The 121,896-nt window shown below is 41.9% G+C and overlaps 6 protein-coding genes and 1 long non-coding RNA gene across 17 annotated transcripts in view; 4 read left to right on the top strand and 3 right to left on the bottom strand.

Moving 5' to 3' along the window:
- The window catches only part of LOC116042330 (RNA-binding protein 4B-like), a 4,043-nt gene extending 967 nt beyond the window's left edge, over positions 1-3,076 (bottom strand). The window contains exons 1-4 of one of the 3 annotated variants that reach the window (XM_031288483.2): positions 2,947-3,076; positions 1,769-2,187; positions 1,015-1,667; positions 1-632 (exon numbers count right to left, since the gene is read on the bottom strand). The exon at positions 1-632 is cut by the window's left edge and continues 967 nt beyond it. In XM_031288483.2, the coding sequence (XP_031144343.1) occupies positions 1,036-1,667; positions 1,769-2,177 (1,041 nt within the window). In that variant the 5' untranslated portion in view covers positions 2,178-2,187; positions 2,947-3,076 and the 3' untranslated portion in view covers positions 1-632; positions 1,015-1,035. Of the gene's footprint in view, positions 633-1,014; positions 1,668-1,768; positions 2,194-2,935 lie in introns of all 3 variants that reach the window. The other 2 variants (XM_035994102.1, XM_031288485.2) reach the window with 2 other exon arrangements.
- A 5,265-nt stretch (positions 3,077-8,341) lies between these two features.
- Positions 8,342-9,569, top strand: tifa (TRAF interacting protein with forkhead associated domain). Of its 2 annotated transcripts, XM_031288554.2 has the most exons (3): positions 8,342-8,492; positions 8,617-9,328; positions 9,361-9,569. In XM_031288554.2, exon 2 carries the CDS (start codon positions 8,699-8,701, stop codon positions 9,290-9,292), a length of 594 nt encoding a protein of 197 aa, XP_031144414.1. In that variant the 5' UTR covers positions 8,342-8,492; positions 8,617-8,698; the 3' UTR covers positions 9,293-9,328; positions 9,361-9,569. The 2 variants fall into 2 exon arrangements, with proteins under 2 accessions (XP_031144414.1, XP_031144413.1); XM_031288553.2 differs by having other exon boundaries at positions 8,617-9,569.
- A 3,571-nt stretch (positions 9,570-13,140) lies between these two features.
- Positions 13,141-18,894, bottom strand: LOC116042312 (RNA-binding protein 4.1-like). 5 transcript variants are annotated; one of them, XR_004103184.2, is made up of 6 exons: positions 18,770-18,894; positions 17,197-17,622; positions 16,435-17,079; positions 14,049-14,083; positions 13,628-13,734; positions 13,141-13,542 (listed from the first exon to the last, which is right to left on the bottom strand). XR_004103184.2 is itself a non-coding variant. In XM_031288450.2 (4 exons), the coding sequence occupies exons 2-3, from the start codon at positions 17,603-17,605 to the stop codon at positions 16,457-16,459; spliced, it is 1,032 nt and encodes a 343-aa protein (XP_031144310.1). In that variant the 5' UTR covers positions 17,606-17,622; positions 18,770-18,894; the 3' UTR covers positions 15,464-16,107; positions 16,435-16,456. The 5 variants fall into 5 exon arrangements, 1 of the variants encoding a protein (XP_031144310.1); XR_004103183.2 differs by having other exon boundaries at positions 14,019-14,083; XR_004103185.2 differs by lacking the exon at positions 13,628-13,734 and having other exon boundaries at positions 14,019-14,083.
- Positions 18,895-20,770: 1,876 nt separating this feature from the next.
- On the bottom strand, positions 20,771-38,756 carry fxr2 (fragile X mental retardation, autosomal homolog 2). Of its 2 annotated transcripts, none has more exons than XM_031288400.2 (17): positions 38,013-38,756; positions 34,617-34,669; positions 33,643-33,736; positions 32,484-32,555; positions 30,885-31,033; positions 30,481-30,574; positions 29,988-30,104; positions 29,660-29,830; positions 29,461-29,539; positions 29,214-29,323; positions 28,305-28,391; positions 25,694-25,913; positions 25,389-25,568; positions 24,541-24,735; positions 24,262-24,369; positions 23,625-23,713; positions 20,771-23,532 (listed from the first exon to the last, which is right to left on the bottom strand). In XM_031288400.2, the coding sequence occupies exons 1-17, from the start codon at positions 38,061-38,063 to the stop codon at positions 23,422-23,424; spliced, it is 1,980 nt and encodes a 659-aa protein (XP_031144260.1). In that variant the 5' UTR covers positions 38,064-38,756; the 3' UTR covers positions 20,771-23,421. The 2 variants fall into 2 exon arrangements, with proteins under 2 accessions (XP_031144260.1, XP_031144259.1); XM_031288399.2 differs by having other exon boundaries at positions 29,166-29,323.
- Positions 38,757-41,070: 2,314 nt separating this feature from the next.
- Positions 41,071-45,747, top strand: haus4 (HAUS augmin-like complex, subunit 4). Its single transcript, XM_031288567.2, has 9 exons — positions 41,071-41,269; positions 41,583-41,722; positions 42,003-42,134; positions 42,355-42,495; positions 42,691-42,787; positions 42,918-43,063; positions 44,697-44,827; positions 44,988-45,056; positions 45,337-45,747. Exons 1-9 carry the CDS (start codon positions 41,212-41,214, stop codon positions 45,521-45,523), a joined length of 1,101 nt encoding a protein of 366 aa, XP_031144427.1. The 5' UTR covers positions 41,071-41,211; the 3' UTR covers positions 45,524-45,747.
- Positions 45,748-47,381: 1,634 nt separating this feature from the next.
- On the top strand, positions 47,382-121,532 carry dock11 (dedicator of cytokinesis 11). 3 transcript variants are annotated; one of them, XM_031288372.2, is made up of 55 exons: positions 47,382-47,685; positions 54,198-54,314; positions 54,921-55,010; positions 55,827-55,909; positions 56,870-56,936; positions 58,632-58,727; positions 59,600-59,734; positions 60,443-60,626; positions 61,526-61,605; positions 62,923-63,006; positions 63,252-63,392; positions 65,016-65,288; positions 67,921-68,043; positions 68,163-68,245; positions 68,437-68,559; positions 68,982-69,058; positions 70,684-70,868; positions 71,349-71,414; positions 74,689-74,781; positions 79,919-80,042; positions 80,702-80,814; positions 81,112-81,195; positions 81,315-81,404; positions 82,631-82,752; positions 82,859-82,928; positions 83,017-83,142; positions 83,698-83,769; positions 84,304-84,450; positions 85,716-85,799; positions 86,145-86,256; positions 87,248-87,286; positions 88,206-88,387; positions 89,357-89,470; positions 90,934-91,009; positions 93,665-93,753; positions 95,202-95,322; positions 95,559-95,625; positions 95,888-95,935; positions 97,306-97,451; positions 99,555-99,670; positions 99,847-99,984; positions 101,431-101,613; positions 102,130-102,243; positions 102,367-102,582; positions 105,094-105,151; positions 106,769-106,875; positions 107,830-107,952; positions 108,699-108,812; positions 110,948-111,094; positions 111,881-112,091; positions 112,794-112,984; positions 114,306-114,406; positions 116,694-116,832; positions 118,817-118,829; positions 121,105-121,532. In XM_031288372.2, the coding sequence occupies exons 1-54, from the start codon at positions 47,581-47,583 to the stop codon at positions 118,820-118,822; spliced, it is 6,195 nt and encodes a 2,064-aa protein (XP_031144232.1). In that variant the 5' UTR covers positions 47,382-47,580; the 3' UTR covers positions 118,823-118,829; positions 121,105-121,532. The 3 variants fall into 3 exon arrangements, with proteins under 3 accessions (XP_031144232.1, XP_031144230.1, XP_031144231.1); XM_031288370.2 differs by lacking the exon at positions 118,817-118,829 and having other exon boundaries at positions 121,108-121,532; XM_031288371.2 differs by lacking the exons at positions 87,248-87,286; positions 118,817-118,829 and having other exon boundaries at positions 121,108-121,532.
- On the top strand, positions 118,836-120,533 carry LOC118493550. Its single transcript, XR_004895502.1, has 2 exons — positions 118,836-119,429; positions 119,519-120,533. It is a non-coding gene; the product is annotated as an uncharacterized LOC118493550 (long non-coding RNA).
- Positions 121,533-121,896: the final 364 nt, after the last annotated feature.

Here is a 121,896-nt window from a genome sequence, read left to right on the forward strand (position 1 = left end):
TGGGCACATGTGAACAACATTACTGCACAAATCCGTTTATTAAAAACAAGTTCGACAATGGACAGGTACATGTGAACGCTTTGCGGTGACTGTCCTATTAACAGTTGCTTTCTACATTTGTCAAACCCCTACGTCTTAGCAGTTTAACTTTCCACAGCACCGCCACATTGAGGTTTGGTTTGCGATGGGAATGCGTAACATGATGGAACCAACGTGCAGATTAGATTTAACACTAAACATGATTCAGTTCAGTTAAATCTACAGTCACAAGTATCGCCTAGAGACTACTGAAATTATTCAGCTTTCTAAGGTCACACACAACATCAGAATACTAATTTTGTTCAACGTAAAAGTACAAATAAAAAACCGCCTAATTCAGACGTCAAGCATAAAAAAAAAAAAAATATATATATACACTACAGCACAATGACAAACTAAAACAATCAGGGGGGGGGGGGGGGAAACGAGTAAAAGCTTTCCCAAAATAAAAACAAAAACAGACGAGGACGTCGGCAATTCAGTTCCTCCTGTGAGCGTCGCAGGTGAACGTAACGCGCTCAGCCACAGACAGGAAGAGGATAGTGTCACGTGCATCAGGAGGCGGCGAGCGGCGACGCAGTCGGACGACGATCCTGAAAAAAGAGCAAATGACACAAAATGAACTGTCTGCAACTGTTGACACAAAGCACGTTGTTCCATCTTAATTGTGTACACGTGGAGTTCTGCATCTCGAGTGGTTCTTCAGTAACAGAGATCCCAGACCGAACAGTCTTGTTGGTCGCATTACTCCACACACTGAAAGCTAATATTAGCTGAAATCCAAGTTTGTGCACAGGCGTACATTACCAACAAATTTACAACTTGTTGAATGGCACTTTGTACGCACGCAAACCTTGTTTTCCCCCACAAGATGTGTGGCGTACAGGATAAGTCACAAGCTGCCTCTGCCATTAAAAAAGGGACGAATTTCAGATAAAAGATATGAACACCAGTCTACCTCAGACCTATTCTCACCTTCACATGCCAGGGCCTTGCTTAATAAGCGTAGCGTGCAGGCGGTGGCGGAGGCAGCCGTTCTGCGTAGGGGTCCCTGGCGCGTGGAACTCCGTATGCCGGGACCCGGGAAACCGGGGAGAGTCGAGAGCGCTCGTAGGAGTAGCCATTACTGGCAGGGGGCATAGGCGCGCTAGGCGCTCTCCGGAGGGGACTGCGATCTCGGGCATAGTACGAGGACGGAGGAGGTGGGAGGGGACGACGCTCATATGGGTCAAGCGACGAGGTCATAAGGCGGTCTCGGACGACGGCTGAGGGGGGAGGGGGAGGAGGAGGGGCGCCAGCACGTTGGTCCTCATAGGCCATGCCATAAGGACGGGCTCTGTACTTCTCATAGTAATCTACCACGCCGTATCTCTCCCTTTCACCCTCATAGGGTCGTTCAGGGTAAACGGATCGTCTGGGGGGAGGGGGTGGCAGCGGAGGAGCAGGGTAACCTGGGGGTAAATGGCTGAGGCGGCCTCTCATGTAGCTGGGTGGGGGGGGGAGGTCGTGCCTCTCTCCTGGGTAACGAGGGGGCCAATAGCCACCCCTGTCTGGGGGAGGAGGGGGGTAGTCATCCCGTTCGTCATGTCTGGGACGGCTCTTAGAAATCTGAACATGGATGCGTTTGCCTAAACACAAAAAACACAAGGGGGGGGGGAACAAATTAAATAATTTGGTGTAACTAATAAAACATGTCACAACTACATCTTTACTACATAATAGCCCTTACCTTGAAATTCAGAATTGTCCAGTCCCTTGATGGCATCCATGGCCTCTTCAGAGTTAGACATGTGTACAAAAGCAAAATTCTTTACAACTGCACACTCTGTGACCGAGCCATACTCTTCAAAAAGAGCACGGAGCTCGTCATCGGCTCCCTTTTCTACATTAGCCACATGCAGTTTGACTGCGCCCTGGTTCTTCCCGTGGCTGGCCTCCACGTTGATTGGTGTGCCGTGAAGCTTGTAGAGGTGCAGATTCTTAATGGCTTTGGTGGCGTCCTTGCGGTCATCCATGTGGACAAAGGCGTAGTTCTTGATGATGGCACATTCTGTGACAGTGCCGTACTCCGTAAAGAGTGCCTTGATTTCCTCCTGGTCTGCTTCTCGGGGCAGATTCCCCACAAAAATCTTCACCATTGTTAAAGATCTGTTTCAGAGTAAATGAGAGAAAAGGGAATGCATATGACATAAGATGAGACCAAAAAAACCTAATTAAAATAAAAAAAAAATTTGGGGACATTTTTAGGCCTTTATTCGACAGGACAGCTGAAGAAATGAAAGGGGAGAGAGAGGGGGGATGACCTGCAGCAAAGGGCCGCAGGTCGGAGTCGAACCCGGGCCTGCTGCGTCGAGGAGTAAACCTCTATATATGGGCGCCCGCTCTACCAAAAGAGCTATCCAGGTGCCCAACATTGTTAATTCTTAATCATTTGGTGTTATACTATAAAAAATAACTATGCCTAAATCATTTTCTATGGTATTATCTGGGCTCAATTGTGAATTAAATGGGCCTGTGCATTGCAAAATGGCTGACGTCAGTTTAAAGAACGCAGCGAGTCAACTAGCTAGTTAGCGTTACCTAGCCTTAATTTAATCATTTTTTGACACCACGTTACTTATTTCAATATTAAAACGTTTCTATGTTTTTATTGCTATAACGCGCTGCGGATTATTACCTAAATTTAAACAATTCCTGGTCTTGGTTTTGCAAGTTTGCTAGTGCTAGCTAGCTGTTAGCTACGGTTAGCTTCGGCCACGCTATTACACAAAGCAGCGCTGTCCATTTTACTAAAAACGTAAAGCGGCGAGCTGGCTAACAAATAGTCAAACGTTAGTACATATTCCATGAGTATTAAATGCTGATGAATTGTAAATATCTAGACACAAGCGTGTACATTTTTGTTACCTTTTTTTTACAGGGCGGCCCTTACAAAGAATTCAAATCCTTCTCGAGAGCTGTTCTTTAGCCGAATGGGGGATGCCGACTTCCGTTTGCTTTTTGCCTGCCTTCTCTTCTTCTGTCTATCGTCGGGGTTCCCCCCCCCCCGGATCACAGCCACACCGCCCCCCACTGTCCAGGAGGCTACAGGCCATCGTTCTTACACGGATAATGTCATTTTCAAAAAGTTTCTACATTAGAAATTTGGGTTTTACTTTAATCAAACTGTCAAAAAAAAAAAAAAAAAGGATGGCTCTCTGCAACGCTTTTCACAAGTAAAATAAATGATCCGTTCACTACTATTATTTGATTTGGGTGTTTTATTTAATTTTATAGTATTTTAAGAAAATAATTGATAAAAGAACGTTGAAAAAAATGACGAAAATGTCGGAAAAAATGTTCAAAAAGTGGAAAGAAAAACAGCAACAAAAAACGTCAAAAACCAAGCACAGAAAAAAATCAACAAACTTGGAAAAAAGCGACAGAAAAATAAACGTTTTAATTTTAAATTTTGACCAGAAAAACGTGCATGGTGGACGGGAAAACGACACAAGGGTTAACGTTTACCGTATCCGCTTTTTAATTTTGTTTTCTACGGTTTTATGCCCACATATACGTATTTATTTACAAGTTATAGACCTACAGCTCATGCAGAAGGCAGGTTTCTTCCTACAAACATTATGTATTGTTGTCAGGCACAGGCACGCTACTTCCTCCGTCCCGCTCAGGCCAGTCACATTACAGTTTTTTCCAATTGCTAAAACACAATTTTGCAAACTATAGGCTGGCTTTATCAACACAAAATTCACAAAACCACACACCCAAACTGCAAAATACAGCACTGCAACCAACATATAGCATTATCAAAATCAAACTTTTGCACCAAATGGCACACACTTCATTCATATGACCAGATTTTTTTTGTCTAACCAACCACTGTTGGGCATAATGAAAAGCACTCTCATCTTTAGTATGCTTTGCCATAATACTAAAAAAGTTCAAATTGTAGAAAATTCTACCAGATTGTTCACATGCACAGAAATATTTGCAGATACACACACATGCTGTCATTTTTTATTTTTTTTTTCACCAAACAAGTCAGTGCAAGCAACATATGCACAGCAGATATATTTACATTGGACTGAACAAAAATATGCTCACAAAAAATTTCAGAAAAAAATGTGCAGAAAAAATATAGATATAGAAAACAAAGAGGCATCATAGTGCTTACTTCCTGAAGTGGTAACAATTACTGTAACCATTGAGGTGTTTGGCCAGGTGGCACATAGGCTACAGTATGTTGGCCAATTAGCTCATGTAAAGTCATTTTGAATGGCAGTGTTTTGAAATGGCAAACATGTGACTTTATGTCAGACTGTTGTGTCTTATGCAGAGAACGGTGTCCAGTGCATTTAAAAAGTGCCATTTTGAAATGCAAAATGTGTGTAAAGCAGAACATGTGTTTGGACTTTTTGGAGACTTGAGAAGAGGTTTTGCTCTCTGTGTATCAGTTTAAATGATTGTGCTATGCTATGTCATTTTAGTGAAATAAATAAATACCTATGGATATTTTTTTTCATCAATTCAATTATCAATTACAATAAAAGCCACACAGGTTACATACAATACACAATAATGTCTGAGAGCAAAAACAAACAAAATACACATCACATGAAATATACATACACTTAAAGAACCTATATAAACAGAAAAACACACAAAAAGTCTCTGATTCCTAATCAGATAATAAATAAATAATAAGTAATGTAGAAAAGTAAGTAAATTAGGGATGAAAAACAAAATTATATTGTAAAAATATACAATTATAACAGGATACACAACCACACTGTAAATGTGTAACTTAATTTCACATCAATATTAAATAAAAGATACAATAACCGATAGCGTTAAGGAAGCTCACCAAATACATTCTTATAACAGTCTATAAATGTATTGATTTTTTATTATTATTTATCAAATGAAGTGATTTAAGAAGTGACTTAAATTCCCCTTAAAAAAAGAGGGAATGATAGTTGAGAACCTAAGGATTTTTTGGTTATGGATGAAAAATGTCACTAGTAAAATAAAATAAAAAAGTGAACCACATACATTAGAGATGTATCCTTCCTATTGTCAAAATAACATATTACATCCTTTAAAGTAAAAGTATGAATGACCCGGGGATGGAAAGTGAAACCATTTAAATCTGACCAAAATTTCTATAAAGTAGCACCACATTGAAAGAAAAGATGGATACAAGTTCCATCAGTGCGTCCACAAAAAGAACAGGAGCTATCAACATCCATATACTGAGATATAATACAGAATTTACTGGATAGATTTTGTGTACAATTTTGAAATGAATATCTTTTACTTTGTTAGAAATACAAAATATATGAGGTAAAAAAAAAAAGCCATGTTTTTGTTTCCATTTTATAGCTTCCAAATGTGAATTCCAATAAGACTTTCCTCTTGGAATCATTTTGTTTTTACTTTGCAAAATTTGACGGAAACATGTAATTATTACCTCTGCTGACTGTCTCGCCATCACAGCTGGTAACTAATCATGGATTATTATGGGTAGCCTAAATATCATATTCATTGCAGCAAGTGGAGATGTTCCAAGCCTTCCTTTGTTTGGTTAATAAATGATTTTAAATTGGATTTAGTCTAGTAAAATTGCATATTCAGTCATCACAGTTTGTAATCAAACAAAATTATACAAACATATGTACAAATAATATCATATGAAAGTAAATAGGAACGTAATAATCTAAACAGAGAAAAATAAAATAGTACAATGTACAAAAGTGACAGACTTTCAAACTTCTTAAGTAATATAGACAGCAGGGGCACTTAGAGACATTTGAGCAGACATCATATATATTAAGATAGCTTTCTTGTTGGATACCAACTTTAGAGACTCAAAGTACATGTCAAATTCAACCTGGAATAGTCTGAAGCACGGTGTTGATCTAGAACATTTTTGCCTTATGGATATGGAACTTGCCTAATAAAATAAAGAGATTTACAATATTACATAACTTTCTATCTTTACATTCAAAATAGGTAATAATAGGTTTCCCTTCAAGTGTGATTGTATGTTTTGTTTTAGATACCATATCATCTTCAAAGCTTTTCCAGAATGCAATACAAAATGAACAACCATAAAAAGGATGGGTTAACGACTCTTGTTCAATCATGGATGTATTGCATGCGCACTCCGTTCATAAACAGGCTGATATCGAAACTGATTTTTTTTTAAAAAACATATCAGAGATACTATACGCATACCACTAGAGGGGGCACGCGGACCACCAGTGGTACTTGTACCACAGTTTGAGAACCAGTGGGAGCCATTACGTCATGGTGTTTTGACCTGGCTTGCCAGAAATCCCCTTCCATCACATATGGGATATGTCCAAGTCTGGTAATAACCCTGTCTCGTATTTATTAACCAATACGGTCACTTGTCACTGATTAATCCATGTAGTTACCTCCTTTTGATTTATTTATTTGACCTTTATTTTACCAGGGAAAAGAATCACATTGAGATTACAATCTCTTTCACAAGTCAGCCCTGGCCAAGAAGGCAGCACATACAGGATACACAAATAACACACAAACAGGGATGGACTGCAAAAATAAATAAGAAGTAAAAACAGAACACATTTAAAAAAACAAGCGCAGACATGCCACTAAAGGAATGCAAGTTAGAAACTACTTCTCGTAATCCACTGTCCTGCATGGTTAATGTGTAACACTTTAACTTTATAGCAGGGCTTACTTTAAAGTATAATGCAGCTATTTGTTTCTACATTTTCAACTTGATTATTATTATTATTTAGGTGTTATTTTGCACCCGGTTACTCTATTACTCCATGTAGGTTAAAAAAGCTGTGATCTTATTATAATAACAGCTACTTTTAAATTATAATACAGCTATTTGTTTCTACATTTTCAACTTGAGCACATTATAGTGTCTTTTTGTAAACATGCTGTTGTTAAATACTGTTTTATCAGCCATACATTTTGATAACTATTTCAGGAGAACTCTAGTTAATGACAATCATCTATTCTCATCTTAAACTTTAGAAACAGGTTTGTCCAGATTTGCTTGAGATAAATATAAGTCACTTCATTTTCCAGTGAACGAGCTCAGGTTACCGTGATAAAACGAGGTAGAAACACAACACAACAACAACAACGCAAAATGTGTAAGCCTACGCCTCTCTTGGCATCAAATTCTCGGAAAGTTGTTCACTTTCTGTTTCACTCTGTGGTGGAAGATGTATTAAGTAGTCTACTTACAGCAAGTAGGCCTAAAACTACAATAACTTAAGTATTTAAGTACAATGTTGATGGGCTTTAGGCCTACTTCAGTGTTTCCATTGTATATTCCACTAGTTTCTACTTCTAGCCTACTCCACTACCTTTTAGGAGGGAAATATTGTACTTTTTACTCCACTATATTTATTTAACAGCTAAAGTAACTAGTTACTTTGCAGATTTAGATTGTTCCTTGTTATGGTGGGTATATGCTGCTGTGTCTGGGCATAAAGGATTTGGGTCAGGAATGTGAAACCATGCAGGGAGTGACTTCCTTTCTGTTTCAAGTTGCATCAGCAGGGACTTTTCGGTGCTCTAATGCTACGTTCAGGCGCTCGTTTTAAAATTGTATGTTAGAGAACAGCAATACATTTGATTAGAGAACTAAAAAAAAATAAAAATAAACATAGGTAGGCTACAATACAAAAGTAGCTACAAGAACGTAAGAACATTAAATATGCCTATTACAATTTTCCCAGAAGCAGTCTAAACCCCAAATAGGCTATATATTCAGCTTAGAATGATAGCCTACAAAACCGAAAAATCAGCAAATAGCCTAATCATATTTCAGGAGCATGAAACTGAATGAATTGTTGCTAGTTAGCTTGATAAAATACGATTCATTTACAAGCAAAATTGTTAGCTAGCTAGACAAGTAATTTGTCAGCACTAATGTGGAGCCAATGACATGGCTTTTGGGCATTTGCCATTACATTGTTTTAAATTATTCTTCGTCAAAAATATGTCTAGGCTAAATTTAGCTTAGTGGTCCACTGAACTTGTATTTGTGTGTTAGTAGGCTAGCCTAGCTAATTCCGTTGCTAGACTGAGAAATTGGCTACTAACATTCTTATTTCCCCCCAGTTGTTGGACAGAACTTCCATGTTCACCTCATGTAAACAAAATGAAATCGAAATACAGACCTTTCTTTTCACCACCGCTTAACCTCATCCGTAATTTGCAGCAATGCTTTTTTTTTTTCCCCTCCCGAATTTGTACTTGAAAGCAGCACTGGGTCTTCTACGAGTGACGAAACTACAGAGTAGGGAGAAAACAACTGAGAGCTCGAGACTGTTATTTTCTTTTGGAGCAACAGCACCGTTAGGCTACTCAGTCAGCTGTTGCTTAGAGTACTCTACATTTGATCTATCTATTTCTACAAATTAAAAAACTTCAACATTCAGGTAACGTTAAGACACAGACATCTTAACAGCAACAGCACACATGAATGTATTACTTTACCTTCGTCTTGACTGGTAAACCACCTGACCTCACTGGACTCCGTTTGTTTGTCTTCTTTCCCTACAGCCTTTCATCACTGAAAGTCAATAGAATAATCTAGCTCTAGATACTGATTTCATCAGGAGCTTTTTTCTCAGATTTTCTCACGATGAATGTCTCCCAGACAATGGAGACGGAGGAGGATCTCCTGACTCGTCTCCGCGTCCAACTGTACCACCCTCAGCAGAGTTGTAAGGGCCTTTTCGGGCTGCTTCCTCTGGGGACCAAGAGCAAACACTCGGCAGATGAGCCTCTCAGGCTGGGACGTGACGTCCAGAGCTGCACTTTCGCCCTGGTCGACGCCCGGGTGTCCCGCAGGCAGCTGGCCCTCCACGCCTACCGCACCCCCCAGAGCCCAGACTTGCTGTTCGCCATCCAGAACCTGAGCCAGAGGGGGCGGCTGTCGGTGAACAGCTCGGCGCTGGGCTACCTGGAGAGGATGGATCTCCCGGACAAGGCCCTGGTCCGGTTCGGAGAGTATGAGATGCTGATCTTCCGTGAGTCTGGCGAGGCCAAGGGGAGCTTCGAGGTGGAGTTTGAGGTGCTGCCAGTGTCTCCGTCCAGAGAGACATGCATGTATGTGCCTAGTATGAGCCCTGTCATGGAAACAGGCTCACCTGTGATCAACAGTCTTCCAGGTGAACTCAGAGTAGGCCTCCTTGGCCCCCTTGAGACCGACGAGACTCTCATGTATAATTCCTGATGTGACTTTTAACTTTGTTATTGACTTGCATTTGATGCAATACAAATGACAATGTGGAGTTGTTAGAGTTAAGGCAGGCTAGACTTGATCCCTCCTTGTAATGTGAAATCATAGTATTAATATTTAGGTATTATTTTGCACCCTGTTACTCTATTTCTCCATGTATCGGTTAAAAAGCTGTGATCTTATTATAATAACAGCTACTTTTAAATTATAATACAGCTATTTGTTTCTACATTTTCAACTTGAGCACATTAAAGTGTCTTTTTGTAAACATGCTGTTGTTAAATAGTGTTTTATCAGCCATACATTTTGATAACTATTTCAGGAGAACTCTAGTGACAATCATCTATTACTTTGATATGCCCCCTCCCCCCAAGGAGATTTTATATATATATATATATATATATATGGTACAGTATACCCACTACAATACATTAGACTACACCACTGATCTTAATCTTTAGAAACAGGTTTGTCCAGATTTGCTTGAGATAAATATAAGTCGCTTCATTTTTCAGTGCACGAGCTCAGGTTACCGTGATAAACTGAGGTTGAGAAAAAAAAAAAAAAAGCAAAATGTGTAAGCCTACGCCTCTCTTGGCATCAAATTCTCGGAAAGTTGTTCACTTTCTGTTTCACTCTGTGGTGGAAGATGTATTAAGTAGTCTACTTACAGCAAGTAGGCCTAAAACTACAATAACTTAAGTATTTAAGTACAATGTTGACGGGCTTTACTTCATTGTACGTATATGCCACTAGTTTCTACTCCACTACTTTCAGAGGGAAATATTGTACTTTTTACTCCACTACATGTATTTAACAGCTAAAGTTACTAGTTACTTTGCAGATTTAGATCAATAATACAAAAATAGTAATCTTAAGTATAAAATATAAATATAAACTAATCAATTATTAGCCTATAAAAAAAAATCTATGCATTACGCTATTCAAAGTAGCCTAATTAAAAGAAAGCTAATCAAATAAAGACCTGAATAAAGATTCTGAAAATGGGCCATTCTGCATAAGGAGTACTTTTGGTAAGTATATTTCGATGCTAGTACTTTTGTACTTCAGAGTTTGAATGCAGGACTTTTACTTAAGTATTTATACACTGTAGTATTGCTACTTTTACTTAGTGAAAGACGTGAATACTTCTTCCACCAATGATTACGAGTTCTACATCCAAAACGTCACTTACGAACAGTGTAATCACAAGGATCATCAGAAAAATACATTTCTTATGCATTTGCCCTGTTATATTATTGCAGAATATATAAGGTAGGGTTATTATTATGAAAAAACTAAAATGAAGGCGCCTGGCTCACCTGGTAGAGCGTGCGCCCATATATAGAGGGTTTACTCCTCGACCTGCGGCCCTTTACTCCATGTCACCCCCCCCCCCCTCAGCATGACATGATCAGAGAAAAAACAGGAGTTAAAAAATGTTAACACTAGTAGGCCTACAAAGAAACATGGTGCTGTTGTTTTTAATAGATCTAAGGCCAAAGTCCGGTCGGTTTGGCCAATCCTAATCTTATCATATTAAATATACAAGCAGGAAATGCAATGCGAAATCTTGATCTAGTCATTGAAGTAGAAGAGCAGTTGTTAACAACAGACAGCAGGCTTCTGGAATGACAAGGAGCAAAGTCATAAAGGGTTGCAACAGCCTGATCTTTGTCTATAAAACCACCTCCGGTTATTCAACACTGGGATGGTGATGACACTCTAAACACTCCTAATTTTCCGTAACCAGAGTCCAGCAACAAGGGAGTGATCTTAGAGGAAGAGCCCGTCTGAACTCAGATGACTTCAGTGAGTAAACTTCCAAAAAGAGGAATAGAGACAAAGACACTTCTCATTCTGTGGCAGATCTGTGGGGGGGGAGGTTTACTTTCATTTGTTTTTCTTCTCACCTCAATAAACACAGCGTCGTTAGCCATTGCTGAACATGTACATCTGCTAATTTTAGCAGAAAAGAGGACATTGTCAAATCTTATGATTAATCAAGTCAAGTGGCATAGGCCGATTGTGCGAAACAAGCAGATTGTAGGCTACTGCCGTGTAAGGGAATTCAGTTTTTGTAGACATCACTGCTGAATTTCACCTTTTAACCCTTGTGTTGTCCTCAGGTCAAATTTGACCCATTTAAAAAAAAGAAAAGGAAAAAAATCTTCATCAGAAAAGTGGGTTTCTTTCAACCAAATTTTCAGAAAAATAACGCGGATTGTTACACAAAACGCTCTTCACAAGTAAAATAAATGATCAGCCCACTATACAAAAAATTAATTTGGATGGGTATCAATTTTATAGCTCAAAAAAAATTTGTAAAGACTTGAAAAAAGTGACAAAAATGTCCGCAAAAGCTTCCAAAACGTGTGTGTGTGTGTGGGGGGGGGGGGACAAAAAACGTCAAAAGGCGCAGAAAAAAAATGATAAAAACATAGGGGGGGGGGGGGGGGAGCAACAAAAGTTTTGAAAAAGACGCCCACAAGGTTAAACAATTAAATGTTGACCCAGAAAAACAAAAAGTTGCACGGTCAACGAGAAGACAACACAAGGGTTAAGGTAAACTCTGGGCGCTTGGGTAGCTCACTTGGTAGAGCACGCACCTATATATAGACGTTTACTGCGTGTCACTCCCCCTCTCTCTCCCCTTTCATGTCTCCATCTATAAAAATAAAAGGCCTTAAATGCCTCCAAAAATAATATAAAAAGTAAAGTGTCTTTGTATAATGCATAGTAAGATAGTTTGAAGAAGACAAGACAGACATCGATTCAGACTGAGAAAAATGTGTTTTACTCAGGTTTAAACTTCTCATACTAAAAAACAAAATACAAAATTCTATATCCATATTAAAAAAAACACTCAATACATTTTTATCAAAATGTGCTACAAACATCTGTATGCAAGTAAGCTATATTGTTTAAAATAGTTTTAGGTTCAGAACTAGTTCATAGACATGAATATTATTGGTAAAACTAAAAGAAATAAGTTTTCATTAAACTGACGACCCCTGACTGACACATTTTCTGGATATTTCAACTTATATTCAATGCAAAATAATAACAGCACAGAACTGAACTAAATTGTTGAATTAACCCAAATAGTGAACACAATAACTGCAGGACGTTTGTTTAAACGAGTGATTTCAATGAACTTTGAGCAGATTATTTCTTGTGACTCAGAGATTAGTTTTCCTGTTATTTTAAGGAACTTGCAATACAATTCTGTCTGCATTAGGTAGTGTATTTGTTTGTTTTGTTCAATGTTTAAGTGTTTTCCAAGTAGTATAATACAAAGGGACAAAGCTTAGGAGTAAAAAAAAAAAAAAAAAAAAAAAAAAAAATTATATATATATATATATATATATATATAAAGAGGAAAGAAAAAGAGGAAGAAAAAAAAATAAACCTTGGGCGTATTACTTAAGACAATGAAATGTACTGTTGCATCACTGGTACTCTAAATTAAAACAGAATTTATCAAAGAAGAGGCGAGTGGCCTATTGAGCGAGATGGTCTAAGAACGGCTGCCAAATCTTGTCAAATTTTTTAAGATTGTCCGTCATGCCATATCAGATTTTCTCCATATGTAATACAGAGGTAAGTTCTGTTTAGCCACATCCTGAAGAGTGGCACTGCTTCGGACTACCAAAGCCTTAAAATCAGCCTCTTTGCAATTAACATTCCATACATAATGGTGTGCTGTACAGAGGGACTATGAGTCAACAGAGACAGGAGGTAGCCAAACAGTGCCACTACAACACACAGTTGTACATTTCAGAAAACCAGTGGGGTATTCCACACCAGAAGATATACCATTTTGGACATTTATTGGATTCTTTTTTTAGACAAATTCAGTGTTATCTTCTCCCTGACACTTGGCCATGGTTTTATTAGCTCTTTGATTTTTTTAACTGCATACTTCTCTAATGCAGGACGAGGCTTTTCAGCAGAGAGGGAAGGCTCTGGGAACATCGATTCTGGTCCTGTTTATACCTAAAATAATAATAATCCAAATTTTGGTTGTCTTACACCCCTTAAAATCAAGAAGGCCTCACAAGCCCCTGTTAAGCTGTGGTGACCCGGGAACCCTCAGGTTGGGGAGCAGTAGGTTAGAGGACCCCCCGTGGGTGGGACTAATGGAGGGTCTTTGTCATCGTTTGAGACGGATCGAGTGTGCGACAGTGCAGGTTGTCCCGAGGACTGGACATTCCCCTCTAGCTCACCAGTCAATCCACCTCCTGTGGAAACAGAAGACACTTCACTCAAAGCTCACACAATAGATAAGTCTGTTATGGACTTCATAGTGAACTCGCACTGCTTTACCTTTTTAACTACAGGGCCATCTGACCCCATCTTGTGATGTTCAGAGACCACAAACTCCTTTGAATTCATTTTTAAGAACCATTACAGCTGGCAGAGCAGAGGCATGCCTGGAGCCAAAGAAACAGGGTCAGCGATCCCACTCATCACAACACCATCATATCTTCATTACCTCATATCTAGGATAATGGATTAATTAATTAATTTTTTTTGGCAAGATGCACAACTGGAGTGTATTAAAAAAAAAAAACGTCAAGGCTTCCAACAACTTTATAGACGGATTCTTCCTAATGTATGGGAACACTGCAGTATGAATGAATCAACACAAGAGGGAGACATGAGACCATTAGTTGCATGAGTAAGTGTTGTGCAGAAAAGTTTAAACGATACCTACCCCTCTTCTACAGGATGCTGCACATCTTACCATGAGCTGGCATCTCCAGCATTGACACTAACAACCTACAAAGAGCACACATACTAAGAATACCAAGACTGCATGCAATTTGTGGTACTTACACATTCATAAAATGTTGAAAGTAAAGACAATAATGGAAACTAACGTGTAGTGTGAATTCAATGACAGGGAAATGAAGAATGCCAATCTAGACTTAACAAATGTCGCAAGACAGAAACGTGGGCCATTGGAAAGCTCAGTTAATTATTGTTCTAATTCTAGGAACACCACTAATTGACTCGACACAAGGTAGGCTATGGACAGCAGTTACTGAGAAAAGATGCATGTGTGTGTGTGTGTGTGTGTGTGTGTGTGTGTGTGTGTGTGAGAGAGAGACAAAGCGTTGCAGCAGATAAGACGCATCAAAAACACATTGGTTGTCAGTCCTGGATTTGTGGCCAGCTACAGATTTCATTAGCTGAATTAACTTTGAGGGGGGAAGTCAGAATCAAAAATCTACTTTGAAGTTTGCACACGTTTTTTTTTTTTTACACTGGCAACGATTAAAGAAAGTAGTAGTCAATTTAACCTTGGTGGTCAGGGAACAGCTGCTCTAAAATGATTTCCTCACTTCGCATCGCACGCTTGGTTGCTCACTGGAACCAAGTTTGATGGAAAGCATATAGGTCTTTTGTTTGCGAAACACTACCCAAACAGGCTCGTTGGAGACGAACTGCGCCTCGTCTGTAAAGTGGACGAGAGCAGGCGGCAGCAGCCGGGGGCGGTGACAAAAAGCCGCTGTCAAGTCGGACAGTTTAGTCTCTGACTTCTAAACATCACTATCATGTGGTTTGCCCAGAATAAACCTTTAAAATCAGACAAATAGTTAAAATCCATCCCAATTCAAAAACTATAAAAAGTTTATATAAAAACGTCATCATGTTTTGTCGATTCTGACCCAATCAGCTGTTAGATCAGCTGAGAGGCCGGCGTTTCCCAGCATGCCCTGGGTCCGCCTGGGTCTTGCAGTCGGTGAAAAGCAACTGCGCCGCCTGCGTCTCAGAACTGCGGCCGCCTTGATCTGACGAGGTTATCGTTGCCCACATGTGCATGACGTCGGGATCAAGTCGGACACAAATGTAACCGGCATGCATTGGGCGGCAATCGCCGGTGATCGATTCTGCGCAGACCTGGCTCGTCTCCAACGAGCCTACTGTCCCACGTGTTTTCCAGCATTTTCACAGGAACTGAACAGGGCTGACAGAACATCACCTACCGTGTGTCAAGCGGATAACTCTCAAGGGTGTGAAGAATGGCGCGTTAAGAGTTAAACGCCCGAGTAATACTAGATCTGGTCTGGTGAATGGTGGCAGCCTGCCGAGTCGTTAAAAAGGCTTACACGAGGAATAATTTGACAGTTAAAAGCGAGTTTTTGGTTTGATTTGTTTATTAAAAAGCCTTTAAATGAAATGCAACTTGTAAAGTAAATAAAAATCATACATAATGATGCTATAGATTCTATTTTCGCAAGAAAAGATAACAAAGTGTAAAAAGAACAAAACCACACTGGAACTTTTGATTTGCCTAACATGTTACGCAAATGGGACAACCGGCCACACCATGTATTTTCTAAACTAATTTTGATCAACCAACCTTAGTGTGAACACAATGCCGTTTACAAAGACTATATATGGTTTCCATTTAACTGACTTCCCTTGTTATAAAATGTCACAGTTTCCCAGAGGCCGTATCAATTTAGAAAGATTGAAGAGCAGGAGATTTGGGCCATTACCAGTACTGTGTCAGACTGAAATAGACTAAGCATCTAAGCCAGCATCCTATTCTGCAAAAACATTTTGAAGGATTTGAACAGTAACACAAGCAGAGGAACAGAAAAAAGGCATAAAACAGCTCAGAAGAATACGTGAACTGTAGACATGGAATCATGTTTTTTTTTTTTTTTTTTTTTTTAAGTACGGGGCTCCAGTAAGTCTCAGGCGAACGCAACGCAATCCACCATAGACGAGGGGGGGGGATGTATAGCGCCACGTACATCAGCAGACGACGACGATCTTGTCATATTCTAAACCTGGAAAGAGAGCACACGACATGTCAAGGAGCGCGTTTTACTCAGGACACGCGCAAGACTGATCTTTGATGTTAAAGCAGCAATACTTTAGGATTTTATCAGCATTGCTAGGTTGTTGTATATTGATCTCTTGGCTGGACTAGATCTGCAGGTACTGAGAGCTCTGGCTGATGGTGATGGTTTAAAGCGTGATTCTACCTCAACTTACGGACCGAGCTCTCACATTCATTTCCGTACATTTGTCATTTTAAGATTTTATCAAAATCATGCCTACTTCCTATCAATGTGATTTAACATGTCATGAGCCATCCACTCTTGTGTCCTCACCTTGAATTACACTCCTGTGTGCCTAATAACCCGCATATCGTGGGGGTGGTGGCGGCGGCCCTCTCTCTGAGAAGGAGTCCCTCGGGCGAGGAGCTCCGTACATCGGAGGAGCATACATGGGAGCCCTGGACAGCGGGGACAGCCGGGACCGCTCGTAGGAGTACCCGTTACCAGCCGAGGGAGCGGGCGGAGGCGGGGCTCGTCTGATGGGGCTTCGATCCCGGGCCATGTAGGACGGAGGAGGAGGGGGAGGGAGCGGACGGCGGTCGTACGGGTCGGGGGGACCCATGCCGAGACGTTCTCTAACCAGTGCAGAGGGGGGAGGCGGAGGAGGGGGGTCACTGGAACGCCTGCCATCGTAGCCGGCCATGCTGTAAGGGCGGGCTCTGTATTTCTCATAGAAATCGACCATCCCGTAGGCGTCGCGCTCGCCATAGCCACGGTCGGGATACGATGCCCGTCTCGGGGGAGGGGGCGGCGGAGGCAGAGGAGCGTAAGCGGGCATGCGCTCTCTGTAGGGATGCTCGGGCCTCTCCCCTGGGAAGCGGGGAGGATAATAGCCTCCTCTGCCTGGCGGGGGGTGTGGGTACTCCTCCTCCTCTCCTCTGGGTCTGCTTTTTGATATCTGAACGTGTATGCGCTTTCCTGAGAGAGAGAAAATCATTGTCCCTCAAATCTAAAAAAAGGCAGAATACGAATAGTATGGACACCCCAAAAAACTCCCAATCCTTTAATTCGTAGTAGAATATCAAATTGACTTACCTTGAAACTCTGTGTTGTCCAGGCCCTTTATGGCATCCATGGCCTCATCAGAGCTGTCCATGTGTACAAAGGCGAAGTTCTTGACAATGGCGCACTCTCTGACTGTGCCATACTCTTCAAACAGGGCACGGAGCTCGTCGTCAAAGCCCTTTTCTACGTTGGCGATGTGGAGCTTCACAGGGTACTGGTCCTTCCCTCTGCTGGGCTCCACATTGATGGGTCTGCCATTCAGCTTATGGAGATGGAGCTCACGGATGGCTTTGGTGGCAGACTTGCGGTCTTCCATATGGACAAAAGCATAGTTTTTGTACTTGGCACATTCTGTCACTGTGCCATATTGGGTAAACAGAGCTTCAATGTCCTCCTTCTCAGTGTGCTGAGACAGGTTCCCAATGAAGATCTTGACCATTGTTGCTCCAGTGTACTCTTAAAAAAAAGAAAAAAGGGGTAGAGACACGGTGAGACACCATTTAGTACCAGAAGGTTACCCCTGAGAGAGCAAATGGTGAACCCATAACGTCATTATCAGGAATTAGACCGCTTGTAATGGAGACGACTGTAGGTAGATGCTAGAATGTAGTTAACGACAACACAGGCATACTGCGCAGGCGTCAACACAGACGGTTATTTGAACCCTGTTTTAATGGCTTTTTATTTATATAGCACATTTAATAACACAGAAACTCAAAGTGCTAAAACGGCATAAACACTAGAACACCGCATAAACAGAAATAATAATACAGTATAATCAGTTTCAATGCGGCGTTGTAGTGAATAAATGAGGCCAAATTCAGCAATAACCTACTTCAGAACTAATTCTACACGAAGAGGTGATTAATATAAGTAACGAGATGGAAACCTAACAGTCTTTTAACTTAACATTTACTCGTAATAGCTAGCTAGCTCCTAAAAGTGTTGACGCTTGCGCAGTAACGTTATGCCGGCGGTGGGTCGAAGACAGTTTCCCCGTCGAGGTGCGTTTCCCCTAACTTACCTTAACCTGAACCAAATATGCCCTGGCATTAACCACGGAGCGCGCGCAATCATTTTAACAGGAGGGAAACACTATTCGACTGGGGAAAACACTTCACCACAACACCTAACGTTACGTCAACTACGTTCGGTAGCAACATTCTAGCATCTACCCGACAGAGCTCAACAATTATCACAGCTGTCAACAAGTGGCACGCTTATCTTCGTCCTTACTAACCTTTACGTTAACTTTTGTTATCGGTCTAAAAGCTGTACGACTTCAAATACAAGGGACTTTAAAAACAAAACAAAAAGTCAAATAAGTTTCCGCGTTTTCACTTCCTGGTCAGAGTGCTGCTAGCAAGGCCGAGCCAGGCTCGTTTCATTTGAATGGAGCAAGCCAAGACTAATAGTTAGCTATTAAGCTAGCTAGCTATCCACGTTAGCCAGGTTGCCTCATGTGTGACTAAACCAAATACAATTTCAGTTCAACCATTGTTATTGTATGCAGGTACGTCGATACGCGTGTAAAACTAATGTGATATAAAAGCAACAGAAACGAACAGAGAGAAACACAACACAAAAACGAAAGACTACTCACAGCTTGCGAACGGCGCCACAACGAAGTCGAAACTCCTCAGTTACGTTTCATGGATACTGTCCGTCTGGGGGGGGGAGGGGATAAAAGCGCTCAAGTATGAAACTGATTGGTGGATAGTTGTGTCTCTCAAAAAGTACGGACTGTGATTGGTTAAAGGTATGAAGAAAGGCTTTACCCGGAAAAGGCTTTTGTTCATTCATGAGATGGCCTTCCTGTTTTGTAAAAAAGTTTGCTTTTAACTTTTTCAAACTTTAAAATTGAACAACGAAGTTTGTGTAAAATATATATATTCTCTTTCTTTTATTTTGTCAATATCGGTTATTCATTTTTTATTGGATTATATATGTTAATATATAGGCCTATTTATTATCTTTTGTCACATGTATTCATATATCATAGGCTATATAATAAATAAATAAAAGTTCATGGTTGAAGGACATGAAAGATGTTGATGAAATTAATAATGAAAATTAGGTTAAATGATGTCCGTGTGAATTATAATCCCCACGTTGGAATAATTAAATACTATTAAATACTACTAGAAGTGCGTGCATTTAGGTCGAGGCGATGTGAATAACTCATCTTTTTCATCTTAACATCTCAACGTGTAGTGCATTTTTAATAAAGTGAACAACACCTTATTAAAATGTAAAGCTGCATTAATATTTTTTGTCATTGTTCTTTTTGTCTGTATGGCCACTTGGGGGCAGAGCTCCACTGCAAGCTACGAATTCATTCAAAAAAAATTTCAAAAAAAAATGCTGATTTTGGCTTTATATACGTACCTAGCATTTTCATGACTCACTTCCTGCGGGGAGAGAAACCATTTCCTGCCAGTCACCACGCTCCATGTGTGAATTTCACCTGGACAGAAAAGACAGATCTTTATGTCCCTGTTTGGTCCATTAAGACTACATGAAGAAATAGCTATCATGGGGAGAAAAAACTGAACTGGCACAGCAACAATGTAAACTGCTGTACATTATATACAATCTAGAAATTATACAGTATTGCTGAGGATTGGGGGGGAAAGTACTAGAATAGGTCAATGTAAACTCACAATGAAGCCAAGGCACGTTCGAGGAATACTATATGCATGGTAAACGGACACTGAGAATATGAAAAGTTCAGTAAAATGGGAAACGACAAAATAAATGACATGTGATTAATGATATTCTAAGAGTGATACTTGAAATCAATACCTGCTTGTGCAGTGCAGTGTAGTCTTCTGGATTCCTCTCTGGCTTGGACATGAGACAGAATTCAGCAAACCAGACTCAACATAGACATACATCACATATTTAAACAGCTTAGTTAATGCTACTAATTTGATCCGTGCATCGTCTTCAAGCACCGCTTGCTGTCTGGAGACTTTGGGAGGAACAAGCCCTCTGGCCATTGTCACTCCTGCTGAACTTCTCTGATTAATCCCATAAGCATCATTTAAAAAAAAAAGCACACCTGAAAGATGCTACATCCCTATGGGAGTCCAAGCAAACAAGTTCATCTCCGACAGCAGGTAACTTTCCAGGAAATAGTAAGGGTGAACAGGGTATTATTATTCCAAGAATAACTTAGGACCACATTGAGAAAAAAACAGCTTCAGAATCTCCCAAATGCCATCCAACTCACCCAAGATGTTTTTATATAACAGTGGCAAATAGATTACCATGCTGCCATAAAGCTGTGACTGGCGAAGCACCCAGCCAACAGTTGCTATGTATGTATGTATATATGTATGTATGTACACTGGGTCTCAGTGTCTCTGGAGCTACCGTGTTAAGACTCCCTACTGCCCTTCTTGTATTGTAGGCTCAAAATTGGCATAGCTTAAAATCTGAAGTGAACACTTTTTTGTAACCGAGTAATTTTGAATTGCTTAAATGACTGCAGTATAATATATATTATAAAAAAAAAAAAGTTAACTTATTTTTTGTTCCGGCTGCTTTTGTCAGAGTTTGGGCCTATACTAAAAAGAACAAACTGTTCAGAAAAGATGTATACCAAACAATGAAAAGTCCTTTATTGCCATCAGAACATGAGTGAGAAAACCAGAGACAAAATCTGACAGAGTGAGGAGTCGACTGTACAACCAGCATCCACACAGACACGCGCGCACACACACACACACACACACACACACACACACACACACACAGCAGCCAGCAGTCTTTCAACAGGACGTGAGGGATACAGATACATTAGGATATACAGTACTCACACAATGAGGTATCAAGGTAAACACAAACATTCCAGATAGGGCTTCGTCCTCCACTCACACACATGCAACTGAACCAAGGTACAAATACTCAAGTGCTCGTTCATTCTTTAAAAACACAACATACAGGTGAGCAGAAATGTATGACAGCAGCATCTGGGTCATCTCAACCACACTCCCATTCATCTTGTCTCTCAAAACCTTTGGTCATGTGGACGCTTGCATGTCATGCACAATGTTGCCCTTTGTAATTTAATACTTTGTGTGTGTGTGTGTGTGTGACTCTGAAAACTTGTGAGCGAAGGAGTGGGTCCCTTCCTGACTCAAATCCACCGGTAGAAACTTGGGCGTTCTGGGCAGATGAGTGGCGGGTGGGGGAAGGAAAGGGTTTTTTTTTTATTTATTTTTTTTAAAAAGTCACAAATAGTCTCACTCTCTTCTAGGTAGAGTTTCTACGTTAGTTGGACATTCAATGTGTACATTAGCAGCAATTCTAGTGAATGAAACAATGGCTTTGTAAGTCAGATTAATTAACACCCTTTCCTCATGCACAGGACAGGCACCACCTACTAGTCGTTAACTAAAACGCCATGCAAGTTAGAAAAATAGACTGCAAACTCACAAGACAGAGAAATCAAAGTTCATCTCCAGAGAAGAGGTTGATTTCACTTCAATTTTTTATTTCATATTTTCTAAGATGTGGAAATAGCAACAAAAAGAACTTGAGAGCGGTAACCAAGACAACAGTAACAATATGAGCAGAGAGCCACGGGAGGTTTCGAGTCCCTCTCTTACTCCATTTTGCCGACCCAAACTGCTAGGAACAAGACAGACACCACGCTTGGTTTTGTTCAGTTTCTCTGTTGCGGTCCTCTACTTTTGCGCCATTACGAGGCGACCGCGCCGACTTGCACGCACCCCCTGCGTGTATGCCTATTGTATGTATCCTGCAAGTGTGAGCCTGTGTGTCATGTGGCTTCTCAGGTCATTTGAAGCTGTCCCAATCCCCACTGTCCGCAGTTTCCAGGCCCTTCTCCCCCCACTAGCAGCACCTGTCCCAGAAAGGTGGTTCGCCCTCGTGTGCATTCGGAGCTGTGTGCTGCAGTGGTTTTTTTTTTTTTATCAAGACACAAGTGTGGCTGGAAGCTAGCACCGCTGCCCCCTCCGACACAGAGAAAGAGGCACGGTATAGTTTTGTCATTAAGTCTAAATCTATAGTTCAAGTCTGCCGTCTGTCTGGTCTCAGCTTGTCCTGTTTACAAGGCTGTATGGGAGCCACCCTGGACCCTCAAAAAAGACCTAGAACAGGTAGGAGGAGGAATACCCCCTTAGGCCTGTTGATAAATAGAGATGCCTCACCGTGCGTGCGACCCGCCCAGGGCTGCGTTACGTTTTTTGTTACCTCACCCCTCCCCAGTTTTGTTTTGTGGTTGCCAAATATCGCAACCGTGCACACACAAACACACACATACACACGCGCGCACGTACGTACACGCGCGCACTGACCCCCCCCCTACGCCGTCCATTCTACTCGGAATGAGAACAAGCGCCTTGAATTTCGTGTTTGGCACCAGACTTTCCCCCCCTCACGTTGGCCAGCCACTCCCTCCTTTTCTGTATCCTCTTTTCACTCATTTTTACAAATCACTCCCTCACAGGTCTGTTCTCTTCTTGGAACCGAAAAAAAAAAAAAAAAAAAAAACCCTGGAAGACCACCTTTCCCTCTTTTCTTCCTCTTGGGAAACAAAAAAACAAACTTAAATGGAAAACTGAAGTTTTTTTTTTTTTATTATTTTCTTCAAATTCAAGGCACAATGTCTATCAATATTCCAATCTGTCTGTCTGTCTGCCTCCACTCCCAGGTTCAGTGTGCGAACGTCGCGTCACATAAGCTATTGGACTGTCTGCTTGTGCGCCACTCCCTACAGCTTCCATCTCTCTAGTCTGTACTTTAACACTGTTAAGAGACGCGTCTGTTTTTGTTGAGAGAGCGACCGCCAAGTCCAAACCAGTGATAAACAATGAACAAAATTAACAAAAAAAAAAAAAAAAAAAAAAAAAAGACACAAATAAAGACAACCGTTTCAAAAAACAAACAGAAAAAGTCTCGTCCTGTTTCTCGTATTTCAGTATTTTTAAAAATCAAGTCACATCCACCAGCTCTTTTTTGGCAAGCTAGTTTTTTTTTGTGTTTTTTTTTAAATAAGCACTAAGTACTGATAGATAGGATAGCATACACCGTTAACGTGTGTTTTTAAGTAGATGCGTTTTGTGTCGTTTTTTTGTACTTTTTCACTCTCATAGTATGATTTCAGGTATTTTGTCAGGTACTTTTCACTCATCTGTTTAAGGTTTAAGTTAATGCAAGCAGGGACAGAGTTTGCCATGGAGTCTTGCTCTAGACTTGGGTTTCGCGAGGGACGGGGCCGTCTCTTTACGAGACCCCGTTGACCAAGGTCAGGGTCTCGCTGGCCGAGGTCTTGCCTTTGCTGGGGGAACCCTTGGAGGGCGTTCGCTCGTCCTTTGTGGCGCTGGTCCCGTTCTCCTGTGTGGGGGGCAAAAGGTGAGAATGGACCAACAATCGGATTTATATCAAGAAAACTAAGGCCGGGGTCAAATGGGAGTTTCTGCCTGTACCTTGGGCTCGGGGCCAGCGTGGTTTTCCTTCTGGGGCAGGTTCTGTCTGCTCTGGGACTCGGCACGGGATATGTAGTCAGCAACAGTCACTGAAAACATTGAGAATGGTTAGCTAGAACAATTGCTGGGAGCTACATTGTACATACAGTACACTTAGAAAGAGATTCCAAAGGCCCTGGTAGTACTTTGAGATGTTCTATCAGCACCCCTGTAGCCCATAATAACTAACTATAATGCCAAAGACCAGACTGATCTCATGAAGTGGCGTATGTATGACACGCCAATTCGTATGCCATTTTTGCCGTGTTATCAAGACGCAATACTCGTTAGCGTGTTTATCAACGCCGTTTAGATAACACGCCACGTTGAAAGTGGTGTGTATGTTTACGCGATAACACGCCAAGTGGCGTGTATGTTTACGTCCGCTGTATACAGCGTAGACATATATGCGGATAGCTCAAAATGCGTACAGATAACACGCCACTTGGCTTAAGAAAGTGGGCGTGTATGTTTACGCGAAGCCTTGATGTCACGTTGCAAAGACAATCAAGCATGATCGAAGAGGATTTTATTGATAAGAGAATATCCTGGTCATTCTGAAGAGGAAAATGTCGACTCGTAAAACACGGCGACTCACCACTTTCACCTGGCTGTCTGTCACGGCTTGCTGAACCTCCCTCTGGGCGGTTGCCGCGGTTACGGCGGCGGCGGCTTCGGTTGCGGCGCTGAGGTCGTGCCTCTTCATCTAACAGTCAAATGAGGGGAAAAAAAAAAAAATGGGTTACTATCTCCGACAGAGTCACAGTTGAGAGATTTACAATGTGCCGGTGCGTTCCTACTCTGAGCCACGGCAAACGTTTCTGGTTCACAAATGATTATGCAACAGAGGCGAGAATACAGCACTGAAAGTTCTCACCCAGTCCGTTCTCGCTGGGGCCGGCCTGGCCGTCCGACTCCGCAGCGGCGTCCATCACGCTGGGCTCCTGGTCGTTGCGGCGTCGGCGGGAGCGTCGGCGGCGATCTCCTCCCATGCCTTCGCTGATGTCTGCGTCGGCCAGCTCTCCCTCACCCTCCAGCAGGGAGTACGGGTTACTGTCTGGGTCCCTCAGCACTGGATGTGCCACAGAAAATTAGTATTGCAACTACACTTGCTTAATCTTCTCTCATTTCTTTTAGTTTTAACACAAAGACTGCCTTATTTAAAAAAAGAAAAATGAGTATCCTTCTTAAGCCAACTTTAAAGCTACAGTTGGTAACTTTTGGTTAAAACAGATCGGTGACGCTGTTTTGCCTCATTGTTCTCCCTGAAGATTGCTGGAAGTGATGTAATGCAGCGTTTTATGTGGAGTGAGCAATGCGCCGGACTCCGTTTAAAAATGTAGCCTAATGCCACATTGTTCTTTTTAAATAAGCGCTGTGCGGTGGATCCAATTTTTGCCAATGTGAAGAGTGGTTTATGTGGATATTTAAAGAAACTTAAGTAAGTAAGTAACCCTTTATCTACACTGCACTTTTAAAAACACGCAGTTACAAAGTGCTTCACACACACTTGCGCAATCCACATGAAGAAAAAAAATAAATAAGAATAATCATGAGTTACAAAATAAAAAATACATTTTAAATACAGCATAAAGGTGGGTGCAGCCCTTTACACAAATGTTAAACTGAGAACAGGATTTGGTGCGGTAGTGGCTGAGCTTCCTCAGTAAAGGTAGAAATGTAAGGCCCTGATTTGTTGGTAACCTAAACATGGGCTTTAACTACCTGAGCTGATGGAGTTGGAAGGCTTGGATGCTGGCCCTCCGCGGCCTCGTCCTGGGTTAGAGCCTCGGCCCCTGCCCCCCCGTCGGGAGCCTCTCTCATCGCCGCCTATGCCACGGGGCCTCTGGTCTCGCTCGCCAAGATCCTCGGACTCAGAAGCATTGGACAGTTCAGAGTTTGTGCCTGGATCAAGCAGACAAGTAAGGTAAAAAACAAACATAAGCATAGGACGTTTCAAATGACAGAATAGTCTATATTACTCTCCGATGCGTCCAGCTGAAACCATGATTCAGCTCCTTCATTCTCACCATATCCAGAGTACTGGCTGTTGGAGGGCCTACGCCCTCTGCCGCGGCCTCCGTAGGTGCGAGAGGTGTGGAGTGAGTTGCTGCTGTCATCTGTCATGTAGCCTTTCTCCCGTTCAACACCAGGGCCCCCAGTTCGACTAGGAGGCGCACGGTACCCAACCCCAATCTGACGGAGCTGCTCGTCAATCTGGAGACGCTCTAGGCGCAGCTGCTCCACTTCCTACAGGAAAGGGACGATGAGACAGTTGGAGTTGTAGTGTACACTTCAAAGCCTGTTCCTCAGCACGTGGATTATTGAAATGTTTCAACAAAATGCCCATTCCTCCCTGCATCCCATTATACCATACACTTTGGCATACGCCCATAAGTAAAATGCATGGAAAAACAAAAAGCACCTACATAAACTGGCTTTAAAAATAAAAAATAAAAAACTTATACCATGCAGGACATATTGCATCTTCCAACAATTAGTGAAACATAAGGTTCCTGAGCCAACTAGCATGACAAGGAGAGCTGGGCAGCGAGCCAAAAGATATCAATTTAATTACATTTGATTGGAATTGTTAATTTAGACTGTAAAACAATGAAGCTGTTCTGGCCGTTATCACACACACACACACACACACACACACATATATCCACTTTAAACTCCAGCTAAGCGGTCACCAAAATAAAAGTCCCCTCCTGTCCTTCATGTCACATATTGGCCATTGTGGTTCTGCACTAAAAACATTATCCAGATTCTAGCAACTATCAAAAATAACAGAAGACTTTGTGTCTTCTCTGAAACCCCCTGGCCAACTGTCTTGAATTGAGCATAATCTATATTGTTTTGTGTACTTCTTTAATCTGGCTACCATGAGAGCAGGGGGCCTTTCAAGAACCAACTGAAACATTACAAGAAAAAGAAAGAGCTGGACTGAGTCACCAACGGCGATGACCAAACCATATGCAAGTGACTCCTGGGGGGGAATATGTCTCATGCAACTAGGTATCACCTCAAAATGTTAAGACTTACCATAACTGAAAATAAGACTTAATACATTTTATGACCTTAAATTCAGAAAATCTAATTTCAGGATCATGGGGAAGCCCGATTATAAAATCAACATTAATCAATTGAAGTATTACAGTGCTTTCAACTCACAGCAGTAACAGATTTTGCTGCCGACTTCTAGTTTGGTTCACTGTGATTGCCTGCAATTGGTTCACAACAGACACCTTTAAAATACTGCGCACAACTTCTGCTGTATTGAGCTGGGACCAAGCCATGGTCTTAAAACATCTGCTGTGGGCCTGGGCTGGTCTTGTGCTTGTTATTAAGTCTATCACTCTACCACTAAGTGGCAGTAATGCGTAAAGTTCAGTGTTCCAACCAGATGGGACTGTGGGCAAATTCAACCCAGCAAGAACCCTGAAAATAACCATTTAGACAGAACACCTACTTCTGTTGAAACACCTACCAATGTTGTAGTGATCAAGGTTGGGAAAGGGCTTATTGGTAGAAAATGGCTGAAATGTTTCTGGATGTGCTTTGAGCGAGTGAACAGTCATTCCCACAATTCTCCAGCTACGTAGTATCATTTTGCCGGGGATTCCCCGAACCACCGTTCCACCCATGTGCAACCAATGCTCTCACTCACAGCACAAAGTTACAGCCAGGATAAAGTTCAATGGATCACTTTGTTTGCTGACATCTTTATAGAAGAGAGGGGTGGGCTTTGGCTAGAGCTGGGCGATATGGAGAAAATCAAATATCACGATATTTTTGACCAAATATTTACACAATGAGATTTTTGATAAATAATCATCAGTAATGTGGATATAATGACATATAGAATGATAAGTGGGTAAAGTGGGACATAACGTTACTGTAATGCAGCCTTTAAAACCAGGAAAAGACAACCATTATGCCATATTACGATATCCAAAATCTAAGACGATATCTAGTCTCATATCACGATATCGATATAATATTGAGATATTGCCCAGCTCTAGCTTTGGCGTCTAATGGCAGCAGTGCAATGACAGCAGTTTCTTTTGGTGGTTTAGTGGTGGCTTATTTGGAGGAGGGGGGTCTCACTTCACAGTGCGACAGCTGCCTCCACCAACAACAGCTGAACCTCCAGGGAGGGGCGTGAAGGAAGTGGGGCAGGGCAAGGGTTTGGTGTTATTTTTGGAAGCTGAGGGTCCAGATAGCTGGTAATCTAAACTCATGTGTACCCTTCACCCCATCCCAGAGAGAGGGGCTATTTATAAAAGCACATGAGGTAAGGGCAAAACGAGGTGCCCTAAGCAGCTTTCCGCATGTGGTGCAGGACAGGAGGGTAACAGGTGACCAATACGAAATGACCCTGCACATACGCCCACATCTCCCAACAGCACCCTGTCCTTACCCCCACATGTCACGTAACATTTCCTTGACTAAATGTCCAGACATTCTGAGCAAAAAACACCTTTATGGAATCAAAGTCAGAGTAAAAACGGCTGCAGCAAGTGCAGACGACGGAAATGCAGTAAATGTACGTTGTTTTTGTTTTTTTGTGAGTGATAGGAACAGAAAAAGAGGCAAGTGCCGCCATCTACTGGTGAACATGGAGGATCGACTAACCTGGAGATAGGACACGTGGTACTCCAACAGAGCCTGAGCATTGCTGATGTTCTCTTTAGTTCCCACGAACACGAAGGGAACCATGCCCTGGTCAAACACAGAGAGGTTAGATGAAGAGTTGAGTGTCTTTAAAAAAACAACAACAAAACAAACAGATGATCATCTATGCTATAATTATGAATCATATTTCTCTACGTCTGTATATCTGTATCAGTGTCTGTGTTCCAAAGCAGCAGTGACAGATGCCTCCCACAAAGAGCCTGGGTCTGTCCGAGGTTTCTGCCTAAAAGGAAGTTGTTCCTCGCCACCGTTGCACCAAATGCTTGCTCGTGGGAAATTGTTGGGTCTTTGTAAATGATAAGAGTGTGGTCTAGACCTACTCTATCTGTAAAGTGTCTTGAGATAACTCTTGTTATGATTTGATACTATGAATAAAATTGAATCATCACTGTAAACACTGAGCGCCATTATCGGGGAGATATCCCCGACTAGGAAACAGTTCAGACCTTCGTCAAAAACAACATTTAAGGTGGTGAATTACAAACCATTCCTGGAAGGATTAGTATGCTTAAAAACCACAGGAGGCACACTCAACAGAAACATATCAACCCATCACAGACAACAAGACAGTTGTGCCCACACACAGCCATCGTAACTGACATATGCTGTGCAGTGGGCTGTGTGTATTGACAGCAATGGAAACATAAGTGCTAGTGACAAAACAAGAGAGACAAAAGCGGCAGAATGGAACGGTGTCAAAGCAGACAGCACACGGGACTTCTACACGCCGCTGCAGCTACTAATCTTTGCTTTTCGGGGTGGTTATAGGGGACTGGGAGGCCAGCCGAGCGGTCCATTCACCTCTTTGCTGCTGGCAGTGTCGTCCCTGCCTGCCCCCTGCCTGCCTACCTCCTCACGGGGAAGCTTTTTGTCGTTGTCTCCCTCAATCCTGACGCGGACCACGCCCGACTTGTCCACAATCTCCTGAATGACTTTGCCGTTCTTGCCGATGACTTTGCCTGCACGTTGGGGGAGGAAGGGGTTAGAAAAAACGTCATGATGATAACAAGAGTGTATATGTGTAGTGATAAGGAGTATGTGAAGTGGGATGCTGTCACCAACAAAATGAGCTTCCTCAGGAATGTAGCTCACTCACCTACGAGGTTCCTGGGTACCTGAAAGTAGTCTTCTGTGAACTCAAGATACTCTCTAGCCTGTTTTACTGCCTCTGGGGACTGTAACAAAAGACAAATATTAGACCAAATTGCACTTCATCTTGCCATATATCGGGACAAGAACTGACATAGCAAGGGCATACAGCACAACGGCACACACAAGCTCATTAAGCAGCGTACCTCTCCGTAGATCCTGAACGTGCAGCTTTCCTCCTCCAACTCGATCGCTGTGACACCGGGTACCTTCCGTGCCTGCTGGATGTTGGCACCATGGGAGCCGATGGCTAGGCCCATCAGGTCCTCCCTGACCCTCACCTCCTCCTGGTATGCTGACGCTAACTGCTTACTTGTCTGGGGGGGGGAAACGCGTAAGCGGTTTGTGTGCAATCGTGTAAACTAAGCTAAAATGGTTGGCTAGGGCTTCTAATGTTTTAGTGACAAATATCCACACGTACCGGCAAAATTAAGTGTGTATTTGACAGGATGTGTGCAAAAAGGGTATGTTTACCTCCAAATGTTTGGTGGCTTCTTCGTTGCGGGACATTAGCATAAGCTTGGTACGGATGCTGCGGAAATGCATGTCGCTCAGAAGAGTTGCACGCTTTACTGTGGTTTCATTTGTAGACTGCAGATGACCAAAAAACAGATTAGTTACAGTTTATCAACATTTGTTTTGTCAGTCTTTGTGAATATGATCATATTAAAAGGAATACTGACAAAGTTGTCAAAAATGTGGATTCAGACTTTTGTCATTGTATTTGTTATGTCTAAAAAAAAAAAAAAAGAACACCTAAGAGAGGGAGGAAGAGGAGGCAAGCTATGGGGCATGAGCTGGATGCAAATCCACACCTAAGTATCTTAACAATACCCAAAAAAAATTCCTTTCAATGTTAATCTACTACAGCTCCTTTGTATTATTTCCTCATCTGTGGATATGCATCAAGTCCATTCACTTGTTGGTGAGTAAAGACCCAGCTGAAGTGTGTATTCCGAGTACTAACCAGCACAATGAGTTCGTGTGTTTGGGCACTGTAGAAGATGCAGTTGGCTCCGATAGCTTTCCTGAACTCTTTGTGAATGTTGTCATTTTCGCAGCTGTCGACAAGAAAACAATCCACAGGAGAGTCAGTCCTTGTTATTCATTTGGCAGCAGTGGGCCTTCATAACATCACTGCTCACTGAGACAACTTGTGATTAATAACTGAACATTCAGAGAACAGTGTTTCGACCTGTAGAATCATCCATTCATATACCCAAGAAAATCTCAGTTCATCATTTACTTTTTTTTTTTACTGCAATTTCTCTAGCACTGCTCAATGTCTGGGTCTTAAGATGCAGCAATGTTGATGTTAATTCAAATAAATCTATCTTCAGGATGTAAATTTGACAATGTAAAGACACTCACATGTCCCTCAGGTCTTCTGGGACAGGGATGGGGACCTTGTGGAAGGAGTTTCGAGAGGAAGGGCTGTTTGGATTGAGGGGCCTGATGCGCTCTGCTGTGACAATCTCGTTGTATGTGGCATCGCATGCCGCGTATTCAATCACGTAGAACTGAAAACAGCACAAGAGATACAGATTTTTAATAATGTAGCCAAAAATGTCAGACACATGAAAGTTTGACGGCTCAGATAACCAATGTGAATTGAAAAAAACAAAAAAACAAAAAACATGCCAAGCTATATACAGAGCGGAACTGCTGTATTCAATCCAGTTACAAATTCTGAATCAGCTGTCAAATAAAAAGTTAACTGGTGTCTGCTTTCTCAAATTAAGAAATTATACTTTACATTACAAATACATTAAATCTATAGCTTCATTTTATTATTAAGTGAAGCTACACTACATTCCCTTCCCAGTTTAATCTGTTTCAATGATGGAACAAAGAGTGTAACAGAGTGAGATTAAAAAAATGACGAGAAAGAGAAAGGGGAACCATAGGAGTGAGTGAGGCAGTGAGATGAACACCGCACACTCCATGCTCAAAAGGACAGAATTAAAGCCATCAGTCAATGCTAGACATTCCTGCAGGCTCTTATCAGACGGCTCCAAATAACAGCACTACACCGGCAGCAACACCCCTGGCACAGGAGCACTACAACGCTGTCCTTTCCATAATCACACTGACCCACTATTCAACCCGCCACTCGTACTGGTGACCAAGAGCCAACTCTGGTTCTTGGTTATTTCAAACTTATAAAAAAAAAAATATATGTCAAAATAAGCTAACTGTGCCAGTTAGACCGAGCCTGGTGCAAATCCATGTTGTCACAAGAAGACAGTGCCAAGAAAAAGCACAGGGTGTATGGGAAATATAATTTGAAGGTACAGTGTCAGACCACATCAGGACATACTGGCTCTTTGAGCTCATTACCCAGCAGTGCTTATCTTCCTACACGCCGCCTGTATTCACTCTGCATACGGCAGTACTTAAAGCTCAATAAGCAGTTACTGGCAGTACCACAAAACACTGATGTCAAAGTAAAAGCTAAGAGCTGCTTCGCCTCTATTACTAATTACTATAACAGTGAGATACAGAGGAAGCTGGCCTAGCTGGATCTCATCATTGACTCAAGGTATCTCTTTCTTAACAATATTAGCCCTGTTCAACTAAATAGCTCTAGGAATTTTAAAGCCCAAGGATAAAACTCAGAAACCAACAATGTCTTCAGCGCATTAGTGCTTCCACCGCGTTCAAGGCACCGTGAAGATTAGACAAATAAGACCGGATTCGCTGTGGTTTATGACAAGACAACTAAACATCATGACGTTCTGTGTAATTTACTGTTGTGTGACTATGTTGTTTGAACTAATGGACACACATGCAGAGGTTGAAAGGAGATTTAAAAAACACCCTAAAAGACAAACACGTCTCCAAAGTAAAAAGAATATGTTTTCGTGTGCATCAGCGATGAAAACATTTGTTAATAAAGTTAGCTTTTTCTATCTTTTACCAATTGTTTATCTCATTTAAAAAAAAAAATAATAAAAAAAAAAAACTTACCTCTCCCTTCATCATTCGGACCCGGGCCAGCCACCAGCCACATGGCTCCTGTTCGTTGGCCCTCGAGTAAACCTGTAAGGAGAGTGATTGACAGCTGAGCCAGAGACAACTTAAAAAAAAAACTACAACTATTACACCCGTTAAGTGTGCTTCAAGCGGTTTGTAATGCAAAGCAAGATGTGATGACAGTGAACATGGCCATGGCTGCAAAAAAGCAGACAGGATGCATACTGTACAACTAACTAGTGTTGTGTGTGGATATGGAGCGGTCTTTCCTCTATGTTGTTTTTGTAGTGGCGGCCCACCATGGCAAGATTTCTGCCACCACGGTATCAGAAATAAGGCTGTACAAAAAAAATGTAGTCGCGGTTGACTTTTAAATGATCCTGCCGACATAATGCACCCCCTGTTGGCTGCTGCTCACATTGCAATTTAACAAGTAGAACTATTCAGAGGTTATTGGGCCCGTCCTGTTTAACTCCACATGATGTTGTGTTGACGTAGTTTATTGTCAAAATGTTCGCATTCTTCCGAGTCAACTATTGAATGAACAGCTGCCACAAAAACGTCACCGCGGTGGGTCTGTTCTAAGTGTAGACCTTTTGTAGATGTTAAGTGCCCTATAGTTCCTCAAAAAATACAGTTCAATCACAACTAAAAATATGACTCATTGTGTGTGAATAGAGGTGAATAAATATATTTGTTGCAGCGAAGTGTCAGTTCCGTTTCATATGTAAAACATTTGGCGGCTGGGTGCGCGCGTGGGGGTGTGGGGGGGAATTGTTGTTCGGATAGACCTGCCCCCACTGCTAAAAAAAAAAAAAAAAAACCTAAAGGAAACACTGATATGGAGAAAATATTGTTGGATAGTCTAATCAGTTGCCCAAAAGCACCAACAAAAATATACAAATCCAGATTTAAAACAGCTTATAAGCAGCCACATACTAGTAGTCGTTTTACAGTAAGACAAATACTTAAGGACATAACCGTAGATTTCCTTTAAAAAAAAATAATCTAGAGGTCACATTGATGTCCTAGAAATGTCAGTCACAAGTCCATACTAGCCAATAATGATTCTTCTGGTGAAGTGAAAAGACACCGAGGCCTTGAGATATGAAGTTAGAGCGGAGTCAGAGAGACACAAAGCGGCAGGCCTTACCTCCACCTCCTCTCCTTCACCAATTTCCTTGTGGTAGTCGGCCGGAGGAGGCAACCGCACGTCGCTGAAGGGCAACTGTCTCTCTGGCTGCCAGCTATGGCAAGAAAACACAGACACAATACACAAAACACTCGTCAGCTTAACAACCACAGGTAACAAAATGAAATGCCGTCGCACAGTTCAAGCAGTCTAGCTCAAGCTCTTTTTGGCCTCGTGTCAGATTGGGATTGTGTTGACCTGGGCGTATTACCCACTCAGTTGTGTGCACCACATTAACAGACATAATGAAAAATTAAAATGGGTCGTTAAGTTTAATGAGGAGGTTTGTGAAACTGCGTCTGGACAGCGAGTGACTATGTTCATTGTATGATGTCCTATTACATGAAATAAGAACTTAAGACAGGAACTTTAGATATAAAAAATATTTAAATTTAAGAGAATTATAACATTTAAGACCAAAAAAAAAAAAAAAAAAAAAGTCTCATTCATTCACTATCTTATACAACCAGCTACTCTAACCACTCCATGTGCTCAGAGAAAGTAAAAGGAGAAGGTGGGAGAGGAGAGGGGGAGGGGGGGGAGAAGAACCATACTGCCACCCCTCCCACCCTGCATACCTTGGGTCACTATTTTTAGGGGCACCCTGCTCTACACTATGAGCTGAGTAGATAAAGGGGGATGGGCGGGCAGTGGAAAGGGACAGTAGGTGGGACTAGGAGTATAGGAAAGCATGCTATCAGGATGGCAAGGGCAGGAGGGATCAGAGCAGGGGGTCAAAAAAAAAAACAGAGACATGTATGGGCAGCTGTGTGCCAAGCCCAGGTGCTGAAGAGGACAAATTTTGAACGCATGGGTAAAGCGCCAGCCGTGAGCAGTCGTAGTAACTCTCAATTACTACAATTCCAGCTTCATTTACCCATGTATGGACTATTTATCGTAAAGTAGACATACAGGAGAGGTTCACAGAAACGTACTTGTTTTCAAAAACAATTGTGAGCGAGTCTTCGTGGACATCTTTGATGTAACCCTAAAAGAAAAGCAGAGAGAGAGAGAGAGAGAGAGAGAGAAATTTATTCCCACGAATGCACAGGACAGACAGTGATGAGAGGTGGGGTTGTGAGCGGTTTATTTTGCATGTAAACAACACAGACAGCTGACTCGTAAGCCATGCAAGACCAACACTGTGACTGTTGCTGAAAAACAGCATCTAGGGCTTTTTGGGAGCCAAGACATCACATCACTGACACAATTCTCTGGCTGTGAAGTCTGTGCTGGATAACGTGACTATGAACGCTGACTGCTCCTGACAGCACAGACAGCCTGGAAATTTCCCTCACACGCTCTACAGACAAACAGAATTAAAATGCATTAGTTTTCTTGTACGTTTGAATAGTAGTTTTACGAGTGGCATGTTCATGAGGGCACGCATATATATTGGTATAGGGAAGGCAGGCATTCGTTCAGCCTGGCCTACATGGACATATTATGAGATATAGCCCAGAGACAACTACTACGAGAGAGATCTCTTAAACATGTTACTTGTCCATCATCATCGTGACCATCCATAAATCTCATCATGCCGTAAACCTTTGACCAACAACCCCCTGCCACTAAGCAATGACAAGACGGGAGGAAAGTGGTGGGTGTGGCCTGTCTCCCAGTGTGACACTACCGTATATGGGACCGAGAGGTCAGGCAGTTTCTTGCAACCATGCGTGGGGGTGTGGATTCACCTGCTGGGAAGATGCTGCCTTTGCACTGCAAGCGCTGGCTAGGGTTTCAGCCTGGATCATGGGGCAATGTGTGTGTGTGTGTGTGTGTGTGTGTGTGTGTGTGTGTGTGTGTGTGTGGACGACATACTGGGATTTTTACATTTTACACCCTTTTACATCCCTTAAGCATTCCACTGACTTAGGGCTGGGCAATATATCAATATTATATCGATATCGTGATATGAGACTAGATATCGTCTTAGATTTTGGATATCGTAATATGACACAAGTGTTGTCTCTCCTGGTTTTACAAGCTGCATTACAGTGAAATGATGTCAGTTTGTGAACTTACCAGACTGTTCTAGCTGTTCTATTATTTGCCTTTACCCACGTAGTCATCAAATCCACGTTACTGATGATTATTTATCACAAATCTCATTGTAAAAATATTTTGTGAAAGCACCAAATGTCAACCCTACAATATCGCCGCAACATCGACATCGAGGTATTGGGTCAACAATATCGTGATGTTTGATTTTCTCCGTATCGCCCAGCCCTACACTGACTACAAGTCTTGATTATCAATCACCACCTGCTGTTCTGAGATGGTCCTAATTAATGGTCAAAACATGCCTCTGTATCTAAATGAACGGTTAGCATCTGCCTCTCACACTGCAGGATCCCAGTGGCACTAGAGCTGACTAGCTTCTTGAGAAGAAGCCAGCAATGACAAAAGGTCTGACTGAGAAAAAAAGAAAAAAAAAAGCCCTCATCCTCCCATTTCTAAAAGTCCCATTAGGAAACAGTTGCATGTCTTGCATGTTATGTCAGGTTGAGTATTGCTTCCTCCAAGTAAGGCCAGGTCAAAGGGCAGACAAGCCCTCTTTCTACTGTGACGTGACTGGTGGAAAGGTGGGGGCAGAGAGGGCTCACACAGGCAGTTTCGTAATGACGTCCCTTCGTCCTGCAAGTCCATGTGGCGAGCAAGACCTTTTAGACCACAGGAGGTTTGCAACCTTCCTCTCTCACAGAAATGGATTGGATGGGATAATTGTATCTTTTTTAGATATACTCATTTGACTGGCCTGCTTACGATAACATATAAATGTGCAAAAATTGAGATATTTATTGATGCAGATTATCCAGCCAAAAGAAGAAAAAAAAACTAAATGTGGAGAATCACTCACAGTTAACATAATACAAAAACTGTTTATTAATCTTCATTTAGGATTTCAACGGCTTTCCTGGTATGTGCTTTCTACTGCAACAGATGCAGACTTTACACAAGACAAAGCGCAAGGTGCTGTATTGCCCTGACAGGTTCATAACTATGATCCTGATTCATAGTTAGATAGAAAAAAACCTAACTCACTCACACTGACACCAAGATGAATGAAGTGCATTCAAAAAGCAAAATCATTTTACCCCATGTGCCAATTACAATAAAGATTTTTTGCCCATCAAGGAAAAACCTATCTACTGGAATATGACATCAGAATTTCCTTAACACAGTTAAGAGTAAGAAAGAAAGTAAAAATTATGTATAAAGTGCTTTTCACAGGCATACGTTGCAAAGTATTTTACAGGGGCATAACAAATGTCCGTCTCGTCCACAAAATGAGAGCTGTGAGAGATAATGGACGTAATAGAGAGGAGTGGAAGTGTTCATTCATGCCAGAGTCAAACTGTCACCCTGTAAAACAGAACGACAGGTGAAGCACCATGAGGAGAGTAAATATAGGCTCATCTCTAAACCGCCATGTGTTCGCTTGACCATCAGAACACCCAAAGACAGAGACTAGAAGAGCACATGGAGGAATTCAAATGAAAGCAATAAAATAAGAGCTTACAAAAGGTTAGGACTAAGATTCCATGAAATTCCAAATTATATCAGAAGCTACAATGTTCACCAAGACCCAAATCCGTATGACTGACCAATAAAAACATTGATATTTAAGATGTCTTTTAATTGAAAAAAAATAAAACTTAGTTGCCATCTTAACTTGATGTTTGAAAACAAGCTATGACACAGAAGCAACACATCCTTCATGTCATGTGTCTGTATATGATTTCTTTTGAAAATGAGGCAGAAATGAAACTGTGACTGTAGTTCTTCCTTGTCAGAGCAATACACATATGACCAAATGTTCACTAGTGCTGCTGCAACGTGGGTGAGGGGACAAAACAAATGTGAATTATGTGAGCTTTGATGTAGCATCTCAGTGCATGTAAGCAGGAACTGCACTACAGCTGTCTGATTAGCAGCTCGCTTTGGTATTAAATGCCTGAACTCAACATTTCAAGACAAAGCAATGTGCTCTGAGAAACACTGTATGTCATGTCAGAATTACGTCAATCTGGTTTCAATGGTATGGCCTGTATTCATATTGACATTTGGTAAAAACGACCAAATATAGGCCATAGTGATGACAAGTGTGCCTAGCTCAACAGCTAGCTGGAGCTAGCTACTCACCCCACAATGGCCAACCCTAATGGGACGCAAAACCATCCCTGTTTGTCAGAACTGGACCTAAGCTAACAATAATTAAATAGTTAATGTCTGGCTATGGCTGTGCTCAGGAGAACTAGCTAAACAGTTATTCCTTAAACAAAACTTTTAACTAGGACAACAAAAAACTACGACTGTAACCAGGTTACCTTGTAGAAGGCCCCATTCGAACCGCGAACTTCCACGGCCAGCCCGTCCATACTTGTCGGTAGGTCCCCACAGCTGAGCTTGTCTGTAGCCGTTACGACTCCCGGCGAGTCCGGTAACGGTGGCACCCCCAGCTTCGCCGGCCCTTCGCCGCTATCCGGCCGCTTGTGGATTTCCAGTGTTTCGGGTGGAGGGAGAGGGGCAGAGGTGAAGGGGTTGGGGAGATGGGTGTGATGGTGCCAACTAATGCAACGCAGACGTTGTCTTTTCCAGCGGTAGCTGCCGTTAGGTAGAAACAGCTAGTTGTCTGTTTTTGTGTGGATGTGGGATTTGGTGCCCGCGAGCTGAAAGGCACCGCCACGAGCAATGGTGAAGTCCTGACGTGCGCGAGAAGGAAAAATCAAGCTAATGATGCTACGGCAGAAGGATGCTAGCTAATGGATAATTAGCTGGGAGGCTAGCTATCAACACCTTGATCCCGTCAGTTTTCAGGGATGCTAACTGGCTAACATTTGATAGCCTGATAGCCTGGCTGCGTTTGTTGGTTGTGCGTGTGTCGCAGTCGGTGCGTTGAATAATTTCACAGAAGTCGTCACCGGGGGTCGTTTCTTCAGTCTGTGGTGCAAATTTCAGCGGCGTTTCTATCCCAAAAAGCGTTTGAGATGCACTGCCGCCCGGCGACTTCTTACTCCAACTACCCGTCCCCACAAACACACGCCGATAGAGTGAATCAGAGTGGGACTGAATGACCTCGAACACCCCACCCCTCAATGACAAAAACCCGCCTATTAGGAAATACAGGATTGTGATTGGTCAAAGACCTCAGCAATCAATACTAGCTTTCATTAATTGGTTTAGCAAATAAGGGTTGGTCCATAAACGTGACCAATACAATATAGATAGTTGCATCCTAACACAATCCATTGGTTTCACTCCGTGTCAATTATAATTTTATTCAAATTGACTGGCTCCCATATCCCATTTTGCTCACTCATTGATGAGTGAGGACCACCAGCCATTGTGTAAACAGCCTTACAGTGAAGTTACTATATATATTATGAATCAAGCCATAGGTACATCACATGCTTAAAATACCCATATTCAGACCGGAAAAGGGAGAAAAAAAACCCCCACACAGTCACACATTTAAATCTTTTTTAATGCTTACTGGCACATCTTGTCTCGACACAAAAAAATGTGACTGGTCGCACCTTATCACAGTAGAATAATGAGTGAAAAGGTATAAAACGATGTGGGGAAAGTTAGTATGGTTCCAAAGCACCAGAAATGCAGCACCAAAAAGACTAGGCAGACAAGACAAGGGCTGTTGGGAGAAAACAGCTGTGAGAAGCAGCACACAGAAGAGGACAGAGGTCATGGGGGAATCCCATCACACCGTACAGGAATACTCACAGTTGTGGAACCCCAGATTCAATATGGATAGAATATTTGACAGCCTGCTCAATAAATTGTTTTATATTGTGTTGTAGAAAATGTTGAGACAAGTGTAAAAATTGTCCATAACAAATCATTTAGAATAAAAAAAACTCAGAAAATATATTATTGACAATAGCAGGAAGGTGCAGTGTATTTGGATGCAGCACCAGACCCAACATAAGACCAGGCATATCATGTAATCTATTCTAATCAACCTTCAAGTAGGCTATAATAAGTCATTATAATAATTATTTTAATCGTGAGCCCTAATCATCCCTCTACCTCACTAGCCCCCTGCTGCAAGTCAAAAAAGGTGAAACAAATCTGGCACAGCAAACCCCCCCCCCCCCCCAAAAAAAAAAGAATATCTTAAAATGTATTGACCCTTTATTAAAGAAAATAATAATAATAACTTTATTTGTGTATCACTTTTAAAAACAATAGTTTACAAAGTGCTCTGACAGAGGAAACAAAAGCTCATACAAATCAAGACATGTCATCAAATCAATACACATACCCAACAACAAGACTTCTGCTTGAAATATCACCTCTGCCTGGAAGTTCAACAAGTTTTAGTAAAGCAAATTCTTTTATTGCCGACACCAACAGCAGCAACAACAACAACTGCTGTTGCCAGGCCAGCTGATGGGCAGAGCCAAGGGCAAGAAAATATCATGTCTAAAGTGATGTTGAGAACAAGGAGAATGATGACCAGCATCGAAACATGATGAGAGAGAGAGAGAGAGAGAGAGAGAGAGAGAGAGAGAGAGAGACCCTCTCCATGCAGCGAACAAACATAAAATACTAAAGGGTGGGCTTCAGGGAGCATGTTTCCCTCCTAGAGCCCCTTTATCACCAAGTCTAGCCCACATTCTTGATGTTCCTAAACATCTACATCCAGTTTGATTTTAGGAAATACATTTTTTTTCTTTGTAAGTTCTTCAGTTTATGTTATTTTGGAACAGTAAAACGCTACACACCAAGGCCCAGATTTGGCTCAGGTTGTTTGGGTTAAGACAATTCTGAGTCTGGCAGAGAAAGATCAGTCATCATAGTCGTCTAATGGGAGGACTTGGCACTCATCAAACCTCTTGTAGATGGCTTTGATCAGGCAGGCTGCTACAGTGCAGACCCGAAGCAGAAGAGTTATAGATACAGATCCAAAAGAATAGAGGTAATAGGGAGCTGAACAATGCAAAATGTTACAACACAGACAGCACATCAAGTATCTTTACCTTCCTACTGAACTGCTGCGAAGGCAATTTATTCGTCCAGTTCTTACTTACAGCTCCCACTCAATCTGACAGAGAAGTGCCTTGTTGTGATCCAGACCAGCCTGGAGGTCTTAACAGACTTAACAGATAATGTTTTAGACTGATTTTAACTTCAACCATGTTACAATTTGTACATTTTTTTTTTTTGGGGGGGGGGTATGTTAACTTATCATGCATGGAATCGTTTGTAGACCACATGTCAATAAGTATCATTAATGTCAATGAAGATTATATCGTTGTTAAACAACGGTAATGTTCCTTTTAGAAATATACTTTTCGTTTAGCCAGTGCGCGCTCTCGCGAGTGGCATGCAGTTCTCGCAGTTTCTGGTTGTAACGACCACATGGCTCAGTTAGCCAATAGGGACGCTTCCTTCAGGCGCGCGCGCGACTTGATTCAGGAAGAACGCGTTCCATGTTCATTTTCATGTTGCGTTCGGGGAAAGTCTTTAGAAATCAGACACAAAGTTACACTGAACGTTGAGCTGAAAATGTCAGAGTCTACACATGTATCATCGCTTGGGATGGGTGACAGTTTGCATCATCAGGGTAAGAAAATAAGTCGACTGGCTTACTTGAACTTAACTCTCATAAAATACAGATATAGGGGCTTGAAAGCTATATTTTCAAAATTAGAGAGGAATTAACGCAGGGGTGTCCATATTGCTTACGGTAAATCCTAAAAACCGAAGTCAGTTAATAACGCTAGCTAAATGTGAAAGTAGGCCGAATGTGAGAAAAGCTATATAACGTTAGTAGCATTTAGTTGAAGTAGGAGTGCTGTGCTGTTGTGAATCTCCTGACAGTGATTTGGTTTGGCCGTTTATAATACGTTCACTGTGTTTACTGTCTTCCCACCCAGTTCTCGCCTCCTTCCCTCTGTGTGACATTACAGAGGAGGATCTGACCCAGAATCCTCAGTTCTGTAAACTCCTAGCCGCCCTGACACAACATGTGGACCAAACTGGACTCACTGTCCCGCTGAAAACAGAGCTGGAAAAGGTATCACACTGGGACTAAAAACCTTAAGTCATGTTACTTCCCACATTTGCTAACATACATTACAAGCTAATGCTTTGCTGCAATTCAAGACCAAACAGCTATATATGTTTTGCTGAATTTGTAGTAGTTATTTATGTAATTGCACAGCAAGTATGGCAAACCGACCTCTACTGGTAACCAGTTAGTATTGCGATCACAGAGACGGAACATCTCTTCCTGATGTCTCGAGTTTGCTAGGTTTTTGTGTATCTGTGAGCACTTAACAGATGCTTTATTCCAGGCTGAGCAGAAGCTGCAGAGCCAGAGGCGTCACTGGCTGCGCTCCGAGAGCCTCCACAAAGGACTGCAGGAGATGATCCAGGACCACTGTGTCAGGAAGCACCATGTCACTGTACCCCCTGACCAGAACCTGGTACTTTGCACATACCTATATGCACATAGACCACAAATGCACAAACAGCTGTCAGTGAATCGTGGACACCATATTTTTTTGGTCATTAAAGTTGCACTAGGCAACTCACTTTGCATCCCCAAATTGCAGCTAAAGGTCACAGTGTGAAACATTTGAATTTCAGTATCCAGAAATCTACCAAGTCGACTCACTCTGTGTGTATGTGTGCACGCGTGTGTAGTTCTATGAGACGTTGGAGAAGTGTCTGCTGGTGGCTCAGTGTATCAGACAGCTGGATCCCAGTAGCACTACCAACCAGGACCAGCCCTCTGTTCTGGGTCTGAACCCCCAACAGATGATGGACCTCATGCCATCAGAGAAGGTAAGTCATAAATAATACAGAATAGAAGAGCGTAAATTAAATGATGGACAGATGGATGATCCCACAGTAAAGAGTACAGTGGTACCAAAGTAGACATTTATTTTCTCAGAAAAGAAAGTTGACCAGATCAGCAGAGAGATACTTCAGGAACAAATGTAGCTTGTTTACCAACTATGCTGTATTTATCGCCACCAGAATGTTCAAAGAATGAAACAGGGTCTTCCCAAAGAGCTGGAGAAGCATCTGAAGAAAAGCTGCTTCAGCCTCCTCTCTTACTATCAACCTGAATGGGGTACAGTAACCAGACACTTCATTATCTGCTCCTACCAGTAAATATTCTCATTCACTTCCACAGCCTTAATATCGCGTCGTTTTTCTGCATTGACACGATGACCAGGATGCTGTTTCGTAATCTCTTCTAGAGAACGAGAGTGAGCGTCTGAAGACCAGCAAGCTGTCTCATCTGGCTGCCCAGCTGGACAAAGAGAAGAAAAGAGCAGAGAGTCTGAAGGAGACCTGCTGGGAAAACACAGTCCTCCTGCAAAGACAGACTCAACTCTACCTCTCTGTAAGTGCTCTTTCAATTACATGTAGTTAGCTAAAACAAGCAAATAGATTTCCATCGGTTTTTTTTTTTGCAGATTATCACGTATATACACACTACTGGTCAAAAGTTTGGGGTCACTTAGAAATGTCCATTCCACTCCATTCCAGACAGAATACCAGCTGAGATCAGTTGCATTGTTTTTTTAATCAGGGCAGCAGTTTTCAGATTACATTATGTGCTTACAAAATTGCAAAAGGGTTCTCCAATGTTTTCTCAGTTTGCCTTTTAAAATGATATCAGATTAGTAAACAGAACATTTGGAACATTGGATGAATGGTTGCTGATAATGGGCAATGTAGATATTGCATTAAAGATCAGCCACTTCTGTCTACAACAGTCGAGAACCCTTTTGCAATTATGTAAGAACATAATGTAATCTGAAAACTGCTGCCCTGATTAAAAAAACAGTGCAACTGATCTCAGCTGGTGTGTGTGTGTGTGTGTGTGTGTGTGTGTATGTACATATATATATAATTAATAATAATAATAATAATCCAGGGTACAAGCGGCCGAAATGGGTTTCCTCAGGAGGGTGGCTGGCGTCTCCCTTAGAGATAGGGTGAGAAGCTCAGTCATCCGTGAGGAGCTCGGAGTAGAGCCGCTGCTCCTTCGCGTCGAAAGGAGCCAGTTGAGGTGGTTCGGGCATCTGGTAAGGATGCCCCCTGGGCACCTCCCTAGGGAGGTGTTCCAGGCACGTCCAGCTGGGAGGAGGCCTCGGGGAAGACCCAGGACTAGGTGGAGGGATTATATCTCCAACCTGGCCTGGGAACGCCTCGGGATCCCCCAGTCGGAGCTGGTTAATGTGGCTCGGGAAAGGGAAGTTTGGGGTCCCCTGCTGGAGCTGCTACCCCCGCGACCCGTTACCGGATAAGCGGAAGAAGATGGATGGATAATAATAATAATAATAATAATAATAATAATTATTATTATTATTATTATTATTATTATTATTATTATTATTATTTATTTATATATATATATATATATATATATATATATATATATTTTCAGCCAAATGGCTAGTGAATGTTCACATTTTACCAGCCACTTAATAGATTACCACTGTTTTTTGACTAGTGAGTAAAGCAAATCTGAGAAGCAGTGGCAGCAAAAACTGTCCTGTCCTGTTAGTAGTGTCCTGAGGAGTGTCCCGGGACAGTCAGACCCTGTCCTGTGACACCCAGACACTGTCATGTGACTGCATGCCTGTCCCGGGACAGTCAGACCCTGTCCTGTGACACCCAGACACTGTCTTGTGACTCCATGACTGTCCCGGGACAGTGTCTGACTGACCCAGGACAGTCATGGGAGTCACAGGACAGTGTACAGAATAGTGTCTGACTGTCCCGGGACAGTCAAACACTGTCCTGTGACTCCCATGGGTGTCCCGGGACAGTGTCTGACTGTCACGGGAAAAGGCCTCAGGACACCACTAGCAGGACAGGACAGTTTTTGCTGCCACTGCTGCTGGAGAATCTTCCTGCCCCTTGTATATTTTGCCAGCATTTGGCTAGTAGATGGTGCTAATTTTGGACCCTGTATTTACATAATATTTGGCTTTCAGTGTTTTTTCTTTTTCTTGACTTGTGTCCAGGAACTGATTAAGTGTATTCAGCTTCTCCAGTCTCTCATCTTGGACCACAGGCTGAGAATCCAGACAGATTTGGACCGGAAGAAGTTAGAGTACTTAGAAGGAAAATGTGAATTAGTCTTACAGAAGATCAAGTAAGGAGTTATCAATTCCTTGCATGCTTATATACTGTACACTTCGATATTGTAGATTTCCTGGTGCCATTATCCAGAAAGACTTACTATGAGAATAAACTCCAATCTTTAGTTCATGCCTTTCAGTTTTTACATATGTTTTTCTCTTCTTCCTTCAAAGGACTGAGATGGTGGAAATTCAGCTGGACATGTACACAGTGGACTCGATAGCTGCTCATAGAAAAATAAGGCAAGATGCTTTCAGTCCATGTCTGGCTCATTTCTTACTTTGTCATGCAATTCCTATATTATTTCTATAGCTCCACTGCGCTTTCTGAAAGGTTACACAGTGATGATAGTTGAAGGAATGTTTACTGTTTCTCATTCGTATTAAACATTAAAATGCCCTTTGAATTTGAACTGTAACTTCCTGGTATAATGCCTTCAGAAACGTTAATATAGAAACTACATTCTGTCTCATACTTCTCTAAAAACCTAACAATCTTTTGTTGTTGTCGTCTCAATTTCAGAGAGAAGCTGGAGTCTGATCTGAAGGCCTGTCAGGTGGAGAAGCAGTCTGTTGAGCTAAAACTGGCCTCCTTTGAGATCTTGGGCAAAGAGTTTGAGGCCTTGGCTGAGGAGTACTGCAGATTAAGGCAGAAGATAGAAATGAATAATTGGGCTCTGAAGGAGTTCACCCGGTGCAACAACAAGTGAAGATCATATCTGATGCTGAGACGACAGCCAGCCATTCCCTTTCCCCAACATGTCATTGCTCACAATGACATGTTGGCTTTTGGATGCTTGACACTGAAACTGTGTGGACTTTTGGCCTACAGGAACTATGTAGCATACGTACAGTAGTGAGTGAGCTAACCTGAAGGATTTCAGTACAGCTCCTAACTTAAGAATGCTTCAATAAATTCAGCATCTTCAGTACATCACCATGGTAATCAGCATTTCTGCTTTCTTTGTTTCTACCTGGACCCATAGATTTCAAGTGTTTGGCATTCATTACTCTTTCAGTGCACTTTCACACTAAGCGTTAACTATCTTGCATGTGACTGCATGGTCACATGCATTTTGATTGCTCTCTGTATTATCTTAAAGGTTCAGTTGGTAACTTATTTAAAACAATTAAGATTAAAGATTAAAAAGTTTTTGTCATATTTGCTGAAGCTGTCAGTATATCCTGACAGTACCTGTTCAGTGATTTGATTTAACTTCACCTGAAATAAAAGTGTTGAGGTATATTTTTTTGTAAAAGTTGAATTTGCATCCTCAGCCAAAAGTTGGACGAGCATTCCTATGTATATTACGAAATAAACTTGGGAGAAAATAAACTAAATGTATGCATTATCAGGATCATTTTGAATACGAGAAATGTCCTATATTCCTATAACGTGATTCTCTGAGCTTGCCATCTGTTTACACTGCAGTTGTGTAGTTGGCGTAATGTATACAAGACCGGTCCAAACATGTAGCAGTGTTATTTCATGATGGGTGTCATGCACTCGCATACTCCTCATCCTATCTTTTTTAGAGTGTCTTGGCTCACATTTCAAAGCCTTAATTGTAATGAGTGATATGTGTAATGATGCTCCTAGTATTCTTTTTCTTCATTAAACACAATGCCATATAGGAATGCCATTGAGGAAACACATTTGCTGGTAAAACCCTCACATGCAACCAACCAGCTGAGAGAAATGCTGCAGGTTAGTGCAATTCTGCCGCAGTTTGCAGCTTAATCCACAAGATGGGAGTGTACTTTCAGTTTTGAGGTCATTTCATATTTCCCACTGTGGTAAACTCAGCAGACGTCCTGGTTTTTGCTTTTTCTATTTTTACTATTCATACAACTTTACAATTAACAAACAATTACAATTAAACAGCACAGGATGCAACACCTAAGGCTGAGACAGAAAAACACGTTTGTTATTTAGGCTATCACTCTTAAAATTCTGCACAATGATTTATAATTCAAGCTGTCAAATAAGCCTTCAATAAGTTCACAACTAGCAGCTCCACTACTAAACATTTTTTTCATGTAGTATTTAACCCTTGTGTCATCTTCCCGTCGACCATTCAACTTTTTGTTTTTTTGGGTCATAAATGTAAAATGAAAACTTTTTTTTTTTAACATTTGCATCGTATTTTTTCGACATTTTTGTCCGTCTTTTTTGCAATTACTGTCAACCCCCCCCCTTTTTTTTTGACATTTTTGTCTTTTACCATTTTTTTTCAAATGCTATATCATTGAATAAAACACCCAAATTCCATGAACGTAGTCAACTAATCATTTATTTTACTTATGAAGAGCGTTGTAGGAACCATCCACGTTACTTTTTTTGACAGTCTTTTTGAAAGAAACCCAAATTTCTAATATAGAAACTTTGAAAATTGTTCAATTTTGACCCGAGGACAACAGGAGGGTTAAGAAATTGTGATTATTACCGTATTTAGAAAGATTGTCAGGTTAACGGCCACTCCGTTGTTTTCTCGACGATCTTTGATTCTGTCTGTGCCACCGAGGAGAACCGGAAGTAGGTAGTGGAGCATCTCGCTCTAATAAGCCCCTCTCTGCTTTGCTCTCATCAGCAGCAGTAGCAGCAGTAGCAGCAGCCCCGCCTCGCCTCGCGAGCCGCTGGCTGGTTCACCTCCAACACAATCCCACACATCTGGCTGTCACACAACAGTGCTGCCGCTCCGTCCGGTACCGCGGCATGCTCATTCACACCGGGACATACGAAGTGGATTTTAACTAGAGGGGCACAATGTCTGAGGTGCGAAAATTCACAAAAAGGTTAAGCAAACCCGGGACGGCCGCGGAAGTCAGGCAGAGCGTGTCGGAGGCTGTGAAGAGCTCCGTGGACCTTGTGGTAAGCAGAGCTTTAATGCTTGTCTGTGGACCGGTGGCGGTCATTTTAGCTAACAGGGATAATGTAACTAACTGGTTAGCCTGCTAACTCCCCTCCCCTCTGTTCTCCTTGGGGACCAATGTTATAGCTTTTCCATTTTTCATAATTTTCTCTACATTGCCACTGTTCATTTTGGTTTATCTCCACACTCCAGAATTCTCTCTCTATAATTTTTGTTTTTTTCCCCCCAGTTTTTATTAACTGCGTTTGTCCCACCAACCTTAATAACCTATAGCTAACTGTTACTGTGAAGCTCTGGCATGTCTCTGAATGCACTACAATTTTACAGCGTTACTGGCACTGCTACATTTTGTGCAAAAGAGACTCATTATTGAGCGATTAAATGCCGCGAATTCAACTCCCATATGTTGGCTTGGTTGTCTAAATTGCTGGCATTACAAAATAGTATGACATTGTCCACAGGAACACATAGTTTTTCAGTCATGTGCGGCTCCTTTTGTGTGCTGGCGGATGAAGAGCAGTGCCAGTTGGACAGCTGCAGCATGGCTTCCCTGTCCTTGCCTTGGAGCAGTGTGTGTGAGCCTCTTGATTTCTGCTGCAAATGGCCACATATATTGTGCAAAAGAAGGCAGCTCATGCATGCCCTTCTAATTTGATGTCTATTGTTAATGACGTGTGCAAGGCAAAAGGTGCAAGGTTTATTTTTTTCTCTCTTTCTGAATCAATAGCAGTGCTTGTGGCTGATAGTGGCTTGGAACAGACTGCAATAACGAGGGATTAGGCGCAGTGGTTTGAGATGAATAGCATTTAGGATCCTGCTGATACAGCATTTGTGTTTTTGTGTACGTGTGTGTGTGTGAACATATTTTCATGTCAGTATGTCTTAAAGGCGTGACATTTGTCTTGAAACTTCCAGTGATGTCAGTGCAGATTGATGCCCGCCTGCTGATGACTTGTTTTCTTCTTGTTATAACTAAAACCATCTGGTTACTCCTCCACTTTCTCATTATGTGACAATGACAAACTTCAACCCAAAAGAAATCAGTCCTACATCTTTGGCTGTTTAGAGAATGGAGCTGGATAAATTTGTATAAGAGATAAACTCTTGTTCCCTTGGGATTAGAGATATTGGGATTAGGCTTTCAGTCTTATGATGATCATCTTGAGGAGTGTGACTCAGTGAGGTTACTAGTGTAATAATCATGTGATAAGGTTTTGATTACTGCAACAGAGGTGGGAGTGTGTGTGTGTGTGTGTGTGTCTGATTAGGTTTGTAGCCACGTGTGATATGTGTATTCTGATTGACTTTTTTTTCTGTTTTAGAGTTGCAGGCTTTGGCTGCTCATTTTATAGAATACATGGTTGGCTTGGTAACTAAGAACAAACGCTGTTTTGTGGAGGGTGTATGGGGATTCCCTCAGGCATGCTGTCACCATGCTTCCTGTGTGACTGGCTGTGTGTGTTCATTCTGAACATCTCTAGGAAGTCAGTCCTGTTTTCTAACTCTTTCCCTCCATGGCCTGTGTTCTTAGATTTCCAGTGATTTCCCGTTAACATGTTACAGACAAGCAGAGTTTCAGAACATGGACATTTTTCTTTTTGTTTCTAAAAAAAAAAAACCCTGGGCCAGTTAGTATTTAGTTGCCTTATAATGTCATTGCTACTTCATTACTGGTCTTCCTAGAGTTCATACTGTAGAACGTCGTGTTGAAAGATTGTTATCAAGTCCATATCTGTGTTCAGTGGTCTTTTACATAAACATATGGAAACCAGTAATTGGCCGCCTGATAACTGGAAGAGCCCAGTCCTTACCTAATGGATTACCTAATTCTACAAAGTGTAAGTGAAACCCCTGATATATCAACACAGTCTCACGGCAGTTCGTGAAATGGTCACGTAATTTAATCTATTTGATTCGTGTACACAAACAGGTTTGTCTCGTTTTTTCCGTGATGGTCAGCACGTGTGTTTATAATACCAACAATTGCATAGCTGTATACAGCGGGACGGGTTGGGTTTAGGTAAAGAAGAACGGACGGTTGGGTTTAGGTAAAGAAGAACGGGACGGTTGGGTTTAGGTAAAGAAGAACGGACGGTTGGGTTTAGGTAAAGAAGAACGGACGGTTGGGTTTAGGAAAAGAAGAACGGACGGTTGGGTTTAGGTAAAGAAGAACGGACGGTTGGGTTTAGGTAAAGAAGAACGGGACGGTTGGGTTTAGGTGAAGAAGAACGGGACGGTTGGGTTTAGGTGAAGAAGAACGGGACGGTTGGGTTTAGGTAAAGAAGAACGGGACGGTTGGGTTTAGGTAAAGAAGAACGGGACGGTTGGGTTTAGGTAAAGAAGAATGGGACTTCAATTTGCTTTGAATTTAGTGTTTTAAATCCTGTATCTATCTGTACATCCCCAATGTAAATGCAACAAGAAGCTAGAGCTGGGCGATATGGAGAAAATCAAATATCACAATATTTTTGACCAAATACCTCGATATCGATACTGCAACAATATTGTAGTGTTGACTATTGGTGCTTTCACAAAATATTTACACAATGAGATTTTTGATAAATAATCATCAGTAATGTGGATATAATGATTAAGTGGGTAAAGGCAAATAATAGAACAGTTACAACAGTCTGGTAAGTTCAGAAAATGACATCACTTTACTGTAATGCAGCCTTTAAAACCAGGAAAAGACAACACTTATGCTATATCACGATATTACGATATCCAAAATCTAAGACGATATCTAGTCTCATATCACGATATTGATATAATATCGATATATTGCCCAGCTCTACAAGAAGCCCTATTTATATATTAATATTCTTTTTGGAATAGACACAGGGAGTAATAGAAGGATAAAAGAAGCGAGCCAGGCTCTTTTCTTCCCCTCAATAAGCCACAGTGTTTCACATACACACACAGATTGGAGCACTTAGTGGGGTCAGCCGTGGGACAGTGCTGCTTCATACTGCATGTGACTCTCATGGCAGTGTGTGTGTGTGTGTGTGTGTGTGTGTGTGTGCGCTCATCCATTGCGTTTAAGTGTAAGCTTCCCTAGCCAGCGTGATAAAATCCACCTGGTCGTGTTGGAGTCGGGAGTGCCCTACATCTGCTGAACTGTAATGGGACACAGACGTCTGGAAGTGCACCATTGCTAACATCATCATCATCATCATCATCATCATCATCATCATCATAGTCCCCTGAAGGCACAGTGGGAGTCATGCTTTGTACGCAGTGATTGGTGTGTTGAGTGTTCTCCGGCCAAGGTTGATAGCCTGGAGGAGAAAGTGCTTGCATCATACAGTTACGCCCAAATGTTAGGCCACGTCCTTTAGTGTTTTAGCATCTCTGTTTCTCAATCAGTAAGACTGGCTTCACAGCAGCCTGTGATTCTTCAGCTTCTTTCCTCTTCTATGAAAGCAGAACTCTCTCTCTTTCTGCCTTTACTTCTCTCTTTGCCTGCTTCCCCCCCCTCTCTCTCTCTCTCTCTCTCTCTCTCTCTCTCTCTCTCTCTCTCTCTCTCTCTCTCTCTCTCTCTGTAACAGGATCAGTGTTGCAGTCGAGCTACCGTGCACTGCCAGTTGCCTCTGACTTACAGCGCTGCGGTTCAGCTTGTTGCACATGACAGGAAGCGGAGCTGCTGCTTCGGGTGCACGGGCGGCGTGTGTAATGCTCTCAATAGACTTGTAGGATTTGCGTTTGACTGCTGCTCAGTGCTCAGGTTGCCGCTTGGCCACCGAGAAGGCGGTCTTTATGTGAAAAGATGTGAACAGTGAACATAACACATAGAAATGTATCATTGGGCTTAGGAAGTTTTTATTTAGTTAAAAAAAGAAGAAGCCAAACGCAGGTTTCCTGTGGCCAACCCGAGAAAGCCGGGGTCTGGTGGAAAAATCTGCACACGACACGTACTTGTAACCAGCTTATTTCGCAGGCCAAATTATTGGTTAGAGAACACTGAAAGGGAGAACTTTCTTTCCTTTATTGGCTTGTGCACAGATACCAGGATATTCAAGGAGATGTTAACCCTTTAAACCTCACTGAACTCACACTGTATAGCCAAACAGTGTTCCAAACCACAGAACTTGATTTTTTTTAAATTGGATTGTAGCGGAGCTCCAACATTTCCAGACACACCAAACATGTCTAGGCTTAAGTCTCAGGAAATGGGATGTGAGTCTTTGCTTGGAATATTTCACAATAGTGTTAACATCATATAGCTTCATTGAGGAGCTGAAACAACATGTGATACTGTCAGACAGTGGGGCATTCACATTTTTTTTTTTTATCAACTTTAAAGCTGCTTAAAGCCTGAAAAACCTCAGACAAACTCAAAGAACTGTGTGTTCATGTACTGTAAGTCCCTGTTGCTCATAGTGAGAGGGTAATTGAGGAAGAAAGAGGTAAACTACTGTACCTGTCAAATGGTCCACTAGGCACATGAAGCTGCATATCTCAAAAACCCCTCAACCTATGTAAGAGCTTGTTACCCAGAATGACTGAATCACTGCACATATAATAAACAAGCCCAGTGATAGTCTTAGAGGGAAGGCAGTAGATTATTGAGGGGAGACCAGCAAGCAGAGGGGGAAAAAAACCCAGCAGCCAAGCTGCTGCATAACTTTATTACTGGCTTTCTCACTCTGCCCACTGGTAGTGGTACAGTAGGAAAACAAAGCTCTGTATCTCAGCTGCACAGCTCTTAAATGGAAATATGACAAGGGGAAAAATGTATCAGTCATACTCCCCTAGCTGTAGGGCATTGTCAGGGCTTTTAAGAGTCCTTCTCCTGACTGTGCTTGTTCATATCCGCTGCCATTGCATCTACGGTATATGCCTCCAGCACGGTTTCCCCCAGAAAAGTTGTTTAGCCCAGTGACAAGTGTCTTTTTTTTTTCCCGACGAAGGGCCCGAGCCTGGGCCAGTCACAGACTGATGGCAGCGTTATTCTAGAGCCCAAAAGATTCCGTGATAAACAAAATAGCGAAATTGAGAATTTATAAAAGCTAGAAGACAGATTCCACAGGGCACTACATTAGGTCAACGCAGGTATACGCAGTATACCCACTAAGAAAGCTCCAGGATTTCCATATACCCACTTAAAAATGCACAATGACACGCAACAACATACTTTCCATTACATTTTTGATATATTTTGAATTGTCATCTGTGTTCTTTTTCTTCGCATAGGCTAAATAAAGGGATTCCCACCGTAAAATGGTGCATTAAAGCGGATCCAAATGCAGAAACTGAAGAAGGAGGACACCCAGACCCCCCACTATGACATGCCCCCCCCCTTCCCCAAAGGCAGATTCTGGCCCATATATATATATATATATATAGAGAGAGAGAGAGAGAGAGAGAGAGAGAGAGAGAGAGAGAGAGAGAGAGAGAGAGAGAGAGAGAGAGAGAGAGAGAGAGCTGGGCAATATATCGATATATCGATATCGTGATATGATATGATATATACTATATATATATAGGCCAATATATACAGTACAGCATACCCACTACAATACATTAGACTACACCACTGGGTCAGTGCTAAAAGCTAACTGGAGATTTGAAAATATGACTTCTTCTAAGTTTTCAACCGAGCCTGCTCACTGTAACTGTAGTTTAAAAAAAACGTTTAAAAAGAAAATGCATTAAGAAATGATTCCCAGTGGCTTAGGCCTGGTGTGGGGCCACCAGGCATGGGGGGAAACCCGGCCTCCAGCCTCTGGGGCAGTGGCTCAGCAATGTGGCACAGAAGCTGATCAAATCCATACAGTCTGATTCCCTCTGCGTGAGTCCAACCGGGCTTGGTGTCGCTCAGCCGAGGCTTTTTTGCCTAAGCTATTCATCACCATCTACAGCGCTTAGCTTGAGCTTAAAGTAGCACTTTCTGGGAATGAATTCAGAATCTTTCCAAGTGGTTTAGGTTTGTACGTGTGATCACATCTTGACCTAGTTGTCAAAAGGCTAGGTTTTAGATTGTAGGCCTCTTTAAGGCATAATGCAGAAGCCGATTTCATATCATCCACTTCTCCGTGAAACTCAAAACAGGAAGTTATGATTTTGAGCGAGAAGCACTGTCATGTGGCATGTGACATTTATCTTGTGTTTGGTTTCATTATGACATATGCCTCTGTCAAGCGCGTGCACTTTATTTGACAGCACATAAATACCAAGTCAAGTAACATCATTTGTCCATTTCACTGCTGCCTTGTCTCACCTTTGTTACCCCGTTTGTCTTTGTCTAGCTATTCGTGGTCAAGTTGCTTCCCTTTCGTCTTCTTTTGCCTTTTTTTTTTTTTTTTTCCATCCACCCACAACTCTCTGAGCAGCTGTTTCCCTGCACCGTGACAGTCCTGGTATGGGTGGTAAAAAAGTTCCGGGGGTGAGCACGTGATGTGGAGCTTGCCAGAGCCACAGTAAATCCAAAATGTTGAGAACATCAGTTTAACAAGAAACGGTTTGTTTATTTGAATGTACATTTGTGTTCTGTCCATTTCCCCCCTCTCAGGAGCAGCCAAAGATTATTGAGCCGCTGGACTATGAAGCTGTGGTGTTTCAGAGAAAGGCCCAGATCCACAGCGACCCCCACCGAGACCTGCTGCTCTGCCCCGTCGACGATGTCTCGGTGAGTCCCCCTCATTCTTCTCCCGCTGTGTTTCCTGGTACTGGCTCTCAGCCAGGGCCTCTTCCTCACCCAGGATGAAAATCACAGCGTATATACTGTACCTTACACTGTGCTGCGATCTCCACAGTGAACTGTCTTGTAAAACTGTCCGAGTCCAAGGCAAATGGGAGCAAAGAGCTGTAAAATATCACTTTTCCCATTACACCAGGCTCAGTTATTTACAGGTCAAGTCCAACCAGGTTCCTCGGTTTTTATTGCCATGATTTCAAACACATGTGGTTTTGTTTAGAGGCACGTCTCGCTGCGTGTCTAGTTTTCTTTTCCTGGTTGACACTCATCTGTATCTTTGTATCCGTGCCTTCTGTTTTCCCTCATTCACTTTCTCTTTGCCTGTTGTTTGTGACTTCCTTCCTGCTGTGGTGCAATTTGATGGGAAGATAAAGAACTTTGTTTGTTTTTGCTCTATAATAATAATACATTTTACTGTCATTGAATTGTATTTCACTTCCATTCTTCCTTTCTGTGTGCCTGTGTGTGCGTGTGTGTGTGTGCTTGCGTGTGTGTGTGCGTGTGTGTGTGTATGCGTGCGTGTGCGCATGCATGCAGGAATCCCAGATCTCCCGGCAGAGGAGGACTGTCGTTCCTTCGGTGCCTCAGAACGCTGAGCAGGAAGCCAGGAGTCTGTTTGCCAAAGAGGTACTATAATCCAGCTGTCCCATTAGAACGACGGGGCCATACTTGGTCTCAAACTGCACAAACAAAGTGTGGAGTGAAAAAAAGTTACAGTATTCAAAGTTGTCTTTAAGTCTTCTCCGTATTATGACTTTTATTCCTTTTCAGTAATCAGAACCTGCTCAATAAAAAGCAGACATCAAACGCAATCAGTGAAACTCTGAATTCTCAACAAACGTTAAAGATGATTCCTTGATGACTTCACGCCAGCCTTTGTGGCGTTCAGCCTAAAGTGGTCACTTGAAGCTCATAAAGGAACACAGAATGCACAGGCCAGTAGTAAACACATGCGTCGCTGATGACATATTTGTATTAGCAATGAAAAACAGACTCTTGTGGCGTGATGTGGATATATACTCTGCTGCTCTGCCCAGCTCTACATCTGTGTTCCTCAGCCAGCTCTCGTGACTAGGATACAGCATGGAAACAACAGTCCTAGGGATTGTTAAAACAGATCCAGGCTTACTCAGCATCTATCGAACAAAGATCCTTTTAGCTGACTTAATTGAGAATTTCACACTTAAAGAAAAAAAAAAAAAAAGGTAATGTGCACAATAGAAATCATCTTGAGAAATCACGGCAGAGGTACAGAGTCAGTCTGCTACTTTGCATACTTATTTTGAGTTTACAATGGTCACGGAGCTGGAATTTTCTTCGTCCTCCCAGAGTCACAGTCGGAGAAAAGAACGGCATGCTCGGTTAGGTGACTTTGCTGCGATGGCATGCTTGTTATATTTCTGCTGCCCCTAATCCAGCTCTCTGTGTTGATGTGTTTGGCAGTGCATCAAGATGTACAACACCGACTGGCATGTAATCAACTACAAATATGAGGCTTACTCTGGTGATTTCCGCATGTTGCCAAGGTAAGAAAGATGTGTGTGTGTGTGTGTGTGTGGGGGGGGGGGGGACTTTAAGGGCTCAGAGTTTGTGCAAAACAACATCTGAGTTCTTCACTGCCAAACATGCGACATTTACAAGAGATTTACTCTGCTCACGTGGGTCTGCTGGATGGCAACATGCAACAAATCACTGTTTCTGTATATAAATGCAGCTCTCGTGCTGGAGGAAATACTACACATACATATTGAAATAACTGCAGAGTTCCGCCAGATTTTCATCTACAATGCAACAGGTGCAGCCCAGATGTTTTGGTGATAAAGCTTCCTAAGGAAAGTATTGTTATTACTGCAACCTGTAGTTGAACCATAAATTGGAGTGAAAAGCCCTCTTAGCACGGGACTAGTATTACCTGGGGACCTCTAGCAATTTGTAATAATTACAGAGGTCGTCTGTGATCTTAATCCTGTGCGAATCTGCCATGTCTGTAATTTGTCAATTAGAAATTCCACAGCAAATTACCGAACATATTTCCACAAACACAGAGGGTGTGTGATAATATCAGTCCCTTGCAGATTGGCATCTCTGTGATTCAGGGTTGTATTGGCTGTGTTGGCAATTATAAATGAAAGTTTGGACATCATACCCGTGGGATAATGTCAGTAAAAAATACGTAATAAAAATACAGACTTCACTTATCCCGTGCGAATGCGTGGCACGAAATTCATAAATGAAGTCATTTCTAAATCACATGAGGTCCTCTGGTAATAGAGACATATGCATACACATTTTCCATAAAAAAACATATAATGCAATAACAGACAAGGTGGCACAAAAATGACTGACCAATAACAAAGGAGACAATGCAAGCAACGACTTTTGTTGCATGCTTTACCTCACCACAGTGGCAGTACAGTAGGGAGGGGGCTGATTTATTGAAGACTGCTGACCCTCACTCGCTGTCTTTTTTTTTTTTTTTTTTAAAGTAAAGGCCTGAAGACAGACAAGCTGCCAGCTCACGTGTTTGAGATCGATGAGGACACCAAAGACGAGGTGAGTAGAGGGGCCTGAGCGCCAGTTAGATCACACACACTGATCACTGCAGCGAGGGTGAGTGTTCTGCTATTGACTCACTGGGCCCTTTATGGACAGATTGCACCATACGCACAGCTTTTAGTGATGTGCAATAAACCATGCTCGGAAATTAAAATGATCCCTTTAATCTTTTTAAATCGTAGAGATAAGACACGAATTTGGCTCGTTCCACATGCCTGCATGTGCTGAAAATATGAGCAAACAGAGCAGCCATGCTCAACATGGACATGCATTGAGATGGAAATTGTGCTGGAAGATTCCCTGTGACTTATGGTCTGTCAGTACTTTAGTCCTGTCCACCCTGCAGTGTGACCCCTCAGAGACTGAGAGCGGGGCAGTGAAACCAGTAGCCTTATATATGTCCTATAAATAGCCCTCATCGATCCTCCTCCCCCTACCCTCGGGCCGGATGCAGATAAACTTAGACAGAGAGCGGCTTTAATTGAAGGAAAAGAAATGCTGCTGCTGCCAGGACGGAGAGGGCAAGGAGGAGATGGCTCTATTACGTCTTTATGTCTCTGCTCGATCATTTCTGGCTGTGACGGCTGGTCTTTGCAGGCTAGTAGCAAGAATATATATATATATATATATATATATATATATATATATATATATATATCTCTTTGGGCCTTCATTTGATAGGACAGCTTAAGACATGAAAGGGGAGAGAGAGGGGGAACGACATGCAGCAAAGGGCCGCAGGTCGAAACCGAATCTGCGGCCGCTGCGTCAAGGACTGAGCCTCTGTAAATGGGCGCGCGCTCAACCAGTTGAGCTACCCAGGCGCCCTAACAAGAATATTTAAGAACAAAGAGAGAAAACACACATGCACATATTACACTTATGATAGGGCTGCTCGATTATGGAAAAAAAAAAATCATAATCACGACTATTTTGGTCATTATTGAATAGGTAGGATATGTGATCACACTAAGTTGTTGGTATGAGGCAGGGTGTGGCGAGGTGTGTATGCATGGTGGTCGGCCGCTCAGTTGCTGCACGTCTGAGGGAAGTATGGACTTGAGCAAGCTGTGGGAGAAGGGGGGGGTGATGCCACTTGAGTGTGATTAGGCTCATTTCAAGTGTGTACACGCACACATACACACCTCAATCCTTTTCGCTCACTGTCATGATGTGTATGTCACTACCAGTTAATTGTGCAGTCAGTGCATTCCTCCCAAGTGGCTGGATGCATCACTCCAGAGAGAGAGAGTGTGTGTGTGTTTGTATATGCGTATTAGAGAGAGACCATGATGAATGTTTGTGTATTCTGCGTTGCTGATGAACAGTCCCAGGATAGTTATGAGTATGAGATGGAAAGGCTGCACTGACAGGACCGAGGCGGAGTTATGATAAAAGCTTTATGGGAAACAAACAAAATCCTCATGATGAATTGATTTGGCTTGACAGCGTGTGATTAGAATGTCCTCCCGCAACTGTGTTCAGTGAACATTTCTCGCAACCAGGTATTTGTCAGAAACAAGGGAATAATGTCTTCTGCAGGTTTGACACTAAATATTCAAAAAACATGAAGCTGTCGAGACTGTATACGGTCTACAAGCACAGGGACTACTGTGACCATTAACCTGAATTAACCTGCAGGATAAAGTGTGTCCTGATTGATTTCCAGCGTTTGTGTTTGTGTCTGCCCAGGACTCGGCGTCACTGTGCTCCCAGAGGGGAGGCATCATGAAGCAGGGCTGGCTTCAGAAAGCCAACATCAACAGCAGCCTGTCTGTCTCCATGAGGGTGAGTCACCACCAGACGTCCTGTCTGTTATTCATAAAGCATAACAGCAACAAATGAAATAGCAACAATAACAACAACAGCAAAACGTAGGGTTCACCACAGAACTGGGGAGACATGGCAACTCTTTGTTCTACGTAATCGTTGTGTCTTAGAGACCATCTACCAAAGCCACACGGCGGCTCAGTGGTTAGCACTGCTGCCTCGCAGAAAGTAGGCACTGCTGAGTACTGGGTTTGATGCCCGGTCGTGTTCGGTTGGTGTGGGCTTACTCCCCCCCCCCACCATAAAGACATGTGCTCTAGGTAACTCCTGCCATTGGCCATGCTGAAGGTATTGGCATTACAACTGGAGTTGTATGGCTGCCCGCTGCTCCTAAATAAGTAAGGATGGGTTAAATGCAAAGGATACCTTCCTCGTAAATTAAAAAATGTACTTGGCAAATAAAGACTATTATATTATTATATCCCTTATTATATCAGCTGTATATTATAATCACTAATTGTTACGTCATTGTTTACAGCTACACTAACATCAGCATTTACATCTGTTAAGTATAATGACAGAAATCTACTACAGTACTTAATAATGACAATATTGTTAATAAAGTTGAATAAAAACAAAACATAAAACACAGTGAAAAAGCAGTTTTCTAAATATGAAAACAAGGGAAGAGGAATTACCAACATATTTAATAGCTTAGTATCTGCGGCATCTTCCCTTCAATCAGGAATTTAAATCATGTCAGCAGAGCAACTGAAATGTAGGCGTAAAACTGAAAAAAGCCACATTTTATACTGCATGTCTCTGTCCTAAGTCGTTTAGAATCTGTTAGATATTTCTCTAACTTGCTCTCCGTTGCTGTGACACTGCAGGTGTTCAAAAGGAGGTACTTTTACTTGTCTCAGCTCCCCGACGGCTCCTACATCCTCAACTCCTACAAGGATGAGAAGAACTGCAAGGACACCAAAGGATCCATCTACCTGGACTCCTGCATAGACGTTGTTCAGGTATACAGGGCTGGGGAAAAAAAAAAAATCAAAGAAACATCAAATGCACAGTCGAGAATATTGCAAAAAAGTTGCAGCAAAAAAGCTTGACCAACTCTTAAGCTTTCAATATACCCTGATGCATGTTTAATCGAACTCCTGGATAGATGTACTGCATTCCATTGACTTGGGCAGAAAAGTCCTGTTCTAACGGATTATGAGGGGCTGCTGCGGGTTGGCTTCATTAGACAGGCTAGTAGCTCATTCAGGTCTGCACTGACCGGAGAGGCTGCCAGGAAGCTTTCAGTTTGATGAACACATTCAGAAGATGAATTGGAAGAATGCGGAGACTCATTCTGGCTTGTGGGTTTAATGTGGAAGCTTGTGGAGTGCGGTGTGTTTGACATGTAAAGCATGTTTTGCACACGAAAGGCCGCAGCGTTTATGTAACTTCCACGTAACAATGACTCAATGTAAGGGACAAACAACAGTCTTTAGTGAGGACCTTGTCTGTTGCAGCACTCTGCGAGCATAAAGCTTATTTTAGGGATACTTGTCACAAAATGTTTTGGTCAGAAACCTACATACATTGGCTAGATGATATTAACCTCCGTGGAAAATCGGGTTGTGCTGCCCCAAACTATAGCACTCCAATGATTATCAGAACATAGGAGTAGAGTAGTGTAAAACTATACAAGTATATACAATAATTCTCTCTCTCCCCCGTAGAGCCCTAAGATGCGCCGCAATGGCTTCGAGCTGAAGATGCAAGACCGCTACAGCCACTTCCTGGCTGCGGACAGCGAAGCAGAGATGGAGGAGTGGGTGGTCACACTGAAACAGGCTCTGCAGAGCACCACTGAGGCCAGCCAGGACAGGAGGAATGGTGCAGAGACACTGGACTGTGCCCTGGGTGAGTTGTACCGTAACTACATCTGCAACCTAACAAACTTGGGATAAACAAATGTCCGAATCATCTTTCAGTCAACCTATTATTTAAAGTCTTATAGAAAAGCTGCTGTACAGTCATGGTCCATTTAGCTATGATAACAAAAATAGCATGTTTGAACATACCCTCTGAGCCTGTTTTAGTGGTAGCTATGGTTAATATAATCCATTTCCCTGGCAGTGGAGGGAGTCCAAAATAGGCAATAAATAGGCTTAATAATATACCTACAGTTGCTGCCAGTAGAGAGATAGAAGCTTCCACATCAGCTGTAAATTCTTGTAAGGATTCTGTTCTCAGTTATATTTGTTTTTTTTCCGCTATTTAGTTTCACATCCCAATTCTCTCAAATGTGTTTCTTTAGGGGACAGTTATGGGGAATTGTTGAACACGTTGCTTGTCCTGAGCTGTGGAAGAATGCCAACAGTTTTATGCAGTTTACATATGTCTTGCCAGCATCTGTGGGCCCTTTTTTTCCCCCTATATAATAATATACTCTCTGCAGAATGTTCTAGTGAAATCCAATAGGCCTAGCTTGGTCAGAGATGCTGATGAGGGACTGAGAGGCCGCCCAGGAAGATGGAGGGGCACTAGGGGTTCACAGAGTCCATCGTGAGTCTGTCACCTGGGAGTCAGCAGAGTAGCAAATAGCCTCTTTTTGATTTGGCCAGTAGACTATTAAGATATTAGTTTGTCTAACTGGGAAACACAACGTACACACAGCCACATAGGAAGCCATTAGGATAACTTTGAGGGAGCAGAGCTCTGTTGGACCTGATTTGCAATAGCACGATATGTTGTGTGACTCGGTCTCTGTGCATTCTGATGACCTTTATTAATAAATGATCACTGCCCTGTTCAATCAGATGACGACACTGCCAGCCAAGGTAAAGGGGAGAGCCTGCTGGAGAGCCAGGGGAGGAGCTTACAGCCGGAACTTATGAAGGTATGAAGCATGGATGGATGGTTGATTAATTAATTCTGACGCTAGTGAGATATAGATACCCTGAGGTTTCTGCCTGTTTAAAAGAAGGTTTTCCTCGATACAGTTGCACCAAATGCTTGCTCTTGGGGGGAATTTGTAAATTATAGTGTGGTCTAGACCTACTCTATCTGTAAAGTGTCCTGAGATAACTTCTGTTCTGATTTGACACTATAAATAAAATTGATTTGAATACACAGAAACATTTAAGATTTCACATTTTAAATGTATCACTTTCTTTGTCTTTGACACAGTAGTTGTCTAAATCCCTTATTGGCAGGTTTATTAATGTAATTATTATAATAGAAAAAAAAGAGAAAAAAAAAATCTCCTTTAATGACAGCTAGAGAAGACAGAAATTAGTCTGAGCTTTTGTACCAGACCACATTATTAATCTCTTGTTCATGTCTGCATGATAGAAGAGCAGCTCTTTTGTTGTCTTTTGTTGCTCTTTTGTGTGTTGCTTGAGTCCGTTTTCTGAGCCCGAGAACAGCAGTGTTTATTCTACAGAGGCCGTGCTCTTTTAATAGGTCTATAAACCCAGAGCTACACACAGACAACAAAGCCCTCTGCGCTCTGTGCGGCTGTTTCACTGCTGTTTGCTCTGGGCCACTCCAGCACAGCTTTTCCCTCTCCACGCACACTTGAGTTTTTCTGCAGGCTGATCACAGTGAGTGAAAAAAAGGGGAGATGGATTAGGGCTCTAACTGTGACCTAAGGGTTTGATATGTTTGTCTCTATTAGATGCCCTCCTTCTTCTTTTGTCTGGATCTGTTGACTGCTTGTCTTCTTTTCTGTCTTACTCGAACTCAGTCTGCTGTGTTGGGCCCATTATTGTGTGAGGCACTACTTTTATTTTGAAACCAGTTTCTGTCGTACTCTATCTCTAAAATGAGCCAACTTTTCACTGTCTTACATCCACACATGTATATATATATATTTCTTGTTTTTTTTTTTTCAAAGGATGAGAATAACAAAAAATCCCAAATAATAATAATAAGAAGAAACTACATGACACTTTATTTTTAAAATAGAGTTTATAGTGTGTTATATAAGCATCAGCAAACATCAGCCTAATAACATTTTTAAAACTAAAATACATCATACAATACAATTGGAAGAATACAGGGTAACAGAGTGATTCCAAATAAACAATAATAATACATTTTGTGTGTGTGTGTGTGTGTGTGTGTGTGTGTGTGTGTGTGTGTGTGTGTGTGTGTGTGTGTGTGTGTGTGTGTGTGTGTGTGTGTGTGTGTGTGTGTGTGTGTGTGTGTGTAGTTTGCCAGGGAGACCGACCAGCTCAATAAGATCAACAGGAATGAAGGCAGACAAAAGCTTTTCTCTCTGGATCCTGAGACACAGGTATACACCATGCTTCTTTCACCACTTGGTTATCCTATCATTTATTTATTCCACTATTGATTCAGACTGTTTGATCTCTCTTTCCCTTTCCACAATGTCCACTGTTTCCTTCTCCTTCGTCCTCTCCCTTCTCTCACTGCTTGCATTCTCTCTCATCCTCTCTCCTCTCCACTGGATCAATCTTTCTCTCCCTTCTTCCTTCTTGCCTTCTCTCCTCCTCTCCTCCTCTCCTGTCCATTATCCAGAGGCTGGACTTCTCCGGCATCGAGCCAGATGTGAAGCCATTTGAGGAGCGTTACGGCCGTCGTATCGTGGTCAGCTGCCACGACCTGACCTTCAGTCTCCAGGGCTGCGTCAGCGAGAAGGGCGACGGCGTCCTCACCAATGTACGTCATCACCTTACTTCCACAGGAAAAGATTAGTTTTTTTATTCCGTTTATATGACTCTACTAATATCTCTACTACTTCCTCTGCTTTGCCATGTACTATTACTAATGATAAACTTCAACCTAAACTGGATGACCATATCACCTTATGTTCATAGAACAAATAAAAACAAGATTTAAAAAAAAAAATAGGGCGGCACGGTGCAGTGGTTAGTACTGGGTTCTGGGTTTGACTCTCCAAAAGGATAAGTGGGTATAGCTAGGGGATGGATCGACCTATAAGACCTTAACTGTGCTTCAGAAGTGATCACAAAAATAAAAATATAATACCATAAGGAATTGTGAAAATACCTCTCTAGTGACTTAGTCTGAATGCATTTTATCATCTAATCACAACACACAGTCCACCATTTAACACCACACAACTTCCACCATCCCTCTGCAGTGCTGCCCCAGATAGTACACCTTCATAATTCATGTTGGCCTGTCTGGAAGTGGAAGTAACCAGGCCAGAAGACTAACACAACCAGATATGGTTGTAATACCTTCTTTTCAAGCTATTCCACAAACTGATGCTTTGCTAAATACTTATTTTATTTCATCTAAGCGAGAATCTAGAACCTGAGCTTCAAACGCCTCCAAATAAACAAAGACTTATGCAAGAAGTCAGTCTGATGAATGGTGGAAACCTCTTCAATGTGTTCTACGTGAAGAGCTCCTGGCAGCATGAGACAGCAGTTTATAGTGTGTGTGTGTGTGAGCAGCGCCTGTGTCAGACTGGATTGCTGTAGTCATAAAACATTGAGTTGGTTCTCCTCCTCCTGCTTGCTGATGCATTAGTAGAGGCTGGTTGGGGAATTGAATTGAGTTGACTCATATTTGTGGTTTGCCAGCAGCGCGCGCTCTCTTTCCCTCCCCCTTCTTCTTTCCAACCTTTCCCTCCATTCCTTCTGACAGGTTTAATGGTTATGGTGGAGTTAGGCTTGTCCATCATGCAGGAACCATCCATCCTGGCATAAGTGCACCGTCATTCAGAAATGTGTGGGCGGCGCTACCGTAGAGCCAACATTGGCTTCCAAACTAGGGATTAACTTAAAGGAGTCCGATATACAGATAATATGTTTATATAATATTTAACCTTATCAATTTTCTGTCTGACTAAAAACTGAAAAATCTAGCAATTTAACTGTAGCAGATTGAATAGCACGATAGATTCAAACTAATAATTTGTGGTGTCATATTGGAGGTGGAAAACACAAAGTTGTGTCTATTGTTTTGGTTTTCCGTCACATATTACATACACATTTGTGCATGTAATAAACCCAATGCTAAAACAAGGTAGTGCGTCCAAACAATAGGTGCCTTTCAAACTGCCTTTGTTGTGCTTAGACCTTATAGAGTTAACATGATCATTCTCAATACCCCAGCAAATATGCAACGAGCATGTAACCTTAGGGTCATCCCATGTTTAGTCCTAAAATAAGTAGGGTGAATTCTTAATGGTGGGATCAAGCTGAATGAAGCTAGCGTGAAATGTGCATTAAATGCATCCAGGTATATTATAAACCCTGGCTGATGCATTCAAGTGTTAAAGCCCTTAACCGTCTCTCTGCTGAACCCTAGGTGGAACCATTCTTCATCAGCCTCGCTCTCTTTGACGTCTCCAAGAGCTGTAAGATCTCGGCCGACTTCCACGTCGATCTCAACCCGCCCTGCGTCAGGGAGATGCTGACTCACGCCTCGGGCCAGCTCTCTCCTTCCTCGGACTCAGAGGGTGGAGGAGGAGGAGTCAGGGAGGGAGGTGGGGTGATGGTGAACGGAGACTCGAAGGTGAAAGGGAACGGCCTGCCGGTTCTTCAGAGGGTGTCGGATGCTCTGCTGCGTTTCCCTACACAGGTAGAGACATTCGGTAGCTATTTGATTGAGGAAATGACTTACAATGACTCACTATGATAGAGAGCAGCCAGTCATAAGTGGGAGTGGAACCTGAAATAGTGTCGGATTGTTCCCACAGATCAAGGTTTGAATTAACACAATGTTCCATGCTTTTTATAAAATATATGTCAACATCTCAGAACCCATTGCAATGTATATCTATTATCAGACTGGCCCTCGCGGCCTCAAAACACTACTGGCCCACCGGGAAAAGTCCAGACTCTCCCGATTGCCACTCCGCTAATGGGTTGGGTTTAGGCATTTGACCTCGAGTGATTAAGGTTAGGATAGCTGATTGGTCAGGGGATAGGACCTGTACAAATGGGGTTACGTTACCTTATGGGAGGTGATCCACAAAAGCCTATATGGTCGGAACAGTGGGATGTTGGAGCAGAGGGTTTATTTTTTACGAAACAAAGGGAGGTCGGACTAGTGGGCTGTAGGACCAAAGGGAATTTTTCGGAGAAATGACATGGCACCGTAATAGTGTGGATGTAGCCTGTGGCTTGTTTGAGGATTTAAAACGGAACCATCACCATCATCTGTAGAATACTATTCACACCCTACATTTTCCAAGCCCCGACAGGTTGTGGTTGGAGGCTGGCTGTCTTCAGTCCCGCCTTGCTTTGGCCATGTCCTTCCGTACCTCAGTGAGGTGAAAACACCGCTCAGCATTCCCACTCTGACGGCAGCTGGCCTGGGTGGGACCAGGGATTCGTGACCAGTTAATTGATTCCCTGTTCTCCTCTTACGTCAGAGGACTGATGTGTGATGAGTGGTGATGGAGCTCTTTATCCAAATACATGATGATAGTGTTCTTCATATTGGATTTTTCCCTCTGGCGTGCGCTGTGCTTTCAATTTTCAGTCGTGTTTCCAGATGGTGAGTTTGTCCTCAGACAATGCTTGGTCCATATCCAGCCTGTAAAAACGTTGAAAGACCTCAGTTCAGCTCATTCAGCTAACATTTGCAAGCGATTTCAGAATCCCTTAGGTCAGCGCAGTGCTCGGCGGTGTGAGCTTAATGTCTTGTCTCTTTGTCTTTGCTGTATTTCTAGTCAAGAGTTTATTTAATGCCCATGTGTGAGCGTTAACTCTTGGCTCGGGCAAACTTTTGCAGGTGCTGTGAGATCAGCACACACACCTAACCTCTTGGCCCGTTAATGTGATTAAGTGAATCAGCAAGACTTGTGCCTGTTGTGAATTAGGTCATAAAACATACTCGTTTACTCACTTTCCATTTCCGCGGTAAGAGACGTGACTGGGCCATCACAGCGACAATTTGAAACAACTTTGCAAGGTGAGAAGATGAATAGGGGAGAGTCAAACATCTACTCAGAAACAGCAGAAACAGAATTTATAACAGAGAATGTAATAGAGAATATAAGAGAGCAACCAACCAATAGCAGGCCAGACACAGTTTGAAAGCTGCAGGCATACAATAAAACAGCCGTTCCAAGTCTAATTCATGTTCCATTCTGCCAACCGACATCTGTGAAACACACACACACACACACACACACACACACACACACACACACACATACAAACAGAGACGGCCGTACCTCTGTGATTAGTGTGCTGTTATAGTTCGGCAGACCACAGTTTAATTTAGGTGCATTGGGTGTGGCCCAAGGACAGGGCTTCCACTTCTTATATCTCTCCTCTGCATCAGCAGCTCTCCGGAGGCCATGGCTTCTGTTCCGCTTCATTACATAATTCACAGATCTAAGTGCGAGTGTTACGGAGTTCGTCCCAGCTACAAAAACCAGCAAGTTGGTGTATGTTTGCAAAAAAAAAAAAAAAAAAAAAAAAGGGAGCTGTGACACGATGTATGATGTCAAAAATAATGAATTTAGGAGCTTTTTTTTTCTCCCAGGTTGTGCAAAAAGTATGGCAACAAATCATAATGTCAAAGGTTGAAACCAAAAGCAGCAGTGTGTGGTCGTGTTTAAGCTATGGAGGTCTGTGAATGAGGGCAGATAGGCGAGGATGGACGGGGTTCTGGCTTGGAGTGTAACCAGGGAGGGTGTCTGTCTGACTGGCACCGTGCCCTTCTCCTCTAAGATGTGTATTATTAATGGACAGTTTGGGATGTCTACATCGGTCTCGATTTGAAGCTGCATTAGTTGCTACCGCTCCCTCGGTAGTGTCGCTCAGTTTCATTACTTGCTGAACTTACTTTAATGATTTCTGAAATGACTTCCTGCTGCTTCTCTCTAGAGGAACCTCCGTGGTTATATATACTTATCGTACTAATAACATGAGCTCATACAGCAGCATGGTTTTGTCCGAATGTAATTTCTGTCCACTCGAGATTGTTTATGTGAACTGACACTACACGCTTAAATACTGCCCCATCTCACCAGACCAAAAATAGATGTGAGCCCCATGTGGTTTTCCTGTATAACTGCCACTTCCTCTGCACTTACCCTGTAGAGACTGAACAGACATTTCAACTTTGTATTACTGATGACGATTGCTTGTTTATTTGAGTACCCAGCAGTTTGAATGAAGTGTTTTTTTAAAATGAGGGCTGTCGGGAAAGACATTAATAATCCGCTTCCTTGTTCATTTCTCCCTCTCTCCTCCAGGGTATCTTTTCAGTGACCAACCCTCACGCAGATATCTTCCTGGTGGCCCGTGTAGAGAAGGTGTTACAGAACGGCATCACACACAGCGCCGAGCCGTACATCAAGACCTCTGACGCCAACAAGGTCCGCCGCGCCGCCATGCTTTTCACCTCATTTAAAGACATACACATGACCAAAGCGCCAGCGAGCTTTCCCAGTTTCCCACTCCGTCATTGCCTTTTTCTCTCCACATGTCTCCGCAGACTGCTCAGAAGGTGCTGAAAGCTGCCAAGCAGACATGCCAACGCTTGGGCCAGTATAGGATGCCGTTCGCCTGGGCTGCCAAGTGAGACAGGAATAAATCAATAAGTCAAAAATATTACCCAGTGATGAATCTGTTTGGATTCATCTTTGGAATAAGAATGCATAAAATATCTCACCATAATAAGATAATGCATTGGATTTTACAACCTTGAAGTCTGTTCATTTACTATGTATGGCAGATGCGCTATAGCCATGTGGAAAATGTGTTTTTAGGCAGGTGTTCAAAGACGCTCAGGGCAGCCTGGACATGGATGGGAAGTTTTCTCCTCTCTACCGCCAGGACAGCAGCAAAGTCTCCACTGATGACATCATCAAGCTGCTGGCCGACATCAGGAAGTGAGTCATACCCACGCTTCTGCGGTAGAGCCGAAATCGGATCTGCTAGAATGGTCGACGTAGTTAGGTTTAGGCATGGGGAGTGAGGATTGGTTAGGGTTAGGGTAAGAATACCAGGGTAAGCCAATCAGAGGCAGAATGAGGCAGAATGAGGCAAAACAAGGCGGGCCACGAGGCACGTCCTGTGACGTCGACACGTCTAGCGGATCTGATCTAGCATCTAACCTGTTCTGCTATTTTAGCCAGTGCTTAGGTACTGGAGCTTTAAAACACTCACCTTGCACGCCTTTTTTAAGTCTATATTTTAAATAGTATTGCATAGGAGACTGTGTGCTGTGCATTAGAATACAAATTTGAAAGGTCCTTGCATTCAGACTTGATTGCATCTTGTTCTTATTTCCAATCTCTTTTTTCCTCGTCAGACCTGAGAAGAGCAAGCTTCAGACCATCCCTGGACAGCTGAATGTCACCATCGAGTGTGTCCCACCTGACTTCTCAAGTATGTCGTAATTTCTAAACACTTCCCTTATCCTTACCATTATCGTTACAGCAAACGGCTTTGTGAGGCTGTTGTAGTTAGCTGCTGATGATCTTATCTAGTCTGCGGTATGTCATAACCAAAAGTAGAATGAGCTTCAGTTTCCTGATCACCAAGATTACGATCAAACAATAGGACCAAAGTGCCGAGACCAAACGGTACTATGGAGAAGTAGAAAGAAAGCCCTGCAAATCATTTTGAAGAGAGTTTACAGCTAAAGACTGTCAGTGAATGAAAGTCAGTTTTGGGGGTTCAGGGGGAAAGGAGGTGATGGAGTTTACCCACATGCAGAAAAGAGCATGATGTGATAGGATTTCAGGAAGTATAATAAAGGATAAACCATGGTATCCTGCATTAATTGCAGCAGTTGAAGAAAGTACTTAACATCATTGTAAATAAGATGTAACTCATGCTTTCTGTGGAGCCTAAAACCACGTACATTTGATTTGCACAGTCTCAGCTGTTTTTGTATTCAGTATCAGCGTGTGTGTGTGTGTGTGTGTGTGTGTGTGTTTTTGCACTGACAAGCAGTTTTGGGTTTTCGCAGTGTACTTAGCTTACAAATGCGATACAATACAACTTTATTATCAGTTTACACTGCAATTCATTCTGCCCTTTCGAGCAGCTCCACTCAAAAAAAAAATTACACATATAGTACAACAGATGAAAACACATCAACAGCAGTGACAAAGAAACACGTTTCATGATATGCTCGGATCCAAGATGTTAATTGGCGGCACACTGATTTTTAGCAACAGGATACACTGATAAAAGAGTTCTTGAGCCTGTTGTGTCTAAACGAAGGGACTCTAAATCGCCTACTAGAAGGCAAAAGTTGGTATTCATAGTTTAAAACATGCTTGGAGTCCGAAGAGATCCAAAATATACAGAATGACGTTGAGTTGACTCTTCGGGATGGCACAGAAACAGAAACACAGCAGTGGAGGTTTGGTTCCCTAACTCAGTGTTTCTCAAATCGGGGTACGTGTCCCCCTAGGGGTACTCTGGAGGACTGCAGGGGGTACAGTTACAAGGCTGTAGTTACTTCTACTGTCTTTTTTTCCCCATTTTTGTCGCTGTTTTTGAAGTTTGTCACCTTTTTTTTGAAGGTTTTGTCGTTTGTTTTGACCTATCTTTGCCTTTCTTCCTTACTTTTTTTCTACTGTCTCTTTTTTCAACGTTTTTGTCACTTTTTGGATTTTTTTTGTCATTTTTGTCGCCCTAGTGTTGCCTTCCTTCTTTCTACTGTGCTACTGTTCTACTACTGCTTTTTTGAAGTTTGTGTCTCTTTTTTCGAAGTTTTTGTTAGTATTTCTGACCTATTCTTGCCTTACTTCCTTCTTTCTACCGTCTTTTTCCAAGTTTTTTCGCCTTTTTTCATCAGCATAAATGTTTTCCAGGTACAAGGCTGTTGTTTAGTAAATATATCGCTGACATTGCTGTATTGTTCCTCTTTATTTTTTCTACCAAAAATTATTTGCGCTGGTTAGGGGGTACATGGCTTAAAAAAAACTGTTCAAAGGGGGAACATTATTGAAAAAAGCTTGAGAACCACTGCCCTAACTGGTGCGCTCTGTCCTCCCCAGATACGGTGACTTCCTCTTACGTTCCTGTCAAGCCCTTTGAGGACGGCTGCGAGCGGGTGTCAGTGGAGGTGGAGGAGTTTCTCCCCGAGGAGGCCAAGTACAACTACCCCTTCACCACCTACAAGAACCAACTCTACATCTTCCCCCTGCAGCTCAAATACGACAACCAGAAGACCTTCACCAAGGTGTGTGTGTGTGTGTGTGTGTGTGTGGCTCAGAACGATCAGAAGCTGGATAAAAAGTTAAGAGTGTTGATGGTGGGGAACGAAAGATGAAACTCTTTCAACAAGGATTGCTTTCTGTGTTGTAGATAGATAGACAGACAGACAGACAGATACTTTATTGATCCCCAAGGGGAAATTCAAGATCCCAGTAGCTTAAAGACATCACACACAACATACACATACATCATAAACCGGATGGTAAAATAACAGATCCACATGAATAATATGGACAATAAAAGAAAAAATACTAAATAAAAAATCCACATGAATGTAACTAAGGGATGTATAAGCATGAGACACTTGCAGTGACAGGGCAGGGGCTGACCCTGTGATTCAGTATGCATTTTGCTTTATTGTTGCTGCCTACATAGATTAAAATACGTATCACTGATTTGACTCTCACTGATTATTTTCTCTGATATAATGTTCCTTCCACACCAGGCTAGAAACATTGCAGTCTGCGTCCAGTTCCGAGACTCCGATGAAGAAGGTGCAACCCCTTTAAAGGTGAGTTGTACAAACTGCATCTATTGTAATATGTTAGCTACTGTATATGTTAGTGATACACACATTTCCCTTTGTGATGTCAGAGTGTATTCACAAGTCTAATCTTATCATCAGATACAGCATGACAGAGTTTTAGGCCCACTGGGGGCTAATCTGAGATTTTTGAGAATGCAGGTGATTGGCCGGTTAGCGCAGTTGGTAGAGCGGGCGCACATATGTAGTGATTTATTCCTCGATGCAGAAGGTCCAGGGTTCGAGTCTGACCTGTGATGGTTTTCCTGCATGTCTTCCCCCCTCTCTCTCCCCTTTCATATCTAATAAAGGCAAATATACCTAAAAAATTTTTTAGGCACCTTCTTATCTTATATCTTTAAATATGTCATACATTCTTATCTTACATGTTTTTGGCATGTATAATCTTTGACTATTTTTTATGCTTTTATATATTTATATTATTAAGTCCCGGCCAGGCGTAGGAAATGTAATATATATATATATATATATATATATATATATATATATATATATATATATATATACACACACACACTGTATAAATAAACTACCTTAACTTTTGCAAGGAAAACTAGAGCATCAATAATACCTGTACCACTGAATGTAAGGTTTTGTTGTAACATCATGGCTTTTTTTTCTTATCAAAATATTACAACTTTTATCTGTAATATTAAGACTTTAGTCAAAAATTATACAACATTTTCTAATATTTTTAAATATTACTTTTCTTACCAGTGGGCCCAATGCCCCATCGTAGAAACAGGGATCTGTCAAATGTCACGCTCAGGACAATATACAGGCACATAAACAGGCGAAAGGTAAAAAAGACAGATAATGCAGTCCAGATAAAGTGTAGACTGAACAAAGGGAAATAAAGCAGAAGATAGAAGAAAAAAAAAAAGAGGATGGATGGTTGGTTGGTGGAATGAAACGTAGGAGGGGCCTCGTGCAAAGATCTCAGGAACAAGTTGTGGAATGTCCTCTGTGAGATTTGATCAATAGCTGAGCCCTCAGACATGATGAACCTTTCTTTTTGTATTGCTTTTCACAAAGTGGAAGTCAGAGTCCAGCTGAGGGGCCAGAAAAGGAGAAAGGAAACGCTTACAGAAGCTGGTTATTATAGCTGGCAGGAGAAGATAATGAATGGTCACTCTTTTTCTCTCTTCTCTTCCTCGCTATTTCTCTCTGGCCACACATGTCAAATATTTGTGGGTGGAAACAGTCATCAAAGCAGCGTGGATTGTTTTTCTTTTCACTTTTCCAGGAGGCAGGGAGGAAAACAGAAATTCTTTGACTTCAAACCGCCAAAACATTTGCACTTGATGCCCTTGATTAAGACAGTCCAGACAGGCAGATCAGCATTGCAGTCATGCGTGTTATACCTCAGCTACTGTACAGTCTGCTCTCAAACATTGCTTCAAGTACAGCGAGGCAGAAAGTTATAAACACAACAATGAGCAAGAGCCAGCAGCACACCTCTCTGAAGATTTTAATCAGAGGCAGCGGAAGCTCGAGGAGGCTCTGGGTGTTTTTTTCACAAATCTGACTGAGAGGTAAATTCTTTTGAAGCTTTTGGGGAACAAAGAATGAAGTAGATGGGATTTCGCAGAGGCCGTGAATTGAAAATACCTTGATAATCTGCTGCCTCTAAACTGTTATCCTAGTCATAAATGAATAAATAAATGAACCAGTCAAACCTACAGCCATGATCTCTGGGGGCTTACCTGAAACGTTAGTTCTACCAGTGAAGCCAGAAGGAAATGTTTGGCTTTTGGTCCTGTGTGGTACAGTACTTGTAGGAACAGGACAGCCTCTCTGACAGATAAGATCCGAGGAGGCAGCTCCTCATGCCACACCTGGACCCTCATCCTGAGACAAGTAATCAGGACTCCCATCAGCCCCCTCAACTTTCTGCTGTTCTAAGGGCCCCCCTGAATGTGTTGCTTTCCCAATGTGGTTCGCAAATGTAAATGGTCTGTTTATATAGCGCTCTTCTAGTCTTAATGACTACTCAAAACGCTTTAACATAGTACAGGAACCGTTCGCACGCTGTGGCCGAGGCTGCTGTACATCTGCCACTTATCAGACAAACATTTAAACACGTAATTCGCAATTCGGGGTTCAGGGTCTTGCCCAAGGACACTTTGACGTGGGACTGTAGGACCAGGGATCGAACCACCGACCTTCCGATTGGTAGACGAGCGTTCTACCACCTGAGACACAGCCGCCCCAAACCATGCAAACCATGCACCACTGAGCACATCGCCTGCAGTCCTACCATACCTTGTGACTGGAACAACAGATCTTTTGGGGAAATCTGTGTAATCCCCCCTCCCTCCCTCCCTCCCCTACCCTCTCCTCTCCCTCCTCCTCCACCTCCAGCTTCTTCCCAGACTGAGCGGAGAATTTGAACTCTCTCTGAGCCTCTCCCATCCTCCAGGCTCATCTAGTCCTCCTGCAGAGGCTCCAGCTTTGTATTTTTTCTTTTTTTTCCCCCCCTGATCCAATCAAACTCCATTTTCAATAGCAGGCTCAAGAACTCTGTCCTTCCCTCTGGCCAGCACTGCTCATTATTGTTCATTAGAGATGACTAAATCTGTTAGCATCCTAATTACAGTATCAAACCAGCCACCAGAACCGGTCTGAAGTTTTTTTTTTTTTTCTTCCCTTTTGTCGCCCCTAATACCCTGACCAGGTCAAGCGTTAATTTTTTTGCTCAGGACTTCTTACTGCGGTGGCTGCTGCTCTGATACAAAACAGAGCTTTGTTATGCAATGTCCCTCCTAGAGTTTGAGGGTGCATTCATAAAAAAAAGAAAAATCCAGCATTCACAATGGCTCTAGTTGCCATTTTAAAAGAAAAATTAGTATTTATGTCATCACATATGAAGTCGAGGAGCTTTAATTGTTCTGTGTTTGTTGGTTTTCTGTCATCATCATCCAGCAGAGGAGGGAGGGCACTGTCGCTTAATTAAAATAAGGTAAACGGCGCTTTTTAAAGCCTGAAAATGTGTATAATTTTTCATGATGAGGCCCGTCTTGTCTAGTCAGAGGCCATGCTTTTGATCATTGCGGGTTCCCATCTCTGGTTACTCAGCTCTTTGTTCAATCTGTTGGTGCTTCAAAGATGCATACGACGAAGGGCTTGCGCAGTCTTTTCACCAAAATATGCTCAGTAATCTCAGATTTCTGAGCCCTTACTCACCACTGTGGCCCCAACATCAAAGGGCCAGAGTCTGATGTTCTTGCTTGCCTTTCAGTGCATCTACAGCAAGCCGGGAGACTCCCTCTTCACCAGCAGCGCCTACGCAGCCGTCCTGCACCACAATCAGAGCCCCGAGTTCTACGACGAGGTGAGCTGATTTCCTCCTCAAATATTCCATTCAATTCAAATGTACTTTATTGTTCAATTCAATGTTATTTATAGTGTCAAATCACAGACCCTGACTCTTGGCCGTCATCTGCCACTGCCGGTTGAGTTACAAAGACACTGAGACAAATATACATATATATATATATATATAGAACAATGATTTATTATAATTATAGCAGTTAGTGTGATAAACAGTGGCAATTATAGTACCACTAAATATAATAGAAGTATGACTAGAACTAATAGTATTAATAAGTCATATTTCATTCATTTCAATTCAATCCTACTTTATTTTTTCCATCTTTCCAACTTTTCTTTGACGCTGACAACTTTAGCTGCAATTACAATGACAACAATGATCAATAAAAACAAATATCAACAGCAGTTTTACGGGCATGGGACTAAAAATCAAACTTTTAACAGAAAAAGAAAAGAAGAAAGAAAGAAACTCTCAAACTATTATTCTCAAACGCATTTTTTTTCAGAGGCAAATTCCTTACCCAGCTCTGAAATAATCCCATAAATCAGTCTGAGGGTAGAGCTGTGATTCTCACACCAGACTGGTCAAACAGTCACAGACCCGTTTACACACACATGAAGCCAGGAGCTCAGCAAAAGCGCTACGGGCAGAATACTGTTAGAGAGGTAGAGCAGAGAGGGGCTTGCATACAGCCCTGATATCAAATGGATTAGGATCTTAAGAGCCACCGCATGGCACGCTCTCTGGGATTTACCTCCGCATGCTTGAGAATTTCCGCTCAAACGGGACAACAATGATCTTTATCTTTTTCCATATTTTGCTTTATCTTTTTATCCTCTAAAGCCTCTGTAAACACACTGAAAAGTCCATCCATCCATCTTCTTCCGCTTATCCGGTAACGGGTCGCGGGGGTAGCAGCTCCAGCAGGGGACCCAAAACTTCCCTTTCCCGAGCCACATTAACCAGCTCCGACTGGGGGATCCCGAGGCGTTCCCAGGCCAGGTTGGAGATATAATCCCTCCACCTAGTCCTGGGTCTTCCCCGAGGCCTCCTCCCAGATGGACGTGCCTGGAACACCTCCCTAGGGAGGCGCCCAGGGGGCATCCTTACCAGATGCCCGAACCACCTCAACTGGCTCCTTTCGACGCGAAGGAGCAGCGGCTCTACTCCGAGCTCCTCTCGGATGACTGAGCTTCTCACCCTATCTCTAAGGGAGACGCCAGCCACCCTCCTGAGGAAACCCATTTCGGCCGCTTGTACCCTGGATCTCGTTCTTTCGGTCATGACCCAGCCTTCATGACCATAGGTGAGGGTAGGAACGAAAACTGACCGGTAGATTGAGAGCTTTGCCTTCTGGCTCAGCTCGCTTTTCGTCACAACGGTGCGATAGATTGAGTGTAATACCGCACCCGCTGCGCCGATTCTCCAACCAATCTCCCGCTCCATTGTCCCCTCACTCGCGAACAATACCCCAAGGTACTTGAACTCCTTCACTTGGGGTAAAGACTCATTCCCTACCTGGAGAAGGCACTCCATCGGTTTCCTGCTGAGAACCATGGCCTCAGATTTAGAGGTGCTGATCCTCATCCCAGCCGCTTCACACTCGGCTGCGAACCGATCCAGTGAGTGCTGAAGGTCACAGGCCGACGATGCCATCAGGACCACATCATCTGCAAAAAGCAGCGATGAGATCCCCAGCTCACCAAACTGCAACCCCTCTCCACCCCGACTACGCCTCGATATCCTGTCCATAAATACTACAAACAGGATTGGTGACAAAGCGCAGCCCTGGCGGAGGCCAACTCTCACCTGAAACGAGTCCGACTTACTGCCGAGAACCCGGACACAGCTCTCGCTTTGGTCGTACAGAGATTGGATGGCCCTGAGAAGGGACCCCCTCACCCCATACTCCCGCAGCACATCCCACAGTATCTCCCGGGGGACCCGGTCATACGCCTTCTCCAGATCCACAAAGCACATGTAGACCGGTTGGGCATACTCCCAGGCTCCCTCCAGGATCCTAGCGAGAGTAAAGATCTGGTCCGTTGTTCCACGACCAGGAAGGAATCCGCATTGTTCCTCTTCAACCTGAGGTTCGACTATCGACCGAACCCTCCTTTCCAGCACCTTGGAGTAGACTTTACCGGGGAGGCTGAGAAGTGTGATACCCCTGTAATTGGCACACACCCTCTGGTCCCCCTTTTTGAAAAGGGGAACCACCACCCCGGTCTGCCACTCCTTAGGCACCGTCCCCGACCACGCAATGTTGAAGAGGCGTGTCAAACAAGACAACCCCTCCACACCCAGAGCTTTAAGCATTTCTGGACGGATCTCATCAATCCCTGGGGCTTTGCCACTGTGGAGTTGTTTAACTACCTCAGCAACTTCCACCAGGGAAATTGACGACAATCCCCCATCATCCTCCAGCTCTGCCTCTACCATAGAGGGCGTATTAGTCGGATTTAGGAGTTCCTCAAAGTGCTCCTTCCACCGCCCTATTACCTCCTCAGTTGAGGTCAACAGCGTCCCATCCTTACTGTACACAGCTTGGATGGTTCCCCGCTTCCCCCTCCTGAGGTGGCGAACGGTTTTCCAGAAGCACCTTGGTGCCGACCGAAAGTCCTTCTCCATGTCTTCTCCGAACTTCTCCCACACCCGCTGCTTTGCCTCTTTCACGGCAGAGGCTGCAGCCCTTCGGGCCCTTCGGTACCTTGCAACTGCCTCCGGAGTCCTCTGGGATAACATATCCCGGAAAGACTCCTTCTTCAGTCGGACGGCTTCCCTGACCACCGGTGTCCACCACGGTGTTCGTGGGTTACCGCCCCTTGAGGCACCTAAGACCCTAAGACCACAGCTCCCCGCCGCAGCTTCAGCAATGGAAACTTTGAACATTGTCCACTCAGGTTCAATGCCCCCAGCCTCCACAGGGATGCACGAAAAGCTCCGCCGGAGGTGTGAGTTGAAAGTCTGTCGGACAGGGGCCTCCTCCAGACGTTCCCAATTTACCCGCACTACCCGTTTGGGCTTACCAGGTCTGTCCAGAGTCTTCCCACACCCTCTGACCCAACTCACCACCAGATTGTGATCAGTTGACAGTTCTGCCCCTCTCTTCACCCGAGTGTCCAAAACATACAGCCTCAGATCAGATGAAACGATTATAAAATCGATCATTGACCTTTGGCCTAGGGTGCTCTGGTACCAAGTACACTTATGAGCATCCCTATGTTCGAACATGGTGTTCGTTATAGACAATCCATGACTAGCACAGAAGTCCAACAACAAACAACCACTCTGGTTTAGATCAGGGGGGCCGTTCCTCCCAATCACGCCTCTCCATGTGTCTCCATCATTTCCCACGTGCGCGTTGAAGTCCCCCAGCAGAACTATGGAGTCCCCCACTAGAGCCCCATACAGGACTCCATTCAAGGTCTCCAAGAAGGCCGAATACTCCGAGCTCTTGTTTGGTGCATACGCACAAACAACAGTCAGAGTTTTCCCCCCCACAACCCGCAGGCGTAGGGAGGCGACCCTCTCGTCCACCGGGGTAAACTCCAACGTAGCGGCGCTCAGCCGGGGGCTTGTGAGTATCCCCACACCCGCCCGGCGCCTCACACCCTGGGCAACTCCGGAGAAGAAAAGAATCCAACCCCTATCCAGGAGTATGGTTCCAGAACCGAGACTGTGCGTAGAGGTAAGCCCCACCAGATCCAACTGGTAGCGCTCCACCTCCCGCACAAGTTCCGGCTCCTTCCCCCACAGAGAGGTGACGTTCCACGTCCCCAGAGCCAGCGTCTGCTGCCCGGGTCTGGTCCGTCGAGGCCCCTGACCTTCACTGCCACCCATGTGGCAGCGCACCCGACCCCAGCGGTTCCTCCCACAGGTGGTGGGCCCATGGGTTGGAGAGAGAGGTGCCACGTAGCTTTTTCGGGCCCGAAAAAAAAAAAAAGCTGAAAAGTGCTACATATAATTGATTATCATCCTGACATTTTAGAACATCTTTTTTTTTTTTAAGATTATGTTTTGGGCATTTTTAGGCCTTTATTGACAGGACAGCTGAATAAATGAAAGGGGAGAAAGAGGGGGAATGACATGCACCAAAGGGCCGTAGGTCGGAGTCAAACCCAGGCCCACTGCGTCAAGGAGTTAATCTCTATATATGGACACCTGCTCTATCAACTGAGCTATCCCAACCCAACATTTTAGAACATCTTATCCAGGACAAAGGCATTGTCACAATCATATGGAGGTCTCTGCTTTCCCAAGACTTAGAGAGACTATTGAACACACTAACTGAATGATTCATACTCATGTCACGAATTGGAGAGTCATGATATTCATTCATGATATTCTTCAGCAATTTGTAGATGTGAATCAGTGGAAAATCAGTTTAGTGGTTGTGTACGCGTGTGTCACTTCCTGTGAGAAAATTAGCAGGACACAGGGGAAATACATTTCCTTGCTGTTGCTGCCCCCTGGTGGATAAGGGGTTTCTTTTCTTTTCTTTTTTAGGTTTCACTAAAATGTTTTTCAGAGATTCACAAGTACTGGAACACGTGTGTCTAAGTGTTAAAATGTAATAATGCAAATGAACATTTTCAGTAATTAATATGAATTTCAAAGTGACAACGTGGTAATGATAGGCAAAGGTTGCACCAATCTGAATGATCTGATTCAAAGATAGCTCAAACTGTGCACGATAGACAGCTGAGCAAACAAGATGCCCCACTTTCAATTTGTTTTATACCAGTTTCGTTTGGCAAAAAAAAAAAATAAACAACCAATTGCCACTGTTTCTGAAAGAGTGTGAAATATGAAGATACACTTATATATATATATATATATATATATATATATATATAAATCAAGGCACTTTTTGTGGAACATAAGAGACATTTATTTTAGAGTGAAATCAGACGTGTAGTGAAATCACAACAGCTGCTAATGCTTTCCAACTACCTATTAAAGGGTGTTGTTGATGAGATCAAAATCAAAATCAAAAATCACTTCCCACTGAGGTAAAACCTCTTCAGTATGACAGGGGTAGGTATCAGTATGTTCCTTTTCTCATGTCAGTTAGAAGAATGACATGTTGTTGATATATAAAGCTTAAAACAATGACCTGTTCCACTGTGTACAGGTGAAGATTGAGCTGCCGGTCCACGTTCATGAGAAACACCACATCCTCTTCACCTTTTACCATATCAGTTGTGAGTCCAGCAGCAAGGCGAGCAGCAAGAAGAGGGAGGGAGTAGAGTCACTGGGTGAGTACACTGGGGAATTCCCTCTGCCTCTGACTGTATTTATATGTGTCCTGGAATGCAATATTATTTTTAAAAAAAAAGGAAAGAAAAGTAAACCACATTGCTGGCTACAGTTTTCATGTTTTAAGAGGTTTTCTGTATTTCCCTTTTTTATTTAAACCATTGGTCTTCAACGTCTTTTAGGCCAGGGACTCCTCAGCTGAAAGAGAGACCGAGGGGACCCCCTACCGCATAAATTGTATACAATTGAGTTGCATATTAAACTTGGCAGAATGGATGAAAAGAAATAGATATTATTTATGCATCATGTTTAAATGTTAAACATACATCTGGAAGGCTTTGAGCTTTACTGTATGTTACCATAGTGGCTAACTTACCTATAGTAAGCTTATAAAAAAAAAATTTCTTCACAAATAGGCCAATTTATCTTAAAATTAAAATTGTGCATTCATATTAATGCACATTTTCAGAGTTATTTTTTTTTTTTTTTTTACATAATTTGGCGGCCCCCCCTGCACTAACTCTGCGGTCCCCCTAGGGGTCGCGGCCCCACGGTTAAAGATTTCTGATTTAAACTACAGTATGTTCGGCTGTGTCATGGTATGTATCCTGATAGCTGAGGCCCAGTAAGCCAACACAGTTACTTGTGTGTGTTCCAGTGGGTTACTCCTGGATGCCTTTGCTGAAAGACGGGAGGATGCAGTCAGTGGAGCTCCAGCTGCCCGTAGCAGCCACCCTGTCTCCTGGATACCTGTGTCAGGACACCAGGAAGGTACAGTCCTATTCCCTTAAACCAAGACCCCACTAATGGTCAAAGCTAAAATGAAAGCTAATAGATTTAACATCAAACAGTAAAATACTGCTGAAATCTGATTCAGTCATCTAAAGTGCTAACTTGTGAGCTAAATGTCCACAAAATTAAATGTCACTCATGGTCAACACTGGATGATAACACTGTCTTTCTTACTGCTGACATGTTAGCTCATATGTTGCGTCTCAATCGATATTTTCCTGAGTAAAAAAACAAAAAAACAACTTAAATGCTTCATATTTGTGTGTACTTTAATAGTCCCAACCAGATATCAAGTGGGTGGAAAATGCCAAGACACTGTTCAAAGTGAAGACCCATGTGGCATCAACAATATATGCACAGGTATAACACTTTATTCTTCAATCATTCTTCGAATATGCAGATACGTACAGTATGCATTGAGGTAGCCGGTACAAAGAGAGTGTGTGGATGATAGTAATATTTTACTGTTTCCTCCACAGGACCTGCATCTACACAAATTCTTCCAGCACTGCCAGCTGATGAGGACGACATCAGAGGGCAACCCAGCAGAACTGATCAAATACCTGAAGGTGAGAGCTACTGTGAGAGCAGGGATCCCTAAGATGAGCTTACACTTCATTACTATATCGCAATCATATTCGCGTGACACCACCAGACTTCCCATCCACTGTAAAGACTACAGTTCTTTGTAGCCGTTTTGGGGTTTCACAGAAAGTTTTACTATATATAATTCATAATGAATCGATAATTTTGAGAACCTTCACCTCCTACAGTACCTCTCATATACAGCAAACACCATCCCTACAGGATAGTCTCAGCAATTCAACTATATTCAACTCTCATCACCTGTGGTGTCCCTCAAGGTTCAATTTCAGTGCCTGTGCCATTTTCCATTCACATACATCTTGTTTGTGATTTGATTTCTTGGAAGTGTTCACAACTAGATTCAAATATGTATGGATATGAATGGAGGAATGAATGAATGAATGCATATTTATAACTGAATGTATGGATATTTATGAATGAATAAATTAATGTTTATTTATGACTGAATGCATGGATGCTTATGGAAGTAGGAATGAGTGTTTGTAAGGCATGTATGGGAGAACAGAAGAATGTAGGAAAGATGGCTTTTTGCACAAGTATAGAAAATGGTAATTTGCAATTTGCACAGCTCTTTGAGTAGCCCAAATGTTTATTGTACATTTGTCTTTTAATTGTTTTAACCCTGTGCTTGTTGTGTGTCTCTGTTGTAACTCTTGCAGTAATTTCTCCCAGTGTCCAAAACAAATTTCCCCTTGGGGAGACTAATAAAGATACTTTGACTTTGACTTTGAAATACAAATCAGGAGAATTGATTTGCTAGTCGCTTTGATAAACAGGTAAAGAGATTGGTGCAGTGTTGATTTCTTCAGTTGAATTTTCCACAATTTATAGACATTTCGTTCAGACATTTTTTCACATTTAAATAACTTTTTTTCAAGTCCCTTACATATTTTAATTCAAGTCTTACTGCCTGAAATTACCAGTACGGAATCCTTAAGAGGCAAGTAAGAAAAACAAAGTTTTGCCGAGATATTTTTCTAAGTTACCTGTTTTTCTATGTGAAAACAGGTGACAGGTAGCTATTTGGTTTTCAATTTTAATTTCTCCTATTTTGCTTTCATTACCAATGTTAGTTGCTCTAGCTTGGTACTGGCTGGCTAATCCCTTCCCAACTAATGCTGCTTGAAAATAGTATTCTGGATAGCCCTACTTACTTTACATTGGCTTTCCTATTTGTCCCTTCCGATAGTGCCTGCATGCCATGGAGACTCAAGTAATCATCAACTTCCTACCAACGGTGCTGATGCAGCTGTTCGGGGTGCTCACAGCAGCAACCAAAGAAACCCATGAGATTGCAGTCAACTCTCTGCGGTCAGTTGTCCACTTGTGTAAAAAAAAAAAAAGTGTGGCTGCAGTTTGTACTATTTAATACAGATAAAAACACAGTATAACACTGCTCTGCTTCTGTGCCTTACAGTGTGATCATACATATAGTCTCCAGATGTCACGAGGAGGGCCTGGAACACTACCTGCGCTCTTTTGTGAAGGTAACCTACCAACACAAACACCGCTACATGGGTTGTAGAATCAAAAATAATTCCATCATTGATTTGTGTGTTTTTTTTCTCTTCTTAGTATGTGTTTGTAACCAACAACCCCGCGTCGGGACACTCAGCGACCACCCATGAGGTGCTGGCCACCGCTGTAACAGCCACCCTCAAGCAAACTGCTGATTTCAACACCAGCAACAAACTGCTCAAGGTGTGTGCTCTGGCTTTATCCATACAGGTCCTGCATCAGTCCAGTTGTAGTACCAATATTAAACAGCAGGTGGCATACTATCCTTTAAAAATCTCATCTCAAAATCTCAGGCTCATGTCCTCGAAACATAAAGTCAAATTATCACTTCCATTGTGACCACTTCCAGAGAAGATATCCTTCATCACTTGCTGCTTGTACTGTAATGTTATCTCTGTGACATTCAGGAACACATTTTCATATGTCATACCTATTGGGGATGGCGCAATGGGTGTGACACATACCTTTGGTGTGGGAGGTCTGGGATCAATTCCCACTGTTATACATCAACTAATGTGTTCCTGAGCAAGACACTTAACCCATAATTGCTCCAGAGGCTTGTTACCTCTGACATATATAGCAATTGTAAGTCGCTTTGGATAAAAGCATCAGCTAAATGACCTGTAATGTAATTTAATTTCCAGTGATCAACACTGTTCTTTCCTCAGAAGCTTATTAGCATATTGGGAAACACCCATAGTAGTGTAACTCCAGTCCTCTTTTATCCCTTCTCTGTAGTACTCCTGGTTCTTCTTTGAAACCATGGCCAAATCCATGGCCCAGTACCTGCAAGAGGGCAACCGCATAAAGGTTGGTTTTAAGGAATTTCTTCTTCCTTTGCACAATTAAGACTGAGCAGCTAATCCCATCCGGGTGTTTTACAGTGTGAGTCTTTTTTGCTTGTGACACGACCCGAAAGTTCAAAGGTTTATTCCTGGCATGGATCTCACAAGCAAATTTCTACCACGTGATGTTTTTAGAAACATGTCAACACATTTAAACAAACCTCACACACACTTAAAGAAAGAACGGGAGACTCATAGCGGATCATTAAGCCGTGTGTATATTCCACATTCTGATGCCGTGGCCATCTGCATTTTGTCTGGGTTGTAACAAGCAATGCCAGATGTTCAGCAGTAAGCAACGTGATGGCTGTAGCTGTATGCTGCTGTTAGTAAGATGTTTAACTGCAATCTGCTTAGAGAAAATCTATCTATACTGTATACCTTTCTATATACTGGAAATCTGTCTGTGTAATGTTTCCGACTGTTTGACATTTTAACTTGTTGATGCATTTAATTCAAGTGACCCATTATTACATCTTTGTCCTGACCATCTCATTAGATGCCGCGGGCCCAGCGCTTCCCCGACAGTTTCCACCAGGCGCTCCAGTCGCTGGTGTTGTCCATCATGCCACACATCACCATCCGTCACATGGAAATCCTCGAGGAAGCTCGCTGCGTCAACCTGAGCCTGGCCAATTTCATCAAGGTGTGAACGCCACATGCAAAAACATGAAACGCACTTGATTTAACTTACTAAAGGCTGATTGTTGGGGAACTTACTTACTCTTCAGTAAGTCCTACCTGAGTTAGTTTCTGATCCTCAAGTTGTACAAGTCGTAGTGTCTTGAGCATGTGTCAAACTCAAGGCCGGCGGGCCAAATCTGGCCCCTCGCAAATTTTGACTCAGCCTGCATATAGGTTTGGGTTCACAATAAATTTTGGCCCGCCTAGATTTGTGGCAAACCAAAAAGACGGGAAACTGTTTTTCAAACTGTAATTACGCGACACTCAAAGCAAAATTTGGAAGATTTCCTGACTTAGATACTCAGAAATTCCCACACGAACAGTGAGTTTGCGTATTTGAACCTGTAATCAGAATGATTGTTCTGCTTGATTTGCTAAACTCTATGATGGCTAGGGAACTTCTTTTGCTAACTGTTTTAAAGGTCTGGTGTGTAACGTGTTTAGTTGTTCATTATCAAAATCTGTGTTGCCCGTTCACAAACTTGTCCTTTTTCATGAATATTTACCAGCAACATCAATTCCAAGTATTCCTTTTGGCTTGAAATTTTACATTTGCATTCGCATGAACTGGGGTAGACGCTCCATATTCATGCTCCATCTTGAAATACGTTAGCCGATAAGGGACATACAGGACATACTGCTCCGCCTTTCACGTTTTCGCTGTCACATGATAAACTCACAGGTGCTGCTAATGGGTATCGTAGCTTCCCGGCATGTTTGAAGAAGGAAACATGGAGGACCACACGTATTCAAAATCCAAATTTCAGGAACAGGAGTCTTCTTCTTCGCCCAGAAAAAGAAAAAGGATATTGAAAAGAGCAAGAGACCGGCTTTTTGAAGCGCGAAGGCTACCGTAGTTGTTATACGTACTTTGAACTGCGTGGCGCGAGAGAGTTGATTGTGATATATGATCTCAACGCTAGATGGGAGAAATTCCTACACATTGGACCTTTAAGGCTTTAAGGCAATAAAATCATGTCAATAAACTGTACATGTCTGGCCCTTGATGTGATTCTCTTTTTCCAGTGTGGCCCTTAGTGAAATTGAGTTTGACACCCCTGGTTGAGCTTCTTACATGGCTCTTCCTGCCATTATATGCTTTTATTTTAATTTGTAACTCCCCTCCAGAACACAACAGTCTCAAAAATGTGTTTGTTTTGTCTCTTATCACACCTATTGCATATTCTATAGCAGCATATGTGCTAACCACGCTTTCTCCTTTCTCAGAGGTGCCTGACCGTCATGAACAGGGGCTTTGCCTTCGGCCTGGTCAATCACTACATGTGTCATTTCGGTCTCAAAGATCCCAAGGTACATGATCCGACTCAGTGGGAGACACAACAACTGCACACTTCAAGATCCAAGGCCATTGAAAAGAGTAGAATAATAAACTTAATTCCTGAAAATGAACTTAATTAAACTTATTTTGTTTTACTGATAAGATATTTTGGACAACTTGTTGTGTATGTCACATGTACATAACAGACAGACGTGCTGTTCCTCCTTCCCTACCTGCCACTCTGTCTATATCTGTACCAGCTCATTTGACTAACAAATTAAACCAACATGCCCTGCAGGCTTTGTTTGAGAAGCCCTGTTAGCAGCCTCAAGGGTCATATTGATATTACATTTATGCGTTATCTATGTTTGCCACAGGTGCTGACTGAAATGAAATTTGATTTCCTGATGACAGTATGTAACCACGAACACTTCATCCCTCTTAACCTGCCCATGGCTTTCGGGCGCACCAAGCTGCAGAGGGTACAAGGTGAGAGTCAGATATCAAATCCTGTTTTCCATTGAATGCATTAAGCTTCCTACCACATATGTAACCACTGGCTAGCTCTCACATGACCCAACACCCCTTCACCGATCTCGTTCTGACCTGCATCCACCACACTGATCCCCTCTGTTAACCGGATTGTTTGGCCCATGCATACACTAGGTCTGTGATTGAGCAGGTGGAAAGTCACAACCACCTGCTGTCTATAATAGGGATGTACCGAATCCAGGATTCAGCTTCAGGTTCGGCCGAATATTGGGCTTTTTGACGGGGTTCGGTTTCTGCTGAACCTTAGAATTTTTGCTGCTCGTTAGCTAACGTTAATAAAAGCACTTCCTGTGACGGTTCGCAGTAAAACTAAATTACTGTTAAACAAATAAGGTCGTGTACCTTTTCACATATCAGCTCTAAATCAAGTACTGTAAATCATGTAAATAGTGAGTTTTAATCACACTATAATTGACCATTTCCTTTAGACTGTTTTAAACTAAACAACATGAATTTCTACACACACTGGTTGGCGAAAATTTGCCAAACAAAATTGTAACTCATCTGGCGATAGCTATGTGCTTTCCAACGATGTGAAAAGAGTGTGTTAATTCAACATTAAGTTGTTACATGTAACTATTTTAGAGGCTGTGGACGTCGTTTACTTCATTAATGTGTTTACTGTGTTAATGGACTGAGGATGGGAGTAGGATTCGGTATTCGGCTTCGGTTTCGACAGAATCTTAACCAGTGGATTCGGTATTCGGCCGAACCCCAAAAATCTGGATTCGGTGCATCCCTAGTCTATACCCGCTTAAAAGTTTACCCAACACTCGTTGACACCACATTTGACACAACCACAAGTGAAAAAGCAAACAACTGTGTGCTGTGTAAATGCTGCATGGATTGTTTACACTTTCACCCCCAATTTCTTTATTTTTACTCCCAACCCCTCTCTGTTTTTTTTTTGTGTTTTGCTTGTGGTCAGATTTTATTCCGTATGCGACGGAGCTTTTTGGCCCTGTAGGTAGGTGATGCTCCGCGCACCATACTCTACATCAACGCCACCACCGTTTTGTTTGCTGCCGTACGCAAACGACCTGCACCTCCTTCTTCTGACCTGCACTAACCCGCCATCCTGTCAGCTCCCCCCCCCTTTTTCTCATAGGACACCTATTCACTCAATCAGCACAATGCTAATGCTAGGCTAACGCCTTCACGTGCCTGAGCCTGTGTGTCGTAGAGGAGAGGAGCTTGGCTGTTGTTTGGAAATTGAACTGACCACTGTTGTCGTAGTGACTTGCAAACACTACAACGGCAACATCTTTGTGGAAGCTGCGGTTTTCTCTCGGCCTCTCTTTCTCTCTCAGCCTGCCTGTCTGTCTGTCTCTGTCATTCGAGAAGATAATTGCAGATGGGCGCTCAGTTCCCAGGCTGCATTGCCTGTCTTGATATTAACACAGCATTATTGTGAAACTGTATGTCACGTTTGTGTTGAAACCGACAACTTCTCATTTCCAGTGGCACGTCTCTCTTAATATTGTTGATTTATTGGTCTTTTCTGAATATGCAGTCTGTTTTTACAAAATTATACATTTCCTAATGTAGTTATTGAGTCATGAATTATTGTAATTCCTCTCTTTTTGGTGTAATTTATGTCTCAATGGTTGCGGTATGTGGTTTTGTTAAGATTCTGTTGCATATTTGTTTGGAAAGTTGCACTTTGAATGTTTGTATTACATTACAGCTTACTGCAACACTTTTGATTATATTGCATGTACTGAGTAATGCAGTTAGATTTTAACTATCTTTAAAAAAAAAAATAATAATTTCACAAGACCAAACAGTTCCTCAATCTTAGTTTAAGAGAGTGTCCCAATAAGCCATGTTGTTATCAGTTCAGCCCATACTTGTATATTGACACTTCCCGTCTGTCCCAACCACAGAGCAGAGTCTGGAGTTCAGCCTGACAGAAGAATACTGCCGTAACCACTTCCTAGTTGGCCTGTTGCTGAGAGAAGTGGCTGAGGCCTTGCAGCAAGGGCCCGAGGTCAGACAGCTGGCCGTGAGCGTTCTCAAGAACCTTCTCATTAAACACGCCATGGATGATCGCTACACTGCATTCAAGGTGAGGGAGGATGGGGCACTTCATGATGGAAGGAAGAAAAGACAAGCAGAACAAAGTCATTGTTCATATGAGTTACATTTGGAGAGTGACAGTAACAACACTCGCAAGATGAGTCATAACTTTGTATCATACACACTGATAACACTGAACTTCATGTCTTGTCTTACCACCTTGCCATCTTTTTGTCTATTATTTAAAACTCACTTTACTTTTTTTTTAAAGTTTGATTTTATTGATAATAATGCAAGAATCTGCAATATTATCATTATCTTTCCTCAAACAACAGAAATGGCCCGGGGGAACAGCTGGAAATGATCTCATCCTGTTTGTTAAATGAAAAAGGAAAATAAATGCTGAATATGAAACCAAATGACCTGTTAAGTCACGTAGTAGTGTGTACAGTATATCCATCATTTACAGAAGTTTAAGATAGATAGATAGAAGAAGATCCCAAATAAATGTTACTAATTCACCATCAAACTAGGTCAGATGTTGACCTGATTAAGTAAAAGTCAGTGAAGCAGCCACTGAAGTATGACACATGCACACATTGGCTCACACCTTACAGTACAACCTATCAGATCCTTATTGTTTACACGCAAAAAGTTAATATGTCATAGGCTTCAAGTTTGTACATGCGATAAACTGCGGTGTAACTGTTTGTTCTCCCGTCCAACAAGTACCTGCCTACTGTACCAAATGTCTGTTATGCAAACAAGCCTGTGTTAAGAGTGCAGGACCCATTGATAGCAGCTGGGCGTGGTTGGCTTTTGAATAGCGTGTGTGCAGGCAACAACTATGTATTTAACTTGAACCTACAATGGTCTTCTCTTATTACATGTGTGGTCATTTTGTCTGCCCCTGTAACTTCATTTAATGTCACTCTACAGTATTAATACATACATTTGACAGTTTGATCAATGCATTTATTTATATGAAAAGCTCATCTAGTCATATTTAATGTTTCAGAACCAGCAGGCCAGGATCTGTTTGCTCTACCTGCCACTTTTTGAGCTGCTCTACCAGAACCTGAAGCAGCTGTCTGCCCAGCCGCACACCTCCAGCCCCGGGCTCGGCCTCAATGTGAGTCCCCTTGGAACCCTGGATGGCCACAGTAGGGTTACATAGTGCTCGGTTACTGCTTTCTTTTTTGTGATTAACAATTTTTTTTTTTTTTAAATACAAAACATACAACTCGCAAACAAATATGACACAGTAAGTCCAGACCATTCAACTAAATAGTAACAAAATAGACCATAAACCAAAATAAACATATGTATAAATGACAGTACCATAAGCCCATCGTACACGTCTCTCCCACCCCCGCACAAAGCTTGTTAGGAGCCCTCCAGAAAGTTCAGGTACTTTCCCCATTTTCTAGTATGGACATCCAATCTGACAAACCGTTCATATGACATCTTTTCAAACGCCGCCACCCTAGCCGTCTCACCAGCCCACTCCTGAATAGACGGCACCCCTTCATTCTTCCATCCCTTTTAAAATCTGTTACTGCTTTCTAATGCAAACTTGCAACACTGCCGTCTACTCCCTTCAAAATGTCTTGTTTATAACATTGAGAAAAATCTGAAAATCCGAGCCTCAATCATCAGGTGAAGAGGAAGCTTGTTTCAAATACAAAGGAGCCTTAAATCATCTGCACGTAACGAAAAGCCAGTTGTGGCTTGAAACTAGGACTGCTTCATAATGGGAAAAAATCATAATCACGATTATTTTTGGTCAGTATTGAAATTACGATTATTTGACACGATTACTCATTGGCTTTTTGAAAGATGTTACAATTATTGAGTTTAAAAAACAACAACAGTGAAGCAGTTAAACAAATCAACAGTGAAAACACCTTGAGCTGTGAAATTTCTCTTAATACTTTTTTCGGTTTATAGCTTTTTTTCTCATTCAGAGCACAAGACAAAATAAGAGTTCACTTGCAAAACGTAATGTGCAAAATAATCGTTTTTCTCGATTGCTCTGTTTTTGTGATCGTTAGGAGACAAAATCGGAATCACGATTTAAAACTGAATTAATTGCACAGCCCTACTTGAAACGTTGTTTTTTCCTTTAATGTAATAAAGAAGATTTTAACAGGCGCATTTGACAGTGTTGGAAGTTCTTTGGAAGGATTCACAGTTAAAGTTTATTGGACTCTGTGTCTGGAAAAGACAGATTGGTGTGTTTTCAGCTTGAAATTGTATCTGTCTCAGAGTGCCTGTACTAGGGCTGCACGATATGACCTCAAATCAAAATCACGGTTAATTGCACATTTTACCTCGATAACGATAAATGAACGAAAATTAAAAGAAATTGTAATTTCTTTTTTTTTGTCCTCATAGTTCATTGGCAAGGTTTGTACTGTAACACTGTACTGATACATTTTTGATTAATCGTCCAGCCCTTGTCTGTACCTTAAAAAAAATTGACTTTCACATATTGTTTATTATAAAATCTGTCGTGGAAGTGTTCCAGTATGTAACAGTTTAGTTGTACTCAGTTTACCGAGAGTTTATTTCTTCCATCTTGTGGTTGTCCAGGGCTCCAGAGATGACCTGATATCAACCGGCTCCACAGACAGCAGGAGAATCAGCACTGCAATTGAGAGAGACCATGGTGAGTTCAGAACTGCAGATACTTCCCAGCACACAAGGCATCTGGCCTCTTCCTGTTTACAGATCCTCCATTATCATCACCACAGAGGCAATATTTATGTTACACGCATCTTGGTCCATTAGCAGCACTCTCTCTCTCTGGCTGTAGCTGTACATTGTTTATTTCTTTTTTTGGGAATGGGCACTGCATACATTATAGCACTTACCAGAGGCCGGCTCTTCTGTGATAATGGAGACATTTTAGTTTGCATACTAGGGCTGAACGATTAATTGTTTTCAAATCAAAATCGTGACTTAAGAGAATGTGATTAGCTAATCGTGAACACCGCGATTAATCGAATGTGAAATATTAAGTTGAATGTGTGGTGTAACATTTGATGTAACATTTTTTATTACTCTTTTCATTATGATATTTACATTTTTTTTCATAAGATAAATGCTGGATTGTTTACAGAAATCTCCTGTTTTCAGTGGATTTTTCATTTATTTTGTATTACTCTATTTAACATGATCATAGAAGGTGCAATATGTAGCTAAAAAAAATAATCGCGATTTCAATTGTAATCTGGCTGGAAAATCGCAATCAGATTTTTTCCCCCCAATTTCATCAGCCCTATTGCATAGCATTTGCAAGTGACTTGAATTGATGTTGTCAAGATGAAAGGACTATCCCTTCCTGACAGCACAATATCCATCAAACAACAGTGGGAATGGGACATTAGCTCACCCCTCTCTACCTTTATGCATTAATTGTGGGCCTGTCCATTGTTAAAGAGATTTTGGACTGAGGTAATAGATATTTTAAAAATTATTCAGAATGTTCAATATTCCTTAAAGCTTTAGTGCGTAACTTTTTGATATTATTGAACGTCCATTACATTCAAGCCATTGCCAAATGAGTTGCTACCAATTTAATTAAGACTATCAGCTCCACACAACTCTCTCTGTATTTCTCAGTATGACTATGTTCAGAAGATTGTGTCGTCCGGCAACTTTCCCGCACAGAAACTCAAGTGAAGATAATTACCTCTTCTGAAGAGTCCATCATGTTTTTTTAATCCTCTGTGTCCTCCTTGGTTACCAGCAACTGCGTGGAGGAGGGGTGGGGGCGCACGATCACGGAAGGCTTGTATCATGTGGACGCGCCGACAGTTTTGTTGTCATTACTTCAAATTCCTCATGGGGGAAACAGAAACTATGCACTATAGCTTTAATGCCCTATTGTATGTGTATTGGGAAGCAGACTGGAAAATATACAGGCAAGATCTGTACAACGTATAGTTGCACTAGCTTTTCTCTCCATAAAGAGGACTATACTTGTGAATTGGAAAACGCAAATTAGACTGCTATAACAAAGATAACTGGTTGAAGGAGTTTCTGGATTTGCTTACTATGTTATATAATGTATGTTTGTAAGGTATTTTGTGATTTATGTTGTTGTTATTGCCTTTGTTTTGTTTTTCTTTTTGTTAAAATACATAAAATAAAAAAGACGAAAGGACGAGGATGTCACAGCAACAACAATGGCAAAAAGCAGTAGGAAATAGACATTGAGTGCAACAGACAAGATTTTTAATCTATGTTCACTATCACCTCCTTTTATTAGGCTAGATTCTGATTAAACTGTTGAACTGAGGTAGAGATTGTGATGGAATCTTCCCATTGTGCTTTAAAGTTCCCACATTATGTGAATTTTCAGGTTCAAACTTGTATTTTGGGTTTCTACTAGAAAATGTTTACCAGCTTTAATATCCAAATACATAAAAACACACATAATTTTTTCCCATACTGTCTATCTGAATATACCTGTATTCACCCTCTGTCTGAAACGCTCCGTTTTAGCGCCTGTCTCTTTAAGCCCATCTCCCGAAGAAAAGCACAGTCTGCTCTGATTGGTCAAGTCTCTGCACCATCATTGCAGCCGGGGAATGACACTTCCTACCTATATATAACTTAGTTGTGACATCACACGCGTACAGAAGTCCTGACGGCTCGTTAAAAGGCACCGTTTCTGAATACGGGCTGTGTGCATTTCTCTGTGGATTGAGCATTTTGATACTTTTACAGTAAGCACCTCGACCTGCTTTTTTACAATATGGGACCTTTAAAATATTAGTTTGTGAAAAGGTTCAGTGTTAAATGTTTAAAATAGTTCTCCAGCAGTTTGGTATTGCATTTCCAAGAATAGAGAGATTAAGAGAAAAGAAAATATCCTGACCTTTAGTCTCTTCACAAACTTCCCAAAATGCAATTCAATAGCTTAATTTCCCCGGTGACATAACTTAGGGTTATGTTCTCAGATTTTACGATGCCTCTCCAGAGCCACGAAAGACTTCATACAACTGGGTTCACATGCTCAGTATTATTTCCTATGAGTAGTAAACAGATATTGCCGTTTGAAAATCAGTAGACTTATCCCTTGATATGGATGGCTTATTAATTTCTGTGTATCTGCCAGATATCATGTGGGAAGCCAATAATACAGTACTAATGGGTGTGTCAGTGCATCTGGTATCTATTTTGCATCTAATATTAGCCTAAAATCAGTATTGTGTTTGAGAGAGTATCAGTATCTCCCCTAAATTTGCAATTTGAGTCATTGCTTATTGTGCTGCTTTCAATTGGCATTAACAATGCTGCACTGTGTTGGCTCCAGGTCTGCCAGCTCAGAACGGCCATGTTGTGAGGAGAGAGGACTCCAGATGCTCTCTGTTTATGGACTCAGGAACACCAGACAGCACTGAGGTGAGAACATTTCACACCTGCCGACCCACTGCCAAAGACGTCATCATAAGTAGCCCCAGCACAGCCTGGCACATGGGTTACGGCCTATCTTTGCTTTGTTGCACTTTAAAGAGTTTGAAAAAAATCAAACCCTTTTCATAGGATTTGTACAACTCTATTAATAACCAATGGGCTAAGACTCATGTCACGTACACACACTGTTTTGGATACGTATCTGAAGACTCCACAGTACATTTCCTCATAACAAACTCTCATGAGAGTCATTTTTCAAGAAAACATCTCCTTATTGCTTTTTGAAAAGTACTACATTGTCCACTCAGTGTGACGTGTCTGCTGTCTCTGAACACAGGGCCAACATAACAAGTCCTTCACTGTTCCTGCTGTGCAACTGTTGCACATCAAATAAAATGGGATTGCATTGAATCAGTTTTCATTTAACACACGCCAACGACTACCATCGATTTGATGTTAATGTGCTTTTGGAACGAGAGACGCCACATTTTTTGTGCTGAAGGAGACATGCTAATACTACTGAAAAACAGAGGCTTATTCATGTTTCCTGCTCTGATGCCAGAGCTTTATATGCATCCGCTGTCTCGTCATGCATCCAGATGTTGAATAAAGTAGGACTGGAGTGGATTATTTATCATCTGTATAAATACATACTTGCAGTACTTTTCAACACACCTCCTTTGGTTTATGGTAGCTGATAATTTGAAACTAATGGTTAAAACTTCCTTGCAACTTTATGTTACTTCTTGGCCACAACTTTTCCTAAACTTTACCCATTACATAAAGTAATATTTTTCTTACTGTCAACAAATCCCATGTGCAGACCCAAAGCAACAATGAACTGATCTTACTAGCATGTACTAATTAACTCCTGATATGTCTCATTCCTCTGTGTCATAGAGCTCCATTGTTAACACATCTGTGAGACACTCCATTGCATTAAGTGACATTCTTTTTCTTTTCGGGAAAGCTTTTGAAAAGGTTTCTTTCTTTCTTTCTTTTTTCGTATTTGTTTGATCTTATTGATTTTGTAAACAATGTTTAGAAAAGTGCTTATATAAATAAAGTTTATTATCATTATTATATATGGTAATTTTAGTCTATCGTCGAATCATCTTGTGGATTTTTGCGCGCAACAATCACAAAAAAACTCCACATTTTTCTGGAAGGACTGGTTAGTTAGTATAAATACTGTATGTACATGAAATAACTCAAAACAAAAAAAACCAATATGAAATACAAAAGACAAACAAATGAATATCTACAAATAATTTTGGTAAAGATTATAGATCTCAGTATTGTACTGACATAAAGCAGGTAGGCCCACATGCTTGCAGTAATAAATGTTTCTTTTAATATCTCACCATTGTGTGTGTGTGTGTGTGTGTGTGTGTGTGTGTGTGTGTGTGTGTGCGCACATGCACGTGCTGTTCCAGCTGCAGAGACGTGGCTCCACCATGAGCAGCAGCCCCATGCCTCCCATCGGCAGACTGGGACAGTATGAGATCAGGGGCCTCCTGCTCTCCTTCCTGCACATCGTCAAGACCTTGTCAGAGGGTCAGTGATGATCTCTAACCGCACGTCAGAGTCAGGCCTTCATTCACCACACACAGGATATGACATAACTGTCCCTTCTGCTATTTCAGGATAGAGTCTACTCAGAATCTTGGCTTGGGTGTTGCACGAACAATGAAGTCCTCTAATATCAACAGTGACTTATTTAAACACATCTGACAAGGCATTGATTAATGGTTGGTTAAAAAAACAACACATGGCTTTATTTTTGTCCACAGACACTCTCATGGCCTACTGGAACAAAGTCAGCCCTCAAGACATCATGAACTTCCTCAGCTTGCTAGAGTGAGTAGTGTACAAAAAAAACCAAAAAACACACACACACACACACACACACACACACACACACACACACACACACACACACACACACACACACACACACACACACACACACACACCCCATAATGGCCTGTTGTAATGCAGTTAACAAAGATTAAAAGAGACTTGAGACTTGAGTTTTTGAAAAAAAAAATACCAGGACTGAAAACATGAAAGTAAATTGAGCTCCTGCTAATATGTTCTATTATTTTCACTCTCCCTGCAGGATCTGTCTGGTTCAGCTCCGTTACATTGGGAAAAGGAACATTGTCCGGTAAGTCTGAAAAACCAACAGCACTGTAATTCATTAAGGTCTCCCTTATCTTCTTCACGTATCTGAATTGAGTTGTGCAGCTCCTGAGTTTTTCCTTAACAGTGACTAAAGTTGAGATGGAGATGATTATTCATGCAGTTATTTGGTCTCGTTTAGATCATTGTAATGCTCTTTTGACCTGTTTGAATCATACTTCCCTGTACCGTCTTCACATTTTTTCCCCACTACACTGGCTTCCTATCAAATTTCGAATTCATTTTAAAGTACTGGTGCTAACTTTTAGAGCCCTGCATAACATAACTCCCCAGTATGTCACTGACTTCCTCCAACCTTGTATGCCAAAATTGGGCTCTTAGATCAACTGACCTAAATTTGCTGGATGTCCCTCGGACCCACTACAAAAATCTTTGGAGCGCTCTCCCCTTATAGCGATTCCTAGACTCCTGTGATGCTTTTATGAAACCGTTGAAAACCTTCTTTTTTTTCCAGACAGGCTTTTGATTAGCCTATCCCAATGACTTTTAATTGCCTCTGCCCTCATTCATCTGCTGCTGCAGTGATTTAAATCGTGTCAGCCCTGTGCTGTGTATTGTTACCATCTGTCATTTTTTATTGCTTGTACTGTGTTTTTGTTTTCAATGTTGTGATTTTGTATCTCTAAAGGGTGCTATATAACTAAACCTTACTTACTTACTTGACGTAATAATTTAACTTGCAGCATGTACACAATCAGAAGTAAGTTACTTGCAAGATTTGAAGAAATATGGTCAAAAGACATTCTGCTAAAAACCAAAACTACGAACTTATATTCAAATGAAACATTATTATGGTCCTGAACTATATGTTACAGCAACCTTATCGAGAGGTCAGAGGTCGTTGGCGGCTCAGGTCGGGCGAACTATGTGTACTAGGAGAAGTTGAGAACGAATCACATTTTCTCCTGTATTGTCCGTATTATGAGGAGTTAAGAACGCCGATCTTACATAAAATGTCAGTCCAAAATCCTGAAATGTTCTGGTGCACGGATGATGACCAATTGGAGTGGTTGTTTAAATTTAATATTTTTAAGTTGATGACTTTTGTTCCTAAAACCTGGCAAAAAAGACTAGAAGGTTTATTTGTTTTCGGTGTATGTGGTTACTTTGGCATCTGGTCTTTTGTCCTAGGTAATGGTGTATTGTACTGGGCATATTTTATTTATTATGACACAATAATACAAAAAAAGATTCACATATATTTACGTATTACTTTATGTTAATATAATAGGTTACATACTGTATCTGCAGGGTCTCATTATCCTTTCTGTATCTCCGTCTCTTCTCTTTCAAACAAATACATGAGCTCTCTCCGTGGATGTATTTTTCATACAGGAGTCAGGACATATGCGTACCGAAGCTGTTCTCCTCAGACAGGAAGTCTCAGACGATGCCGGCTATGCGCTGCAACCGAGCCAGCCTCATGCAGACGAAGTTACACCAGTTCAGCACCATGGAAACCTCCCTCACTCTTAATATCGGTAACCACACAAACCAGTTCATATGCAAAACTGTAGGTCACACTTTATCGTCTGTTTATTTTCCTCCCCTTCATAATTTCCTAACAACAAAGGAACTGATATGTAATTGCGCTCTCCTCGAAAAGTTCATTAATAGGACTTGTTGAAAAGGTGTTTTTCAATGTAGTTGTAAATTACAGGAGAGTATACAATTTAAACAATATGGAAAATAAAGTTTTCCAGTAATTCCATTAATATTTGCATAGGTTTAAATGGAGCTCTGGAAGTCTGTTTTCTCTACACAACCATGTAACTGCTATATCATTTCCAGGTTCTTTACAAAAAACTCAAATAAATCAGTTGGTACATATTACTGTCTCTTTGATTAGTGGCAAATTGTATAACCCAGGAAATGATCTAGGAAATTATTATGAAATTACTGGACCAGTAAAAAAAGCCATACCGAATTTGACATGGGCAAACCCAACAGTAAATGCTGCCCCTCCAGCCAAACAAACAAGTACAATGGCAGGGGTGGCAGTAGCTCAGTCTGTAGACCAAAGTACGGTGGTGGTACTGGCAGTACGGTGCCCAGTTCACCTCCTGGACACTGCCAAGGTGCTCTTGTACATGTGCATGTATGTATATTTCAGGTCTGTGTGTAATGTGTGTTCTAACAGATAACAACAGAGTGAAAAATTCCCCTTGTGGGATTAATACATTATTGTTATTATTATTATTAACCTTTTCAATAATTTAATTAATTCCTTTGTATTATCTTAATTCATATGTTTTTCTAGTAAGCGAAGAGTCAAAAGACACTTAGAAATGACCGCTTTTATGACAATCTTTTCTCTCTAATCTCTAAAAATCTAATACTTTAGCCTGACTAAACCAAGCAAGTGTTGAAACCTGGAAGAAAGACTTGTTTAAACATGACTACATAAGTTGGACTTTGAACCCTAAGTGAGGAGATGGCCACACGATTTGTAAACCTCACATGGTCAAGGTCTGGACACACACACACACACACACACACACACACACACACACACACACACACACACACACACACACACACACACACACAGTCACACACAGTCACACACAGTCACACACAGTCACACACAGTCACACACACGTACGAGGCACAATTCCAGTGAAATGTTATCTCATCAGCTCCTTCAACTTGTGGAGTCATCATGACTCGGCATGATTCTGCATGATTCGGCATAACGAAAGAACAACTGCCAGAGTCATTAACATACTGATCAGCATTCATGAGGTGCTTTGCATTGACTATTTATGGTTAAATATGGGCGTGTACAGGGCGGGATAAGAGGGTGATGCACGTACGCACACTTGGGGGGTAATCTGTGATTTATAAATGGAACATTGCTTACAGATGAAAACAGGAAGCAGATTGTCTGACGTTATCTGCGGTTGAAAATCACCAGGGTGTAAGTTGAAAACAGAGGGAGAAAGAACAACAGTGGCGAAAAGTAAGAGCAGGGATTCATTAGCTTGGACTGACGACGCGGTGGAACTGTTACTAAAAGGTACAATATGTAACATTAAGCCTAACGATAAGACTGAAGTGCGTCGTCGTTTCCAAAAAACTCCTTTTCTGCACCCCCAGAGTTTTCAAACCAAAATGGGGGCATCAGTGATCCAAATGCCTTCATTTTACGGGCTCGGAAACCCCTGAATACTGTGGACGCGAGGCGTAAACGTAGCAAAAAATATTTGTTTTTAGTAGGGTAACGTTAGATGTACCCTCAAAGCAGGGCAGACATCAAGAACAGTGCTGATACTTAAACACAATGTGGTAATCATCAGCTTCTTCTACACAGAAGTGAGTAATATTTAGAGGTTTACTCCTCAACGCAGCGGGCCCGGGTTCGACTCCGACCTGCGGCCCTTTGCTGCGTGTCATTCTCCCCTTTCATGTCTTCAGCGTCCTATCAAAATAAAGGCCAAAAATGCCCCCCCCAAAAAAAGAAGAAGTGAGTAATGGATGTGTTTCTTATTCTTTATTTATGTATTCTGTATGTGAACCATTACCACACACTGTATCTTGAAGTTCTTTTTTTAATCTGTGTGTGGGCTCTGTGTGTGTTCTAGGGACAGGGCCATCAGAGGCAGAGATCCATCATCAGGCTCTGCTGGAGGGCAACATCTCCACTGAGGTGTCCCTGAGTGTCCTGGATGTCCTCTCTCTTTTCACTCAGTGTTTTAAGGTCAGCACACACACACACACACACACACACACACACACACACACACACACGTACTACTTACTGTATACGTTTTTTGCCATTAAGTTTGGGGTTAGGCAACTAGTCCCTAGGAAATAATTTAAGTCAATGCTGTGTGTGTGTGTGTGTGTGTGTGTGTGTGTGCGTGCGTGCGTCAGACCCAGCTGCTGGACAGCGACGGTCACAACCCCCTGATGAAGAAGGTGTTTGACGTTTACCTCACCTTCCTCAAAGTCGGCCAATCAGAAGCTGCCCTCAGACACGTGTTCGCAGCGCTCAGGGCTTTCATCAACAAGGTATGTTGACACGCACGCAGGCTGTGGTACTCTTTGTTGTTTGGACACTGCCGACAACATTTCCCACCACGATTAAACAAACAGAAGTGATGTCTAGCCTACGTGTGATCAAGTCTCTCATTGTGCTATTTATAACATTCAAAACAAGGAAATACTGCTAAGTTGAAATGTCATTTATGGAGGATGCATAACAAAAATATAATTTCCTGTTTCCCTGTGTTTGTTGCTGTTGCCTTGTTTCCATATTCACTTGCTGCCTTTTTACTCCTAATATTTCTTATTTTAAAATGTATTACTCACATTTCATTAAGGGAGTAGAAGCCAGCTCTAACCTGATCTCAGATTCTTAAAGTTCCTTAGGGAAGGGACCACCTTCTTCTATAGTGATACAACTGATAGTACAGTATCAGCAGTATCACTGGGCTGCTTGTGTGATGAATCACAGGAGAGCAGCATGGTAGACTCTGTTCTGGCATGTTTTGTTTTGGGTTACAGTAAGAGTGAGAGTGGCTCCTGTAGTATTTTGTGATTCAATCCCACGTACACAGAAAATCCCAAACAAACATTTTATAATTTGTTCAACCTTAATTAATACAGGGTGATCTAATGAGATCAGTTCACTCTCTCTGCATGGGCACCCTGCCTACACAGGACAATACAAGCAGAAGTAAAATTCCAACATTTCGACAAAAAAAAACAAGCATTAAAACTTACAAAATTCTGAATCAAATGTTACAAAGAAAATGGTGAAAGGATAGGAAGAAGGGCATCAAATCATATCATTGAATAAAGTTTGAACATAGTGTGGGAATGAATGTCTGTCTGTAATAATAATCCTCAAACAAAATTCATCAATTTGGATGTATAAATGTCATCTATGATGCTGTTACATTGCTGTTAGGCCGCCCCATTAATAAAGATGTCAGCTTCCCTTTGTGTGCAGCCAGCGGGAGAGCAAGTTAACCCCTGACCCCTAACTCACAGTGAAAATGTTGTTTTTGAAAGACTCGATGCCCACAGATGTGGACTGAAGCAGAATTATTTAGTTAAATGAAAACATGTTGGAAATGATAACATCTATCTTTTTCCAATGCATCTTAAGTTTTGGACTTTACAGCACTCTGGAGTTATTGGAAATGTTTAAATCACACAAGTCCGAAACACTCCTACCCAGCCATCATAGTATAATACTAATAATATTAGTGTAGCCTAATCATTATTTGCAGAAATACCGGATAAAAAAAAAGGTGCATAGGCATACTCGTCCTACCTGGTAACAAATCTCATATTACAGTCTTTTTTTTAGATTTGTTTTTTGGGACACACCGCTCAGGTTCCTTTCTGATGTCTCACTGCCATTTTCCTGCTCTTCTCCCTACATACTTACAGTGTTTTTCTAATGGCATCTCTTTTATCCTTTAACACACTAACACCTTGTCCCGTTAGTTCCCGTCGGTGCTGTTCAAGGGCCGCGTCACGCTGTGCGAGGCTCTATGCTGCGAGGTGCTCAAGTGCTGCGTCTCCAAGCTGGGATGTCTGCGGGCCGAGGTGTCGGCCCTGCTCTACCTGCTGATGAGAAACAACTACGAGTACACCAAGAGGAAGACCTTCCTGCGCACGCACCTGCAGGTAAAGTGGAGCGAGTGTGGGCTTTTGAAGTAGAGGAAGAAACGGAGGAAGCATGTCATCCCTCTAAAGGTCTGGCCTCTGTTCATATACAGTATGTGAACAACAGCCACACTGTCAACAGTTAACACACTTGGTGGTCTGTAACAAGGTCTTTCATGATCTCCATTCTTATTCACCCTGATGTTTAGCCTTTTGTCCACACAAACTCCTCTGAGTACTAGAGATTGACTTTCATTAGGCAAGTAGAGAATGTTGAGATGGCGTTTGGACAGTTTAAACACAGACTGCTGAGTCTGCTGTGTTTCCAGCTCCTCTGTTAACGCAGGAGCAGAATGCCATCCAGCTTTCCATTAGCTCTCACTGGACTCTGGTCAATACATAAACTATTTCCTGTTGATCTGTTTTTACCCTCCTTTCATTTTGTGCTTCTCATCAGCCACTCTATTTTACCCTTTAATCCTTGTTTGTCTTTTTTTTTAATCCATCCCCCCTCTCTTTGCTCCTTTGTTTGTCCAGATCATCATTGCTGTAAGCCAGCTGATCTCCGACGTGGCGCTGTCCGGCAGTTCACGCTTCCAGGAGTCCCTCTCCATCATCAACAACTTTGCAAATAGTGACAAGGCCATGAAGGTATAGCATACATTAACAATATGTGTAGGAAAACAGCCCCTGCTTGTATTTTTTTTGTAATAGATTCAATCGTGTTTTTTACAAGTCGGTGTGAGCGTGTTAACTCCTTTCTGCACAATGCAGTCCACGGCATTCCCCTCTGAAGTGAAGGGTCTGACCAAACGCATCCGCACAGTGCTGATGGCCACGGCCCAGATGAGGGAGCACGAGAAAGACCCGGAGATGCTGCTGGACCTCCAGTACAGCCTGGCCCGGTCCTACGCCAGCACCCCCGAACTGAGACGAACCTGGCTGGACAGCATGGCGCGAGCACACCTCAAGAATGGAGATCTGTCTGAGGTATCAGCAGTAAAGACTTTGAATGATCTCTGTTTCACTTTGTGTCATGTGTTCACATGTCTGTCTCTTATTGTTTTGGTCTTTTTTTGATTGTTACCCGTGTCCAGATAGCTGTCTCTAGGAAAATAACGTACGCCAACAGGACCACAGCTGTTTGACCACTTAATCACATCTTTGCATACACTCTTACCTCTTTACTCCATCACTTACAACAACTATCTCATCAAGACCAGGGTTATTATAGTAAACTACAACGAGACAAACTCAAACTAAATTAAAAACTAAAACCTTCAAGAAAAAACTAACACTAAAAGTCAAACTATATTGCCAGGTTAAAAAAAAAACGAATAAAAATAAAATAAAAAGTAACGTAAATCATTTCAGTTTTAGTTTTTTTTAGCTAATCTATGTATAATACATCACTACTGAAAAAAGGAGACCGCATGAACTTCCGTCAACTCTCGCGACATTCAACCACAGGAAGTGAACGGAGTTGACATGAGGTGGAGCTGTGCCGTGACTTCTTCACATCGGACCCTAAAGTAGCGCTAAACATTAAACATCATGGCTAATCTCCCACCATGTATTCTGTATGTATACGTAGCTACTGTACATACTTCTAAGACGTTATTCCTGGCCCTGAAAATAACAAACTTAAACTACTGTAAAACTAAACCTTTCTGAAAAACTGAAACTAAACTCAACACTAGCAAACACACTCTGAAAACTAACTAAAACTAAACTAAAATGATATCCACAAGTCAAAACTAAAATAAAATAAAAATAAATTTTTTTTTTTTTTTTGCTAACACTAGATATTCACACAGCCAAAGGACATATTAAACATAACGTGATTTGTTTTGTTAGGGGCGTTCACAAACGTTAGTTGACGATAGCTTGTCTGTGTTGCCAGATCTCGTGAGAGTTTAGTCCTGAGACTGAAAAATGCCATTTTAGTGTCAGAATGTTCAGGAGTTACGTGGCTTGTGAAGAATGGCTCCAATTTTTACTTTGGTGACCATGGAGCGAAAGAATCGCTTATAGTCTGTGTTCACATTTACTCCTCCCATTGGAATCAATACACTCAGAACCTGCCGCTAGTCGCCTAAAGCAGGGTTTCCGCGGGGTCTTAAAAAGTCTAAAATTTCAAAATCAATCAAATTCAATTGGCTCAAGTATTGTGTTCTAGGTCTTAAATAATTTGAAATGGGTCTTGATTTTCCTACGTCCATGCAATGCTACCTCTAATGCTCTTTTTTTTTTTTATTATTATTATTATTCCGTGGTGTTGTAGTTTTTTCTTTCGCTAGTCCAAATATAATTTCGCTGTATAACGACTACAAATGAGACCAACATGCAACTTATATAGTACTGGAGCGAGTCTCTTTCAGGTTGTACCACAGACATAAAACGGATTTTATTCTTCAGCTTTGGGGAAGTGCAAGTTAAGCGATACTTAAAACTGAATTTAGGTCTTAGTTGATGTTGTGATAAAGCTCTTAAATTTCATTCATAATTGTCTTAAAAAGGTCTTAAAGAAGTCTTAATTTTGACTTGGTGAAACCTGCAGAAACCCTGTAAAGAGGCGTGGCAGTGGAGAAACACATGTGACACAGATACAGTACAGGAAACTACTCTGAGTTACTCTGGCATTACTAACTGTATCATTCCTGGTCCCTCCTGGACAAAATAAACAAAAATGATTTTAACACATCAATAAATATATACCTACACGGTTTACATAGTTGTACTGCTGCCCTAGGACCTCGGCCACAGGCTGAATAAAACACTGTACCAATGAACTCAGATACAGAATGATGAAAACCTGGAGAGTTCTGTCGGCTTAATACAATGTTTACAGTGTTTGCAATATCCAACATTCAACAGAGAGGTCAGGTCATTTTATTTTGGTATAGCTGCAACAAAAAGTTTATTTCTGGTTAATAAATAAACATTGGCTGTTTCATGCAATGTTCAGTGTAAGCAAGGGAGCCTGATACTGACTTAAAAGCTGAAGTTTATTTATTAATATAGTTATTATATAATGAACACGTTGTCCAGTCTTAAAAGAAATGCTGGGAAACTCTGCTCTTCTACTACTTTACTTTAATGGGCTTGTAATAACAATTGTTCCTCTCCAGAGGAAGGTTAAAGGTCAGTTGTGTTGACACAGAAGTCGAACCTGGGTGGTCCAGTTGATACATTACTAGCTTGAGTTTAAGTGCATTTATTTATATTATATATATTTGTTTTATATTACAAGGAAGGCTTAAAGGGATTTTCACAAAGAGGAAAGACGAGAAGACAGCACAGCAAACCCAGCAAATATCCTAAAACATTTGATTTGGTTTTGGTTTTACTTTCTATTCTATTTTATTTCTACTCTCTATATATATAGTGAGGTTTTCCCTTTCAGTTCCATACAGAAGGGCAATGTTTCCACTCTTGGTCTTGTGTTTCTGCTGTAGAAACGTTCACTAAATCTGCCGGTGTTTGTTGTTGTCTCCACAGGCGGCCATGTGCTACGTTCATGTGGCTGCGCTGGTTGCAGAATACCTGTACAGGAAAAGTAAGGCCCTACGCACATCTACACACAAACACACAAAGACATACACACACATGCACGCATGCACACACACCTCTATGAGCCAGAAGAGTCATTACCACTACAGTTGGACTGAAAACAAGATTACGTGCAGATTAAATTAAGAATACAATACAAACAAGGATTAGACCAGATTATAATGATGTCACTCTTGGCGGGTACTACACACACAACCAAAGGGTCCTACATTAATTTGTTGATTTTGCCGTGCCATTCATTGAATTACGTATTCCTTTATTCTGGTAGTTTGAGGCAGGAGTGAAGTTTGGAAATCCTACAAGGTTGTTCAGGTTCCATTGAAATATACTGCTTTTACCTCCATTTGTGGCCTACACACGTTATTAACTGTAATTAAACACCAAGCAAATTATTAGTTTGCAGAGGAAGGAGCTAAAAAAAGAGTATTTGCTTATGTCAAACTTCAGCCACAATTAAGGAGTTAAATTACAGTCCTAACCGAAACAATAAGGGCGTGAATACAGACAGTACACACAGCTGTACAATGCACCTAACCTTCACCAGCAAAACTCCAGAAAGATTTACCTGCACTGGTGATAAAAGACACGCCCTTTTGTTTACTGACTGTTGTTAGATACAGCATGCAAACATTCCACAGACTGACTATAACAGCAGTACAGTGACATCTAGCAAAAACAAAGCCTCACAATGCTGTTCTTCTTTTTCATGGTCATTTTTTTAATCTAATGCAAAACCTGCTGTCAAATACTCATTTAGGCAAATGTTGTTTTATCTTCAAGTAAGGTCAACGGAAAAAGATAATTTGTGAGGTGCAGCGGTTGGTTGACAGCCAACGCTGTATTGTATATAAATATTTGTTTGCCGTCTAATCCAGAGGCAGCACTGTGTCTGTCATTATGTGATTTATAGTATTAGGTAGTCACGAACTACCACACGTCTCTACAAACAAGTTCCTTTAAAAACAAGTCAATGTGACTGTACATTTTGTCACGACTGATATAAATGTTACATTTATATATTTATATTTAATAGATTTTCTTGTGATTCACAATTTTGTATTTTTATTTTTAACATACAAAACATACAACTCACAACATGAACACCCCCCCCCCCCCCCCCATCACCACCCACCCAGACAAAAATCAAGAAAAGATGACAGTAACTACAATATTCAAGACCATTTAACAAAATAGACAATAAACCATAAACCATATAAACATATGTATAAATGACAGCACCATAAGCCCATCGTACACGTCTCTCCTCCGCAGAAAGCTTGTTAGGAGTCCTCCAGAAAGCTCAGCTACTTTCCCCAGTTTCTAGTAAAGACATCCAATCTGGCAAACCATTTATATGACGATCTTTTCAAATGCTGCCACCCTAGCCATCTCACAAGCCCACTCCTGGATTGACAGCACCCCTTTTTCTACCAATACTTATGATTTTCTAAATAGTTTTTGCTGTGACGCTACACCCGTTGCAACCTCAAAACTTACATACATGAAATACAGTGTTTGCTACAAGGTTTTTGGACATCTACAGTCTGTGAACCAGTTTTTTTTTACTTTGTCTTGTTTTCTTGTCTTGCTGTTTATTTGTTAGAGTTGTTCCCCAGCGGCCTTGCAGCCTTTAAGAAGATTACCTTGAATATTGAAGAGGAAGCTGCCATGAGGGAAGACACTGGAATGCAAGATGTCTATTACACTGAGGTGTGGCCATCCGGACAGGATTAGGTTTCTTGCATCAGCATTGCGAAATTACTTAAGCAACTTAGGCAAAGAACTTAGGCAATAGTTAGTCAATTCAAAAACTGGCTCCGAATATCTGGTCAGATTTAGAATTGTGTTAATTAATCAGATAGTAATTTTGCCTCTTTTCTATTTGAATATTAGTTAGTTCATGCATGGCTGCTTGTGTTTAGACAATATTTAACATTTGAGAACTTAAGCTTCTTTTGTTTTTCTCAAAGTAAGGTATCAAAAATAGTATTGTTTTGGTATTGGCACTGTAACATGAGTATTGTATCAGCACTAGTATTGAAAAATGTTAAATGATACCCATGTTTAAAGTACCCATATTGTAAAAAGAGAGATGTCTTTTTTGATTATAAAGTAGGTCGAGGTGCTGTATAAATACTGTGAAAGTATCAAAACGCCACAGAGAAATGCACACAGCCCGTATTCAGAAACTGTGCCTTTAAAGGAGCCATCAGGACTCCTGTACGGGTGTGATGTCACAACTATATTATACAGTATAGGTAGAAAGTACCATTACAGTACCGTTACAGTCATTCCCCAGCTGCAATAACGGTGTAGAGACAGAGAGTAGTGTAAGAGTGCAGATGCGGAATACAGCTGCGGGGACGCACTGACCAATCAGAGTGGACTTTCTTTTCCGGAAGGGGGCTTAAAGAGACAGGCGCTAAAACAGAGCGTTTCAGAGGGTGAATACAGGTATATTCAGATAGACAGTATGAGAAAAATAGTGTGTTTTTTTTAACATTAAAGCATGTTAACATGTTCTTGTAGAAACCCAAAATACAAGTACGATCCTGAAAATGAGAATAATAAAGGACCTTTAAATCTCAATATTCTATCTGATGACTTGATACTGTTAATGCAGATTCAGAAGAGACCTGTTGTTAATTTTCTACCCCTTTTTAGGAAGTCCTGGTCGAACACCTCGAGGTCTGTGTGGAGGCACTGTGGAAAGCCGAACGCTATGAGCTCATCACGCACATTGCCAAGCTTATTATCCCCATCTACGAGAAGCGTCACGAGTATGAGGTACTGTGACAACATCCCTTAAACAGATATATCATAAACATGCAGCCACTGGTTCTTACCTTTCCTTGCAAAGTGATTTATCAACGTCCCCATGCTTATGAGAGTCTAGTAATCACACCTATGTAAGGTCTTTGGTTTGTAGAAGGATTTTATTGATATAAATACTTGTGTGTAAAGTTTACCACATTAATTTTCCACTCATCATTAAACTCCTCAGCTTCTTAGACTTGTTGACTTGCACCCAAAGAGTTGTTAGCATCTCTTCATCTCATTTTATATTGTTTGCCAGCAGGTCGATATATAAAAGCAGCCACTTTACTTACATAACATGAGACCAGTTTGACCACTCAAACTACATATTTTAATGTCACGGTCTCACTTTTTGGGAATGCAACCTAGTTGTTATCAAGTGCTTTTAATGGCTCATCCTTGTTGCTTTTAAAAAAACAACAGGATGGGGGAAGGTCAGGTCACTGGAGCCTTGTGCCTCCTTACACACAGCGAAACAAGAAGTGAGATTACCTATTATCTATTTTAGGGCTTATAGACAGGTTAACATATTCACACTCACTCTCATCTATCACCAAAAACTTTATAAATTGCCTAAATAGCCATGCAGTTATCTCAAGTGAAACTAAAATGTCTTTTCAAGGCACCCTGGCTTGTTTCTACACGCACTGCTTAGTTGTTTAAACAAGCATTAAGGAAATAGTCCAGCTCTGATGCCATCTGTTTTATTTTTCCAGAAACTAAGCCAACTGTACAACACGTTGCACAGAGCCTACAACAAGATAATGGAGGTGATACACTCAGGCCGCAGGATGCTTGGGACATACTTCAGAGTGGCCTTTTATGGACAGGTGAGGTCATCAAGCAGCTTTAAGGGCTCTTTAATTGAAAGTGCAAGGGCAATCACACAGTAAACCTCAGGCACAAAGTGCACCTGAAGCACACATCACTATGCTGCGTGCAAAAAGGTTGAATACATTGGAATGTAATTGGCATAGGTGGGGTGATGAATCATTCTCCCAGTTAATAGTCATTATAGGATTGCAGTAAAAAGCAACTCCCACCTTTCCAGGAAACTTTAAAATATCCTGAAGACAAATAGATATTTAGTTGAAAGGAGACTGGAGTAAACATAGTGTGTCAGACTGTGAAGTGTCTATGTCCATCCCCAGGATGTCACACACAAAGTAACAGAATACAGAGTTAGAACCAACAGACTTGATGCATGCACAAGTCTGTGTTTAATTTGCATGATTTAATCAATGTAAACACAGTGGATTATCATGGCCAATGGCTCTGCACTGCTGTACATTTGGCACACATATTTGCCCTGCTGCCTTCTGGCTGTAGGGACGTAATTAACTGAAGGAGTAGTATTTGTTCTGTACTGTATGTGACATGTTCTGCTATAATTGTAGTTGTTGGTGAGTGGGGAGCCTTTGAGGGATCATGTCATTGTTGCTGTGGTAGTGACTCCTATAATGCTGTGGTAGTGACTCCTATAATGCTGTGGTAGTGACTCCTATAATCTCCTATGGGCCGATTGGACAAGTGGAGCTGGATTAATGGGGGATCACATGAACCACTCATGCGTTTACACTTTTTACGCTCCGGTAGGTAAAAAGAAGCCACCATGTCTCAGCGAAAGCACATAACTACTGTATGTACACTCTCCCTGTAGCAGGATTCGCTGCCACCGCGGGTTACCCTCAGCACAGAACACAGCAGACAGACAATGTAGAGGCCAACAATATTTATTCTCTCTGACTGCTCACACTTAACACAACTTCACGATTACAAACCGTGCGCCTCTGACGGCCCAGCTACTTGAATTTCACAGCCCGTTGCTCAATGTTTAACAAAAACGAGCAAAACGATCTCCAACGGTTCAGTCCTTTAAAGACAGTGGTATTATTAGTGTCTGGGGCTTCTCTTAAAAAAGCCTAAAACTTTACAGTTAGAAGTACAATTTTGTTACAAGACATTACAGCTGGAAAGATTAGTTGATTAATCAATTAGTTGTCAACTATTAAATTAATCGACTAGGTTCTTAAGTGAGAATATTTTCTGGTTTCTTCACTCCTCTGTGACGGTAAACTGAATATCTTTGAGTTGTGGACAAAACAAGACATTTGAGGACGTCATCTTAGGCTTTGGGAAACAACAACTAATCGATTAATCGAGAAAATAATCGACAGATTAATTGACAATAAAAAAATGAATCATTGGTTGCAGCCCTAAGACATTATGTGGCTCTTTGTTTTGTTAAGATGAACTGAAGCAAGAAATTGAAGTCTTACTACTGCAACTGTACAAATACAAAGCAGGACGAAAACACGATGCCATCTGTACAAGTGTCTTGAATTTCAGAGTGAATGCACAGCTCTCATGACACATGCTGTTTAAACATGTCTCAATCATTTTGTTGGGATTGCATTATGTAATGTTACAAATCCCTTTCCAATCTCAGATATATAATGGAAATGTGCCAAATGTTGAAATTCTGAAAGTGAAGAAATTAGACAGTAAAAACTGTTAATTACAAAAATAATTTGGAAAGGCAACCGAGGGAAACACAGTAACTATAATTAAATGCAAAGGTTACATCTACAGCTTTGTGATGGCACAGCGACAAGCAGGTTCAAGACTGTGGATGTATTAAATGAAAGTGAATAGCTGCAGTGAGGTTAGAAGTAAACAGACACTTTCAGAAAACGTGTCATGCAAATGTGGTGGATGTGTTGCATCCTACTTGTTCAGAGGGCAAAAACAACATGAAAAAAGTCTGAAAAAGTCATATCCTGCCCTCTTTATAATGATATTGGCACCTAAAGATGTTTTGTATTAAAAGCACAGACGAAAAAATAAAAATGTTAAGACTCATTACCGAAGTCAGTGTTTGTTTTGTGTGCACGTTTCTTCCCTCACACTTCAGATGAACCGTCTCTTATTGCATTTATTGAGTGAACTTGTGTATTTTGTGCAGGGCTTCTTCGAGGAGGAGGACGGGAAGGAGTACATTTACAAAGAGCCCAAACTCACTGGCCTGTCTGAAATCTCTCAGCGGCTGCTGACGCTCTACGGGGAAAAGTTTGGGCCGGAAAACGTCAAGATAATACAGGACTCAAATAAGGTGCAGTAGATACATGTAGGAAGGAAAAGGTGGAAGATGTTTGGAATGAATAGTATGGATGTAAATGATAGGCCGAAATACAGTTAGAAATGATAAAGTAATTTGGCATTGCAGCCCGGCTCTATTCTTTTTTCTTTTTCAGAAAATATCACTTAGGATATACACAAAGGAGTATATTTGTTCTGTACTGTATGTGACATTTTCTGCTATAATTATAAAAAACTTGTTGGTGAGTGGGTAGCCTTTGAGGGATCATGTCCTTGTTGCTGTGGTAGTGACTCCTAGAAGTTGGGTGGGCCGATTGCAGAAGTGTAGCTGGATTAATGGGGGATCACATGAACCACTCATGCGTTTACACTTTTTATGCTCTGGTAGGTAAAAAGAAGCGAACATGTCTCAGCGGCATGTCTCAGTTTCCTCTCTGTGGAGTTATTGTAAAGTGTCACTTGACAAGTTTAAAATTGATTGTGAGTCAGTGGAGGTCAATAGGGCAGCATGAGTTGTAGCAGTCAGGTGTTTGAAGTAGAGGCATGTTTTATCACCATGGTGATATCAGTTCAGTTGTCAGGAGTGCAAGATAAATAACCCATAGAAACAACGTACAAATAAACGAAAAGACAACAATACAAAGACATGAAGTGCCAAAATGTTGATGTGGTGATATTGGTGAAAGGCAATGTTGCTTTTGGATGACATTTACATTGCTCCTATGCAAGCCTCAATGATCTTATCTCAATATCTGTCTTTGCAATTATATTTTATTAAAGGTAATTGCCTTTTCCGCAGGTTAACCCCAAAGACCTGGACGCCAAGTTCGCCTACATCCAGGTGACGTTTGTCAAGGCCTACTTTGACGAGAAGGAGGCACCGGAGAAGAAGACTGACTTCGAGAAGTGCCACAACATCAACCGCTTTGTGTTCGAGACGCCGTACACGCTGTCGGGCAAGAAACACGGCGGGGTAGAGGAGCAGTGCAAGAGGAGGAGCATGCTCACAAGTACATGAAACACACCCATTCACAAACACTTTGCCTTTCTGTGTCGTCTCTTAAAACGCACCAAAGGCACACAGCTACCTCTCTAAACTACACCACATTAATAATGCATTTATCTTTGTCATCATGATGACACAGCTCACAGAGACCACAAAGCAAAAACCTCAGCTGTTCATCTCTCCCATTTGAAGTCATAGTTAATGGTGTTTGTACAAACAGTTTGTACATACAGTCCTAGGAACCTCCTATTTAGCAGTTTACATTCAAACAGCTGGCTACTGTAGCCAGGATCCCTCCCAGCCCCATCCTATTCAAGTACCTCTGGCGTATCACGTTATTGAGAAGCACCCTCAAGCCTTGTTGTTCTTTCTTATTGACCTAACACATGCAGTTGTTATCGTGAACATACAGTTGTTACACAGAGAGACAATACTGTGACAGCGTCTGTTTGACTATACACGCTCAAAAAGCAGAACAAAACGACAGATGCTTTGGCTCATTCTGCTGCTTGTTTTCCGTGGCATCAAAACAAATAAAGTATTGCCACAATAAGCTGCAAAACCCTTTATACAGTGTGCTTTTTTGTCATCACATTTGATTGCTTGCATGCGTCACTTGAAGATGACCCGAAGCATGTCACTCATAGTTTTTTTTTATTCGCATGCAACGCGCCAACCAGTTTGTCCTGTTCTCTCTTATCTCCAGCTAGCAACACCTTCCCCTATGTGAAAAAGCGTGTGGAGGTGGTGGGGGAGAAGCAGCTGGAGCTGAAGCCGGTGGATGTGGCCATAGATGAGATGAAGGCGCGGACAGCGGAGCTGACCAAACTCTGCTCCAGCCAGGAAGTGGACATGATCCAGCTGCAGCTCAAACTGCAGGGCTGCGTCTCTGTGCAGGTAAAGCAAGGTCCCAGTCACTCAGAGACACAGCCAAGTGAAAGACAAATATATTTTCATTTGTAAAGTTTGACTAGGCATCACATTTGTGTAAAGAAGAAACATACTGGCCTTGGGACAGTATATGGTCCTGTTCACACCTGGCATTACCATGCGTCCTGAGTCATCCGGTCACAAGTAGACAGCTCTAAGTACCGGTGTGAACGCACAAAGGACACATTGAGGACATTGAGATCCGTTTGCTCAGACCACATTCGCAGGTAGTCTGCGCCAAGTATGGCAACATTCTTTGGCAACTATCTTAACTATGATAATGTGGCCATGGGTCACAACTCTCGCCCAGGTCCAGCAGGCTCCATCTCACGCTATTACTCAACAAACTGAAGTTAGTTGCATTTAATAACTTCTAATGTGTTTTTCGCCGTGGCGGCCGCAATAACAGAGAGTTACCAGCGTAAACACTGGTACCAATACAGGTTTCCCTCTCATACTTAACAATATATAGCTGTGTTAATAACAATTAAAACTGTAGACAAATGTCCGCAGTTTGGACCGGCGGCGCTGTGTCTGTCTGCATGTCGCAGGTGGGCCGTGGGTGAGTGATGGGGGGCGGGGCTGCGCGGAGAGAGATCCAAACACAGGCACGGCTTTACAGAAGGAATGGGTCACGTAACATTAAACATTATGTCGTCATTAAACCATATCGATATAAACGACATCGCTTCGTTTGTGGAGAGGCAGCGGATGCGAGGACGTTAGGTTCACCGGTGCGACCTAGGAAAAATCTTAGTCGCACCCTTACAAATTTTGGTCTCTAGAGCCCTGGAAGGTGTGTGGTAGAGCGAGTGAGAGAGAGATGGCAATTAGCTTCGGAGCGAGTAGCGACTCTAGAGTCATAGTGAGAGAAACAAAGTGTCTCCCCTGTGCTTTCTGACCACGGTCAGAAATCTGTAGCAGGAAAAGTTAACCCTCTCCTTGATTTCATGTTGTTTATGGAGAAAGAGAACCAGGAAATGAGTCGGGGGGAAATGCAATGCTAAACAAACCACGGCCAAACGCTGTGCGTCGCCGCGAACGTGTAGTTACATTTTTAGAAAGGTGCACGTCAGGCTACGGCCTGGGGTCGATTTTGGGCACCACCTTCAGTATGCCGTATGAATGTAAAATCAGCGGACATACTTGCATCAGTCCACTTGTAATGCCTAATCTGAACAGGGCCTTTGAATGACATGAGAAAGCACAAATGGTACATGTTGGTTGTTGTCTGTGCACTGATCCAAGTGAAAGAATGCTTAACACTTCCAGGCATGTTTTGCTGCAGGTGAATGCCGGTCCCATGGCCTACGCCAGAGCATTCTTGGATGACAGTAAATCCAACCAGTCAGGCAACAAGAAAATAAAAGACCTCAAGGACATTTTCAGGTACAATTAGGTTGTCCTTAAATGACTACGCTGCTCCTCCTTCCTCATTGCTGAGGGTGTACTAGGAAGCGAGATTAGACGGGTGGCGAGGTATGTTAAGTCTAAAGCCAGGGTTTTCAATGTCACACAGATGGCCCCCTTTTCTAATCTGGCTAGATCGCCATGGTAATTTATGCTGCACAGCTAACCTGGTCCGGACCAGTTTTTAAAGATTATTTTTTTGAGGCCTTTATTGACAGGACAGCTGAAGAAATGAAAGGGGAGAGAGAGGGGGATGACATGCAGCAAAGGGCCGCAGGTCGGAGTCAAACCCGGGCCCGCTGCGTCGAGGAGTAAACCTCTATATATGGGCGCCCGCTCTACCAACTGAGCTATCCGGGCGCCCGTCCGGACCAGTTTTTGATGGGAGTTTCGGCTTGAAATCGGCAAAAAAAAGCTCCATTCACTAATCAACTCCTTTGAAAACGGCATCACTCTATAGTTAGTATTCAATCTATGAGCAATACAGGTTCTCAGCTGAGGGAATACATTATGAAGGAAAACCTGTTGAGCTGTAACTGCCACTGGATACAGCCCGTGCAGTTAGCGCTTACTGTATCACGTTGCAGGTTTTTTTGCCATGGGAACCTACATCAGTTATGCAGAAAATCAGAGTGAGAACTGTAACGTTGTTGTTTCTCTCATTGAACTACTGAATATGTTTGTAGTGTTCTCTGCTCAGTTGCCCATGCTGGCTCTAAAAGAAGCTTCTATAAATCATACATTAAAAGTTCACTATATTAATATTCAGTTTGATGTTTACTTGCATATGAAATGCGGTGTTATTCCTCCGAACCATAACGTTGCCACTTTGGATGAGGTTATTATTGGTTCTGATTTGCTGAAGTCTGTTTTACACATTGCTGTTATATTGCAGCTAATAGAACACAGATTAGAAAATTGATCAGTCTATTGGTATTTATCGAAGATAATATTCAATCAATAAAATACATTTTCCTTTGATTTGGCCAAGCTAAATGCATCTAGCGGTAAAATAAATATAGTAAGTAAGTAAGTAGTAAGTAATTTTCCATCAGCATTCCTGTAATATTTTTTTTTAATATTCTTTAAAATCTTACATACACAAAATCTCACTTTTTTTGTGATTAACAATTTTTTTATTTCTTATAAACAACATACAAAACATACAACTCTAACATGACCCCCCCACCCCTTTGCCATCTCCACCCACCCAGACAAAAATCAAGAAAAGATGACACAGCAACTATGATATTGAATTCCATTCAACAAAGTAGTCACAAAATAGACAATAAGCCATAAACCGTATTAACATATGTATAAATGACAGCACCATAAGCCCATCATACACGTCTCTCCCCAGCACAAAGCTTCTTAGGAGTCCTCCAGAAAGCTCAGCTACTTTCCCCATTTTCTAGTAAAGACATCCAATCTGGCAAACCGTTCATATGACATCTTTTCAAACGCCGCCACCCTAGCTGCCTCACAAGCCCCCCCCCCTTCATTCTTCCATCCTCTTCAAAGAATCTGTCGGGATTGACCCATCTCCCAGAACAAATCATCTCGGGAGGAATGGAACCTGGGTCCCTGCAATCCGACATAGGTTATCATGTTCATTAAAACCGTATTAATGTTGAAAACTTTGTCGTGCCACCCGTTGTCTCTGATTAGGGCTTCAGGCTTCGTTGAGCCAGCTGAGGCAAAGACAGCCTGGCTCTGTCGAACTTGCTTCGTGGTACACCCCTCTGGTTAAAAAAAAATCTCATTTTGATTATAAAACTGTTTATAATAGGGCTGCACAATATGAGTGAAATATGCGATGACACTGTTGAATATCGCGATTACGATATATACCTCGCGATATACAAACAGATGTTAAAGGGTTCTCAGCTCTGCTGCTATCAGTATTCTGCTAAAACACAACAAATTGCTTGTTAAATTAAAAAAAAACAAATGAAAGAAAATCATTTCCAACGGTATTTTATTGAACAAATTGAACTTTGAATTGAATATAAAAGGCAGCACTAAAAAAAAAAAAAAAAAATGACAGCTGCTTTTTAAAGCGCAGGTTTCTACTCCTATTCTCTTTCAACTAAAAAAAGAAAGAGGATGTGTTGGAGTGTTATTCGCGATATGTCGCAGCCTTTTGCAATTGTGTTTATTGCACAAGTTGATATCGCGATGACGAAAAAAAGAAATATATTTTGCAGCCCTAGTTTATAAGGGATTTTAACAATGAAGTCTGTCGTTTAACTTTTGCTATTTGCAGGCGTTTTGTCCAGGCTTGCAGTATGGCTCTGGACATAAACGAGCGTCTGATCAAAGAGGACCAGTTTGAGTACCACGAGGGCCTGAAGGCCAACTTCAAAGACATGGTCAAGGAGCTATCTGACATCATCCACGAGCAGGTAATCTCATCTAAACAATTCAATGTTCTGGCGCAGGGAACTTTACCCCCTACCGCCTCACAGCCAGACACACACACACACACACACACACACACAGATATGTTTAGTTCTGCTTTAATGTGCTGTTGGTCAGAAAGGTTTCTGCAGTGGCCTGGAAATCAAACACGGGCCTCCTGTAAGGCAAATTCAGTTTTTGCCTCGCAACCATTATGACTTAAAAGTCTTTTTGTCTGCATACATAATAATAATTATAATTCATTCAAGCATTAGATGCATGCTGGATGTGAGGATATGTGAGGGGTAGTCTATATCGACGATGTTTTATTTCCGGGATTGCTCCGGTGCTGCCGGAAATTCCGCCGGATGTCCGTCACCTTCCACTTTCTTTGTGTTGGCGTGCTAACTGCTCCTCAGATCTCTGCAGGGTAAATCCAGACAGCTAGCTAGACTATCTGTCCAATCTGAGTTTTCTGTTGCACGACTAAAACAACTTTTAAACGTACACATGTTCCACCAAAACAAGTTCCTTCCTGAGGCTATTTTGCAGAGGCGCCATTGCTCTTTATGGTGCATAGCGATTGTGATTGGTTTAAAGAAATGCCAATAAACCAGAGCACGTTTTTCTCCCATCCCAGAATGCTGTGTGGACTAGCCAGACCCTCCTTTGCAGCGCTGTGGAGGAAGGTCTGGCAATGCGAGACTACGTGAGCGGAAATCATTTGTTGTAGTGCTACAGTATGTTGGTTACTAGTTACTGGACTATGTGTTGAGTCACTGTATCTCTTGCAATCAATACAGAATCAATACACAATGACTCAGCAGAAACAACGCAGCACTATGAAAGTTAATCCGGTGTAATAAAACATACCCTTTATAGGTATGATGCCCTGCAGATAGTTTGGGTTTTATGTGATTATATTTCGCAGTGCACTGGTGGGGGCCACTGCAAAGGACTCACCTACCTACACATCTTACTGGGTGAGCTAGAGGTCGCCCCAACTTATTTTAAACTTTTTTTCAATGCTGGAGGCACCACAGACAAAATTCTTTCAATCTCTGTGGTCCCGGGGTTGGAGGCAGTGGAGAGAGCGGATATCTGAAAATCTGAAGGAAGAAAACACAAACTATCTGTAGACCATCTGTAGGGCTAGATACCACAAGTAATTCTGGGTGGTGCAACCCTTTTAAATGATATGCAGGCCATTACTGTTGCATTATAGCCAGCCATGCTCCATGTAAAAGGCATGTTAATGAGATCATCTTCCACTGGGAAACGTGTGGAACCAATAATGTGCAAACTGAGATAAATCAAACTACACATGCGTAGCAATAACCACTAACATTTGGAATCCTGATGTGCACTGCAATGTTTTCTCTATCCACAAGTACATACACAAATCCGTTTTTTAAATCATTGTAAAAGTGACTACTATTTTATTATACCCATAATTCCCTTCAGGCAGCAGCAGATTTGAAGTTAATTACACCATGTTAATTTTACTCGCTGGTGAGGCTATAAAAATCAACAACAGTGGACCTGAGTGATTCACTTTTAATTGGGGATGGGGGGGGGGGACTTTACTCACACAGAAGGAGCCAGTATAACGCTTTGGCTACGTTTGATAATTATATGTTGTGTTATGATACTTGTTGATTCTTAATGTTTAGCGTGTGTGATGATCAGACTTGTGAGTGAGTCATGATGAGTTGCGGAAGCTGTGTTAATTCAACGTCCTGGAATAATTGAAAAGTGAATTTCCTCTCGAACATTTCCTGAAGCGATGATGTATGGCGTTGGCATGCACTCATCTGCCCCCCGTTCTTCAAACCTCATCTATATTGTACTTTGTTCTCTCACTGGAATGAGCTGTGGGTGTTTTACAGCAGTGTTTATTGTGCCTGCTGACATTTGATATGACTTTACTGATCTGATTCGACCAAACTAACTGGTTTACCTTTTTCTCTCCAATGTGCTGGCCTTTAGCTTTGAGGAAAAAACAGGTAACGTGATCATGAAGTGTGTGAAGTTGTCTTTTTGTCCTTTTTTGCAACTCATTCATTCTGAATTTACACCTTAGTTCATTTCTTCCAGACATGTTATGGTTAAATGCAAAGGTCATCTAAATACATTCATCCGGCTACAACCCCCCCCCCCCCCATAAAACATCGATACTATGGAAATGGGGGATTACTTAGTCAGGTCTTAATTATAGACGAGTGATAATAAAAGAGAATAAACCAGACAAATGCAGCAATTTAATACATATAAAATGCATTCAAGTGGAAACAAATTTTGCTGGATCACTCGGAGATATGAAAGGGTATTTACACTGTGGGTTATGGCCAACACTGGCAACACAGATGGTTTTAAAAAAACCCAATGCAAATAAGATATGCCGCTAATCAAATGATGTCTACATACACAGTAGTGCAGTGTAGCGTGGTTAAGGTTGGAGCTTTTGCATTTTCACATGCGTAAAAACAACATCCTGGTAACAGATCCACCTCAGTCCATATCAAACCAGGATGAAGGCAGATAAACATCTTGGTTTATGCTGTCAGTCACCTCCGTGTGTCAAGTCATGCACGTCGGGGTTGTAAGTGGCAAAACTTGAAACCTGTGGAGCATACAGAGTGCCTTGTCATGTTGCAAAACGTTTGGCCTTTTTCCTGTAAATGTCCCCAGAGATGTTGAGTTGAGGTCTGGTTACTGTGGGGGGCAGAGACTTTTAACAGGCTGGGCAGATGTGAATGTGAATAACATCGATGGCTACTTAAATTCAGACATGGGCAGGGATGAATGCCTATTGGCTAGAAACTATTTGATCCTCCAGGCTGAACAGGAACTCCAGCAACACTTACTAGTTACTAGTTACCTCCGCCAAGGATGTCATGTTATTGTCTCCGGTGTGTGTCCGTCTGTATGCTTGTTGGTTTCTTTCTTTGTCTGTCTGTCAGCAGGATTACGAAAAAAAAAAAAATAATAATCACAATATTTCAGGGAATATCTGCGCTAATGACATTTTTGATGACATGACAGAATACTTCAAAATATTGTATTATTCATTTAAAGGTTATACAATTGCAATGAAATTAGTGTTGTAGTTGTATGTCAGCATCAATGTTTACAGTTTGCCTTCAACGTTGCGAGATAGGGCATTTACGCTGCATTCATGTGGTTTCGGAATAATCGGGGAAAGAAATGAGTTTCCGACTGGAAAAATCACACTGGATTGTGAGACAGTGCGTGCCTTGGTGGAGGTCTGCACTCTCTGAGTGCCCTTCTAGTTATCACTTGTAACCCAGAGGAGTGGGAATAGGTTCAGTAACTGTCCCGCTCCAAAATGAGTGAAAGTGCCAATTTCTTACAGAAGTGCGACAAAATTACTTAATTCAATAAAATAATGTACAAATGTGATTCAGTTCGAATAGCCCTGTAGACCTTTTACGTGTACTGCTCAAATACAGTGTCTACAATTATTTTCTATTCTGCTGCATGTACACTTCTGGTTTCTTGTTGCAGCAACAGTGGGTGGGTTGAAATAAATACAATTCAACCACATTAGAAGTCTTTTACCAGACATCTGAATCCCAGTGATTACATGAGAATGACGATCAAAAGAATTAAGTGAAACAATATGCAAAGAAAGAATGTGTGCAAACCAATCAGACATCAGAAAAACACTGAAGAGTTCTGAAAATAGAAGTAACATGTTGCAAGGGCAGCAAACAGAAATAGTGTGGACACTTCCTTGTTCACCTTTATGTTATGTTTATGTTTTTTTTTACTCGATACTTTAACGGTGTTATGTATATCATTGTACAAACTTTTTCACTCACTCTCACTGTACATTTAGCTTATCTACGTTGAACCACATCTCATAGCATGTCACATTCTATCAGTGTGTGTGGGCAGAAATATAGCTGATTGGAGTAGGGCTGCACAATTAATCGCAATTTTATCGAAATCGCGATATGTACTAGTGCAATATCCATATCGCGGGGGTGTGCAATGTTTGTTAAAGGCAAAAATACATGTACTGTATGTGTTAAACCATTCTGAATTAAAGTTATTGTGGCGCTGCAGAAAAGTCCCAGCCTACAAATCCTGTCCTCCAAACTAAAGAAAACATCTTTGTTTGGTACAGATCCTCGCTAAAAATGATTGCAATTTTTTTTTTCCTCATATCGTGCAGCTCTAGATTTCAGTTTGGTACTAGTGTGTGTCTGACATCTTCCTTTGTGTGTGAACTGTCTGTTTTGTTTTCACCCCAGATCTACCAGGAGGATATGATGCGCTCACTCTTACAAAACTCCCTCCATGTGTTTCGTGCCATCAGCGGGACATCCACCAACGTGGGCTGACCACCACCGGCCTCCGTCCCTCCCTCCCTCCCTCCCTCTGCTGCCGCCTCCACCTGCCTACATGTATATCCTCTCACCTCTCCCTTTAAGGACCTGAACTTGTTTTTCACATCTGTCTAGCTACACTTGCCCAAACAGTCCCACAGCAGCAGTATTTCGGAGAATGTATTGCAGCAGCTCCAATCAAAATGTCAGCGTGTCAGGTTCAGGTGTTTTGCTGGGACATGCTCAGTTGCACTTTCTTACTGCCTTTGTGATGAAGTGCAGGATTGACTTATTATTTTATTTTTTATTTTTACAGGGAGATACTTTACTAAAGCAATTATTCCCGTCCCCCCTCTCTCTCTCTCTCTCTCTCTCTCTCTCTCTCTCTCTCTCTCTCTCTCTCTCTCTCTGCAATGTTGCCCTTCAGATCTATGCAGGACACCACACTCCTTCCAGAATTCCTTTCTACTACTTGAGGCAACTTAAAAAAAAAAACAACAATAGCATGTTTTCATTGTACCACAGTGGTATGTTTGGCCAGACTGTTGGTGTTATGGCAGCAGGGTGAGCAATATCCCAACTCAACCGGTTCTGTTGTAAAAAGGCACCCGAAAGCAAAAGAATTGTGAGTTACTCAGTCAAGCCGAGGGTTTATTGGCAGCGCATTCCAGCCAAGGCACCAGATTGTGAAAAACAGATAAGTGACGTTATAGG

This window comes from Sander lucioperca, chromosome 17 (genome assembly GCF_008315115.2).
Source record: "Sander lucioperca isolate FBNREF2018 chromosome 17, SLUC_FBN_1.2, whole genome shotgun sequence".
Taxonomy (NCBI): domain Eukaryota; kingdom Metazoa; phylum Chordata; class Actinopteri; order Perciformes; family Percidae; genus Sander; species Sander lucioperca.

Bases quoted from the DNA above. Each gene is read 5' to 3' on its own strand.
- tifa (XM_031288553.2), top strand. From the start codon at position 8,699: ATGAATGTCTCCCAGACAATGGAGACGGAGGAGGATCTCCTGACTCGT.
- LOC116042312 (XM_031288450.2), bottom strand. From the start codon at position 17,605: ATGGTCAAGATCTTCATTGGGAACCTGTCTCAGCACACTGAGAAGGAG. The intron at 17,080-17,196 runs GTAAGTCAATTT...TCTCTCTCTCAG, and splicing joins GGACAACACAGAGTTTCAAG to GAAAGCGCATACACGTTCAG.
- fxr2 (XM_031288399.2), bottom strand. From the start codon at position 38,063: ATGGACGGGCTGGCCGTGGAAGTTCGCGGTTCGAATGGGGCCTTCTAC. The intron at 29,540-29,659 runs GTACGCTGCTTA...CTTTTGTTACAG, and splicing joins CGTTCAGGATCTACGGAGAG to TCCCCAGAGGCAGTAAAACA. The intron at 23,533-23,624 runs GTACAGGCAGAA...CCCCCCACACAG, and splicing joins ACGCTGGCCCCGAGCCCAAG to GAGAACGGGACCAGCGCCAC.
- haus4 (XM_031288567.2), top strand. From the start codon at position 41,212: ATGTCAGAGTCTACACATGTATCATCGCTTGGGATGGGTGACAGTTTG. The intron at 42,788-42,917 runs GTACAGTAACCA...AATCTCTTCTAG, and splicing joins TTACTATCAACCTGAATGGG to AGAACGAGAGTGAGCGTCTG. The intron at 44,828-44,987 runs GTAAGGAGTTAT...CTTCCTTCAAAG, and splicing joins TTAGTCTTACAGAAGATCAA to GACTGAGATGGTGGAAATTC.
- dock11 (XM_031288370.2), top strand. From the start codon at position 47,581: ATGTCTGAGGTGCGAAAATTCACAAAAAGGTTAAGCAAACCCGGGACG. The intron at 54,315-54,920 runs GTGAGTCCCCCT...GCATGCATGCAG, and splicing joins GCCCCGTCGACGATGTCTCG to GAATCCCAGATCTCCCGGCA. The intron at 55,011-55,826 runs GTACTATAATCC...TGTGTTTGGCAG, and splicing joins GGAGTCTGTTTGCCAAAGAG to TGCATCAAGATGTACAACAC.